Here is a 144,179-nt window from a genome sequence, read left to right on the forward strand (position 1 = left end):
TGGAAGTAGTCTACCAGGGTGCCGCACAGTTCGCAGGAAGGGGTTATGCTTTTTATGGTGGCAGAGAGGTTGGCAAACTCTCTGGCAATGTTGAAGAGTTCCTTGCTGTGGTTGGAGCTGGCTTCAAAGTGGTCCGCAAGGGCATTCATTTTCGTCTCCTTCAGCAGCCAGAAGTAGTGGTTGAGGGCTCTCTTGACAGTGGTTTTGGTTGCAGATTGCCAGCTGGTGCACCATTTTCTTTCTAATTGCTTGCACTTGCGTTTCCCTTGACAGCCACATGTGGAGTGAAAGGTACAGGGCATATCCATTGGTGCACAATATGTGCTTGTCCACAATTATAGAAGAGATCCATATCCTGGGGACACAGACCCTGATTCAAACAGTAGAGTTAAGAAGACCTCTCATGCCAATTTCAGCTGTCTCCCTCCTCCAGCCAAAGTGATGAATAAGGATCTGCGTCTTTCTGAAAAGGCTAGTGTTAGAGGCAGCCAGAGATTGACAAAAAGGTACACGAACTTGGGAAGTAAGATCATATTGGCAATCATTATTCTTCCAGCCATGGAGAGCAGCAGGTTGACTCATCAAGGTAAACGCTCCCTCACCCAAATCATGGTCCGCCCGTTATTTTTGCCACACAATTCCCCACTGTCTCTACTCACCCTGATCACCGAGAATTAAATCAGAGTCCACTCATCTAATGGGAAAATCAATGGCAAATAGCAGCGTTGCAGCAGCTTGAGGGAAGAAATAGATTTAGACCAATTGATTGTGATCCTGATGAATGAATTCCCGCACAAATTGAAGTTATTCCCACACAATTGGTGGTAGGTAAGTAGCCAGCTGCCTAAATTACACCGATATGGACACAACAAACCTACCATCATAAAGTACAAGCTACGTGCAGCATTATGTTGGTGGAGGCGGGTCACCAAATTCTCATTTCATTGGCAAATAGAAGCGGGGACAATGGGCAGCCCTGTGGCTAGTTTCTGTTGATTAAAAAAGCTAGCAAAACCACTCCATTCACCCAAAGGCGGTGCAGTGTAAAGCACCTGGATCCGTCAGATGTACCCACTGCTGAGACCTATCCATTTTAGCAAAGAGGACAGATAGGGCCACTCTAAGAAATCAAAGGCCTTATTCACATCAAGAAAAAGAGCAGCAGCCCTCAGGTCAGGGGTCAAGGTATGTATCATGGTGAACAGGGTCTGCAGAATGTGTGCGGTGGATCTGCTGGTCATGAAGACTAATTGGTCTGGTAGTACAATACTGCCATCAAGTTGTGAGGGTTGTCTACCCACCGGGGGTCGGCCAGAAGCCAAGAACTTTTGCCAACCCCACACTGTGTACGGCTGACAAACATGACAAACAATACTTACGTTTTTTCTATTTTTTCAAGCATGAAAGGTAGTTTGTTTTTTGTTTTTAAAAACCTAATTTCATTTTTATAAACATTTTTTTCAGACTGAACAAAAAAAGAAGAAAAAGCGGGCAGCAAAACTTAGATTAAAAATAAAAATAAATGCCGAGGATTTGCTGCTTGCAGGGTGGGATTGTTGGGTGCTGGGCCTGGCTGAAGGCCAGGCGCTGTGGCCAATGCCCTGATGCCCACGACCAAAGGTTGTGTGTGGCAGCTGTTTGAATGCCCCTGGGAATTTGGGTGCAGGTCCTGACTGCCCAACCCTCTGCTCATGGCCAAAAGCTGTGCTCAGTGGGAGACATGGGTGAATATGATCAACAGACCTCAGAAATCTACTGCAAAAAACAAAACTCAAAATTATGTTATAGTTAGGTATGATCATAAGATCATACTCTACTTTTTTTAAAAACTAAAATTCACTAAAAAACAAAGGTCCAAGTGTCTTTGTAATTAGGTATGTTAATAAGATTTAGGCTTATGTTAAAAGGCCCTAGACATTCACTGAAAAACACAAATGTTAAAGTGGTTATATAGTTATGTTTTGAAATAAGGTAGAAAAGAAAAAAAAATGAAATTGACCAGTTAAAGTTTACTGAGCTGACTTTATCTTGTTTCTCTGTCATGCCCTGCTTAAGACCCATCATATTACATCATTTATGACATGTTAATGACATAATTGATGACATCACTAATATCGTGAATGACATCAGGGAATTCATCCCTGATGACATCATGTATGATTGTGACACCGTTCTATAGGGATTGTGGTCTTTAAGTAATTCAAAGCACTACAACTGCAAACACTTTTCTATTCACCTTATTGGAATTACCTACTAAAATACTTCACATGATCTGCAATTTTAAGTCAAGAGGTATATATATATATATATATATATATATATATATATATATATATATATATATATATATATATATATATGGGTTCACAATCCTGTAATGTCAGCAACCCAGCAAGGCACCAACACGGACAACAGGTACAGACCACAACCAGGACTTCAGTAAAAAATAAAGTGCTTTAATCCATAGATAGGAACGGCAGCATGACGCGTTTCGTCCAGGTAACCTGGACTTGATCACATGACAGCTCCAGAAAGACATGTGGTTAAATACTGGCCGACCCTTAATTCAACCCCTCCCACAAAAGCAATAACATAGTAAAAATACTATTAACATTGTAATCACAGTGGCTAAAAAAGTTTTTTATAAATATAAGAAAAACCTCATAGGCATATGTTCAAAACATCATGGTTAACAGAGAAATTTGTCACAGTGAAGGAATAAGGTTTTCAAACCATAATAATTCCTAAACAGGCTCCATAAAACCAAATGATGAAAATTAATGAACAGAAAAAGTAAAGGGCAAGTACCCTAAGTCATAGCCAATTCAAAATACCAGTTAAAGCTAAATTTAGTAACAGGAGGTCAAACGGACATAGCCAAGAAAAATGAATTACCAACCACATGAATAATAAAAAAGTGCAACGAAATAGTGCAAGAAATTCAGCTCATAAAATGAGCCAGAGCATGATCATTTTAAACCTTTACAAATTACCAACAGCCACACAAAATTAATAAAGTGAAAAGAGTGCAAAAGTGCAATAAAGTGCAAAAACCGGCTGATATATCATGAAAACATGAGCAAATATACATAAATAGAAAAAGCATTAGAAAGGAGACCAATAAATACAAGAAATTGTTGATGGAAGAAGAAAAATGCTACATCATAATTAATACATCAACAATAATAAGGACAATTTCATCAATATGGTATATACATATATACAAACAAAATTATACATTTATATATATACACACATATACTATTCACTAAAGAAATCAATAGGGAAGCTTAACACATTTAGCAATGAATCATCCTCAGCACAATATAAGAATAAGTAAGACCATAAATAAAGGTAAAACCATTAAGATACTGTGCAACAACATGAAACAGGCTAAAATATTTATATCTATTTGTGACTGTAAAGACTCTTTCTTTTAGGCCCTATGGACAGTACTCCGTAGTCTACCAAATACACTACAAACAGTCCTAAAATGGGCAGAGACATACAACCTGGGAGCCATGCTTACAACTCATATGAGAGATAAACCATGTCTACAACATATAGCATGATTCTGAATGACATATACAACAGCAGTACAGATGGCATAGTGGTAGTTGTAACAGGCAGTAGTCCTGCTGCCAGATAGGACCACCGGATATAAATGCACTTCATCCTCTGACCAGGCGTGGCCAAAGGGGTACTAATAAAAAGGAGTAAATGGCTCAAGAGCTAACTCCGAGACCAGTACACACGAGTCTGGTTGTCAGGTATTTAGTGCTGCAGTATATCTAGGCCAGAGGCACACGAAGCGCAAAGAAGGTCTACCACACAGCACCACACTGGCGATGATGGCGGGACCACTCCCGCGAGGAGAAGAACGCATGCCTCACTTGCCAACCTTGACCGCATCACCACCTCGGGATTTCCACGTGCCCTGCAGACCAGCGTCACAGAAACAAGGAGCGATGCACCGGCCGTCGATACTCTCGTCGGCTGGGCCAAGCGATTAGACCACAGTGCGTAGTGAGCTGGGACAAGCCCCGCCCACCGCACAACAACGCATTTGATCCTGACGGCTCTCTGCCCGTGGAGAAGCATTTGTCAGGCTGAGAGAGCCACCGAACAGTCTAGGCTGCGGCTCCAGACCCCAGGAGCATTTCAGAAGACAGAAAGGGAGGCAAAAGGAAAGGACAAAAATATATATAGTAGAACACAATAAAAAAAACAACAGAAGAAAGGAGAGGGCTCCACAGCAAGGCCCAGACAGCCACATACCGACCCAGGCTGCTGCTCAAGACTCCAGAAGCCCCCACCCCCTAGAATACAGAAGGGGCGGGAAGAAGAGGAAACAATTAATAAATAAAAGGAACAAATTACAGTAAAACAAGAGCAAACAAGAAGAAGAAAAGGAAAGCAAGTCAGATCATAGGCACTCAGTGAAGCCCCAAGAATGAACTGCAAGCCCCAGTACAACATGCCCTCACAGGGGTGCTAGCATCATTCAGCTGACTCACCCAGAGACCACCTCCCCACGACAAAAGATCTGGATCAAGCTACTTGAAAATTACTTTTTGTTACGAGAGAGACTGATGGAGCAGTCAAGAGGTCACTACTCCTCCACTATGCCTGAGAAGAAATAGATAAGATATTGAAACACCTGCCAAACACTGGCCTTGCCACAGACATGCAGCCTCGAGGGCACTCAATGCCCATTTCTACCCGCAGCTAAACCCGGACTGCAAGAGATTCAAACTAAGCCAAGCCCAGCAACACAAAGGAGAGTTCATCAGCACTTTCTATGGCAGGTTACACAAACTAGCCAGCACCTGAACAGCAGATGACTAACCCAAGGAAATCCGGGCAAAGGTCATCCAAGGATGCCAAGAAAAAAATGCTGAGTGGCCTAATTCTGCGCCAACCCAACATCAGCCTTAAAGACATTCTGATCTGGGCACGAACACAAGACCTAGTCACTTTATGAGGCAACAAAATGGACCTGGCATTTGCACAGGCCCCATTGAAACCAGAAAAAGTCCAGATAGAGCTCGTCGACTCTGTTGGGACAAAGAGCCCGAGTGACACTGCCAGGGGACGGAAATTTCTGATAATGAGGCCTAAATGCAGGTACTGCGGCAGGGAAGATGAATGGGGATCCAAAAGTACAAACACCTTCGATCCAAGCCCCAATCAATGCCATCTCGCACCAAGATCTTCACTTACAGAAGCCAATCCCCGCTATCCCTCAGAGGGTGGAGGTTAGTGCTCATACAATCCAATGATCAAGTAGTCATGATAACGATTCATGTTATCGACCAGGAGGCTGACATGCTAATTGGCAACCACACAGCAGAAGACTTTGGCCTGGTGTCCTTTGCCAAGAGTGTATGGTCACACCAAATTGACGATCTGCTGAACCAGTTTCCAGAGCTATTCAAAGGATTGAACTGCTTCAAGTGCTCCCCGATAAGACTGCATATTGATCCTTTGGTCGCACCAGTGGTGCTTAGACACTGATGCATTCTGTTCCACCTCCCACTGCTGGTTGAGAAAGAGCTGGAAGACCTAGAACAACAAGGTGTAATAGAGAAGGTATCAGGACCAACCCTATGGGTCTCCTCGATTGTGATTGCAGAAAAAACTAAACAACCTGGGAAAATGAATCTGTGTATCGACAAGTGACTACCCAACCACACCATCTAGCCGAAAGGGCATATCACACCCACCATGGACGATATAGCAAATGTCAAAGGCTCCTGGTGGTTCTGCAAGGTGGTCCTCAAGCCAGGTACCACCTGCTGCCACTAGCAGAAGAAAGCTGGTATCACCACATTCAGCACTCACCTATGGCTGCGCCGATACAAGCGCTTACATTTTGGAATCTCGTTTGTGGATGAGTTTTTACAGAACATTATATTCAAAACCCTGTCAGGACTACCTGCTGTTCTGAATGTCAGCAATGACATACTGAACCAATCTTCAATTGAAGGCGAGGAGCTGAGAGGGGCGCAGGGAGGCCGACACAAAACGAAAAGGTCTAAATTGAATAAGACGATAAACCTGTGCTGATCAAGAATTAAAAGAAACTAGCCACGCTGCATCAAGGGTCATTGAACCATTTGCGTAAGGCAGTTACGCCACAAAATTAAGAGCGGTGGCACCCCTCCAGCAACATCCGCACCATTGGGTCCTCAAGTCAGACAGAAATGAATGTGATACCCAATCAAGCAACATCAGAGCTCTCTATCCATTGAGATACTTTGAAGAAATCACCTCTAATCCCAAGGAGAGGTTGATTCACGTCCTGCAGAACTGTTTTGTCCTGATGAAGGTGATATCATAAATACACCGAAACGCTGCGTCGACAACTTTTGATAACTGGACATCCATGAATAGTGTGATTTCTTGTATATTTTGAATAATCTGGTGATGTATGATTCTATTTGTGTATAAAGATTCATCTTTTTCTTAAACAAAAATTAGGAAATTGTTTTAAACATACGGTTTTTTATTAATTTTGTATCAATGTGTATTATTCATGATTTTATGAACTTGTAATAAAGTGTTCAAGAATTTTTAAATAAGACTAGAAGATGAGGTTTTTTTGCATGCATGTCTTCCTTTTTTCTTGTACTGTGTAATAACAAAACTTGCTCAGAGACGGTGGGCGTTTTTGAGATAGAAGGGTAACACTAAGAAGGATCCCAAGAGTTGGTCTTTTTTGGACCTGTGTTTTTCTTAAATTACTTACTCCTGGTCCCTGATTGAATCTTTTAGGAATCCTCCCTTTCTTTTAATACTGAACCAATCTGCCACGGCAGTCGACCACCACAAGCCCCTGAATGACACTCAAAATGCCTTAGCAAATACAGGATGACATTACAACATGACAAATGTTCCTTCTTTCAGCCTTCTATTGAATTTTTTGGGTATGTCTTCAACCAAGACACAATTCAAGTAGACCCCTGTCAGTCACAGGCAATCAAGCGAGCGCCCGCGCCCTCACACAAGATGTTTCCTAGGCAAGGCCACGTATTGAGGGAGGTTCATCCCTGTCCTTGCGACTCTGGCAGAACCACTCAGGGCCCTCACAAAGACTGACGTAAAATGGATCTGGAGTCACCAAGAGGAGGGAGCTTGTCAAAAGATCAAAGACGCCCTACTCAACAACACCATGCTTGCATACTTCAACCCTCAAGAGCACACTGAACTGTTGGCAGATGCCACCCCAGTATGGCTAGGAGCCGCACTTGCTAAAGAACAAGAACCAGGGTGGTGGGCAGTACTAAATACGCAAGTAAAGCGCTGACGTCAACTGAGGCATGGTACGCACAAATTGAACAGGAAGCCTTGGCAATCAAGTGGGCTTGCAGGCACTTTAACCTGTACCTGAATGGCCAGCCCTTTAAGGTTGTCACTGGCCACCAGCCTCTAGTCCCACTCTTCAGAGGGTCAGCTTCTCACCCGTCTCCGTAGGCCATTCAATTGCAACACTATCAGATGGCGGTAGACTACAGACCAAGATCAAGACACCCTGCTGACTTTCTGTCGCGCCACCCCATGTCCTATGAAAAGCAAGATGACCTGACGAAGTGGAAGACTGCATCAAGATGATCTTGAGTGACGCTTGGCTGAAGCCTTAAGTCTAGAAGACATCAGAGAAGTGGCCGAATCTGACCCCGTCATTGCCCGAGTGCGCAAAGCCATACAGAGTGGTACATGGAGAGACTTCCTCCGGGATGCCATTGATTGGGCGCCTGAGGAAAATGAGAGTCTGACGAAGATGTGGATGATACAAGACAATTTCAGCACCACCCAGGATGGAATCCTATTGCGAAGATCTCACATTGTAATCCCGAAGGCCGTAAGACACCATGCCACTCAATTTGGTGCATGGAGGACACCAAGGCGTAATGAAGATGAAATCAAGAATGCAGGAAAAGGTGTGTTTCCCTGATCTAGAAGAAATTGCTGAAGACCTTGTGCAAAAGTGCCCAGCGTGCCATATGACTAGCACCGAAAAACCGTGTACCGATCCCTGGTCCAAACTGAGCATGGATTTTGGAAGTTTGCCGACGGAAAGACCACTCTTGTCCTAGTGGATGCTTACTCCAAGTATCCTGTTGTAGAAGTAATTACCTCCCGGCGTTTGTCCGCATGGCTCCTGTTCTGGAGAAGGTGTATGCAATCTTTGGTCTCCTGATAAATATTAGAAGTGACAATGGACCTCCATTCCACGGAGCGGAGTTCGCCGACTTTCTCAAACAGCGAGGAATCTGCCACCGCCCTATCACCACTTAATGGCCACAAACTAATGGCAACGTCGAAAGGTTTATGCGCATGCTAAACAAAGTGCTTCACATTGCCACAGTCGACCAGGCAGATCCTGAATGCCACCTACAATTATTCGTCAGAGAATATCGGAGCACTCCACATTGCATGACTCAACAAACCCCTTGAGCCCTGATGTTAAACGGTCCATGGAGGGACTTCATCCCCACATGCTTAGGGTGGGCGCCACCACCTCATGATGCCCTGAGAACACAAGCATGCCGCGAGTTGCACAACACTCAAGCCAGTATACACAGTTGGCTCAGACCAAGATCACTATGACCCGACAATTCCGCCATCAACAAAGACCACTGACCTGGGTGGAAATTCAGGACACCATTTGAGCCCAGGATATGGACAGTCATTGCCAGTGATGGTACCTTGGTGACTGCTAGGAAAGAACAGGAAGAGGTCTCAAGAAACATTTCATGGTTCAAGGAGGTCACATCATCACCCATCTCTTCAAGTTCATTCGACAGTGAAGACAACATTGGCTGGCCAAAATATGAGGACTTTGACACCGGAGAGAGTGGTCCTGGTGGTCAAAATACAGGGAGCCCTAATGAAGTCCAACAAAATGCTCCACTGAGTGTGATCCCTGCCGCCCATTCGCTACCAGTCCCATTGAAACAGCCTCGGGCCGAATCTTCAACTGAACCGACGGCTTTGTATGCAGAACATAATTAACTTTAATCTTCAAAACCAAGGTGGGGAGGGATGTAGCAGGTCAGCGGATCTGCTGCCAGAGAGGACCACCAGATGTACAGGCACGTCATCCTCTGGCCAGGCGTGGCCAAAGGGGTACGAATAAAGGGGAGTACACAGTTCAAGGGCTAACTCCGAGATCATTACACATGAGTCTGGATGTCAGGTATTTAGTGCTGCAGTATACCTAGGCCTGAGGCACACAAAGTCCAAAGTAGTCCCTCCACACAGCACCACACTGGCGATAAGGGCAGGACCTTGCCCATGAGAACAAAACACGCCTCACTTACCAACTGTGAGTGCATCACCGCCACATGCATTCCTCGTGCCCTGCAGACCAGCGTCACAGAAACAAGGAGCTCTTCACCGGCCGCTGATACTCTGGCCCACTGGACCGAGCGACCAGACCACAGTGCATAGTGAGCTGTGACAAGCCCCACCCACCGCATAATGAAGTATGTGATCGTGTCGGCTCTCTGCACCTGAAGATGCTTGCGTCAGGCTCTACAGTGGTGTCCCTTGACTATGATTATAGCTATCCAGGGTTCAAACTACAGCACCAATTCTTGGTGCACATGATGACTGAACAGTGCAAATTATATACTGTAAATGTTGGTATGATTTGTATTACCTTGTTCATTTGTGTCATGTGATCTCAATATGTATAAATATAAAGGAAAGAACATATGCAGCAACATTTCCAGTCTTTATAAATGGTTTGGTAAGAACACTTGGACATGTTGCCATGTCTTAAACTTTTTTACTGCACTCTCCTGGAGCACCAGCATTTCCTTTTGTTGCAAAAAGGAATGATTCGGATAACAATATTTATTTACATCTGTCAATAGTGCTTTGAGTGTCAGAGTACATGTATGATGACTTATTGAATGCTAAACCCATTATTTCATTTAAAATCCTGACTCGGCTCGCACAGGTAACGCTATGGGGCGGTGAGGCGGGGCGGGCCAGGTGGGGGCTAGTGGAGTTCGACATACAACGGGAAAGTGAAGAGTCATGAAATAAATAAATAATACCACTTAACTTGCGCTCGCCGGATCGCCAAGTTGGCGATGCGGTGAGGGCAAGGTAAGGTGGTGGTGGTTTTATTTCTTTATTTTCCACGTTCCGTCGTATGTCGAACTCTACTACCCCCCCCCCCCAATCCGGCCCAGCCCAGCCTCACTGCCCCATAGCGTTATCTGTGCAAGCCGCCACTGCAGTGGCATTGCAAATGCTCAATTTAACTTTTGGAATACAGCATTGGCTAAATGTATGTTTTTGCATGTACGTGGCATCGGCGTCATTGGAAGCCAAAGAATTACAGGCTAAATTTATCTGGCAAATCCTTAAAAATGCAGATCCAAATGTGGATTTGCATATGTGGCGATTAATATCAGCATTTAACACAAGCTTTAGGAAGAAGGAACTGAAGCACAGAAAGACTGATCAATATGCAGAGGGGCACACAACTCTATCAAGAACCAGCAGCACAATGTTGTTTGGCTGCTCTGCCACATTCATACCCACTATTTACATCCTATAATGTGAATCCGTCTGCAGTTTTAGTTTTCACCAGACCTTCTCAATTTCTATTCTCAGTTGAAAAAACCGCACCAACTTCCACTTCATTTCATTGGCTTTTGCAATTGTGAAGAAAACAAATGTGAAGGGTGTGTGAAGGGACTAAATATTCTGTCGGTCAGTTAAATGTGAGGACACACAGATTGACTGTGTGTAGGCCCGCAGGGGTGTGTGAGGTGTATGCGTCCATGCAGGCCCTCGTTAGTGTTTACATACAGTAAATAGTGCGTGCATGTAGTGAGTGTATCTATGTGCGCGCGAGTGTTTATATGTGCTTGCATGAGTGAGTGGGCTTGGGTGTATGCACAGCCAATTACAGGGCAGACATTTTAGTTGTCTGACAAATGAAAAGCGCCTTTGGTGTCGGTGTGTATCACGCCAGTCAGGTCCCTTTGTAAACATGCTACCTGTCACGGATCAATGCGCGCTACCCCCTTAAGAAAACCTCTCTCTGGTCAGGAGGGCACAGCTGAGAGAACGGAATGAGCAGAGAGCAATCTCGTTGAGTGCCTTTATTTTGCTACAACATCATTGTTGGCATTCGGAAATGTTGGGCCCATGTGCACTGAGTGGCAGATCATGGGGCTGTCTGGCACAGAGACACATCAGAAAGGCTCTTTGTCACAGCCCAAGGGTCCTGTAGTCGTTTAGGCAGAAAGGGGAAACAGAGAGACGGAGATGGGACTGGAAGGGCAGTAATTTAGAATCAGGTTTTACGGTATTCTTGCCTGAAAAGCCATTTGCGGAAAATTACTTTCTCTCCCACCCACCTCCCAGCCCCGCCTCCTTGTCCCCCTCTCGCCTCTTCCTCCTGTAATAACAATAACATCAGCGCCTAGAGGAATTTCTCATCTTAAACAGCAAATACAGTCAGGAAGGAAGAATGGGCAGACAAGTATCTGCCTGCGCGCCTCTCTCCCGCCTCTCACTCCAAAGGGAAAAAATACAAAATAATAACGGGTGTAATAAGAGAGGAGGTAATGGAACATTGTCCAACTGGGCACATGTCAGAACTCATTATATTTGGAGCACATTTGCATAATTCAAGAAGCATCAAATTAAATTTGCATAATTCCTTTGATTACACTTGTTATTAAATGTAAGTGACATTGATTTACAAAATGGCCCAATATAAGGTTAATAGCTAATGTCACCTTCTAACAGGGTGAAGAGGGCGTTGATGCGGGGGCGTGTAGGGGGGGCGGTCGAAGCAAGTGGGAGGAGGGAGGGCTGCCGGGGTGGTGTGTTTCTCCTCTTCCTCAGCACTTGGCTTGCAGAGCGTTTATTGGGCGGGAGCGGAAGGCATGTATGAAGGGGTGTAGAAAGGGAGACAATCACAAAAAGAAGAGGGGGGGGGGGGGCGCTAAGTTTCGTGTGGACAAGAGGTAATTAGGATAAGCTGTCATTTGGAGTTAATGCTCCCTGATTCTATTATCTTTCAACTCGCTGTAAATCATGTGCTGAGCTCAGGGCTTCATTAATAAGAATCCTCACGCTATCATCGCGTTACTGATGGAGCTCAGAGCCAGGCTCGTCAGTCCTAGCTCACGTGGACCATGTACAGAATACGGACAAACACAGTTAGATGTGTTGGTGTTTGTGCAATAGGGAAAAAGGCCTTTTCTGTCAGCAGGGGTGCTCATCATAGATCCAGAGGCGGGTAGGATCCATGCCAGATGTTCAAGATAACCACTGATGGAAATGAGATCCTTTTAGAAATATTGTTTGTTAATTTACCTTATGTGTATATCCAGAAAATCTGAAATGAGTCCTGCCCATACCGGATCATGTTGGGTATTCATTTAATATTCAGTTCTCTATAGTGCATACCAGACCCATGGGTGTCTGACTGCGGTGCACATGGAATATACATTACATTAGCAAACACACAGACAGATTCCGTAAGAGGCAACTGTGTAATATGGGCTTTTATTGCGATCAAGGAATTCTGGTGACATTAATAAACCACTAGACCAAAGGCCAGGTCATTTATGAAAGTATTGTATTATTATTGCATTTTATAGTGCTTACTACCCTGGGGAGGCATCAAATCGCTTATTTCGGAGAGTAGAACCCTACTATGGAACCCATAAAGGACTAGTGGTGAATTAGTATAGTGAAATATGAAAGTAATTTGAAGGGTGGGTATGTTAGTCCGTTATTTGCATTGAAAAGGACAGTGGAGGGATAGAAGATGGAAAAGGTTTCCATTGGTATAGCTCTTGCTACCCCTATTGAGGTGTTGAAGCACTTTTTCGAGGAGTAACACACTACTTCAAAACCCATTAAGGATTGGTGGTGAAATTAGTATAGTGAAAATATGGAAGTAATTTTAGTGGTGGATAAGTCAGTTATTTGGATTGAGAACGATAGTGGAAGGATAGAAGAGGGAAAAGGTTTACATTGATATTGCGCTTGCTACCTTGATGAGTGTTGACGCGATTTTTGGCGAGTACCACGCTACTCCGAAACCCATAAAGGATTAGTGATGAATTAGTATAGTGAAAAATGAAAGTAATTTGAGTGGTGGATATGTTAGTCTGTTATTAGAATTGAGAAGAATAGTGGAGAGATAGAAGAGGGAAAAATGTTGCATTTATATAGTGCTTGCCACCCCTGATGAGGTGTTGAAGCGCATTTTCGGTGAATAGCACGCAATTCCGGAACCCATAAAAGATTAGTGGTGATTTAGTATAGTGAAATATGAAGTAATTTGACAGGTGGATATGTTAGTCTGTTATTTGGATTGAGGAGGATAGTGGAAGGATAGAAGAGGGAAATTGTTTGCATTTATATAGCACTTGCTACCCCTGATGAGATGTTGAAGCACTTTTTGGTGAGTAGCACGCTACTCTGGAACCCAAACCGGATTAGTGGAAATTAGTATAGGGGAATATGCAATTAATTTGAGTGCTGGACATGTTAATCTGTTATTTAGATTGAAAAGGAATAGTGAAGGGCTAAAAGAGAGAAGGTTCTAGGGCCAGATGTAGGTAAATGTCATTTACTAATTCTTAAATACCGAATTTTACTGATTCGGTATTCAAGAATCGGTAAATGAGATGTAGGGAAAAAATCGGTATTTTTTATCGAATCGGTAAAATTCGATATCGGACTTTCGGAATTTACCGAATCGGTATTTACCGAATCGGTATTTCCCATTCATTCCTATGGGCCAAAAGGCCCATAGGAATGAATGGGAAATACTGAGTCGGTAAATACCGAATCGGTAAATTCCGAATCGGAAAGCAAGCAAAAGTGAAACTTAAGAAAACAGCCAATCAGGTGCTACCACCCTCCCTCTCCCTACCAGGAAGTGGCTACCCAGGCAGCTGCAACTAATTAGAAGGTTCTGGAGAGGCAGTCAGAGCTGAGCAGAGTCACAGAGCAGCAGGGAGAGTTCTTTTTGAAACTTTACCAACTGAAAAATGGCAAGCAGCAGTGAAAGCCAGAAGGCAGAAAGAAAGAGGAAAATAAAGTTCAGCAGCATGGAGCTGCAAGTACTTGTGGAGGAGGTAGTGAGAGTGCACAACAAACTTTTTGGCAGGCACTCCCTCACTGTTCCCGAGTCTGCCAAAAGAAAAATCTGGCAGGCAATATTAGAAAAAGTGAATGCTGTGGGAGTCACGACCAGGAATACTGAGGATCTCAAAAAAGATTCTATGACCTCAGGAGCCTCACAAAAAAAATGGCTGAAATCCACAAGCAGGCAGGCCTAACCGGTGGAGGCAGGAACACAGCGCCCCCCCTGACTGACCTGGAGGAGTTGGTGGCCTCAACCATTGAGGAAGACAGCGTCTGCGGACTGGGAGATGTGGACAGCTCAGCCAGAGCTGCAACAAAAAAAGGTAAGAGGCATTCGCTGCATTACACCCCATACCAACCTGCTTCCTTTTACCCTTTGTGGACAAGCAAACCCCAGTCCAGTACTGCTATCACTATACAGGAGCAATGCATTATGGGAAATGTAGTCAGCAAATGTAAGAGCATGTGTAACAGCGCAGATATCAGCAAGTTAGTGAAATGAATGCAGATAAATGAAAGTGAAATGTGTAAAGCATTTATTGTAGTGACTGTGACACAGTAGCACTCAGTTGATATACGCTTATTTATTCCAAGGGGCTAAATCAGGCAGTGGACCCACTGACAAAGAAGGGACTGCACCAGCGAGGGAGGAGAGTGAGGAAGCAGGTCCAAGCCAAGTGCAAGCCTCGCAGGAGGAAGGTGACACGACTGGCATCTCCCATGAAGATGACACTGTACAGACCCCAGAGTTGCTGCACTCCCCACAGCTTTCCCAATCCCCTCCCTTGGTATTCTCACCAGAAACTTCACCATCACTGCTCCAGTCCACTCCTGCAACCCCACCAGCCAGGAGGCGTGTCGTGGCCTCACTACCATTAATGGAGGCAGCAGAGGGTGAGGGGGAGGCTCAAGTCACCGTAGATGTGAGTTCAGCAGCACTGCAGTCCACAGATGAGACAGTCACTGAACGCAGACCCAGCAGTGCAGGTGGACGTGGTGAGGGCACTGTGTTCCGTGGGCTGGAGGGGAGCATGGTGCGCATTCAAAGGATGCAGGGCAAATCCATCCAAGCCTGCCAACGCCAACTCTGCGCCCTGAATGTGCAAATAGGAGACATGGGGAAGGGCATGAGAGACATTGTGGAGGCAAATAAAGAGGTTGCCAAAACAAATACGGACATAGCAGCAGGGATGCAGCAGATGAGCAACTCAATTACGCAGCTATGCTCCAAACTTGATAGTCTGTCACACACAAGGCGGAGGGATGCCCGTGCCCACAACACAGCCATCAATCGCCTGGCCACCGCCGCATCCCTGCTATGCAGGAGGGGCATAAATATGCAGGAGGCTTTGACACAGAATACAGCTGAGGTCACCAGGGGCATGGCCAGAATGACGAGTGCACTAGAGGCAATGTTGATTTCGCACATAGCACAGAATCCTGCCCTGGACGTGGCAGAGGCTGATGACACTAGTAGCCGGAGCAGCATAGCAAGCACTAATGTGGAGACATGGAGGAGTACCAGGCGCCAAGCTGAGGCTCCAGGGCACGCTGAACAAAGCGAACAACATCCTAGTGGCTCAGGGAAGCGCGGGCGCAAGTGACATTTCCGGTCATGGGTGAAGTAACCCGGGAAATACAGTCCCCACGTGTATAATGTTTATTCTGTTGCACTTAAGTGCTTGAACGTTGTGGCACCATTAAAATACGTTGGTCCCATACACAACCTGTCTGTGTCTCATTACTTACTCAGAAATAGTTTCGTGTAATCTCCTCATGTCTGTATCTGCCATCACTTGGTGTTGCCACTCCAGCAGGTTGTGTTTCAGGCACAGCAATCTCGTCATCATGATCCTCAAAGCCTGACAACTTCACCTCAGTGCCCTTCTTAACAGCAAGGTTGTGCAACATAGCACAGGCAGCAATGATTTTATAGCAGGTGATGGGGGTATACTGCCGTGCACCTCCACTCTTGTGCAGGCACCTGAACCTGCTCTTCCATATACCAAAGGTACGCTCCACAATATTTCTTGTGCTCTTGTGGGCCCTGTTATATCTCCTTTGGCTGGGTGTTGAGGGGTTGAGGTAGGGGGTGAGTATGAAGGAGCGGAGGGCATTTGCACTGTCTCCTAAAAGGAAATGGGAATACATTACTCACATGCATACCTGTACTTCTTATTGCAATAGGTGTTAATGGGGTCACACACTGTGTCTTACCTAGGAGGTATCCTTCACCAAAATCACCTGCTGTCAGTCGTGCATAGATACCACTGTTTTGAAATATGAAGGCGTCGTGGGTACTCCCAGGAAATTTTGACACAAGGTCAGTGATGGCGCACTTGGCATTGCAGATCACCTGCACATTGATGGTGTGGGTGGACTTTCTATTCCTATATATGTATTCGGTGCCAGCAGGGGGACAAATGGGAATGTGGGTGCCATCAATGCAGCCAATGATATTGGGGAAATGCGCCATCAGATAAAAGTCAATTTTTGTTTGGAGCAGTTCTGCATGGGTTGCAGGGAAAGTTTTATAATGGTCCATCCTCTGTAACATGGCGTCAAGGAATTTGTGGAAAAAGCGTGACAGGCGGCTCTGGGTCACCCCACCTACCGCAGCACACTCTGGTAGCTCCCAGACGCAAGCAGGTGCAGGCTGCACAGCACCTGCACGTGGGGTGGAATAGCGTGTGCCCTTGGGATAGTGTGCTCCAACAGTGGTTGGAGGTCCCTGATGAGGTCCAAGATGGTGTCTGGGTCCAACCTGTACCTCTGGAGTATCTCTGCCTCTGTGAGCATGAACAAGGTGATCCTCTGTCTGTAGACCTGCTCCTGTCTCTGCCATTCCCTCTCTCCTTCCTCCCGTAGCCGTAGCCGTAGCCGTCTCGCAATGACATAGAATGCCGCCATTGTGAAAAAAGAAATTGCATTTGGGTCCTTTTTTATAGGCTGCACCTGGTTACCACCTGGGTTCAATCCATGGTAAATACCGACTCTTAAATACCGAATTTCAAGCAAATTCGGTATTTAAGGGCTTACCTACATCTCAATGTACAATTTTACCACTTCTTATTTACCGATTCGGTAAATTTACCGATTCGCAAACCGTTGCGATTCGGTAAATTTACCAATTCGGTAAATTTACCGATTCGGAAACTTTACTGAGTCGGTAACTTTACCGATTCGGCAAATTTACTGATTCGGACGATTTTCTGTCCCCTACATCCCAAATGACCAATACCGGTCGGTAACAGCCAAAATTCGGTAATTTCGGCCGTTACCGACCGATATTGGGCCACCTACATCTGGCCCCTAGACTTTTGTTTGGGGAGTTTATATCAGTAGGAGGGAGTTTGGGATGAGTAAAGGAGGGGTGGAGGGGAGTTAGTATAGGGAGACATGAAATTATTTTGAATGGTGGACATGTTAGTCAGTTATTTGGATTGAAAAGGAATAGTAGAGGGATAGAAGAGAGAAGGGTCTAGATTTGTTTTTGGAGGGGGTTTGGGATGAGTAAAGGGGAGGTGGAGGGGGAAGAGTTCAGGGGAAGGCTTTAGAAAGACTTGTTAGGAGATCTGAATAGTAAAAGACATATGAGAGGATACAAGGAGGGTTAGAGGATGGTAGAGTCTAGAAAGGGTTATTTTTGGGATTATAGTAGTGGTATGGGTTTGGGATGAATGAGAGAGTGGAGGTAGAGGATATATTGGAAGAGGTATAGGGTGAGAAATAGGGTAGTGCATTGGAAAGAGTAGTAGAATGAGGTGTGAGATGAGTCAGAGAGTTGAGGTAGAGGATATATTGAGAGCGGTATAGGGTGAGAAATAGGGTAGTGCATTGGATACACTGAACTTGAAGCAAAGTAATAAATATATAGATACATAAGTATTTGGAATGTATATAGATGCAAAAGGAAGGTTATATATGTAGATTAAAGATGCATTTAATAAACTCCGGCTTTCAAGTGTTGTATTTTAAATTTATGTATTTGTTTTTTGTAATTCAATAGTGAAGAAATTGTTAGATAAATAGTTATGATAAAGCTTTACTTATTTATGCAGTAACTTGTATCCATGTTAAAAACATGAAATAATGTACCTATGAGTAATACGTACATTTGTTAGGCAGAACTAATGAATATCTATGGGCCCGATTCACAAAAGTAATCTGAGACAAAATACTAACTTTATGACTTTCAGTATTCACAGACTTTCGGTATTCACAGAAGGCATTTAGGAGTACTAATTCGGTATTCACAGAAGGCATTTAGGAGTACTAAAGTTAGGATTTTGTCTCAGTCAATCTTAAGTTTTGATCTTAAGTTAAACTTAAGACAAACTAAGTTTAACTGAGACAAAATCCTAACTTTACGACTAGGATTTTGTCTCAGTTAAACGTGAGTTTAACTTAAGACCAAAACTTAAGTTTAACTGAGACAAAATCCTAACTTTAGTACTCCTAAATGCCTTCTGTGAATACCAAAAGTCGTAAAGTTAGGATTTTGTCTCAGATTACTTTTGTGAATCGGGTGCAACATTTTTAAAAACAAATGTATCCGCGTCTATACAAAACAATACACATATGTGGGAACATATCTATAGTCCAAATAATTGCTTATGTACAGAGGGATATGCTGTATATTGGTGTTTGCATATGGTGGTTATGTGGGGAAGATCCAACTCTTCAGTAGTTTTCTGAAGACAAGTTGGCTATCTGTGGATCTTATGTTGGGTTAAAGAGTTCCATAGGTTGTCTGCTTGAACAGAGAAGGATGTGCCACCCATGTTTTTTTCTTGTACATTGGAATTTTGAGGCAAGGTGCCACTTTAGAGCGGAGGTTCCTTTGTTGAATGTATTTGGTGATTTTATTCTTGATGAAGAGCGGTCCTGTTCCTTGTATCGCTTTGTGGGTGATACAAAGCAGATTTAACATGGATATTCTGGCAACTGGTAACCAATGCAGGACTTTCAAGGTGGGGGAGATGTGGACTTGCAATGTTATATGTAAGTGTAGTCTGGCAGCCGAGTTCTGAATCCATTGTAGTCTTTTTATAGTCATTAAAGGTGATCTATGGTGGAGGCTATTGGTGTAATCAAGTTTGGACAGATCAAGAGAGATGGTAGCCTAGACCTCGTGTAGAAGTGCCAGATGGGGAAAGATTTGTCGTAAAGTTTGTATAGTAACAAAGTTTGATCTTGCTAGTTAGTCCCCTTGTGCATTCATCTATAGTTTGGGTTTCATGGTCATTCTGAGGTTTCTTACTTCCTTCTATACTTTGGGCGGTGTTCCCAGATCATCAGGCGAGGCGGCAAGAAGGTTATAATTTTCCCAAGTGCCACACATGAGTATTTCCGTTTTGGAAGCATCCAATTTGAGATGGCTCCACTTCATCCATTGATCCATGACTCTGAGACAACTTAAATTCGGTGAGTTTCCAATGTCTTTGCGGCATTCCATCTGAACGAGTATTTCAGTGTCATCTGCATAGTTATAGTATGTGAGTGGAAATTGATTGATCAGTGCCGGTAATTACTTCATGACGATGTTGAAAAGCATGGGTGAGATGATAAAGCCTTGTGAACTACAGTTTGGATGAGAAATTGGAGAATGGATGACATTAGTTCTGTTGTGAAGGTAAGATGAGATCCAGTTAAGAGCAGTCCCCTCTATGACGTTTTGTAGCGTCTTTTTATCAGAGTGGCATGGTTAACTGTGCTGAACAGAGCTGAGAGGCCCAAGAGAAGTCGTGCAGCAACCCCGTTTTCTTGATTGGTGTTTGGTTTGAGTCAGGCACATTGCAGTTTTATGATTAGGTGTTTTATCTGTGTATTTCTCCAACATGCTTGTTTTCTTTTGTTCTGATGTGTCATTTTTAGTGGTATTAGGATAGCAAAAGCTTCTTGTTGCCACTCATATCGTTTCTGAACAGAATTTATTGTTTCTAGATCTGTACAGGATGTTAGATGTGTTTCTAAGTGTTCCAAATTGAGTTTATTCCACGGTCGATAGGTGGATGCACCTAAGGTGGTTTTAGGTGGATTGCTATATGTTGTTTTATGTTGGAAAGCAAGCAGCTGGTGGTCTGACCATGTTACTGGAGTCATTGTTTCAAAGGTAAATAGTTCTGTATATGCAAAAATTACATCTAGGATGTGTCCAGCGATGTGTGTGGGTTAGTGGACGATCTGATGCAGGTTCAGTGCGTTTATGCCAGTGATGATTGTTTTCGGATGGGGTATAGTGGGGTTTTCAAACCAAATGGTGAGGTCATCCAGAATGCATAGATTGAAGTGGAGCGTTATCTGGTTTGAAACGGTGTCTAGAAGTGTGTCTGGGAATATTGCATTGCTAGGTGGAGTTCTGTAAAGGAGCAGGAAGTTACAGCTGAAGGAAGATGGTGTTGGATTGCATCTGGTGAAAAGGGCCTCACAACCTTGTATGGAGATGTCGTCAGCTTTAGTGATATGCAATGTTTGCCTGAACACAACAGCTAGGACCCCCTTCTCTTTTTCCTACAGTATTTTGCGCAATAGTTTGATAGCCTAGAGTAACGTCTTCATGCTGAACTGGTGCCATATCATCTCCCAACCATGACTCAATTATGAAGAGTATGTCAGGTTTTGTGTCAGTGAGACGGTCGTAGATGTGATGCTTGTTTTTAGATTGAGCATTTATTAGCAGACAGTTTAGAGAACGTGCTTTGGCGATAGTGTGACTTTGTTTTGTTGAAGAGCGAGCAGTATTTTGTGGGCTTGTAGTAGGTGTGTCCTTAGCATTGGTATTAGCTGTATGAGGATGGCAATCGTGTAGCTGTTTTGTATTGGGTTCCCCGTCCAGCAGGCTAAGAAGACATTTTGATGGGTCTGCGTGTGTAGGTGATGGAGATGGTGTTTGAGGGTGAGAGGATGAGCTGTGTTGTTTTTGTAGTGTGACCTTGTTGTGCAGTAGACATGGGTAAGCAAAGTTCTGAAGAGTGGTGTGTTGCTTATTTTGTTTACGTCTGTTTAGGGTGGAAGGTGCATGAGTTAGGGTTGGTGGTGCAGCATGTGGGTCATGCAGTAAGGTTCTAAATTGTCCAATGGATGAGAGGTGGTTAAAAGTGAGTTGCTGTGTTGCTGTATATGTATTAGGTGTGGGGAAAGAGATAAGGCTTGGCATAGGAGTTTGTTCATGGTACGTATCATTTGTATGGTCTGGAAGGGGGGTGTATGTTTGTAGTTTGTGACGGAAATTATTATGAGGTGTTGTGCGTGTGAGATTTTATTGTGCTTGTGTGTGTGTTATGTTTGGTGTTTGAGGAGTAGTGAAAGGAGGTGCTGACGTATTTATTTTCATACAAGGATTTGTTTGTAGAGTATTGTTTGTGAGTGGAAGTTGTAAGGTAAAGGGAGTGGTGATGTGTTTGTGAGTAGAGTGTATGTGGTGTGTAAGACGGTATGAATTAGAGTTGAGTGTTTATGTTAGATTTGCCTGCTGCAAGAGTTACTATGTGTAGTGTAGTGTAGTATAAGTGTTTTGTGCTTATGTTATTGTTGTATGTTATGTTAAAAGCTCTTGTAAAGCGCACGTTCACCAGGCAGTTTCATGGCACTAGAGGCAGAAAGAAGGGTTTACGGAAAGCTGAGATTAAATGTTATATGCTTGAGCAAACACAAAGGTCTTAAGCATCATTCTAAACTGTCCGTATGTTGGAGTCATTCTGATCTCTACATGGAGAGAGTTCCAGAACTGAGGGCCTATAACAGCAAATCGAAGGCAGCCTAGCTTTTTGCGTTTAAAAGAGGGAGTAATCATCCAGTTTTGTTGACAAGAGCATAGGGCCCGGGAGGGAGTATATCTTTGAATTTTGGCCGAAACGAAAGCGGGGCTGCTGCCGGACAAAGCTTTAAAAATGGTACATCCCAATTTGAAGACCCACCTTTTGGCAACAGGAAGCCAGTGTAGATTTTTCATTATAGGGGTCACATGCTGCCATTTCGGTTGATGGAAAATAAGTCTGGCTGCTTGGTTTTGAACCAACTGAAGACGTCTAAATTGGTAAACCAGAATGCCACAATAGAATTGGCGTAATCCAGTCGGGAAATCACTAATGCTAAAACAACCAGGATCAATGACTCCCTAGACAAGAATCTGCTGATCTTCCTTATTCTCCGTAGTTGGAAAGAGCTCGCAGAGACTACTGAGCGTATCTGGGCATTCATTGACAGATCGTTCAAAATTATGATGCCCAGGCTTTTAGCTGAATCTACCGGCTCCGGAGGGTTGCCTAGTGAAACCGGCCAAAAATTAGTGTTCCGTGGATTGGAGGATCCACCTGTGAGGGTCAACTCAGTTTTATCAGGGTTGGGCTTGAGTTAGTTATCATTCATCCAATCCCTGATGAAAATCATGGTTGATTGGAAATGGGTAATTGACGATGCTGACGAATCAATTTAAAACACCAGTTGAAGGTCGTCAGCATAGTTAAAAGTCCCAACCCTCTGTTCTCTCAGGGATCGAATTAACGGGAACAGGTACAAATTAAACAGAAGAGGAGATAGGGAGGAGCCCTGAGCGACTCCACAGGTCACTTCCCTCTTGTTGGAAGAAAATTAGCCAGCTGCACTGCTTGGAAGCGGTTGCTAAGAAAAGAGGAAAGAGAACTTAACGCCAGCCCCTGAATCCCCGCACTTCTGACACTGTTTTTCTGTGGTAGAAAGAAAAGGAGGGTGTTGGTGGATGAAAAGATGGAAGGGTGATTAGGGAATTCATAGTGACAGAAAGGTGACTGTTGGGAGTAATTAGAGTAGGTATTCTGTATCTGGATGGAATGTAGTTATGTATGGTGTGAAATTGGGATGTGTTAGTGATGAAAGGATTGGTTAATGGTATAGGGTAGGGTTGTATATTGTTGTTCAACATTTATTCAGTCTTGCTACTTACAAGTGGATTCCCAGCGATATGTCAGGGCTGAACATCCTACTAGAAGAGGTGGGGGAATGGGATAGAGCGGGTGACTTAAAAAAAATATATATGAATCTCTGATTCTTTGGCCATAGCATGAACAACATAATGCCAACATTTTTGACCAGGAAAGTGGGAGATTTAAAAAATATATATACGATTTCAACCCAGAGGCAATTTTCAGATGGGAGACAGTTCAAGTAAAACTATTTTTTAATTCAAACATTTAGTCTCTGACTTCGGTCAGTTGACATGTATGAGGCAGTTTTGTGGACACACAATTCTTCATGCAAATCAGCATTATTAGTTTCTATCTACAAATGAAGTTCATATCGGTCAGGTTAATGTCTCATTTCACAACAGTTTTCTCAGACCTACAACCGACCAGTTTACCTCTTATGAATGCCTCTATAGATGGTCAGCCCTCTTCACTCCGCATTTATCAGGACTTCCTCTCCATCCCACCCTCCTCTTGTCTCTGGAGGAATTGATTTACTTTAACAACAGATCCCCCAATAAATATTCTTTCCTAAATTCCCTTCTCCTGCTAGAAATGTTGTCACCCAACAATATTTTGCTAATAGGCTAACCATCACTACCCATGAACTCATTCATCTAAAATTTCAATACCTCCACCTTTTCTCATACAGGTCTCTCTCTGCCATCCCTCTTCCCCTCCATGATGATTTAATAAGACACTCTTGTGAGATATTGGGTATGAGATGCACACCTCTTTTTCTACATTTGTCTTTATCTTTTATTTTGTCGTTTTCAACTTTAACAGCGTGCGGTACTTTTTCCGCGCTCGTCTCATTGCGCTACTAACAATATTTCCAAGAACGGTGGACCCTATTTACGGATACACAAAAGTCGCACAGCCAAGTTCTGGATTAAATCCAATGAATCAAGTTCATTTGCATTCTTCATATTTTGAATTCTTTCGAGTTTTCTTTCGAGTTTTCCTCCTTATGTTTAAACCATTTTCTTGAGATCAATTCATTTTATTCAATCTGTCGTTTCCACATTCTAAAAAGCACTCAGAGGCATGGGGTGAATTCCGTGTCACGTTTTATTACCATGGTCCAATGCATTTCGGGAGGAAACCTCCCTTCGTCAGGGACATCTACAATTGTAAGTAAATACATGATTTTAGACAGTGTGTGCCAAGATAACTTTACATCATCATGTTTACGATTTAAACATTACTAAGAATCTCTATTCAAAACATGTAATTAATTAGCATTTGTTGCACTTACATGGTAGGGCACGTTAAACTAACATATCAGGTTTACTTTTTCAAAAAGTGGGTATTCTAGTTCCCCTTGCACATTTTCACTCAGTACTTTGTGAGTAGTCTCACATTTAGGCTATGTTCTAATTAATCTCAAAATACGGACCCATATTTAAGATCTCCGCTTACCGTGATTAAAAATAAATCATGTTATAAAAGAAGGGGGGGCATCCCCGTTCCAGCATCTCGGCGCAAACCATTCATCATTCTTTCTCGTTCAGTCTGGCGTACCATCGCCACCCTTTTCCTTGTTTTAGTGAGCTGGTTACAAAAAATCTCTCACTTCACATTTAAATCTGTTCCCGCCCTCCTTAATGATCAACAGGTGATATTCTGTGCAAGTCATAACCTCTTTGGTCCCTACGGAGTAAGGATTCCTTCATCTCCCAGAGTGCATTATACTCGTGTGCTTTCAGATTCTTTCATAATGACATGTTTTCCACGACCGTTGCATTTAAATCCTACAACATGTGATTAACAACTGATATGCTTACGCATAATTCCTTTGATTATCTGGCATGATTACTTCGAAATCAAACATCAAACACCACTGTGAAACCTACAAAATTTAAATAAATAAATCTTCTTTTAACGTGGCACGTTGTCATTCCCATGCTTATATTAACCTTATTGTTAGCTAAATGTCTTCTAAACACTTACTCCCATTTTATACAACAATTCTCCAATGATCTATTATGTGGGTGCTATCTCAGGTAAGACGAAACAGTTCATTTTTGTGAGATATTGGGTATGAGATGCACACCTCTTTTTCTACATTTGTCTTTATCTTTTATTTTGTCGTTTTCAACTTTAACAGCGTGCGGTACTTTTTCCGCGCTCGTCTCATTGCGCTACTAACAATATTTCCAAGAACGGTGGACCCTATTTACGGATACACAAAAGTCGCACAGCCAAGTTCTGGATTAAATCCAATGAATCAAGTTCATTTGCATTCTTCATATTTTGAATTCTTTCGAGTTTTCTTTCGAGTTTTCCTCCTTATGTTTAAACCATTTTCTTGAGATCAATTCATTTTATTCAATCTGTCGTTTCCACATTCTAAAAAGCACTCAGAGGCATGGGGTGAATTCCGTGTCACGTTTTATTACCATGGTCCAATGCATTTCGGGAGGAAACCTCCCTTCGTCAGGGACATCTACAATTGTAAGTAAATACATGATTTTAGACAGTGTGTGCCAAGATAACTTTACATCATCATGTTTACGATTTAAACATTACTAAGAATCTCTATTCAAAACATGTAATTAATTAGCATTTGTTGCACTTACATGGTACGGAAAAGAATGATGAATGGTTTGCGCCGAGATGCTGGAACGGGGATGCCCCCCCTTCTTTTATAACATGATTTATTTTTAATCACGGTAAGCGGAGATCTTAAATATGGGTCCGTATTTTGAGATTAATTAGAACATAGCCTAAATGTGAGACTACTCACAAAGTACTGAGTGAAAATGTGCAAGGGGAACTAGAATACCCACTTTTTGAAAAAGTAAACCTGATATGTTAGTTTAACATGCCCTACCATGTAAGTGCAACAAATGCTAATTAATTACATGTTTTGAATAGAGATTCTTAGTAATGTTTAAATCGTAAACATGATGATGTAAAGTTATCTTGGCACACACTGTCTAAAATCATGTATTTACTTACAATTGTAGATGTCCCTGACGAAGGGAGGTTTCCTCCCGAAATGCATTGGACCATGGTAATAAAACGTGACACGGAATTCACCCCATGCCTCTGAGTGCTTTTTAGAATGTGGAAACGACAGATTGAATAAAATGAATTGATCTCAAGAAAATGGTTTAAACATAAGGAGGAAAACTCGAAAGAAAACTCGAAAGAATTCAAAATATGAAGAATGCAAATGAACTTGATTCATTGGATTTAATCCAGAACTTGGCTGTGCGACTTTTGTGTATCCGTAAATAGGGTCCACCGTTCTTGGAAATATTGTTAGTAGCGCAATGAGACGAGCGCGGAAAAAGTACCGCACGCTGTTAAAGTTGAAAACGACAAAATAAAAGATAAAGACAAATGTAGAAAAAGAGGTGTGCATCTCATACCCAATATCTCACAAAAATGAACTGTTTCGTCTTACCTGAGATAGCACCCACATAATAGATCATTGGAGAATTGTTGTTTAAAATGGGAGTAAGTGTTTAGAAGACATTTAGCTAACAATAAGGTTAATATAAGCATGGGAATGACAACGTGCCACGTTAAAAGAAGATTTATTTATTTAAATTTTGTAGGTTTCACAGTGGTGTTTGATGTTTGATTTCGAAGTAATCATGCCAGATAATCAAAGGAATTATGCGTAAGCATATCAGTTGTTAATCACATGTTGTAGGATTTAAATGCAACGGTCGTGGAAAACATGTCATTATGAAAGAATCTGAAAGCACACGAGTATAATGCACTCTGGGAGATGAAGGAATCCTTACTCCGTAGGGACCAAAGAGGTTATGACTTGCACAGAATATCACCTGTTGATCATTAAGGAGGGCGGGAACAGATTTAAATGTGAAGTGAGAGATTTTTTGTAACCAGCTCACTAAAACAAGGAAAAGGGTGGCGATGGTACGCCAGACTGAACGAGAAAGAATGATGAATGGTTTGCGCCGAGATGCTGGAACGGGGATGCCCCCCCTTCTTTTATAACATGATTTATTTTTAATCACGGTAAGCGGAGATCTTAAATATGGGTCCGTATTTTGAGATTAATTAGAACATAGCCTAAATGTGAGACTACTCACAAAGTACTGAGTGAAAATGTGCAAGGGGAACTAGAATACCCACTTTTTGAAAAAGTAAACCTGATATGTTAGTTTAACGTGCCCTACCATGTAAGTGCAACAAATGCTAATTAATTACATGTTTTGAATAGAGATTCTTAGTAATGTTTAAATCGTAAACATGATGATGTAAAGTTATCTTGGCACACACTGTCTAAAATCATGTATTTACTTACAATTGTAGATGTCCCTGACGAAGGGAGGTTTCCTCCCGAAATGCATTGGACCATGGTAATAAAACGTGACACGGAATTCACCCCATGCCTCTGAGTGCTTTTTAGAATGTGGAAACGACAGATTGAATAAAATGAATTGATCTCAAGAAAATGGTTTAAACATAAGGAGGAAAACTCGAAAGAAAACTCGAAAGAATTCAAAATATGAAGAATGCAAATGAACTTGATTCATTGGATTTAATCCTTAATAAGACACTCCTCATCACATGCACCCTGTAACCTCGATGCTGCACTGAACTTCCGTCGACAATCTTTATGGACTCCATTTCTAACCTCACCACTCCTCTCACTCAAGTTATGATCACCCCTTCACATCTTCTCTAATCCCTTCATTCAACATACAAGAAAACCTCACCCCTCCAAAAGATAACCATTTGATTCCAATGTTATTAGGAGTGACATTTCTATCAGTCACATTCTCAACCTTGATTAACTCTCCCACAGATTTCCTCTTCTAAACAGCTGATCAGCAGTCTCTGTGCCAGTCACAGCTACTATCCTAAATAGGGGTCTAGATACCCTCTTCTTAACTAAGACATCATTAAACCACTCATCCCACTCGCTCATAGACATTCTTGTTCTACCTTATTACTCTATGTTAAGCCAGTACTGATGAAGTAGCATAAGAGAGTTGTCACTAACCCTGGGCGAAGAACTACGCTCCGTTCGCGGAGCTTGCGGAGTTTCGGCAACTCCGCGTTCTACGGAGAACGCGAAGCTGTCGATTACTCCGTGATCCGGTGCGTAGCGTAGTTCTCGCGCGCTGAATAACATTATCGCGTGCGCGGCAATGGCTTACCTTGGCCCGTCGCGACAGCCTGGGTAGGTTCGCGCGATATTTGACGCGATCACGCACTTTGGCAGTGCGAACGAGAAGATGAGTTCCCGAACATGTCTAACACAACGCGAACACGTTACTTGTGACCCGGAACAGGAAATAAGGGAACGCAAGCGGGCGGGACAAACCTCTGGAGTAACTTAGCGCGCTAGCTATCTCGAGCATGCAGGCAGCGCCCCGAACACGCGCACCGCGCTCCCGAAGACGAAAAACGGCGCGCGAACGGGTCTAGCAAGCAACTACGCATGTCCGCGGAGCTACATGTAGCTCGCGGAGTGCAAGTGCGTCTTCGCGTAGCCTCGCGGAGTGCGGCTACGCGAACTACGCCCAGGGTTAGTTGTCACCATCAACAAAACAGCTTTTATGCTCCCCTATTTCTTTTGCTAATTCTCTCATCCTTTAAAATTCTCTAATCCAAGCTCCCCACTCCCACGCTGAGTGAAGTGAGACTCACCATTACCTACCACAGATCAGTTGTAACTCTTTATTCACAGCTGAGCTTACTGAACTCATGACCATAGAATTGTCATCCCTGTGACACTATCTTGTTAGGAGAATTGAAGATTAATTGGAATAAGATTTCAGACCCAATGGGAGGCGGTGGGCAGACAATACATGCCAAGTGATCAATCCACTGAGGCAAGGTTAGGGTCCAGGTCTGGGTGAAAAACCTAAAGAGAGAGAAAAGACAAGACAGTCAGAGACCCAAAAGAATATAAAACAAACTGAGAGAAAGGGGTAAAGAGGAAAGACGGACAGAATAGAAGAACTAAAGAAGCATACTCTTCATAAATAGAAAGATGTGTCATAGGAGGCAGAGGAAGAATCCAGAAGAAATAAGAAGACAGGGTCACGGGTGACAAAGAAGAAAGGAAGAAGAGAGAGAATGGAAACAACACACCCCACAGGAAGGAGCATAGAAGAGCCAGAGAACATTGACACTGGGAAGCACATTGAGGAGACAGAATGAGGAGGCAACCAAACAGGCAAAGACTCGGAGGGTGAGTCAGAAGCCTTGTCAGGGTGGTCGAAGCGACAAGTGGAGTAACAAAACATGAGGAGGCCGCCTGCAAGATATACTGAAGGGGCCCCTCACACTCACATCGGTAGGGGCTGAGGGCCCCCCTCCAGTAAGTGTAAGCATGGGGGCCCTCCCGCACCACGGGGGCTGCGGGGGCCTTTGTGATGCCTCTGGAAGTGACAGAGCCCGCCACAATCCAGGAGGGGTTTGACATATTTAGGTAGGTCTCAGGGACCTGGAATGGAGCTGGAGGGAAGAGAGTGCTATAAAGATGACAGGTTACTGCTTCCCGCCTGAAGGAATAAAAAGGGCCTTAATTATAAAGCATAAAAGGCTTACTTAAATATATATATCTATTTCTAGGGGTGATTATACAATCACCTTGAAAAATCTGCCATAAACATCCTGCCCAGTCAGAGTTTTTGGCGGGCTTTAATGTTTTCCGCTCCTCAGGTGGACTTTTTCAAGGGCATTAAGAAAATACCAAGTTTGAGGAAAGGTTGTTTTTAAAAAAAGAATAAACAGTAAGGCAATAAATACAAGAAGGTAACCAAATAATTTCCTTTTATGTTACTTCTTTTGGATACCTGAGGTATACTTCGACTTACCTGACGCTTTTTGTTTTTCCCTAGGGATACCGCCTGGACGGACTAAACTTCGATCCTTCCCTGAAAAAGAAAACAAGAATTAAAGTGGGACATCACCACTGTGAATATTTGGTTTTCTCTCCCCAACCATATACCAAGGCACACGTTTTTAAGTTGCTATCAACAATAAAGGGCACAGACTTAGTAAATATCAGACAACTGTCTTTTTTAATTCATAACACTCCCAGACCCTGCCACTTCCGAACTTGTTTCCTTCCTCACACCCAATGATCGCATACATTCACTCATGTCAAGGGCTCAATTATTGCCCTTCATACTGGTGAGCAAGACTTTATGCAAATGTTGGAGTACGTAAACTTTGATTAGTCCGATAATTTCTTTAAACCATTGTCGGTCTCTTAGAAAATTGTTAAATATTATGTTTCAAGCAAAAACGATTACACCTAAGTCTAGAGACTACAGAAACCCAAACAAAGAAAACATGAACAACTTTCTCCTCCCCTCGACCTCATTGACTACCAACAACACTAATCTCCTTCTTCAGAACTTTAAATTTCAGAGCTTTAACATGCTGGCTCTTTTTTAAAATTTGTCACTCAAAAATTATGTTGTGCCTCAATGCCATGTCAAACCACTCATACAAAATAGGTCCCGACCCTCTCAATTGTTAATTGGAACCACATCTTTGGCCATTCCCTCATTATTGAGAAATGTGCTTGCAACCTCACAATTGAAAAAAAAAACTCATCCAAGACAATAAACGCATTGGCATGTAGCAATTTGGGTTCAGAAATGGCCATACAACAGAATCACCAACACTCCTGGTATCATATCAAATTGTAGGTATCTTTGGTAAAGGCCTCCTTTCTCAACATTATACTGGATCTTACAGCACCATTTGACACCACAGCACAAAATCATATTGCACATTTTCAAAAGAAGGATGGGTTTGATGGAAAGGTACTGGAATTGTTTAAATCATTACTCAAAGTGTCAACAGCAGCTATACCCCCATACTTAAACTGGACTCTCAGAAATCTATCTGCACAATCCAACCTGCTCTTCCAGCCATACACAAATGGATGGAGAAGCAGTACTTCAAATTCAGCTCTGCAAGGTTGAACTTCTTGTACTCTTCCCCAAGTCTAACCATGATAGCAGCCAAACCTGGCTTGAAACGAAAAAAGAATACAATAATTTTAAAGAGCATTGTCGGAATTGTGTGAGGAACCTATGAATAAGAAAAATATCTTGAACTGAATCACATTTCCGAGATGTCGAAGATAAACTGTATCCAACAAAGAGGATAACCATAACACTTTCATAAACAGTTTAGGTCATACAGGACATTATGTATGAGATAGGGCAGCTTAAAACATTAATAATTTATTAAATTTGCAAAGCGCTCTTGTGAGAAAGTGGCCTTTTGAGGCTAACCCTCACTTTCTACCACATTTTCTGACAATTAGGTACTGGTGCAATAGGTCTGAGAGTGCACTGAGACATGCTAACCAGAACTCAGTGCCAGCTCTCTGAGCCTTGATAGTGTATGTTTAATTGGCTATACCCAATCAACGTAAGTTAACTTACTTATATGTCTCTAATATAGGGTACCAGGGGTACCCAGGCCTATGAGTTAAAGTGTCTCTAGTAGACTGCAGCACTTTTTGTGCCACAGTGAGTGTGACAAGTTAAGACATGTCTTCCAGCGGGCCACTGCAGATTAGTAAAGCAGTTTTGAACTGCTAACTTGTCTTTGCCATTTAAATTCATGACATAGTCCAGTTCTTCCTTGTTAATATAAATAAGTCACCCTTAAGGTATGCCTGTCGAGCCCCATGGCATGGTGCTGTAAAATGTAGGCTATGTGTATTTATACCCCCCAAATTGTCATGTTTACTGTAGAAAGGATATCAGCGTCATTGGCAAGAACAGGATTACATTCTGGCAACTCAGCTGCGCTAACTTCTGACTGGGACTTCTAAAGTTGGTACTTCTGGATATCAAACGTATCATTACATTAAACCTGACTTAATTCCCAAGAAGAATTTAATTTATATCGTTTGAGTAAAAGGCAACTTTAGAATGTTTCCACTCTTGGAAAGGACAAGTGGTATACACACACGAGAGGGACTGATCTTTTTTTCTGGAAGACAGGTTGGCGTTGGTGACAGAGAAGGTGAAACAGTTGCCAAACCAGTTATCCTGTGGGTATGTGCCCCCAGGTAGCCACACGTCTAGATAGGGAACCAAGGTCTGGACATCTAAAGGAGGTTTCTGTCATGTGGGAGTGGGTAGACTATTGCACTCTGGGATAGCAAGATGTCACACATTGCTGCAAGTCGTCATCAGGCAGAAAGTGACTCGGTAGCCCGTTACCTAGTAGCCACCACATCCCGAGGGCTAGTTTTGGAAACAAAGGTGGCACCCCTGGCACCGAGATCTCAGACAATGTCTGCAATGGAGAACGGACTGAAGAATAACTGCCCTGTTGTTCCCTGGACAGAGCAAAGAGATGCTGCACCAAATATTAGACTGCACACACTGCTCATTGGGCTAGCAAAGAGAGGACTGTGCTTGTTGTCCCCCGCAGGAGGATGTCACCCCACTCAAGGAAAGTCATCCTTGAGACCCAGACAGTAGAGTGGCTTCCTGTTACAGCTCCAGGGCCAAAAAAGCAGAAGTCACCTTGGCGAGTTAGTACCCACAATAGTTTGATCACTACTGACAACTGAAGTGCAGCCTAGGAGACCGAGTTCCGACACTCAAAAGTTGCACCTGGGTCTGCAGGACCGGGGACAGTCATTTGAGTACTATTTGGTCATCCAAGACTGACATAAGCTTCAGTTTGAGGCAAACGCTGGTTTCGCTGTGACCAGAGATCAGTAGTTCAGTGGAAACTGGTTTTTGGGCGGACTTCACTTAGACTTCGACAGATGGTGTCCACTGTGGCCAAAGTCACCTCACCATCTTTGTGGACTGATGGGTGGCCTCTGGAAGAGCGCATCAACTGGATCATCATCCACAGCATCCTCCACAACTTCAGAATTCTGTCCCTAGCATCAGCACCACTCCATTGATGTCTATGGCGGTTCAGCCATAGAGCCTGGAACGAGAATGAAGATTGCTTTGACTGAACGGTAACTGACCTGCTAAGTCTTACTGGCCCCAGAGACTTGCTCCCTGCAGAGTTGGTCATCCAAACTGGGCTGATATAATCGGACACCACTTTACAAAAGTTTTCTAAAGTTTTCAAAGTAATTGCTAACTGGGGTAGTTACCAATGCTTGTTTGTGATTGGATTGGAAAACAGCGATTTACAATTTGCTTAATAATTTGTATCTCTGGAACCCTCTGCTAGATTTTGTTCATTTTGGTGCCTAAAAATGCACAAAAATAAGATCTGTTATTATAAATTGGTGTTGGAGTTCCTTTGTGTTAGGTTTCTTTGTTATTCAATTGTTTTGGTACTCCTAAATACTTTATACTTCTTCCGTTGTTTAAGCATGACAGCTCAAAGCCACAGCTACCCAGGGTTGAGCTAAGGTTTTACAAACAAGTCTGACTAGAGCCAAGATGGGTTTGTGAGTTTATTACACGGTAAGGGCTCACAACCACACCATAAAGTATACCTCATTTCCTCATAGTTTTGTTACCTATATGGACATCATGGCCCTGAGTAGAAACACAAACCTCTATAGAGGGGTGCAGGGACTCGATAGGGGTCCAGCACCCTTGCTCCCAAGAACAAGCATGTACCACATGAGGGGGTAGCTTTTCTTAAAGAAGTAACATAATGCAGAAGTAAAGTTACAAGTTGATACTTGGGGGGGAGAAGCTTCCTTATTAGGAAGTAGTGCCCTCACACACCTGTGAAGGTGTCATACTTCATCATTGGGTGTTTTGCTCTGGGTGAGTTTTATTCCTGGGACCTCCTGGTATGGTTAAAAGCAGTATCTAAACTGTTAATTCCCAGCAATGATGAAGCACAATTTAGTGGTAATATTTATCTGTGCAGTGTTGGGTATAGTCAACTCCCCCCTGAGTAAAAACAACACAGATATGACTGAGACCACAACTAGTTGCTAAATAGTCAAGTCTACAGTGATTTATTAAAGACAAAACGATTCTCTCTGAGGCACAAAGACTGACAAAGTGTATTCCAGAGTTTGGCAGCCACATAAGAGAACCCAATCAGGATTTACCAATTTTGTTTTGCAATTGACTAAAATGCTTTCGATACTGAGCGTAAACTGCAACGGGGATTATAAGTATTCATTATTATTATTATTATTAATAATGCATGAACTGGGGGTCTTTTAACATAGATAGTCATGTGTGCAGATGCAGAGGAATTTGCGTTTTGCTCTCTTCTTAATAGCCAGTGCAACTGTCTCAAATGGTCTGAGATCGATGTTCAACTAGGGAGTTCCAAGAGAATTCCTCCTGCCAAGTTTTGTATTATCTGGGGTTTCCATAGCTCAAATTTAGATAAAGCCAAATGTAGCAGGTTAAAATAATCCAGACACAAGCCTACTGCAGCACGAGGTAGTGTGGGGGCTCACAGGAAGTGTTCTTCCTTAAAACGTTTAGATTAAAGAAGCTGGTCAAGGACCATGTAGCTAATTATGCAGAGCCATCTAAATTGTTGTAAAAAATGAATACTATGTTACTTACTCTCTCCACAGGAGTAGGCCATGTCCCTACCGTTGATGTCCACCAATCAATAATCAAAACCTCTGCTTTGTCCGAGTTAAGTTCAGATAATTATCCTACATCCAACCTGTAACAGCAGTAATGTATGCTTTGAAATTTGCTTGTATGGATTGCCCAGTCATAGGATAGTTTGGGTGTCATCAGCTTAAGATATAGCCTCTGTATTAAAAGATTGTATTAGTGTTAAGGTGGGCCACTTAGATATTAAAGAAGGTAGGGCTATTTTAATCTAGAAGTGTAAAATAACAGTTGATTACTTACTTCATTTCTGTTGAATAGTGGCAAACAACTCACCTACTTTTGATCAGAACTTTGGTGCAAGTGCCATTGGTTAGTGGGTTAGGTAGTAAATTCCGGCTTTAGAGCATTTGTCATGGATTTCAATACAGAAATGCAATGTCCTTGGATAAGCAGTGCTTTAAATGGGCCTGCACTGTCAGGTACGGAGTACCGGCACTATTTTATTTTGAGAGGGATGGTACCTGCACTCCTTAAAGAGATAATAGTACTTTTAATTGGAGAGTACCAGCACTTCTCAGAATCAAGCTTTTACAGAGTACCTGCACTTCTAGTTTTCCATTTCAAGCACTGTGGGCAAGAATACCAGTCACGTGGTTACTGTAGCTGAGGTCCCTAATGTGGGACAGGCTCTCCAGTTCATGTTATTGAAGTGCTGTGTCCCATTTTGTACCAATATCACTGGCTTGCTTGACAGCATAGTTTCCAAAAGTTCTTTTAAGAGCATTCATGAATCCGTCATTTTATGATGAATTTATAGTATTCAGAGCATGGGCCTAGAAGCATGGGCGTAGGAAGTGTGGGAGACGCGTGGAACATATCCCCCCAGATTTTGTAGTGGGGGAACATGGGGGAAGGGTGGGTGGGACGAGGGGATAAAAGAATTTCCCCTCTCCCTTCTGTTATTCGCAGGGCCATTAGCGCGCGAAAGCGCTACCTAATGGCCCTGTACTTGACCTGTGACGTCACCTGCCTGGAGTCAAAGAGACCACCCGCCCTCTGCCCTTTGTTATTCTGCAGTAAGGCTTGGTGTAAAGAGGGGTCCACACAATTCAGTTGTAGATAAATAAGTTGAGTTTAATGTGTGCACATGAAGAGACCTCCAGCTCCTTCCACAGCTTCTTCTTACTGGCACAACCTCAAGAGATAACATTCTAAAACACCTAGCAACTAACAGAGAATTCTATTCAGCATAGATCCCAACACATCTCCCCCATTACAAATAAAAAAAAAAAAGAAATAACATGAATAACGGCAATGCAATTACATCTCCAAGAAGATGGGAATGAAATACAAAAGATCAACAATGCATGAAGGACAAAAATACATTAAGGAGTTGAACATTTCGCAACATTACCACAGCTCCAAGCAGAACCATCTGACAATATAAGAACATTTCTTTTGACACACTTAATTTGCTTGGGTTGAGAGAATTTACTGTCACCCTTAACTACAAATCCACCCTTCCTTGTCACAACCTAATCACCCACTTTGAAGTCGTTCTCACGTACTCTTCTTCTCAAGTTATACAACACAGCAGAATCAACTTGTCGTTTATTAACACCACACTTCACTTCCCTACGATCGACCCATACACACTCCTTACTTCTCAACCAACCTGGAACCTCCTTCACACCTGGCTCACGACCTTTAAGAGAAACAAACGGTGAAACACCAGTAACAGAGTGTGGAGTAACTCTGTAAGACCACATCATTTTTTTTAATTCATCAGACCAGGTCAAACCATTAGCAAGAGATAATTGAATATTTTCCATCAGTAATCTGTTCACCCTTTCCACTAATCCGTTAGCTTGTGGCCTAAACACCGCAACCTTTTCATGACAAACACCCATTCCATCCAGAAACTCTTTCATCTCCCTAGAAATCAACTGCACGCCGTTATCTGACACTAAAGTTTTCGGAATCCCTTCGTTCAAGAACGCTCTTTCTAAAAATCCAATCACTCTCCTAGTGTCAATAAACTCAGTAGACTCCACTACAAACCATTTTGAATGATAATCTACAAGTACCATCAAAAATCTGTTACGCATTCTCAGCTTATGGATTGGACCCAGAAAATCTATAGCTAATCTCTCCCAAGGACATTCTGGAAACTCAACACAATGGAGGGGAGGTTCCCTAACTACTTTGGTCTTGTCACTACTCGCACAAGCATAACAATTCTTCACAATGTCATCAATCTCCCCATCCATCCATACCCGGCCACCAGTAGGATTCTCGAATTCTCCTCTTTGTCATATTACGACCTAAATGACCTTCGTGTGCTAAACTCATAATTTTAGATCTGAGACTGCATGGTGGAACCAATCTATTCCTACGCCATAATTTTCCATCCGCAACACTTAATTCCCCTTCAACATGAGAAAAGCTTTTCAACCGGACATCGCCATCAAAGTCTTTAGACCAACCCCTAGTCACATTTTCCATCACTGTCTTCAATAATTGGTCATTACTCATAGCACTTTCCCATTCAATTCTGTCAAATGCCAAAATCTCATTGCAACTGGCACTAAATTCATCATTTTCAAACCCCTCAGATACTATTGGTATCCTGGAAAAATAATCTGCAACTACATTCTTCTCACCTTTGACATATTCCATATCAAAATTGTATTCTAAAACTGATAATATCCACTTTGATATTCTAGGAGTCACATTCCCCTCCAGGCCTCTACCACCTTTGAATAAATGCACTAAGGGCTTATGATCTGTTCTTACTCTAAAAGGTAAACCCCACAGAAAATACCTGAAATGTTTGATACCCCAAGTACAAGCGAGAGCTTCCCTCTCAATAACAGAATAAGAAACTTCTGCTCCTTGAAGTCTTCGAGAAGCGAATCCAATAATTTTTTCAACACCATCAGAGATTTGTGACAATACTGCACCAAGCCCCACACTACTTGCATCCGTGGTAACTAAGGTCTTGGCCCGAACATCAAAATGACCTAAGGTCGGTGCATGTAGAATCCCCTCTTTGACACTCTTAAATGCCTCCTCACACTCTTCATTCCATTTGAACACAACACCATTCTTCATTAGCAACCTTAAAGGTTCTACAACATTAGCGAAACTTTTAATACATTTTGAACAATATTCCGCTAAGCCTAGAAAAGACCTAAGCTGATCTTTACAAGTTGGTGTAGGAGCATTATTGATCGCAGAAACAATGCTCTTTTTCGGTTTGATTCCAAGGCCCGAAATTTCATGACCCAAATAAGTCACACAATCACGCTTAAGTTGACATTTCTCTTTCTTTATAGTCAACCCATTCTTGCTCATTCGCCCCAACACTTGTGTCAAAACCCTATCATGGTGTTCACAATCTTTGCCAACAACCAACACGTCATCTTGGAAACACAAGACATTCTCTACACCCGCTAAGATCTTTTGCATCATCCTTTGAAATACTGCTGAAGCAGATGCTAGGCCAAAAGGCATTCTGCAATATTTAAATGCTCCTAGGGGAGTCACAAAAGAGGTGAGGTGACGTGACTCTTCGTTCAAGTCTATTTGGTGATATGCAGCCGACATGTCGATCACACTAAAATCACTCCACCACCCATTGCACTTAACATTTCAGAAATGTTGGGTAGAGGCTGTCTGTATACCCAAATATTCCTATTCAAGTCTCGCAGGTCCACACACAAACGAATCTTCGCCGCCCCATCCTTTGGCGCGACCACTATGGGTGCGAGCCATTCCGAGGCCTCAATAGGTTCAATTATTTTCAACTTCAATAACTTATCTAGCTCATCTTTAAGGGGAGCTCTCATCAAATGTGGAATATTTCTAACTTTGTGAACAACAGGCACTGCATTTTTCTTTAAAATTATTTTGTGCGAAAATCCCTTTAATTTACCTAGCTTATCTGTAAAGACATCAGGGAATTTCTTCATAATATCAATCTCAAAACTATCAACATTGAGAACCGTAAAAGAAGATACTGGTTCAAGGGCATTGGGATTTAATACTATGCCCAAATCTTTTTGGTGACGCCAGCCAAGCAAATTAGATCCCTGCTTGGTTAAGTAAACCCTTCCAAACACTTTTTTAGTAGAAAAAGTTATTACCATCCATTTCAATCCTAAAATGTCTATGGTCTTGCCCCCATATCCCACAGCTCTGATGTCTGGAGATCTCCAAGAGGACAAATCACCATCATTCGCCCAAACGCTCATGTACATGTCCTTAGACAACAATGTGTAAAGACTTCCTGAATCTATCAACATTTCAACGTCTTTAGCCCCAGGATGTTTAGGATCTCTACAATCAAAACTTATCAGGCTATGTGGTTTTTCTAACTTATCTGTACTTTCATTAGGAACATCAATTAAGCACACAGGATGTCGAGGATGTTTCTCATCTACTCCATCAATGCACATCATAAACTCTTGAACATTTTCACAATGGTCATCAATCTCACTAACAGATTGAGTTTTCATGTTACAAACTTTGGCCAAATGTCCCCTCTTTCCACAGTTTCTACAAATGGCATTCCTCGCCATGCAATGTGTGCTAGAGGCTATATGTCCAGGAGCCCCACACCTATAACATTTTATTTGGCGAAAACTTCCTGAACTTCCTGAATTTACAGTATTAGGACGAAAGTTGTCTGGAGATTTACTAGTAGCTTTGGGATCAAATTTCCCCAGGGGTTTAACAATCTTTGTCTCATTGACACTAGTTTGAACAAGGGACGACTTCTCGTTGTTCTCAGGTTGTTTTGTAGAGTTTTCCTTGGCTATTACTGAATCAGTGCACTTATCCAATTCTTTTATCCACAAGTCGGTGTTTTCAAGTCCTTTAGCAATTTGAATTGCTTCTTCCAAAGTGCAGTCTTTTATAAGTAATTTTTCTCTGACCCTCTTGTTATTGGTGCACCTCACTATTTGGTCACAAATTAAAGAATCATTCAAATTTTCAAACTGACAATTGATAGATAGGCCCCTTAAGGCTGCTACATAGCTTGCTATATCTTCTTCACTCCTTTGTGCACGACAAAAGAATTTATGCCTCTCTAATACAGTATTAATTTTAGTCATGAATCTTTTCTCAAGCATTTGCATACTCATCTCATAAACATTGTTGGGCTGCCCATTTCCAATGCCCAAAGATATTTCAGGCAAATTTTCATAAAGTCTTCTCCCTTCTACTCCCAAATAATTGTGGAGTAAAATTGCTTGCCTGCGAATTGGCCCAAACTTGTCTGCACCAGTAGCAAGAATATGTGTTAAAAACAATTTCTTCCACTCTTTCCACGGTATTGCAGGCTCACCGGGATTGGGAAGGAAAGCAGGAGGAGTAGCAAAGGCTTGTTCAGCCATATTAAGGTGTACCTCTGTGTTTCAATTCTAACGTGGCAAAGTTTATTTATTTATTATTTTTTTTTGATAACCAGGCACAGTTCTTTTCCTTTATCTTTCCTTGTTTGTCCCTTTTCAGTGTCTATTAATTCATTGCGCTTTTACCCCTTTTTAATTAAGTGCCCCTTCACTTTTTTACAATTAACTTTTTTCGTCGTTAGGTTAAGTGCGCCTTTACCTCTTTTCTATTGCCGCCTGTTGCCGTGTAACCTTCTTTGTTGCCTGATCACGAACGCCTCTCACCCCGATGCAGGAACAGTCTTGAAGGCGCATCGGAAACAGAGCTCCGGTCGCTAGGCAACGAGAAAACAAAATGGCTGCAAGGATAGAGGTCACGTAGCGCGACGGCGCGGTGACGTCATAGGTCAAAGAAAGACGATGAGACAGCTTCAAGACGCCGTATTCCAGGAAGAGATGTCGAGTTCCAAAGAGAAGCGTCACAAGGAGCGTGACGGTGAGCGTGCTACGGTTTAAAATTATTTGAACAATGCGCTTTGAAGGAGGGGTAGTATTTGGAATATATTTATGAAGAAAAGTCAAACACTCACTTGAAGGTAGCGAAGGAACACTATGTAAGAAATCCAGTGATAGTTCATATCCAGAATATCCAGAATTAGAAGGAGGAAATGTATGCTGCCAGCTCCAGGCAGCACCGTCCAGGGATGAAGGTCCAAAATACTCTGTCTCCTGCCAGAGCATCCCACCCTCGTCGCCAATGTAAAGAGGGGTCCACACAATTCAGTTGTAGATAAATAAGTTGAGTTTAATGTGTGCACATGAAGAGACCTCCAGCTCCTTCCACAGCTTCTTCTTACTGGCACAACCTCAAGAGATAACATTCTAAAACACCTAGCAACTAACAGAGAATTCTATTCAGCATAGATCCCAACACATGGCCAGTCTGGGAAGGGCAGAGAAGGAAAAAAAACTCATCTCTTTTCCGTCATGCCCAGAGAAGGCAATGACAGTGTCCGCTTCTCCTGCTCTGCCTCTGGTAGCTTCCCTCCTCCCCCCTCTCTCTCTTTATTCCTCCATCTCTTTCTGTCTCTCTTATCCTTAAATGCTGATTTCAAAAGACAGCTGTTACATACTCTCTATTGCCTCTCCTTTTCTTTATTTGTTCCCCCGTGAAATGGATCCCAAAACGAGCAGAACACTTTGGCTGGAAATGTCCTCATTTTCTGACAGGGTTCTATTCCAAAGTACAACCTCGGGAAGGAGAGAAAAAAGTATCAAAATAAGAAAAATAATTAAATAACCAAATAAAGCAATACAGAGTGGTCAGCAGACAGGCCAGATTGTTATTTACACCCATGCACCTTAGCGCTGCTTTACAGAGTTGTCCAGTGAAAGCGCTACTTTCTTGTTATCTTCTTTCTTTGATTAACATTGTTTTCCCAGGGTGGGGAAGTGCACCATTCATAAAAGGACTGCAATACCTGGTTGAGGGGTGGAGTGGAAAACGTTTAATATGAGCGTTTTCAAATATTTTAATTATTTTAGCATATAAAATGTGTACCGCAGCTCTGTGTTGAGGGATTTGGTCTTTTTTAAACCAAACTGCTTACATTTTGTAAGGATATAAGCAATAGACATTGAAACGGGTCCCTTTCTGGTCCTTTTGTGATATTCTGAACTTTTCAGGCAAAATCACTTACTGATTTCTGAATAATGAGTTTAAAACCGTTAAGGTAACCATGTTGTTCCTGCTTACATTTCACATGCTTTGCTCATCCTTGCATTCAGTGTTTGCTTTTTACAGGGTATTGTTACTTTTTTTCAGGCAGCATTTTACTCTTGTCCAATGCATAATTTGAATTGAGTCTCAGCACAATTGGGTTGTAGCTGAAGGCAGTGCCAGTCTCTCTCAGTGGGGCAGTATGGTGTTTAGTAGGGGAGAGGATGTTGCACTCTGGCCAGAGCTGCCAAATTTGGAACTGGAGCACCATTTCAGCCTTCATGACCAGTCCACCAGACCACACTCCTGACAGAGCTCATTCCGATGCTACACCTTAGAAGGCCCGATAGACCTTAGAAGCCCTGGTGTCTTAGCACCAGCAGGTGGACCCTAACGGTGGCAAGTGTGAGTTAACCTTGAAGGCCTGTCCACAACAATCCATGCAGTTCACCTCCAGTCTTGCGAGCAGGCATACGAAAAAGCACACACTAGAGCGACAGTGACTCTGTCACTGAGGTCACAAGACCCTTGAGGCCAGTCCACCTTGTCCATTGGTACCTCCATTGGACTTTTTCAGCACTAGTAGTGCAACTTACCTGGGGTTGGTAATGTTGGATTTGCATGCACATTAAACTTAGGGGCTGATTATAATGGTAGTGGAACTGCTACATCACCGCGTCGTTGACAGTCCCACCGCCATTGATGACTGCATTATTGCCTGCCATATTACAATTATTATAAACAATAGGTTCATTCGGGTGCACTATATTTCTTTACATTTCCTATTCTTTCACACAATATTATTCAATCATTGTAGAGTGACAAAATCAAAGCTCAATTATTAAATAAAAAGAAAGAAGATGAGAATCCAAACCATTTGCGTTATTTGCAAGATACTTTATAAATAATCTTAATTTATAAATTCTTTCATTTGAAGAAGTAAAAGGCTGTCAATACTATACAGTGGTGGGCAAGGTGTTACATTTGTGACAGTTGGTGCTCGGTGCAATTTGTGCCAGTGCAATATACACTATATACAATGTCAATTTCCAGTATTGGTGAGGAACAAGAGGGAGAAAAGGGGGGAGAGAGATGTGACCAATATTTCTATCACAACAACTGTTATCTGTACACTACAATTGTTAGTCTTCAGTACAGATTCCTTAGAGAATTGGTCCACTGGGATATTATGTCGACTTTTCAACCCTGTACTAGCGCACTTGGGGCGTATATGCGGGTCTTCATCAGGACTGTATGCTTAATACATATATTTTTAACATTTGGTCTGATTACTATGTGAATGTAAATAACAATAAAGCATACATGCAAACTGTGACGACATGCCTGCTTTTCTCAATATTTCACTTCAAAACTGTGCGACTGTATTTGTTTAACGGGCGGTGATTTGTATAGGGTCAATGGAAAGTCCACAAGGCTGTCCCTGTCCCTGTCCCTGTCCCCCCAGAATTTTAGTGTCTCCTACGCCCCTGCCTAGAAGAACCTTCTCCCCTGCCTAGAAGAACCTTCTCCACTGCCATTGGCGTTGATATACAGCTAGGTCTGGTGGCTCAGTGAACTAATGAATCCAATCCAGAAACTTGTAATTGACTTCTGGGTCACAGGTTCATATTCCAGCTGGTCGACTCAAACTTCCATCCTTCTGAGACTGATAAAACAAGTGCCAATTAGGAGTTACATGATACTGGCTAGGTAGTAAATGTGTATACGAAAATAATGTCACTATGTGGTAACACCACACCAGTACTGTACAATTATGGAATGTGGAATTATTATGTGTGACTGGATTTATCAGTCGAAAAACACATGGAATTCCCAGTTCCTTGGGGTTTAAAGCATATATTTACCACCTGCTCGAAGCAGGTCGAAAATGCGTGATGTGGCCTCTGTGTGGGTCGAATGGGGTGTGGAAGGAGGGAAGGGGAAGCTAGGTTTAGGCAGGGTGAAGCATGGTATGCCCCCCTTGTGTGAAAAAATGAATTCATAGGGAAAGACTCAAGAGGCTTGGATGCTGCTGAATCCAAAGCCTTATGTGATTTACCGGGGTGGAATTACCGCCAGCTAGAATCTGGTCCGTTGTTTCAACTCATCGTAAACCCCAGTGGGATACCCCACTCAGAATCAGGTGGAGATGTATTCCATCTGGGAATTGCGCTCCTATTTTACAAATAATCAATGCCTTTGTTGGGTAACACATGCATTTATTTTATTCAGAGCCAAGATGCCACAAGCGGTGAACCTGAGCTTTACAAAAGCATGTTAAGTTAATTTATGTTCAATTTGAGGATTACCTGCTTGTTAATGCAGATTTCATGTGCTCTTTTTCGTGCAGGCCTCGTATGCGATTAATATCATTATAAGATTGTAATTACAGAGGCTGATAAGGTAAAGGAGACGAGCTGGGCTCACTGAAGTTTGGCAGGGGATATAGCGCATTGACTACAATGACCTGTCTGGCTGCACACGTTGGTGGTTGAGAAGTTAAGTTAGCAGAGTTATATAGTGATGGCTGTGCATGTAGCATAGCATAGCACGACGGACTAGCCTGCTCGGAAGCAGGGGGCAAACTGCTGAGACATATACCAGGGCTGTTAGTTGCCAACCGTGAAAATTAGCAGGTTGCACAGAACTGCTCTGCCAAGCACAAGGATTGCATGAGTAAATGTCAGGTTGGCAGAAGCCACTGTAAAGGAGACTTTTCTATTTCCCACGCTGGCCTAGACACCCCATACAGAACCAAAAGTGTTAGGTGTCACAGATATATGGCGTTGAACATATGCTCACTTTTGGGATAATTTTGAAAACTTAGGGCCTCATTTATGAGGCTGTGCGTCACTTTTACGCCGCTGGTGCGTCACATTTTGTGACGCACCAGCGGCGTAAAAAATGTGCCTTGTTGCACCATATTTACAAAGTGACACATCTACCTAGATGCGTCATTTTGTAAACCCATGCGCTACATTATACCTATGCCAGGTATAATGTATGCAGGTGGGCGTTCTGATGCAAGAAAGGGTCATGGAAGTGACGCAGTGAAATCTATTAGATTTTACTGCGCCACTTCTAGGACACAAATGCGTCAATTTCTTACGCCTGCCTCACAGCAGGCGTAAGACTGACGCAGGCCCTTTCGCATGGGGCTTGCCCCATGTGAAAGGATACATTGCTGGAGTTGCGTCACTTTTGTGACACACTCCAGCAATGCGTCACTTTTGCGCCATACAGATACGTCAGAAATACTGACATATCTGTAACTCCTTGCACCATGATGCGTCATACTGTTAATATGACGCATCATTGGTGCACAAGGAGGACGCGGTGAAAAGTGACGCATCGCTGTTTTCACGCAGCGATGCGTCACTTCTCATAAATGAGGCCCTTAGCTCTTGTTTACAGATCATAGTTGCCCTCTCCAGTTTTGTTCAGAAAGGTAAACCCACTATTGCACCACGTGATTGTATGAGCAATGCATCAGCCCTGATGGCTGGGTATGCTGATTTAGGACATCCGAAAATCTATCCTTATATTGAAATTCATTAAGATGTAAAACAAACATGGCAGCCTCACCTACTGTGCTCCACTATGGCCACCTTATTGTGCATTTCTTAGCAGCAGCTAAAGGGCTTCTGCCTAAATACTGCTCTCAGCAACTTTACTTGACGTATTTCTTACTATATGTATGCATTCATTGGCGTTGGACTTCTTTGATCAAAGACATTTCAAAATTCGTTCTTATTGTGAATTATTGAGATAAGAGTATCCGTCATGAAGAATGGAGCCTAAGGAACTTTTGGAAGTATATTCATGGTTTTACAGGGGTGAATAGAAAGTTACAAGGTCAACTCTTGACATTTTTGTCTCCATTAACTTAAAAATGTAACTTGCTGTCCTAGATGTGACATTGGGAAATCGCAATTAGTTAAATTGTCTCTTGGAAACCCGAATTACGAATTTTTGCCTAATCCCTTCCTTTATCTATTTCAACATAACAATACATTGAAAAAATACCTATATTAAAGCGGCACTGAAAATCTCAAAATATGTCCTAAAATCTTAGTCTAGGTTTTATGTTTTGAAAAACCTAAAAACATACATTTCCATCCCTCATTTATCCATTAAACTGGGTAACTCAGAATTCATATTAAAATACTTTCCAAGTTATATTTCCACCGTTTATAGTAACTACAGGCATTTATAGGTTATAGGTTGCTCTTGTGAGAGAAGTAAATCCCCTCGTAAATCTAATGAAACGCCATGTTTGTTACATTGTCAGCATCATTCCATATTATAGAATGGCACTATAATTATAAAGGAGACAAAAAGGGTTGGACTAAGCAGTCCTTATGAGTGGCAGTTAAGTTTCTCCTTGCAATCAGAGTGTGCAGAAAAGAAAATATCATGATGCTGCAGCATATTCTTTTCCGAAGGAGTAAACAGCAAATCAGAGCCCTTTTCATTAAGGGAACCCCTGCCACTTTCTGACAGTAGCAAGCGTCGTCATAGTTAGCAGTCGCATGCAGTGAGCCTGAGAGATGCACAATGGGTGAGCAGGAGCACAGTAGCCACAAATTAATCCCCATTTCATTATTGATTGATGTCCTCCTTAAACGAAGGCTTTAAAAAAAAATAGGATTTACAGGATGAATGTATTAACCGTTTGCTCAGTTGCGTAGTTAGTGTGACTATAAAATTGGAGTATTAGTTGAGGGACGTGAGAACCACACCTCAAAAAATAATCACAGTCCTTGTTGGGGTGAACAACAAAAGTCACTAAATAAGCCTTTGCTTAATCCTCTGGTATCTTGGTACAAAGCAATCAGGCTTAACAGAGACAATGTGCAAAGAATTTATGCAACACTCAAACAGCAATAAAGTGTAAACACAACACAAGACATTTCCCAAACCAATTTACAAGAAAAATCCCATACCAAGCAGGGAAAATACAATACATTTTAACAAATAAAGACAAGACTCCATAAAGTAGAACTAGACTAATGAATTAAAACATTTTAAGGTTAAAAATAGTGTTAAAAAGCATTAAGTGCCAACCACAGTGACCCTGTCGCTGCTAGACTAGGACAAAGTCAATTGTTAAGGCCGACGGCGATGAAGAGCACCAGGCGTATCCCGGTGAAAAGTTATACCTTCTCACTTAGTCTCTGGGATGGTTGCCAAAAATCGTCAGCAGGGCAAGGTAGCAGGCTGTGGCCAAAAGGGGCTCCACATCGTCGGATAGCCGCTGGACACGGTCTTCATTAAGCTGTCCATTTTTGGAGGTAAAGCTCAGAGTGAGATAAATGTTATTTTCGTGCCCAGAGAAGGCCCCTCCCCAGTCAGATACTTTTCGCACCTTCGACCATCGGGGATTTCTATCTTCAGACATAGTCACTTTTGTGAGCTTGGTTTCTTCTGGCAGGACAAGGCTGCAGGCAGTAGCTGAGGAGGGCTCCATGAGGCTGGACACAAAGGAGTAAGTTTTGATAACAAACAAGGGTCTAGGACCCTGGTGTCACGATTCACTCCAGCAGAGGGCAACATCAGAGTCATGGGCAGGTTCATATGGAACATACAGTTGTAAAAAAGGTGTCTGGAAGCTTGTTGTGTCCCAGTAGCTCAAACAAAAAGTAAGCCAACTGACCATTGGAGTCACATCTGAAGTGCTACATTCAAGGCAAAGAGGTCCCGCATTCCAAAAGGTTCTTCGGACAGCAGGGCAGTTCTTCTGATTCTTCACAGGTCCAGATGCACCATGAGAGGGGTAGTAGGGTTGCCACTTTTAGGCCCAGTGCCAAGCTGTGGGTGGGTGAGACTCCTGCCCACTCCCTAACCAATAAGGTAAAACTTACCATGGGTGACCCTATCCACTTTCGCGGCACGTTCTGTGTGCTTTACTGTAAACTATCCCACAGTGTACATCTCTACCTAAATCCAACCAGTGAGAGCCCAACTTCTCCTGGTCGAGCTCCCTGTGCCCATACAGAGGTTTGGCTATGATAATGGACAAACCCTCTCTTGTGGCCACTTCAAAAAAGGGGCAGCTCCACCTCCCACTGGTTATGGAGCCAAACTGAGTAGGAAGACAAAGGGAGGCAGGCCTAAGTGTGAGCTACATCTGCCAGTGACAGAGTAGACATCGTTTGATTCTCATTAGTGGGCTGGGCACAACCCTCCAGGCCATCCTGCTGAAGAAAGAAAAAACCTCCCCACACCTAAACCTTCTACCCACTTTCTGGGAACCCTCCACATCTCACCATCGGAGAAGCATTCACCAGTCAGGCGATGCTGGACACTTTCTAAAAGTGTCATTTTCAAAATAATAATACAAAATCCAACTTTACCATTAAGTTGGATTTTAAATTACTGTCAAAGTAAGTGCTTAAATCTCTTTTCTAGCTGTCCCAAACTTAAATTAAGCATTATACATTGTTATAATGTAACCAAGTGTTTTCTCAAGGGGGTGCCAGCCTTGCTACAATGAAAAATGACTTTGGAGGTTTTTCACTGCGAGTCTATGTTAACTCTTATAGATATATGTCCTATTTTTTAATACCATGCACATGCACTATGGGCTTGTAGGTCCTATATTAGGGTGACTTAGAAGTATTAAAACAAAAAATGTCTAGGCCTGACAAAATGTTTATTTTGACAGGTCAAAAGGGCAGTTAAAAATTGCCCACCCAGGTTGCAGTGGTAGACTGGTAGATATTTTTTACAGTACTTGTTTAGTGAATGGCACAATGAGTACTGCAGCTCAGTAATAGCTCGTAACCCCTTAGCCGCAGGGCTAACTCCCCCGTGACGCGGGGGTGGGCGCGGCGCCGCGGTGGTCGTGACGAGCTCAGCTCGTCATGCAGCACAGTGTCTTGCTCACTAAATTAAGTAAAGGAGCCCCAAGACGCATTGTTCTTGGCATTCTGGGGGGTAGAGTTGAGCTTAACTAGGAGGTCAAAGGGTGATGCTGCCCTGGAGGAGAGCAGTAAGGCCTTCTTAGAGGCAAGGTCAGTGGAGATGAGCTTTGATTTCTCAATGAAGAAAGCAGCAAGTTCGTCGCAAGAGGGTGGGCTGCCTAAAGGTTCAGAGAGGTTTGGACCAACGACTGATTGCTGTTTGACCGATTCAAAAAGTTTCTTGGGACGGTTTGCCGCTTGATCTAATTGGTGTCTGAAGAAGTTAGCCTTGGTGCTCTTGATTTGTTTGTAGTAGAGTTTCCTAAGGAGTTAAAGGTGGTCCGAGGAGGGATTTGCTCTCCAAGAACATTCAACTGCCCTAAGGTTGCGACGTTCCGTATTTAAGTTTTCATTATACCAAGGTTTGGATATTTTTGTTGAAGCATTTTTATGTTGGATTGAAGCAATGTCATCCATGATGGTGGAGATGGTTGAATTGTAGGAGTCAGTGAGTAGCTGCACCTCAGTTAAGTCAGCTTGGGAGGAGAGGGCAGATGTAGCTAGTTCAACAGAGTTTATTGATCTGAGGTCCCTTTTCCATATCTTTGATTTAGTTGGTTAAGCCTTCCTCAACAGAACCTCCTTGTTGATATAAAAAAGGATGCAGTGGTGGTCTGACCAGTCACATGGGGTAATGGAGTCCAGGGTGATGGTCTGCCTTTTCGAGATGATGAGGTCCAGGGTTTCTCCTTTATTATGAGTTGGTTGGTTACAGTTCTGAATCAGATCATGATCATTTAGAAAAATTTTAAGGCTTGATACCGCAAGGTCTTTGGGGTTTGCCCAGTGAAGAATAAAGTCACCAAGGAAGATTTGAGACACAGCTGAGTCAACATTGCTAGAAATGATTTCCATTAATTGCTCAATGAAGGGGAGATTGTCTCCCGGGGGGTGGTAGGAGGTGTGAAGTTTGCAAACCGGCAGGTTCTTTCTTGAGATGCTGAGACAAAAATATTCGCAAGAGGAAGGGGCAGAGGACTCAGCGTTTGAAATCGAAAGTGTGTTCCTATGAATACAAGCTAAACCAACATCCTATTTCTTAGCTCTGTCTAACCTAATTATATCTTGAGTGGGAGGTACTGAGAGGTCTAAAATAGGAGTAGACGCGGGATTTAGCCAAGTTTCAGTGAGGATGATAATGTCTAAGTCCTTGTGTTGGATGAGGTTGAAGATATCAGTAGAGTGTTTGCTGGCTGCCCTGCAATTTAGAAGTACACATTTAAGTCGAAGGGGATTAGTAGGGGAAGGATTCTGGGTGATGTTCACATGAGTGAGGTTGACCTTGTTGCTGTCTCTAAGATTGCAAGGAGGTTCTCTGCTAGGGTTGGAGAGGATGGTTTGCATTTGTCTTGGTGGGCTCATGTTGGGGTTTGACCAAATAGGGTAAGAGTTGTGCAAGTCCTGAAGATCTGTAGACGCAAGGTGGACTCATATCTTTTAGGGCGAGAGGGATCGTTAGACAAGATGGATTTCAAGAGGGCAGGGGCAGAAAGCTAATCCAGGGGATTTCTATCGCTACTGGAAGCCTTGGACAAATTTGCAGAGGTGAGGAAAGAACTGAACAAGGGGAAAAAGTAATTTGAGATGGCTTTCAGGTCATGTAGCTGAGAAGTTAGAAGGTGCAACTGTAAGGAAATCTCATCTAGGCACGCAGCCAAATCTGAGTGTTGAGTGAGAGGTGGAGGGTTAGAAAGGGATTCAATCGGTGCTGGGGTGTCTCGGTGTAAGCCTCTGGAGTTTGCGGGAGAGACGGGGAGATCTAGGGGAGGAGGTTGATCATTTGAGGCTAGCATAGTTTCATGTGCTTTTAATAGTGAGGTTGGAGCCTTAGTAAGGGGGAGTGATCATTAAACTGAGGGTTAGGTCCAGGCAGCACCTGAAAGATTGGAATTGACCGATCCTGTTCGGTGGTGGGCAGTTGTTCGTACTCCAGCCTCAAATGAGACAAGGGAGAGAGCGGGGGGAAGGTGGGACAATCGTTAGAGGCAGTGCCAGTCGGTCAGCAGGGGATCGCTCTAATCAGGGAACGGATAGGCTCGGACTGGCTAGATGTGCGCCAGGTGAACTCGAGAAATCTCTCACTTTCAGATTCATGGGTCTAGATAGTTGGGGCACACCGGCATGAGATGTAACCACTCTGTGATGATCTGGTGGTGAGGGGCGATTTAGATAGGGATGGGGAGATGGCCTTCCTAAAATAGCGGGGAGTGGACTCGTAGAGTCCTGAGAGATGTGAGGTTGAGTATGGGGGACATTAGGTTTCGAAGAAACCGCGTTTTTGAGTAACGGGAAGATGTTGATTATCCTAAATACATTGACATTGAACGCTTGGATTAGGATGATATCATTGTTATAGAGGGTGATGGTGGCACTGGCATTGAGTGTGGATGAGGGTGCTATTGTAAGCTTTATACCGTGAGGTGTTTTCCTAGTACTTGCTATTTGGAGCATAGAGTAGAAGACTTTTCGCCAGCATGCTCTTTTCCTGGTGTAGAAAATAAGGTCATTAACTCCAGTACCATTGTTGGTGGAAAAGAAAACATTGGAGATTAAAGTTTCGGGCCTGGCTCTGAGTAAGTGATGCTTGTGTTACTTGGCGGCGTTTTTCGATAGGTCGGGAGGGTAGTTGATGATAAAGGCACTGGAGCCTGAAGGATCGGGACTTAAATCCATTGTGGGAAGTGTGTCTATTGACCTATTGTGATGTAGTTATCGGTGGGAAGAGGATGCTGTTAAAGTGAAAAATGCTGGACCCACGGTGTGGGATGACACAACCCAAAGGCAGTGTGTGTGGGAGAAAGATAGCAAGTTCACTCCCGGATGGAAAAACAACCACAGGGATGTCTGTCAACTCATTTCTATTTCCATGGTCAGCTGAGCATAGGGCCAAGGAGGAGGGGCATCTAGCTTCGGATTCAGGCCTGGAATAACAAGATGGGAGCCAGAGAAGCAGCACTAAAAGTAAACAAAATGGGTGCCCTCATTCAGTAAATAGTCATAATAATTTAAACTAAGCTGCTTCAAGTAAGGTCGCTCAGTGAGAAGAGCGGTGCTCCGCAGCATCTCAAGTCGTGGGGCACTCAGTGGAAAAACATTCTTTCCCTTTTGTTTTTTTTTCCATCATTCCAGAAACTAGTATCGTAAAGTTGCTTCTCACCTCCTCATACCAAAGGGCCTCCGATCAACTCCTCATCCCATGGGCCTCCGATCTGTGGGACCATGTGCTGAAGCTGTGAAAAACCAGCACAATCACCCAGGAGTCGAGGTGTCCAACCAGACAGCGCCCAGCTGGTAGCGCGCAGAAACACTCAAACTACCCCCCGCAAATGCAGAGCGACACCGGCAATCCTTCACAGCTCTTCACCCAGCTCCCGTAGTGTGGAGGCAGTGGAGCAAAGCTGCAGGGCAGAAGAGAAGGACGCTAAAGATCGGGCGATGGCGGAGCACCGCAAAATGGCAAGAGGTGGCTCCCGCAGTGTGATAAAAAAAAAAAGTAAAACAGGCAAGCGGAAAGATAGGGAGACAAGCAGATCTCCAGTCCTTACTTGAGAGGAAGAGCGCTGCCACCGGCACTATGGGGATTTATCCCCGCTCAGATCCAACAACAGCAAAGACCCCGCTCAGGAAAAGGACAGCCACGAATCAGCTCTACCTGCATCGGGCAACAACCCCCTTGCAGAGGCGGCTCCGATGCAGCAACGGCACAACTCATAAACCTTTAGCGGGTGGAAAACATCGGGTCTAGGCTTCCATGACCAAATCCGACCAAGAAAACTGATAGCCACGTCTTCAAGCCCCCTGATGCGACATCCATGGAAGCACTCGACAACGGCATGACTGAGTCTCCATCAGTGGATGGAGGCATGGGTAAGAAACTGAGCACTGTGTTGGCGATGGATAGCAGGATCGTTGGGAATCCAGTAGAGGGGTGGATGGCGGGGATATACAGGGATATGCACTGAAAGGTAATCCCCAGCCCCGGAGCTTCTCAGGGGAGCTCATCCACGTCGGCCATCATGCAAGTATCTGTAAGTATCTCTACCTGTTTAGAATTACATTTTAAATGTTAAACAGAAAACTGCAAAGTTTCACTTTAAACACAGTACTTATATGCAATGGAACGGCGTTTTTATATAATCTCGCTTCTTTATGCCAAAAGCTGTATTTTTCCATTAATATTGTCTATTGTTGTCTGATCTAGTGTCTGAATTTGTCTAAGCAGCACCTGTTCCCATTTAATGCTTATCAAATCATTACTGTTTTGTGTTGTTTTTTCTCTTTATGGGACATTAATCCGATCTTCTGTCTAGTCTGGAAGTGTTGTATTTTTGCTGTTCTCATGCCATCTTCTTGCTGGTTGGAAAAGTTTGTCTTATTTGGTGGTCAAAGTTACTTGAATTTCAGTGATGTGTAATAAAGTGAAAGTAAAAAAGAAGAGTCCTTTGAATTCAAGAATGGTGACATGAGTAAGCAGAAACACCACTCAATTAGCCTAAAACACAAATAAAAAATATTTGCAAAGCCATTAGGCCTGATACTGGCAAGTTTGATATTAAGCAAGGGTCCCACCAGTCTGCACACATCAGCCTTTGCACTGATGTGTACTCTTTTTCAGGCAGCAGGGCAAATGTGCTCCGACAAAATGCTGCTACTTGCAGTGCAAAAGAGCAAGTGATTGTACCAGCAGCGGCCAGTCATTAAGGGCAAGGAGGCTTTATCATTTCCCTGCATTTTGAAAAGTATGATGAGTGTCTGCCCGGCTGAGCAAAGGTCAGTCTGACAGGCACACTTTAAGGTCAGGTTTGGCAACCACATGCTGTGAATCAAGCCCTTAAAAAATGTTTACATGCTGCAATACCATACTCGTGTGTGATGCTCATATAGAGGCTAGTAACATCTAGGGTGAGTGACAGGTAAATGTCTTCCCATATGATGCCCTCAATTAAGTCCCTACTGTCTTGAATGTATGATGGTAATCAATGACATAGGGACACAAGTAATAATCAATATATCTGGAAGTATTCTCCAGTAAGGAATTGATGGAAGAGACCATTGGTCTCCCAGATGGGTTTAGGTGGTCCTTACAGAGTTTGGGGAGAAGGTAGAGGATAGGTATTCTGGGGTGCCCACAATTTAAAAAGTTGTATTCCTCCCATATGTACTGCAGATATTTGCATGCAAACTACCAAGGTTGTGTATATTTTGCATAGTCTAGTCTAGTAACTCAAAGACTTACAAACGTATTAGATACATGTTAAGATGGCCACCAATGTTTGGTATTATTATATTGGGGAACCTGTAAAATCTTTCTCAATTTTTGTAATCTTCACGTTGGTGTCACTACTTTACCCAAGAGCAAGGCATGTGTCACGGCGTAACGCTTGGGGTAAACTTCTCCATGGTACATGAATTTGAATTGACATGTCAGAAGAGGAGAAAGTCTGGAGGGTACGCTCATTGGAATTACCCCCAATCAAAAATTGGTCCCATACTGCCCTCCAACGGAACGCAATCTCCCTGGAATACAGGCTAAGGGCTACAAATGGACTAACTATTTCCGACAGAAGTGGTGGGATGACCTTTATAGGAACAAAGGGGTCAAGTCGGATCGACTATATATTAGAGGATCTGACCCTGTGGCCTCAAGTCCAGGACATGTTTATACACTAGCCTGCGACAGTGATCACAACACCCTACACTTATCTATTAGCCATCTATGGGGGAGTATTCAGCAGGACTCTACTGCCCCACTATGCACAAGGCAGTTGAGTGCCACAAATGATAAGCATCGGCTTAAATGGCCCATGGTCCTGGATGACGAACTTAAAATGTAAAAGCTCAATAAAGTTATAGCCAAGCATTTAGCAATATTAGAACCAGCAAGTAGCGACTCTCACTCTTTGAACACCTGTAGTGCCCTTCACAGAGCATTCTTTGAGCAATTTGCTACCTTCTTTTACATCCCCTTTTCAAAGACCAGATCCTTCCAGGGTAGCTGCCTTGGAGCAAATCCGTGGTACAATATAGACTGTAGGCTTGCTAGAGCAAGACTGACCACAGCTAATAAAAATAGGGACCAAGTAAGCACCCGTGACTGCAGAAGGGCCTATAAACAGGTACAGGGCATAGCCAAAAAGCTATGGGATGAACGGAGATGGTAAGAGCTAGAGGAGGCTATTGGTCATCCTGACCCTCGACAATTCTGGCTGCTAGTGGCCAAGACAAATTTTGAACATAACCCTCCCCTGGCTAACAACATTACATCATTAGAATGGTAAAATCATTTTAATGAGCTCTATTCTTTAGGTAATACTACTGATAGTTTTGGGATGCCCCCCAGCTTGGACGCCCAATGAAGCATAATTGTATTCACCAGGAAAGAGATTATGAGCTCCTTAGATGCCATTATACCTGCTAAAGCCTCAGGCTGAGACGGCATCCCAGGCAATCCCTTTCGCACTGACAGGGCAAACTGGGCAACTTATTTTATGAACTTGGCCAATGACTTTGCCGGAGGAGGAAAGATTCCTGACTCGTGGAAGGGGTCAGAAGTGATTCCAATCTTCTAAAAGGGGACAGGTCTAAGCCCTCCAACTACCGCCCAATTAGCTTGATAGATTGCACTCAAAAGATCTTCTGTCGCTCTCCTTTAACTAAAATCCAAACCTGGATGGATGAGAAGAACATCCTCTCTCCCTTACAGGCAGGCTTTTGACGGAAGTCAAGCTCTATTGACCAGGCTTTTCGCCTTCTCTTGCTATATTGGAAGGTGGTTGTGTTGGGCAAAGGCAGCTTACATCTTGCCTTTATAGACCTCAAAACCGCCTTCGACCTTGTCCCCAGAGACCAACTCTGGCAAACACTCATGAATATGGGAATGCCCCTCGAAATTTTAGAACCTTTGGTCAAGTTGCATGATGATAACTTTGCACGTGTGAGGTGGGGCAACCAGGTGCAACTTACCAACCCAATTAAGATTCAGCGCGGGATGCGCCAAGGGTGCGTTTTGGACCCTACCCTTTTTCCTTTTATGTCAATCAGATTGTCCTCCTTTTATGTGCAACTCCAGATGATGCCCCTTCATTGGCGAACCAGAAGATAGCTACTTTTCTGTTTACTGATGATACCATTTTGGTATCTAAAACTCCTATGGGTCTCCAGAAGCTCCTGGACAAATTTAAGGCTTTCTGTGATGCGAGGGGCTTGGTTATTAATACCCTCAAAACCGAATTGATGATAATGAACCCATGTAAATCCTTTAAACGGAACCTGGTCGTAGATAATGTCCCTTTGGAGAGAGTTAGCTCCTTTGAATATTTGGGCATAGTGGTCTCCGATAGCATGCCCTGGAATAATCAGTTGAACAAGGCGTCCTTAAAATTCTTACAGCTAGCAGGGGCATTGCAGCGCAAGATTTGCTTATCATATACAAAGCCCGTAGCCCCAACTCTGAAAATCTATAGCTCAAAGGTTGTGAGTAGTGTACTCTATGGGGCAGAACTGTGGGGTCTGGTGGACGCAAGGAAATTAACAACAGTTGAAAACAAGTTTCTTAAGAGTCTTGTAGCCCCCTCCTTCCTTTGAAACTGGACCTGTGAGTTAGGTCTATACAAGACCAAGCGAGTCTGCGCCCCTTGCTTTTTTGTTATAGGTTGGTTACTACCCCCGGCCTGGCCCCTTATGTTGCTGCTTTTAACGAAGTGTCCGCCCTAGACAGGAACAAAAAAAGTGGGTGGATAAAATATGTTAACACTGTAATTGGCCTCCCTAATGAGCCTGCTAGCTCTCCACCACGGTACTCAAAGAACCAGCTAAAGCATCAATATTGGCTATGGGTAGAACAGACCACCTATTCGAGGAGTTGTCATGGTTGTTTAACCAATGTTTTTTTAGACATAACATCCTCCAAATACCTTGAGAAATATCTTGATATCATCAAAGTGCCTGGGGACAGGAAATTGTATGCCCAGTTTAGGTTTGGCTGCTTACACATCAATGCCTTTACCAACCTTTGGCTAAACAACACCAGCCAGCCCGAAGGATGCCCATCCTGTCCTGACCAAAACGAAACTGTGGGCCATGTTTTTTCTGCATGTCCAGCCTATGACAGACCAAGAAGGAATTGGTTGGTCCCTCTATACAGACAGTTGGGGACCCATAGCCGTCTTGACGCACTATGGATTTTAAGATCGGATACAAGACCATCCTTTGTATGTGCCATTACAAAATGTCTTGGCCGATTCTGGGCTATTAGGCAAAGATTCCTGTCCACTTTTCCTTGTGCCAGGGACCAGCTGTACTAAAAATCTTATGACTCGAGGGTGCTTTAATCCCCAGGATCCTGTTTTTAACTTCCTTTTCCAAGTTTTTATCAAAATATTTTTAAATTGTGGATATTGTTATTCATTATTGCACTCGCACTTTATTCCTGTTTCATCCTTTTTATTTGATTTTTTATTGAGTACACGCATAGAGATGCTGCATCTTAGCGATTTCCTCAGTGTTTACAATTCTCATTACGTGATACTTGACCATTTGAACCTGGTGTATTAAATATTTGCTTTTACTTGTGTTAACTGCATCATGGGCTCCACTGCTGAGGAAGAATATGTGTGTATCTTTTATGGTTTTACAACCGAAATAAAGATTATGATGATGATGAATTTGAATTAAACCGCGACTTATTCGCAACCCATCACAAGTGTATGTTATTTTTCTTTGACTTGGCCGAACCAAGAAGTTGTGCTTTGATGTGGTGCAGGGAAGCCTCGCCTGGTCGTGCAACGATGCAGTGAGGATTCAAGGGATACAAAGGTTTGAGGGGATTAGGATATATATAATGGCGGTATGGTATTGTACTGAATAAACACTAAAACTGCACTTAAACTGGGTCTACTCTCGTTTTCTTCAAGCAAGTACTGGATGAGCTTTTCTGGATATATATATATATATATATATATGTATATATATATTTTTTTTACTAAAAAACAAAGGTTACAGGGACATTATAGTTAGAAATTAGCATTTAAAAAACCTTAGAAATTCACTGAAAAAACCACAGGTTTCATGGGACGTTATAATTAGTTGGACATTTAATTTGTACAAAACCAGAGAAATTCAGCTGTTGTAGTTAGTTGAGCTAACTATAACACGAGCCCCACAATGCACTGCTGATGACGACTCATATATTACACCACTCATGACATGGCTAGTGGCATCACTGATGACATCACTGATGATATCTCAAATGACATCACAGATGACACCATTCAGTGACTGTATATATATATATATATATATATATTTTACAAATGTTTGCCTAATCTTTGCGCAATTTGGATTGAAGACAGTATGTCTTCTATGTTTACAATTTCTGGCATGTTGCACTTTAAAAGGGAGTATCCCGCCCCTTGTACGTTGTCATGTGATCAAGGCCTCTTCAGGCTGAAGCGCGTAATTGCGGTATGGTGTAGAGCACAATAATCTTTAGGCACCAGTTCTGGGTTCGCCTCGTCTGTTTATGCTGCTGAATTTGCTGCAAGACGTCCTTCTGCCACATATATATATATATATATATATATATATATATATATATATATATATATATTCACTGAAAAAACCATAGGTTTCACACTCGTTATAGTTAGGAATTAGCATTTAAAAAACCTTTGAAATTCACAGAAAAAAACATAGGTTTCACACCAGTTATAGTTAGCTGAACATTTTACTCATACAAAACCATTGAAATTCCCATGTTATAGTTAGTTGGACTCACTATAACTCGCGCGCCCGCAATCCACTGCTGATGATGTCACATATTACATCATTCATAACATGGTCAGTGACATCACTGATGACATTACTGATGACATCTCAAATGACATCACTGATGACGTCACTGATTACATCACTGATGACATCTCAAATGACATCACTGATGACATCACTGATGACATCATCCAGTGACTGAGTGTTTCTGTAAAGTTTAAATATGTTTTACATATTGAAGAATGAGTGGATGTATAAGTGTCTGGATGAAGGATTTAGTAGGTGCGTGACTGACTGTATGAGTGAGTGATTAAATGTGTCTTACTGAATGCATTGGTTAGTGACTAAACTGTCTAAATGTGTGCATCAATATGTCTGTTGTTGTGTAAGCTGCTGCATGTGTTGATCAGTAGTTATATGAGTGGCTATATGGGTTATTGATTGGTTGCCCAAGTATTTGTATGTGAGGCTGAGTGTGTGTGTGTGTGGGTGTCTGGGAGGTGTGTGACTCTGTGTATAGATGTGTAAGCAGTTGATTCACCTGGTGTATGGGTTCAAGAGTGCATGTGGAAACAGCTGTATGGGCGGTTGACTGTGTGCATGGGTGTTTTGGTGACTGAATGGATATCTCAGTGCTACATTTCCAAGTAAGTAGATATGTAAAACACAGTGCATGTTAGAGTTGGCATATAAAAATGATTATACATGAGAGCCAGTGATTGTGTGAGTGGCTGTATGGATCAATGTGTACTTGTATCAGTGATTAAGAGAGTAAGTATGTGTTAGTATATGTTTGTATATTTGCTCTCTCCAAAGTGAAAGAGGTAGAGAAGGAAATGGGTGGGGTTTCATTAGTTGTAAAAAAAACTGTTAACAACCAATGAAAAGTGTTATTTTAAGGTCACATGACATGACGCACTTACGCTACGCGCACCGGAGCGCTTCCGGGGGCGCTTACGCGGCACGTACGTAGGCGCTTCCGGGGGCGCTTACGCCGCGCGCCTGCATGACATTTTGTTAGATTTTAGGAAATGCGTTTAAAGTTAAAATACGGTTATTTAAAATCAAAAATACTACTTTTATAAGTATGCCACTGAATGTCTTGCATTAATATTTACTTTAAATACATACTTATATCTTTTTTCGCACACGGGTATAGCGCTCTCGCCACGTGTACGGGTACGTTTATGGGTGCGCGTACCCTGAGCGCTCCGAGGTAAAATGATTTTTTTTTTAAAACAAGAAAAATACATTGAAAAATTAATTTTAGAATTTTTTTTTATAATTTTAGAAAAAATATAATAATTAATAGTTATAAAAAACAGCTATTAAAAAAACTTAATAATTCACTTTAAAAATCGTAGGTTACAAACTCGTTATAGTAAGGAATTAGCTTTTAAAAAACCTTTGAAATTCACTGAAAAAACCACAGGTTTCACACTCGTTATAGTTAGGAATTAGCATTTAAAAAACCTTTGAAATTCACTGAAAAAACCATAGGTTTCACACCAGTTATAGTTAGCTGAACATTTTACTCATACAAAACCATTGAAATTCCCACGTTATAGTTAGTTGGACTCACTATAACTCGCGCGCCCGTAATCCACTGCTGATGATGTCACATATTACATCATTCATAACATGGTCAGTGACATCACTGATGACATCACTGATGACATCTCAAATGACATCACTGATGACGTCACTGTTCCCTTTTTCTCCTCTTCAATTCTTTGGAAAGAATGGCTGCAAGAGCACCAAGCAGCAGTGACTCTGATGAGTTTCTCCATGAGGACCCTCCTCAACCAAAAGTTAAGGAGCACTTCATCTGGAAGTTTTTCAGCATTCCAGAAGGTGAAAAGAAAGTAAATGCTCCAAAGGTGGAATGCAAGATATGCCACACAATTCTTTCACATGGTGACCCCAGAAAAAAATACAGTTTTGGGAACTCCACCATTAGACATGTGCAAAGAAGGCACCCCCAGAACTATGACCAATACAGGTAAGGTGTATAAAAAGAGGTGGGTGTCGCACGTGAAGTCTGAGGCCAGTTGTTAGTGATCCGATGGTAGGACCAAATTTCAAGAAAAAATGCACTATTTTTTCAGGAAACCCTCACTCACCCTAGTGGTGACATGCTTCATCATCGGGTCCACCGGGAGAGATCGAGTACCTCCCCGGTGTGCTGCGACGCCAGGAGACTGCGGAGCAGGTTTTTGTGAAGATGAAGTGTGAAAAATTATAAGGTTTAAAAATGTCAGAGGTTGTACCAAAAAACTTTATTCACTGGTTAACCTGACATATTAAAAATAAGATATGTGAAGGGAAACTAGCCAATTACTTTATACTGGTGTTTACCCTGTAAAGAAGGTCAACATGTTTCTGCCCATTTATGTGTGTAAATTTACTGGGCTTTCATCAGGACCGGTAAGAGAGTGTGCCAATGACAGGAGGGGCACGCTAAGGCCCGCCCTGCCAATGGTCGTGAAAGTTAAAAATAGCACTATGTGTAAAATTGGTGCACAAAGAAAAAGAAAACAAACTCATAAGTAGTGGGGGTTTACCTCTTTTGTGAGGAACCTAGGAGTTTGTAAAGAAATAGATCCACGCCCCATAGAACACAGGAGGGGGGTGGGAGCGACAATGGCACACCGCCCGCAACGCTCGGCACCCGCTCGGCACCTAGCTTCACCCTCGCTGGATCTCGAGCGAGGGTGAAGCTAGGTGCCGAGCGGGTGCCGAGCGTTGCGGGCGGTGTGCCTCGATGCTGTTTCCTTGGTTCCAATTGTGTTCCTTCCTGCTGACAGGCTGAAAGGATTCTCAGCCTCACAGACCTGCTCCCAGTCCCAGGCGGTGCATCTCCTGGTGTAATAGTTGTGCGCGGCGGCCCCTAGCCGCGGGAGATGCACCGCCTGGGACTGGGAGCAGGTCTGTGAGGCTGAGAATCCTTTCAGCCTGTCAGCAGGAAGGAACACAATTGGAACCAAGGAAACAGCATCGAGGCCCACTGGAGGGCTGCAAACATTATAAAACAATTGGGGTGTATAAAATGCTGACAATAATTTCGGACCCTATTGGAAGGGTATATTGGAACTTCAACTCCCGGCATACCACTCACTGGAGAGTGAATGCCACTGAGGGAAAATAAAGTGGAGTTTGAATCCGGACTTTGTCAACCCCCTCCCCCTATGATTAAGCTGCATGTGCAGCGAAACGCGTCAGGGACAGAAATCAGTCGGGCTGTTTCCATGGTTCGGTGAAATAAAGGTTTTGAAATCATCCTTCCTCGGAGTGGCGTCTCTGAAACCTGGGGCACCTGGTGTAATAGTTGTGCGCGGCGGCCCCTAGCCGCGGGAGATGCACCGCCTGGGACTGGGAGCAGGTCTGTGAGGCTGAGAATCCTTTCAGCCTGTCAGCAGGAAGGAACACAATTGGAACCAAGGAAACAGCATCGAGGCCCACTGGAGGGCTGCAAACATTATAAAACAATTGGGGTGTATAAAATGCTGACAATAATTTCGGACCCTATTGGAAGGGTATATTGGAACTTCAACTCCCGGCATACCACTCACTGGAGAGTGAATGCCACTGAGGGAAAATAAAGTGGAGTTTGAATCCGGACTTTGTCAACCCCCCTCCCCCTATGATTAAGCTGCATGTGCAGCGAAACGCGTCAGGGACAGAAATCAGTCGGGCTGTTTCCATGGTTCGGTGAAATAAAGGTTTTGAAATCATCCTTCCTCGGAGTGGCGTCTCTGAAACCTGGGGCACCTGGTGTAATAGTTGTGCGCGGCGGCCCCTAGCCGCGGGAGATGCACCGCCTGGGACTGGGAGCAGGTCTGTGAGGCTGAGAATCCTTTCAGCCTGTCAGCAGGAAGGAACACAATTGGAACCAAGGAAACATCATCGAGGCCCACTGGAGGGCTGCAAACATTATAAAACAATTGGGGTGTATAAAATGCTGACAATAATTTCGGACCCTATTGGAAGGGTATATTGGAACTTCAACTCCCGGCATACCACTCACTGGAGAGTGAATGCCACTGAGGGAAAATAAAGTGGAGTTTGAATCCGGACTTTGTCAACCCCCCTCCCCCTATGATTAAGCTGCATGTGCAGCGAAACGCGTCAGGGACAGAAATCAGTCGGGCTGTTTCCATGGTTCGGTGAAATAAAGGTTTTGAAATCATCCTTCCTCGGAGTGGCGTCTCTGAAACCTGGGGCACCTGGTGTAATAGTTGTGCGCGGCGGCCCCTAGCCGCGGGAGATGCACCGCCTGGGACTGGGAGCAGGTCTGTGAGGCTGAGAATCCTTTCAGCCTGTCAGCAGGAAGGAACACAATTGGAACCAAGGAAACAGCATCGAGGCCCACTGGAGGGCTGCAAACATTATAAAACAATTGGGGTGTATAAAATGCTGACAATAATTTCGGACCCTATTGGAAGGGTATATTGGAACTTCAACTCCCGGCATACCACTCACTGGAGAGTGAATGCCACTGAGGGAAAATAAAGTGGAGTTTGAATCCGGACTTTGTCAACCCCCCTCCCCCTATGATTAAGCTGCATGTGCAGCGAAACGCGTCAGGGACAGAAATCAGTCGGGCTGTTTCCATGGTTCGGTGAAATAAAGGTTTTGAAATCATCCTTCCTCGGAGTGGCGTCTCTGAAACCTGGGGCACCTGGTGTAATAGTTGTGCGCGGCGGCCCCTAGCCGCGGGAGATGCACCGCCTGGGACTGGGAGCAGGTCTGTGAGGCTGAGAATCCTTTCAGCCTGTCAGCAGGAAGGAACACAATTGGAACCAAGGAAACAGCATCGAGGCCCACTGGAGGGCTGCAAACATTATAAAACAATTGGGGTGTATAAAATGCTGACAATAATTTCGGACCCTATTGGAAGGGTATATTGGAACTTCAACTCCCGGCATACCACTCACTGGAGAGTGAATGCCACTGAGGGAAAATAAAGTGGAGTTTGAATCCGGACTTTGTCAACCCCCCTCCCCCTATGATTAAGCTGCATGTGCAGCGAAACGCGTCAGGGACAGAAATCAGTCGGGCTGTTTCCATGGTTCGGTGAAATAAAGGTTTTGAAATCATCCTTCCTCGGAGTGGCGTCTCTGAAACCTGGGGCACCTGGTGTAATAGTTGTGCGCGGCGGCCCCTAGCCGCGGGAGATGCACCGCCTGGGACTGGGAGCAGGTCTGTGAGGCTGAGAATCCTTTCAGCCTGTCAGCAGGAAGGAACACAATTGGAACCAAGGAAACAGCATCGAGGCCCACTGGAGGGCTGCAAACATTATAAAACAATTGGGGTGTATAAAATGCTGACAATAATTTCGGACCCTATTGGAAGGGTATATTGGAACTTCAACTCCCGGCATACCACTCACTGGAGAGTGAATGCCACTGAGGGAAAATAAAGTGGAGTTTGAATCCGGACTTTGTCAACCCCCCTCCCCCTATGATTAAGCTGCATGTGCAGCGAAACGCGTCAGGGACAGAAATCAGTCGGGCTGTTTCCATGGTTCGGTGAAATAAAGGTTTTGAAATCATCCTTCCTCGGAGTGGCGTCTCTGAAACCTGGGGCACCTGGTGTAATAGTTGTGCGCGGCGGCCCCTAGCCGCGGGAGATGCACCGCCTGGGACTGGGAGCAGGTCTGTGAGGCTGAGAATCCTTTCAGCCTGTCAGCAGGAAGGAACACAATTGGAACCAAGGAAACAGCATCGAGGCCCACTGGAGGGCTGCAAACATTATAAAACAATTGGGGTGTATAAAATGCTGACAATAATTTCGGACCCTATTGGAAGGGTATATTGGAACTTCAACTCCCGGCATACCACTCACTGGAGAGTGAATGCCACTGAGGGAAAATAAAGTGGAGTTTGAATCCGGACTTTGTCAACCCCCCTCCCCCTATGATTAAGCTGCATGTGCAGCGAAACGCGTCAGGGACAGAAATCAGTCGGGCTGTTTCCATGGTTCGGTGAAATAAAGGTTTTGAAATCATCCTTCCTCGGAGTGGCGTCTCTGAAACCTGGGGCACCTGGTGTAATAGTTGTGCGCGGCGGCCCCTAGCCGCGGGAGATGCACCGCCTGGGACTGGGAGCAGGTCTGTGAGGCTGAGAATCCTTTCAGCCTGTCAGCAGGAAGGAACACAATTGGAACCAAGGAAACAGCATCGAGGCCCACTGGAGGGCTGCAAACATTATAAAACAATTGGGGTGTATAAAATGCTGACAATAATTTCGGACCCTATTGGAAGGGTATATTGGAATTTCAACTCCCGGCATACCACTCACTGGAGAGTGAATGCCACTGAGGGAAAATAAAGTGGAGTTTGAATCCGGACTTTGTCAACCCCCCTCCCCCTATGATTAAGCTGCATGTGCAGCGAAACGCGTCAGGGACAGAAATCAGTCGGGCTGTTTCCATGGTTCGGTGAAATAAAGGTTTTGAAATCATCCTTCCTCGGAGTGGCGTCTCTGAAACCTGGGGCACCTGGTGTAATATATATATACATATATATACACATATATATATATATATATATATATATATATATATATTACCTACTGGCGGTCGCCAGTAGGTATATATAGTTAGGATTTTTTCTCTATGGGATTTTTGAAAATTCTATGTCTAATAACTTTGGCGTTTGTGGACGGAATTGGCTGAAATTTTCAGGAAAATGGCACATTTTGTTTCTGAGCAGCCCTTGAAAATTTGGGGGGGTTCGTCAAGGGGGGGCCGAGAAAAAAGGGGGGTCCCAAAACGTGTTTTTAACATTGAGTTTTCCATAGGGCGGTTGGCCTCACTTTTAGCCCGAACGGCTGAATGGATTTGCACGAAACTTGGCAAAATTGTAGGGACTGGTAGCCCGATGTGCCTTTGCTAGGTCTCAATATATGTGCTTCAGTGGATGTTGAGAAATTAACGTTCAAAAAAAGATATATATCTGTAACAGCGGACCGGGCAGCGCTCCGGTTCGCGGACTTTTCGCGGTACGGAGCTTTGTGAAGCGAAGCTGATTGGTTCTCCGGCGTCTGTGAACATTCCAAACAGTCCGTAGCGGCCGCCATCTTGTCTCTCGGTAGGATCGAGAGACAAGAGGAGGCCAAAGCGAAGGCGCAAATGATAATAAGGGGGCATAGTAGATCCTCGCTGACCCCCTAGGTTTGATGTGGAGGTTTTAAAAGGGCCCCGCGGGGCAAAAAAAAAAAATAATAATAATAATCGAACGGCTGAATGGATTTGCACGAAACTTGGTAAAATATTAGGGACTGGTAGCCCGATGTGTCTTTGCTAGGTCTCAATATATGTGCTCCAGTGGATTTTGAGAAATTAACGTTCAAAAAAAGATATATATCTGTAACAGCGCTCCGCTTCGCGTAACGGAGGTTTGCGAAGCTGATTGGTTCTCCGGCGTCTGTAACCATTGCAAACAGTCCGTAGCGGCCGCCATCTTGTCTCTCGGTAGGATCGAGAGACAAGAGGAGGCCAAAGCGAAGGGGCAAATGACCATAAGGGGGCATAGTAGATCCTCCTTGACCTCTTAGGTTTGATGTGGAGGTTTTAAAAGGGCCCCGCGGGGCAAAAAAAAAAATTATAATAATAATCGAACGGCTGAATGGATTTGCACGAAACTTGGCAAAATTGTAGGGACTGGTAGCTCGATGTGCCTTTGCTAGGTCTCAATATATGTGCTTCAGTGGATTTTGAGAAATTAACGTTCAAAAACAAGATATATATCTGTAACAGCGCTCCGCTTCGCGGAGATAAAATTATCTCTGTATTACCTAGCTGTTGCTAACACCAGTTAGCGACGGCTAGTAGGAGATAGCGACCATCTTGGGCCCCACTTTGCATGTGAGTGATATTTATCACTAATGACATGCAAAGTGGGCATGCCAAGATGTTAGCGACTGGAAACAGTCGCTAACATCGCTATCTCCTATTACCAACTTTTGGAAATATTCGCGATAAGCGCGAATATCTCCAAAAGCTACCACCTGCCCTGAGCAGTTCTTAGCCATGTTATCCAATGGGAGGTGGATAACATGGCTAAGAGCATTAGCTCGGTAATGCATGAATATCGCGGAGTTTTCAGCGATATTAATGCATTGCGGTCGTTTTTTATCGTATTTGCGATAAACCTTGATAATAGCAAGGTTTATCTGCGATAATTTCTGAAGATGCTTAGCGGTAAAAAATTTGTTGCTAAGCATCGTTAGGGATAAATATCGCTTAACTTTGGTAATATGCCCCAACGTCTGTTAACGTTCGATTCGAAGGAAATCAGGAAGTGTTGAAAAACATTGTCTGCGCCATCTTGCCTTTTTTCGAATGCCACACTTTTGTCGTGCACGGCAGTCATTTTAGATGCCTTGACCAGACCCACTCTCTGCACGCTGTCGATCCTTAGCATGGCTCCCCACCCTCGCAAGCATCTCCCCCAGGCAGTGGTCACCCCCGCTCTCTGTCTTATGCATGGGTAATAAACCACCCCCCATCTGCACTGCTCTTCCCTGAGAATCACACCCTGTGCCCGCCCGACACCTCCCTTTCGCCCTATTCACTACCGCACCCTCTGACACTCCTTTTCCTCTGTGTCCGATTGTCCAGGCCGTTCCTAGGGTATCAGCTAGCCCTGCAGATGTAGTTTATGGCCCCAGCTGTAAAGAATCACCCCTCTTCAAAGGAGTTATAGTAGATCAAGGCCCACACTCGATGAGATCCGTCACAGCAGACGCGTTCCTATTATCTGAAAACCATCCTGTATTGTGATTGGGGAGGGGACCGAGCCTGAAGCGGAAGATTCCAGGGATGACTCTTTGTACATCAAAGTTTTTACAATTATGTGTCACATAAAAAATATATAGCACTCCAACAAAGTAGTAAGATTATAAAACTTTAATAACTTATAAATATATACAAGAAAACAAAAACAGTAATAACATATAAACATTTTTAGGGAAAAACAACGAAGTAGCGGTCGGCTGTGCGAATAGTCCCAACGCAGCACAACGTCCAGATTTCACTGATTTCGGCATCCGGCGTGGGGCGTCGCGGGGGGTGGGTCATCAGTAGCAAACTGTTGTGCGAATAGTTCCAAGGCAGCAGAACGATGGCACCAAGGTGATGTCCAGTAAGTTGCCGCACTGGGTTTGGTATCCTACAATGCTGCTCCGAATAACGGCGTGGGGCGCCCCGGGGGAGGCGGCGTGAACGGGCCTCTCCAGGTGGAGTCTCGTCTGTTGTAGTGGGGCGCCCCTTTACCGTTTCAGTTGCCATTCTGTCCGCTTTTGGTCCACTGTGTCAAAAGCCGCAATTCAGCTGAGTTGCGCCCACTCTTGCGGTGCAGCGATAGGCGGCTGTCACAGGACTCTCAAAATGGCGGCAGGCTGTTTCCTTTTTGGGCCTGGTCCACTGAAATGGCCCTGGGACACCTTGGAAATCGGACGCTTGTCTGCTAGGTCTTGGACCCCATTCTCGAAAGCGTCCCCTCCGCCTTGAGGATTCATCAAAAGTTTTGGGGGCCCCCGACTCCTGCAGGCTTCTGGTGGGGAGCGGCTGCCATGATTGCTCGCGGAATGACTACGACGGAGCCACGAGATGGTGGTGCTTTCATGGTGACGCCAGCTTCAGTCTGAAACATCCAGAAACAAGGTGGGGCTTTCATCGTTTGGGGAAAAAATAAAGTTTTCATCCAATGAAAAGTGTTGTTTTTAGGTCATATGATCAAGCCTTCCATCATTAGGAAACCAAAAGTAAAATGAACCAATGAAAAGTTTTATAAACAAGTCACATGACCTGTTATGCGGCATAGGGTATAAAATGCGGAGAAAATACGTTGGCACGTGAGGCGGCGTCAGTAGCGGACCGATGTGCGAATAGGCCGAAGGCAACACAACGCGCCAAGATCCGGATGGCACCGAGGTGGTGTCCAGCAAGTTGCAGCACTGGGGTGGCCATCCTACAATGCTGAAGGTCGGCGTGGGGCGCCCTGTTGGCCTGTGAGTTCGCGTCAGTAGCGGACCGATGTGCGAATAGGCCGAAGGCAGCACAACGCGCCAAGATCCGGATGGCACCGAGGTGGTGTCTAGCAAGTTGTCGCACTGGTGTGGCCATCCTACAATGTTGAAAGTCGGCGTGGGGCGCCCGTTGGCCTGTGAGATGGCGTCAGTAGCGGACCGATGTGCGAATGGGGCCAAAGGCAGCGCAACAGTATTTTCTGAATAGAAGACACCACAAGGCGCTGAGATGCCAAGATCCGGATGGCACCGAGGTGGTGTCTAGCAAGTTGTGGCACTGGTGTGGCCATCCTACAATGGTAAAAGTCGGCGTGGGGCGCCCTGTTGGCCTGTGAGATGGCGTCAGTAGCGGACCGATGTGCGAATGGGGCCAAAGGCAGCGCAACAATATTTTCTGACTAGAAGACACCACAAGGCGCTGAGATGCCAAGATCCGGATGGCACCGAGGTGGTGTCTAGCAAGTTGTGGCACTGGTGTGGCCATCCTACAATGGTAAAAGTCGGCGTGGGGCGCCCTGTTGGCCTGTGAGATGGTGTCAGTAGCGGACCGATGTGCGAATGGGGCCAAAGGCAGCGCAACAATATTTTCTGTATGGAAGATACCACTAGGCGTTGAGATGCGAAGATCCGGATGGCACCGAGGTGATGTCTAGCAAGTTGCTGTACTGGTGTGGTCATCCTACAATGCTGAAACTCGGCGTGGGGCGCCCCATTAGCCTGTGAGATGGCGTCAGTAGCGGACCGATGTGCGAATGGGGCCAAAGGCAGCGCAACAATATTTTCTGAAGAGAAGACACCACAAGGCGCTGAGATTCGGTTACCACCGAGGTGATGTCTAGCAAGTTGCCGCACTGGTGTGGCCATCCTACAATACTGCTCCGAATAACGGCATGGGGTGCCCGAAGGGGGGGGGGAGGCGGCGTGAACGGGCCTTCCTAGGTGGAGGCTCGTCTGCTGTAGTGGGGCGCCCCTTTACCGTTTCAGTTGCCATTCAGCTGAGTTTCGGCTGCTCTTGATGCTACAGCGACAGGCGGCTGCAACAGGACTCTCAAAATGGCGGCTTGTTCTTTGGATTTGGGCCTGGTCTACTAAAATGGCCCTGGGACACTTTAGAACTCGGACGCTCGATTTTTTTTTTTCCTTTCCTGTACATGCAAAAAAAGGTAAATGCCCGGTACGTTACACGCTTCATCTGCCACTTCATGTACTCTCCAGAGGAACCGAAAAAAAATATAGTTATGGTAACTATACCATGCATCGTCATATGGAGAGGTGGCACCAATTAATTATAGTGCTGCATAAAAGAGAGATTTGGAGGAGAACCCCCGACCTGCCAGTACATTCATCAAAGAAGTGGCACTGACAGCATCAGAGGCAAGGGAAATGGTCCCAAATATTTAGAACTTTGGAAAGATTAAAATGACATGTTTAGATTGTGGCAAATTAATTTCATGTGGACAGATGAGTGTTACTCTAATAAATACAGCATATGAACATCATCATAGTCGATGGTTGGTAGAGACATTTTGACTATATCCTGGACCTGCCCGTCCTCGCCCAAAATGGCGCCGGAATAAATGGGACTCGTAACTCCTTGTTGTGTACTGGTTGCAGAACCTTGAAATCACGAGATACGTATGCAGTTTTGAAGCATATGGCGGGCGGGGACGAGAATTGATTGAATATTTCGACATCCCTATTGATATTAAGTTCTGATGTGTTATTGATTACTGTACTATTGAAAGTTCGAATTAACGTCACCCATGGTACTTGCCCGCAAATGTATATCTAGATAATTTTATTGTAACTGGCCCTGTCGTATTTTAATTATAAAATGTACGTCCACCGATTCCGCAACTGTTAGACACCTTAGTTCTTGCAACCTAATGGCCCGCCCGTTACGTTCCTCTACAGTGTAAATGTCTACTCATCATATACGATTACAGTTTGCTCCGTGGCCGGCCCACGTGGTTATAGGCTCGTATTTGTATAATGAAATTTTCACAATAAAGGTGTTTAAAAGAAAACATGGTAGTAGTATATACATTGGCAAAGTTTTTAATAATAGTCACTGTTTTAGAATCATTAAAAGGCAAGTGAAATAAAGCAGACCAATTACATGAAGGGTAAAAGGTATAATACGCAGGAACGCAGTAAAGATAAATGGTCAAGGGCTGTTGTGTTTTCTACTCCTGCAACATAAAGTGATCGATAAGAATCTCATATTCAGGCGTATCGGCGACTAAGACAGCAGGTCGACCCTCTTTTGCTCAACGGCTCCGTCATGGGACGAAGAAACGCTCTTTTTCTCGAAAAAAGAATATATTTTACTTGCAGGACAGTTGTGAATTTTCCGGGAAAGTACATTAGCCTGGAACATTATAACATATATTTAAGAAAAAATAATGTTCGGAAGTAATAAAAAGCGTAATTTTTAGGTCATATGACCAAGCCTTTCATCATTAGAATAAGAAAAGTAAAATGAACCAATGAAAAGTTTTATTAACAAGTCACATGACTTGTTATGCTTACGTTACGCGCTGCGCGTCGCGCCCCGGATGACTTCCGGATGCGCTAACGCGGCGCGTCATATGACGCATTACGCGACAACGCAGGTCCAGAATATAGTGAAAATGTCTCCACCAACCAGCGGTCGGAACACAACCCCTTTCAGCAGGCTAAATAGTTCTGTTAAATGACAACAGAAGGGACAGGCAACAAGAACCATCAGTCAAAGAGGGGAGGGCTAGTTCTTCTCTACCGGGTTACATTGGGGCGCTACCGGAACTGATCGAATTGGTAGTCTACAGTGTTTCTGGATGTTTCAGACTGAAGCTGGGGTTAGCATGAGAGCACCACCATTTCGTAGCTCCGTCGTGGCCATTCCGCAACCAATCATGGCAGCCGCTCTTTATCGTTATTTTGGGCGGGGTGGGTGGCGGAGCCGAGCTGTTTTGCAGCCATCATTGTGTGGAGTTCAGTTCATCTCACTAGTTTTGTATTTGTCATGAGGGGGTGTTCCTAATGTTTCTATTTTAGCGAGGTCAAAAAGAGATCCCATTAGTGGCCTACTGATTTTGCTCGATTCCTTTTCTTTTTTTTACACGATTTTTCGTTATCTGCAAAGACTAAACAGAGTATTGCGACTCTGTGTTTGTTTGTAAATAGAGAATGAACCAAAGAGAACCAATTCTAAAACAGTAAATGCTTGGATAACAATCAATCAAATGGAGAGAGAAGCAGGCACGACGTATTACAACGGGGGCAAAGGCCTGCGTTAACTACCTTTCACTATCTGCAAAGAGAGAGTACTCCTAATAGAAATGAGGGGGTGGGCACCATTCAAAGCAGATCAGTGTGCATAAACACGAAAATGTTTTCACTTACCACGTACTTGACATTCGACAGCTTATGATATTTGCTATTAAAAAACCATTGAAATTCACTGAAAAAACCATAGGTTATAGACCATATATAGTTAGGAATTAGCATTTACAAAACCTTGAAAATTCACTGAAAAAACCATAGGTTATAGACCATATATAGTTAGGAATTAGCATTTAAAAAACCTTATTTTACTCACACAAAACCATTGAAATTCCATATATAGTTAGTTGCACTAACTATATATCGCGCACCCGCAATCCACTGCTGATGATGTCACATATTACATCATTCATGACATGGTCAGTGACATCACTGATGACATCACTGATGACATCTCAAATGACATCACTGATGACATCTCAAATGACATCACTGATAACATCTCAAATGACATCACTGATGACATCACTGATGACATCTCAAATGACATCACTGATGACATCTCATTTGACATCAATGGTCACATCACTGATGATATCATTCATGTGACAATACAATGCATCTCCTCACACTTTAATATAACCTCTGTTACACCCAGTGTTAAATACAGAATATAATTTTTTAAACCATTGACACACCAATACTAGTTACTACATACGCACTCACTGATTCCTACATCTACACACACATTCACTCATTCACCCATACAATCATTCATACATACAATCACTCATCTTTACAACACTATCATATGCACTCATACACCTATACAGACACTCACACTCTGCCACTCATCCATGGAGTTACTCACACACCTAGTCAGTCCTGTAAAGAATCAATCACATTTCCATTTTCTAATCTATACAGTTAAACATAGAGTACCTTACATTTTCAAACATATACTAACACATACTTACTCTCTTATACAATCATTGATACAAGAACACATTGATCTGCACAGAGTCTCACATCTCCCAGCCAGCCACACACACATTCAGTCTCCCATACAAATACTTGGACAATCAATCAATAACCCATATAGTTACTCATATAGCTACTGATCAACACATGCAGCAGTTTACAGAACAACAGACATAATGATGCACAAATTAAGACAGTTTAGTCACTAACCCATGCATTCAGTGAGACACATTTAATCACTCACTCATACAGTCAGTCACGCACCTACTAAATCCTTCATCCAGACACTTCTACATCTACTCATTCTTCAATATGTAAAACATATTTAAACTTTACAGAAACACACAGTCACTGGATGATGTCATCAGTGATGTCATCAGTGATGTCATTTGAGATGTCATCAGTGATGTCATCAGTGATGTCATTTGAGATGTTATCAGTGATGTCATTTGAGATGTCATCAGTGATGTCATCAGTGATGTCATTTGAGATGTCATCAGTGATGTCATTTGAGATGTCATCAGTGATGTCATCAGTGATGTCACTGAAGTATGGTGTTCTGTGTTTAACTGTATAGATGAGGAAATGGAAGTGTGATTGATTCTTTACAGGACTGACTTGGTGTGTGAGTAACTCCATGGATGAGTGGCAGTGTGTGACTGTCTGCATAGGTGTATGAGTGCATATGATAGTGTTGTAATAATGAGTGACTGTATGTATGAGTGATTGTATGGGTGAATGAGTGAATGTGTGTGTAGACGTAGGAATCAGTGAGTGCGTATGTAGTAACTGGTATTGGTGTGTCATGATGTCATCAGTGATGTCATTTGAGATGTCATCAGTGATGTCATCAGTGATGTCATTTGAGATGTCATCAGTGATGTCATCAGTGATGTCACTGACCATGTCATGAATGATGTAATATGTGACATCATCAGCAGTGGATTGCGGGTGCGCGATATATAGTTAGTGCAACTAACTATATATGGAATTTCAATGGTTTTGTGTGAGTAAAATAAGGTTTTTTAAATGCTAATTCCTAACTATATATGGTCTATAACCTATGGTTTTTTCAGTGAATTTTCAAGGTTTTGTAAATGCTAATTCCTAACTATATATGGTCTATAACCTATGGTTTTTTCAGTGAATATATATATATATATATATATATATATATATATATATATATATACATATATATATACATATACATGTACATATATATACATATACATATATATACATATACATATATATATATATATATATATATATATATATATATATATATATAGCAATACTTAGCAGGCAATTGAGGATTGCTAAAAATATAAGAGGCACACACGGAGTCTGATTCTCAAAGCAAAGATGCTTTATTCTGTGCTTAAGTATCCTCTCCCCTCCAGTTCGACAGACGCGTTTCGCCTTCGCGGCTTTTTCAATGTCGATTAACCCACAGTGTTTCAATGGTTATAAACCCACCCTTCAATTTCATGGTCATGGAAACAAATGACGAACATAGATTCAACCAACTTTACATCCGCAAAGCGGCGGCCATGTTACAATGGGTGAAAAATAATGTTTTTTGTGATAATTACACAATAATATATAAGTGCAAGTGCATGAACATTAATAATGTAATATTAAGTTAAAAAGGAGTCAAAATCCGCTCCTACCGTTAATTCATGAGAAACAGGTCTGTTAATGGTAGTTATACATTTATGTACTTCATTAATTATGTGACCTGTGTTATTTTACGAGATCTCAGTAGATACCATAACTGTGAAAGGGAAAAGTTCCAAAATTCATGAGAACATAATGACCCTCACACAATCATGCATAGCTGTCTACTCAGTTGACAAAATTAATCCCTGTATGGGCACGAAGCTCCCAACATACTGCTTTATAATTATGCCCAGATATACAATCTTACTTGAATGATATTCAGTTATTATGGGGTGACCCTTGTGTCCAAGATTTTTTTGGGGAATTTATTTTAGAGGAAAAAGAAGAGTGAAATGCTAGGTGTACATATCAAATCATGCTGGACCAAATTCCTATATGTGTCATTCTGATTATATAGACCTACATTTCTAGATTCACATTTTCATGCTAGATGGATACTTATACAAGACTTTTTGTCAGAATACATTTTACGAAAGAGTACTAGTCTAGGTGTGCCCAAAGCTCTTCATCATTGTTGAGTCCAGCCGGGCTCATGCTTTGGAGTTCTATAATGTAACGGGACTCTTTGGCTCTGAGTTTTTTCAGTCTGTCTCCCCCTCTCTCATGTTTGTCCACCCCGTCAATGCAATAAAATTGCAATAGATCCCTATTGCTCTGATGATATAACTCAAAGTGTCTCGCAACGGGGTAGGTGGGGTCTTTATTAGAGATAGCCCGCATATGTTCCAATATGCGTTTCTTTGTTGGATTTTTGGTGCTACCAATGTATTTCTTTTTACAAGGACAGATGAGACAATAAACCGTATACTCGGAATTACAATTGTAAAACTTATTGATCGTTTTCATGGGCCTATTGGTTCCCGGTGCACCTTCAAACTGTGTCACTTTCTTACTAAATTTGCAAGCCTTGCATTTCTTGCAAGGAAAAAAGCCGTTTATTCCCAGTTTGTTTTTGGTGGCTGTTGGTTTGGTAAAATGACTATGTATAAGATGGTCGCCAATTGATAAACATCTTTTGTAGGTGATAGGGGGGCGATCCGGTATATGCTTCTTCAAGACAGAATCAGTTTGAAGAATATGCCAATTCTTTCTAAAGATTTGGACAATATGCGCAGATTTCTCATTGTATGTAGTAATCATACGTACAGTGTTGTCCTCCGGTTTGGTTTTGTTTTTGCTTGCTGAGGACAATAAAGTTCTTCTATCAATTTGTTGTACTTTGAGTTCTGCACTTTGCAAATGTCCTTTCTTATAGCCCCTGTTTTTAAAACGTTGCAGAGCCTGTTTTTTAGCCGTATCATAGCTTTTATTGGTAGAGCAATTGCGCTTAAGGCGTAAAAGCTCACCGTACGGTATGCTCTTAATGAGGCTACTTGGATGGTGGCTATCGGCATGTAATACTAAAAAAATATATATATATATATAACTGCAAAGAGAAAAGTCAAGTGTGCGACTCGTTTTTCCCTCGTGGAGGGATGGTTTGGAGGATATATATATATATATATATATATATATATATATATATATATATATATATATATATATATATATATATATTTTTTTTTTTTTTTTAACAAAAGGAGCAGCACATCCAGGATATTTTTAAAGCTGCTTTATTAGAGCTTCACCCCACCAACGCGTTTCAGCCTCAACAGGCTTTGCTCACGGTCAGCTAGTCCTTCAACTCTTTTTACATTTATACTTGCCCATTTTAGCCATTATGAGGCATTATGGGATACGTAGTTTTTACTCAATTTCAAAAAATTATTTACAAAAAGAAAGACTGGTGTTTTTCACAATTTTAGTTTTTTGGGTGTCAAATGCTTCATATTCAGTTCATATGGGCAATTTGAGTTCTCACAGTTCATAAGGGATTGGTTCCCAGATCAGTTTTCACAGTTCATTGGGTATAGTACCCTGTTGTGTTTGGATAGATTAAGCTGGCCTTAAGTAACAGTCACTCCAAGTGTATGTGAAGGTCTTCCCCAAAGTTCATACCTCTTGGCATTTTGGTACGAAAACGGATGATTAGGCGGGACTCCATCTGTCTCAGTTTCCTAACTGTGTCACCACCTCTTTCCGTTTTCGTTAGCATTTTGAGTCCGTAAAATCTCATGGTTTTCCAATCATCGTTTTGGCAAGTGTTGACATGCTTTGCTGTAGCGTAGAGCATATTTTTGTTTTTCACCGCTCTAATATGTTCCAAGATTCTTTTAGTTAGGAAAAATAATTGCGGAAGTCAGAGTCAGATCCATGCCAAATTATGAACAGGTCATCTATGTACCGGACCCACAATATGATCCGATTCAGGTCTGATTGATTGTTTGTGTTCCAAGCAATGGTTTTCTCCCACCATCCCATGGTGATATTGGCATAGTTGGGAGAAAATGAAATGCCCATGGCAGTTCCACACTCTTGTTTGTATAGCTCTTGATTAAATAAGAAAACATTATTTGATAAGCAGATGTTAATCATTTTCAAGAGCATATTTGTGTGCTCCAAGGTTGAAACAATGTGGGTCCGGTACATAGATGACCTGTTCATAATTTGGCATGGATCTGACTCTGACTTCCGCAATTATTTTTCCAAACTAAATCAAAACACAGTAGGCCTACAATTCACGTGCACCACAAGCACAAAAAAAATTGCGTTTTTGGACACTGAAATTTACATCTCAGATGGCAAACTAGAGTCCACTTTGTTCCGCAAGAAGACAGCAACTAACAGCGTGCTACATGGCACAAGCTTTCACCCACAAGCACTGATTAAAAGCATCCCATACGGGGAATATATCAGACTAAAAAGAAACTGCTCCAAACCTGATGATGCAGAAACAAAAATAAACGAAAGCAAGATGAGATTTAAATCACGAGGATATCATGATCGAGTCCTGGAGAACTGTAAAAAGAAGGTTGATCAAAAAACAAGAACAGAACTACTGGTGGAAAAACCAAAGAAAGCAGTGGAAAAAGACCCGCCGAGACTTATAACCACATATAATAAGGAAAGTGGAATAATCGCCAACAAAATGAAGAAGTACTGGCATCTCGTATCCGGGGACCCGGATATAGGACAGCTAGTAGGAAAACAACCACAAATAACCTACAAAAAAAACAAATCTCTTCAAGATTGTTTGGTAAACAGCTACTTTCAAGCCAAGATGCAAACAGACTGGTTGACAAATCAACGAAAAGGATTCAAACCTTGCTCCAGCTGCAAGGCTTGTAAAATTGGCATGAGTAAGAAATCGATTGAAGAACCCAACGGCAAGACTATGCAGATTGACCAACAGATCACATGTACTTCTAAAAATGTTGTATATGTAATCGAGTGCAAATGTGGCAGCAAATATATAGGCAGCACGACCTGCATGTTGAAAAAAAGAATCTTGGAACATATTAGAGCGGTGAAAAACAAAAATATGCTCTACGCTACAGCAAAGCATGTCAACACTTCCCAAAACGGTGATTGGAAAACCATGAGATTTTACGGACTCAAAATGCTAACGAAAACGGAAAGAGGTGGTGACACAGTTAGGAAACTGAGACAGATGGAGTCCCGCCTAATCATCCGTTTTCGTACCAAAATGCCAAGAGGTATGAACTTTGGGGAAGACCTTCACGTACACTTGGAGTGACTGTTACTTAAGGCCAGCTTAATCTATCCAAACACAACAGGGTACTATACCCAATGAACTGTGAAAACTGATCTGGGAACTAATCCCTTATGAACTGTGAGAACTCAAATTGCCCATATGAACTGAATATGAAGCATTTGACACCCAAAAAACTAAAATTGTGAAAAACACCAGTCTTTCTTTTTGTAAATAATTTTTTGAAATTGAGTAAAAACTACGTATCCCATAATGCCTCATAATGGCTAAAATGGGCAAGTATAAATGTAAAAAGAGTTGAAGGACTAGCTGACCGTGAGCAAAGCCTGTTGAGGCTGAAACGCGTTGGTGGGGTGAAGCTCTAATAAAGCAGCTTTAAAAATATCCTGGATGTGCTGCTCCTTTTGTTCAAAAATAATACTTGGGTCTGGATCCGACCCCTGAGCTAGCACACGCTGTGGAGCGCTCTCATTTTCTGCTGGATCACATTGTACGGGGATATATATATATTGTGGAGAAGCGTGGCTCAGTGGTTAGAGGCGGCAGACCTGGAAGCTGAGATCGGCCGTGGACCAGGGTTCGATTCCCCGCCTCGGCGGGTCTCGGGCTCAAAAATTCCACGGACTCGACAATTCTCGCTCCGGTGCCTACTCGACTCACGGGGTCACACTCTGCGACTCTGGGCAATAGCTTGCTTAATCTCCACTACGGCCCCTCGCGGCGGGATGCCTGGCTTTCACCTTGTGGATACCCTGCCGGGGTATCTCACAGGGGAATACCAGGACGGGTTCCCTAAGCAAGCGCCTTGATGCCTTCGGGTGATACGTGCGCTATATAAGTCGCAATACATTTTACATATACATCCATGCAGGGAGTCACACACCTCCCACCCACCCACACAGACACTCAGGCACCCATAAAGGTACTCAGACAATCAATCAGGGACACATATAGACACTCATGCAGCTACTCAACAAACCATGCAGCTGCTTACACACCACCTGACAGACTGATACAGACATTCACGCGGATTAGTCACTAACCCATACATTCAGTAAAACACATTTAATCACTCACTTATACAGTCAGTCACGAACCTACTAAATTATCCATTCAGGACACTCATACACACACTCATTATTCATTACACCTTGGCGCATAGATATATATACATCATCCAGTGACTGTATATATATATATATAAATGTAAGCAGCTGCATGGTTTGGTGAGTAGCTGCATGAGTGTCTATATGTGTCCCTGATTGATTGTCTGAGTACCTTTATGGGTGCCTGAGTGTCTGTGTGGGTGGGTGTGAGGTGTGTGACTCCCTGCATGGATGTTTGAGTGGGTATGTGGGTTCAAGAGTGCAACTGTGAGGGACTTTATGGGTGGGTGAGTGTGTGTATGGCTGTGTTGGTGAGTAAATGGATGTCTCAGACATACATGTGTGAGTAACTACATATGTGAAAGGCAGTATATGTGAGTGTTAGAGTATATGAGTAACTATATGTGAGAGTGAGTGATTGTGAAAGTGGCTGTATGGATGAATGTGCGCCTGTATCAGTGATTGTATAAGAGAATAAGTATGTGTTAGTGTCTGTGTGATTAAGTGAGGTGGTGTGTGCATAACTGTATAGGTGAGTAAATGGGAGTGTGATTAATTCTTTGCATAACTGAGTAGGTGTGTGAGTAACTTCATGGGTGAGTGACAGTGTGTCAGTGTCTGTATGGGTGTATGAGTGTCTATGATAGTGGCTGTATTGATGGGTGACTGCATGTATGAGTGACTGCATGTATGAGTGACTGTATGGGTGAGTGAGTGGATGTGTGTGTAGACTTAGGAATCATTGAGTAGGCATGTACTAACTGGTATTGGTATATCTATGGTTTCCAGAATGGTAGTCTGTATTTTAGAGTGGGTGTATCAAAGGTTCTATTAGGGTGTGAGAAGGTGCATCAGATGATAATGTGGATGATGTCTTCCGTGCTATCATTTGAGATGTCATCAGTGATGTCACTGACCATGTCATGAGTGATGAAACATGTGAAGTCATCAGCAGTGCATTGCGGGGGCACGAGTTATAGTTAGCTCAACTAACTATAACGGCCGCATTTCTCTGGTTTTGTATGAGTGAAATGTCCAAATAACTATAACGTACCTGAAACCTATGTTTTTTCAGTGAATTTCAAAGAGTTTTTTAACTGCTAATTCCTAACTATAAAGTTCCTGAAACCTCTGTTTTTTTCAGTAAATTTCTAAGGTTTTTTAAATGCTAATTTCTAAATATGCCTACATAGGTATGATATGTGCAGAAAGCGGAAGAAAGGCACAGAAAGAAGCAAGAGAAGTACAGAAAGAGGCAACAGAAGTCCAGAGAGAGGAAGAAAGGTGCAAAAAGAAGCAAGCCACGTGCAGAAAGAAGCAACAGAGGCGCAGAAAGAGGCCTACTTCGACTGTACCTTTCTGCAGACTCATACAAAGTAGCCTACTCATTAATCCTTCTCCCAAGATGTCTTAAACCTCACTTTTCTCTTAAAGGTTCACTATTCATTGACTGTTCAGAATTTGTAGGCCGACGAAATGTAAAACAGCAATCCTAACCATATCACCGTTGTAAGTCTGACCAAGTTTGTGAAGATATGTGTCTCTGCTTTTACCTGGTGACATGTTACATAAAAATAAACATACAAAAACTTGAACATCCGTGTTTCAAACAGCAGACTCTCTAAATGTGTGTACAAGAAGGTGCATGTATTTGTTTCTGCTCCTAATGCAGGGCAAATGCATATTCAATAGTACATTTGAGGGGCTCTCTAACATCTACATACATAACACATGTCTGCCTGTGCAACCTAATGACACAGCAGAGATAACAAGATTTGACCACCTATAAGAGAAGGTACCTGCTTTTTAACCTACCATCTTCAGATCCATAACATAAGAGAGAATACATGTACAAGTAGACATATACCTCAGTCACGAGAGCATGCAGACATTTAAATGTAACAGATTGCACTTCCCATTTCAATATTGAAACAGGCAAGAGAAGTACAGAAAGAAGCAAGAGAAGTGTAAAAAAGAAGTGTAAAAAAACAAGAGAGATACAGAAAGAGTAAGAAATGTGCAGAAACAGGCAAGAGAAGTGCAGACAGAGGCAAGAGAGGTGTAGTAAGAGACAAGAGAAGTACAGAAAGAGGCAAGAGAGGAGCAGAAAGAGGCAAGAGGGGTTCAGAAACAGGGTAGAGAACTGCAGAAAGAGGCAAGAGAGTTGCAGAAACAGGCAAGAGAGGTGCAGAAAGAGGGAACAGGGGTGCAGAAAGAGGCGAAAGGTGCAGAAACATTCAAGAGAGGTGCAGAGAGAGGAAAAGGAATGCAGAAAGAGGCAATAGAAGTGCTGAAAGAAGTAACAGAGGTGCAGAAAGAGGCAAGAGCAGTGCTGCAAGAATGAACAGAAATGCTAAAATAGAGAAGAGAAGTGCAGAAAGAAGCAACAGAGGTGCAGAAGGAGGCAAGAGAAGTGCAGAAAGAGGCAAAAAGGTACAGAAAGAGACGAGAGGTGCAGAAAGAGACAAGAGAGGTGCAGAAAGAGGGAAGAAGAGTGCAGAAAGAGGCAACAGGGGTGCAGAAAGAAGCAAGAGAGGAGCAGAAAAAAGCAAGAGAAGTGCAGAAAGAAGCAACAGAGATGTAGAAAGAGACAAGATGGTTGCAGAAAGAGGCGAGAGAAGTCCAGAGAAAATCAAGAGAAATGTAGAAAGAGGCAAGAGAAGTGCAGAAAAAGGTAAGATAGGTACAGAAAGAAACAAGAGAAGTGCAGAAAGAGGCAAGAGAAGTGCAAAAAAGAGGCATGAGAAGTGCAGAAAGAGGGATGCAAAAAGATGCAAGAGGGATACAGAAAGAAGCAGGAGAGGTGCAGAAACAAGTAAGAGAAGTGTAGAAACAAGCAAAAGAGATGTAGAAAGAGGCAAGACGGATGCAGAATGAGGCAATAGAAGTACAGAAAGAACCAACAGAGGTGCAGAAAGAGGCAATAGAAGTGTAGAAATAGGCCGAAGAAGTGCAGAAAGAAGCAAGAGAAGTGCAGAAAGAAGCAAGAGAAGTGTAGAAAGAGGCAAGAGATGAGCAGAAAGAGGCAAGAGATGCATAGAAAAGGGCAAGAGAGGTGGAGAAAGCGGCAAAGAAGTACAGAAAGAACCAATATTGGTGCAGAAAGAGGCAACAGGGGTGCTGAAAGAGGCAAGAGAAGTGCAGAAAGAAGCAACTGTGGTGCAGAAAGAGGCAATAGAACTATAGAACAAGGCAAAGGAAGTGGAGAAAGAGGGAAGAAGGGGGCAGAAAGATGCAAGAAGGTAGCAGAAAGAAGCAAGAGAGGTGCAGAAAGAGGCAAGAGAAGTCCAGAAACAAGTAACAGAAATATAGAAAGAGGCCAGAGAAGTGCAGAAAGCGGCAAGAGATGTGCAGAAAGTGGAAGGAAAGAGGTACAGAAAAAAGCAAGAGAAGTGCAGAAAGAAGCAAAATGGGTACAGAAAGAGACAAAAGGGGTGCACAAAGAAGCCACAAAGGTGTAGTAGGAGGCAAGGAAACAGCAGAAAGGGGCAAGAAAGTTGCACAAACAAGCAAACAAGGTGCAGCAAGCTGGCAAGAGAGGTGCAGAAATAGGGGACAAGGTTGCAGAAAGAGGCAAGAGGGGTACAGAAATCAAGGGGAGTGTAGAAAGAACCAACAGAGGTATACACAGAGGCAAGAGGAGTGCAGGAAGAGGGAACAGGATGCAGAAAAAGGCAAGAGAGGTGCAGAAAGAGGGAAGAGGGGTGCAGAAAGAAGCAAGAGGGATGCATAAAAACGCAAGAGAGGTGTAGAAAGAAGCAAGAGAAGTGCAGAAAGAACCACCAGAGGGGCTGAAAGAGGCAAGAGGGATACAGACAGAGGCAAGAGAAGGCAAGAAAGAACCAACAGAGGTGCAGAAAGACGCAAGAGAGGTGAAGAAAGATACAAGAAAGGTACAGAAACATGCAAGAGAGGTGCAGAGAGAGGGACCAGGGGTGCAGAAAGAGGCAAGAAAGGTGCAGATAGAGGAAAGAGGGGGGTGCAGAAAGAGGCAAGAGTGGTACAGAAAGAAGCAACAGAGGTGCACAAAGAAGCAAGAGAAGTGATGAATGAGACAAGAGAGTTGCAGAAAGAGGCAAGAGAGGTGCAGAAAGAGGGAGAGGGGTGCAGAAAGAGGCACATGAGATGGAGAAAGAGGTATGAGGGGTGCAGAAAGAACCAACAGAGGTGAAGAAAGAGGAAAGAGAGGTGAAGAAAGATGCAAGAAAGGTACAGAAACAGGTAAGAGGGGTACAGAAAGAAGCAACAGAGGTGCAGAAAGAAGCAAGAGAAGTGATGAATGAGACAAGAGAGTTGCAGAAAGAGGCAAGAAGTGCAGAAAGAGGCAGGAGAAGACGCTGAAAGAAGCAATAGAGGTGCAGAAAGAAGCAAGGAAAGTTATAAAAACAGACAAGAGAGTTGCAAAAAGAAACAAGAAAGGTGCAGAAAGAGGCAAGAGAGGTACAGAAAGAGAGAAGAGGGGTGCAGAAAGAGGTATGAGAGGTGCAGAAAGAAGCAACAGAGGTGCAGAAAGAGGCAAGAGAAGTGCAGAAAAAAACAACAGTGGTGCAGAAAGAGGCAAGAGAAGTGCAGAAAGAGGGAATGAGGTATAGAAAGAGACAAGAGAAGAGCAGAAACAAGTAACAGAGATGCAGAAAGTGGTAAGAGGGGTGCAGAAAGAAGCAACAGAGGTGCAGCAAAATGCAAGAGATATGCAGAGAGAAGGAACAGAGGTGCAGAGAGGTATAAAAAATACAGTAAGAGGGCAAAAGGGGCAGAAAGAGGCAAGAGGGGTGCAGAAAGAAGCAAGAGAGTGCAGGAAGAAGCAACAGAGATGCAGAAAGAGGGAAGACAGGTGGAGAAAGGTGCAAGAGAAGTGGAAGAAGAAGTAAGAGAGCTGCAGAAAGAGGGAACAGGGGTAGAGAAAGAGGCAAGAGGGGAGCAGAACGAAGCAAGAGAGGTACAGAAAGAAACAAAAGAAGTGCAGAAAGAAGGAATAGAGGTGCAGAAAGAGGCACAAGGAGTGCAGGAAGAGGGGTGCAGAAAGAGGCACAAGGGTTGCAGAAAGAAAGGACAGAGGTGCAGAAAGAAGCAAGAGAAGTATAGAAAAAAGCAACAGAGGTGCAGAAAGAGGGATGAGGGGTGGAGAAAGAGCCAAGAGAGATACAGAAAGAAGCAACAGAGATGTAAAAGGGAGAACAGCGTAGGTGAAAGTGGCAAGAGGGGTGCATAAAAAAGCAAGCAAGGTGCAGAAAGAAACAAAAGAACTTCAGAAAGAAATAACAGAGGTGCAGAAAGAGGCAAGATGGTTAGAAAAAGAGGTAAGAGGGGTACAGAAAGAAGCAACAGAGCTGCAGAAAGAGACAATAAGGGCACACAAATAGGGAAGAGGAGTGCAGAAAGAGTCAAGAGAAGTGCAAAAAGAGCAACAGAGGTGCAGAAAAAGGCAAGAGAACTGCAGGAAGAGGGAACGGAATGTAGAAAAAGGCAAGAGGGGTGCAGAAAGAAGCAAGAGAGTGCAGTAAGAAGCAACACAGATGCAGAAAGAGGGAAGACAGGTGGAGAAAGGTGCAAGAGAAGTGGAGAAAGAAGTAAGAGAGCTGCAGAAAGGGGGAACAGGGGTGGAGAAAGAGGCAAGAGGGAAGCAGAAAGAAGCAAAAGAGGTACAGAAAGAAACAAAAGAAGGGCAGAAAAAGGAATAGAGGTGCAGAAAGAGGCACAGGGGTTGCAGAAAGAAAGGACAGAGGTGCAGAAAGAAGCAAGAGAAGTGTAGAAAAAAGCAACAGAGATGCAGAAAGAGGGATGAGGGGTGGAGAAAGAGACGAGAGGTACAGAAAGAAGCAACAGAGATGTAAAAGGGAGAACAGCGTAGGAAAAAGTGGCAAGAGGGGTGCATAAAAAAGCAAGCAAGGTGCAGAAAGAAACAAAAGAACTGCAGAAAGAAGTAACAGAGGTGCAGAAAGAGGCAAGAGGGGTAGAAAAAGAGGTAATAGGGGTGCAGAAAGATGCAACAGAGCTGCAGAAAGAGACAATAAGGGCACATAAATAGGGAAGAGGAGTGCAGAAAGAGGCAAGAGAAGTGCAAAAAGAGCAACAGAGGTGCAGAAAAAGGCAAGAAAACTGCAGGAAGAGGGAACGGGATGCAGAAAAAGGCAAGAGTGGTGCAGAAAGAGGGAAGAGGGGTGCAGAAAGAAGCAAGAGGAGTGCATGAAAAAGCAAGAGAGGTGTAGAAAGAAGCAAGAGAAGTGCAGAACGAACCGCCAGAGGGGCAGAAAGAGGCAAGAGGGATACAGAAAGAGGGAAGAGGGGTGCAGAAAGAGGGAAGAGGGGGTGCAGAAAGAGGCAAGAGGGGTACAGAATAAGCAACAGAGGTACAGCAAAAAGCAAGAGAAGTGATGAATGAGACAAGAGAGTTGCAGAAAGAGGCAACAAGTGCAGAAAGAGGCAAGAGAAGATGCTGAAAGAAGCAACAGAGGTGCAGAAAAAGGCAAGAAAACTGCAGGAAGAGGGAACGGGATGCACAAAAAAGCAAGAGAGTTGAAGAAAGAAGCAAGAGAAGTGCAGAAAGAACCAACAGAGGTGCAGAAAGAGGCAAGAGAGGTGAAGAAAGATGCAAGAAAGGTACAGAAACAGGCAAGAGAGGTGCAGAGAGATGGACCAGGGGTGCAGAAAGAGGCAAGAGAGATGAAGAAAGAGGGAAGAGGGGGTGCAGAAAGAGGCAAGAGGGGTACAGAATAAGCAACAGAGGTGCAGCAAAAAGCAAGAGAAGTGATGAATGAGACAAGAGAGTTGCAGAAAGAGGCAACAAGTGCAGAAAGAGGCAAGAGAAGATGCTGAAAGAAGCAACAGAGGTATAGAAAGAAGCCAGAGAAGTTGTAAAACAGACAAGGGAGTTGCAAAATGAAACAATAAAGGTGCAAAAAGAGACAGGAGAGGTGCAGAAAGAGGGAAGAGGTGTGCAGAAAGAGGCACATGAGGTGGAGAAAGAGGTACGAGGGCTGCAGAAAGAACCAACAGAGGTGCACAAAGAGGCAAGCGAGTTGAAGAAAGATGCAAGAAAGATACAGAAACAGGCAAGAGGGGTACAGAAAGAAGCAACAGAGGAGCAGAAAGAAGCAAGAGAAGTGATGAATGAGACAAGAGAGTTGCAGAAAGAGGCAACAAGTGCAGAAAGAGGCAAGAGAAGATGCTGAAAGAAGCAATAGCGGTGAAGAAAGAAGCAAGAAAAGGTATAAAACAGACAAGAGAGTTGAAAAAAGAAACAAGAAAGGTGCAGAAAGAGGCAAGAGAGGTGCAGAAAGAGAGAAGAGGGGTGCAGAAAGAGGCACATGGGGTGCAGAAAGAGGTACGGGAGGTGCAGAAAGAAGCAACAGAGGTACAGAAAGAGGCAAGAGAAGTGCAGAAAAAAACAACAGTGGTGCAGAAGGAGGCAAGAGAGTACAGAAAGCGGGAAGAAGGGCAGAGAAAAGGGCAAAAGAAGTGCAGAAACAAGTAACAGAGACGTGGAAAGTGGTAAGAGGGGTGGAGAAAGAGGCGAGAGGGGTGCAGAAAGAAGCAACAGAGGTGCAGAAGCATTAAAGAGATGTGCAGAGAGAAGGAACAGAGGTGCAGAGAGGTAAGAAAAATACAGAAAGAGGGGGTAGAAAAAAGGAGGAGGGGTGCAGAAAGAAGCAAGAGATGTGCAGGAAGAAGCAACAGAGATGCAGAAAGAGGAAAGAAGGGTGGAGAAAGGTGCAAGAGAAGTGGAGAAAGAAGTTAGAGAGCTGCAGAAAGAGGCAACGGGGTGGAGAAAGAGACAAGAGAAGTGCAGAAACAAGCAACAGAGATGCAGAAAGTGGTAAGAGAGGGTTGGAGAAAGAGGGTTACAGAAAGAAGCAAGGGAGGTGCAGAAAGAAGCAAGAGAAGTGTAGAAAGAAGGAAAACAGGTACAGAGAGAGGCAGGAAAGGTACGTAAAGAGGCAAAAGGGGTGCAGAAAGAGGCACAAGGGATGCAGAAATAAGCAAGAGAAGTGCAGAAAGAAGCAACAGAGGTGCAGAAAGAGTGAAGAGGGGTAAAGAAAGAGAGAAGAGAAGTGCAAGAAGAAGCAACAGAGATGCAGAAAGGGGGAAGAGGGGTGGAGAAAGAGGCAAAAGGGAAGCAGAAAGAAGCAAGAAAGGTGCAGAAAGAAACAAAAGAAGTACAGAAAGAAGGAACAGAGGTACAAAAAGAGACAAGAGGGGTGCAGGAAGAAGGGTGCAGAAAGAGGCACAATGGTTGCAGAAAGAATGGATAGAGGTGCAGAAAGAGGGTTGAGGTGTGGAGAAAGAGGCAAGAGAGATACAGAAAGAAGCAATAGAGATGCAAAAGGCGGAACAGCGTTGGAGAAAGTGGCAAGAGGGGTGCATAAAGAAGCAAGCAAGGTGCAGAAAGAAACAAAAGAAGTTCAGAAAGAAGTAACAGAGGTGCAGAAAGAGGCAAGAGGGGTAGAAAAAGAGGTAGGAGGGGTGCAGAAAGAAGCAACAGAGCTGCAGAAAGAGACAATAGGGGTACAAAGATAGGGACAAGGAGTGCAGAAAGAGGAAAGAGAAGTGCAAAAAGAGCAACAGAGGAGCAGCAAAAGGCAAGAGAACTGCAGGAAGAGGGAACGGGATGCAGAAAAAGGCAAGAGAGGTGCAGAAAGAGGGAGGAGGGGTGCAGAAAGAAGCAAGAGGGGTGCATAAAAAAGCAAGAGAGGTGTAGAAAGAAGCAAGAGAAGTGCATTAAGAACCGATTCAGAAAAGGGGGTGGTGATGAACAGAGTGTCTGAATTAAGCAGACCACTCTTACCCAGTCCAAAGATCAGGGCTTGATCCATCACCGTTATTTAGCTCACTGCCCCATCCCAGCTCAGAACCTGGCTATATGCAAATTAGTCTGTCCCTGGCCCAGTGCATCATGGGAACAGGGCAGAGCAAACTACCAAGCCAATTCTTCACCAGAAAGGAGACAAGCTACCGGGGACCGGTTTCTGGCATTTCAGCCTCGTCGGCCCGGCTTGCTTGAATCCTGATGGAGCAGTGAGCAAGGGACTCATGTCTGAGTATACCCTGCCACACCTATAGTGGCCAAAAATGATTCAGAAAAGGGGGTGGTGATGAACAGAGTGTCTGAATTAAGCAGACCACTCTTACCCAGTCCAAAGATCAGGGCTTGATCCATCACCGTTATTTAGCTCACTGCCCATCCCAGCTCAGAACCTGGCTATATGCAAATTAGTCTGTCCCTGGCCCAGTGCATCATGGGAACAGGGCAGACCAAACTACCAAGCCAATTCTTCACCAGAAAGGAGACAAGCTACCGGGGACCGGTTTCTGGCATGTCATTGCACCATCAGGATTCAAGCAAGCCGGGCCGACGACGCCTGAAATGGCAGAAACCGGTCCCCGGAAGCTTGTTTCCTTCCCAGTATAAGAATTGGCTTGGTAGTTTGGTTTGCCCTGTTCCCATCATGCACTGGGACAGAAACAGACTAATTTGCATATAGCCAAGTTCTGAGCTGGGATGGTGCAGTGAGCTAAAAAACGGTGATGGATCAAGCCCTGATCTTTGGACTGGGTAAGAGTGGTCTGCTTAATTCAGGCACTCTGTTCATCACCACCCCCTTTTCCGGTGCATTAAGAACCACCAGAGGGGCTGAAAGAGTCAAGAGGGATACAGACAGAGGCAAGAGAAGTGCAGAAAGAACCAACAGAGGTGCAGAAAGAGGCAAGAGAGGTGAAGAAAGATGCAAGAAAGGTACAGAAACAAGCAAGAGAGGTACAGAGATAGGGACCAGGGGTGCAGAAAGAGGCAAGAGAGGTGCAGAAAGAGGGAAGAGGGGGGTGCAGAAAGAGGCAAGAGTGGTACAGAAAGAAGCAAGAGAAGTGATGAATGAGACAAGAGAGTTGCAGAAAGAGGCAACAAGTGCAGAAAGAGGCAAGAGAAGATGCTGAATGAAGCAACAGAGGTGTAGAAAGAAGCAAGAGAAGTTGTAAAATAGACAAGAGAGTTGCAAAAAGAAACAAGAAAGGTGCAGAAAGAGGCAAGATAGGTGCGGAAAGAGGGAGAGGGGTGCAGAAAGAGGCACATGAGGTGGAGAAAGAGGTACGAGGGGTGCAGAAAGAACCAACAGAGGTGCAGAAAGAGGCAAGAGAGGTGAAGAAAGATGCAAGAAAGGTACAGAAACAGGTAAGAGGGGTACAGAAAGAAGCATGAGAGGTGCAGAAAGAGGCAAGAGAAGTGATGAATGAGACATGAGAGTTGCAGAAAGAGGCAACAACTGCAGAAAGAGGCAAGAGAAGACGCTGAAAGAAGCAATAGAGGTGCAGAAAGAAGCAAGAAAAGTTATAAAACAGACAAGAGAGTTGCAAAAAGAAACAAGAAAGGTGCAGAAAGAGGCAAGAGAGGTGCAGAAAGAGGGAAGTGGGGTGCAGAAAGAGGCACATGGGGTGCAGAAAGAGGTATGAGAGGTGCAGAGAGAAGCAACAGAGGTGCAGAAAGACGCCAGAGAAGTGCAGAGAAAAACAACAGTGGTGTAGAAAGAGGCAAGAAAAGTGCAGAAAGAGGCAAGACAGGTACAGAAAGAGGGAAGAAGGGCAGAGAAAGGGGCAACGGAAGTGCAGAAAGAAGCAAAAGAGCTGCAGAAAGAGGGAATGAGGTATAGAAAGAGACAAGAGAAGTGCAGAAACAAGTAACAGAGATTCAGAAAGTGGTAAGAGGTATGCAGAAAGAAGCAACAGAGGTGCAGAAAAATACAAGAGATGTGCAGAGAGAAGGAACAGATGTGCAGAGAGGTAAGAAAAATACAGGAAGAGGGGTAAAGGGGGCAGAAAGAGGCAGGAGGGGTGCAGAAAGAAGCAAGAGAGTGCAGGAAAAAGCAACAGAGATGCAGAAAGAGGGAAGAAGGGTGGAGAAAGGTACAAGAGAAGTGGAGAAAGAAGTAAGAGACCCGCAGAAAGAGGGAACAGGGTTGGAGAAAGAGGCAAGAGGAGTACAGGAAGAGGGGTGCAGAGAGAGGCATAAGGGTTGCAGAAAGAAAGGACAGAGGTGCAGAAAGAAGCAAGAGAAGTGTAGACAAAAGCCACAGAGGTGCAGAAAGAGGGATGAGGGGTGGAGAAAGAGACAAGAGAGACACAGAAAGAAGCTACAGAGATGTAAAAGGGAGAACAGCGTATGAAAAAGTGGCAAGAGGGGTGCATAAAGAAGCAAGCAAGGTGGAGAAAGAAACAAAAGAAGTGCAGAAAGAAGTAACAGAGGTGCAGAAAGAGGCAAGAGGGGTAGAAAAAGAGGTAAGAGGGGTGCAGAAACAAGAAACAGAGCTGCAGAAAGAGACAATAGGGGTACACACATAGGGAAGAGGTGTGCAGAAGGAGGCAAGAGAAGTGCAAAAAGAGCAACAGGGGTGCAGAAAAAGGCAAGAGAACTGCAGGAAGAGGGAACGGGATGCAGAAAAAGGCAAGAGAGGTACAGAAAGAGGGAAGAGGGGTGCAGAAAGAAGCAAGAGGGGTGCATAAAAAAGCAAGAGAGGTGTAGAAAGAAGCAAGAGAAGTGCAGAAAGAACCACCAGAGGGGCTGAAAGAGGCAAGAGGGATACAGACAGAGGCAAGAGAAGTGCAGAAAGAACCAACAGAGGTGCCTAAAGAGGCAAGAGAGGTGAAGAAAGATGCAAGAAAGGTACAGAAACAAGCAAGAGAGGTGCAGAGAGAGGGACCAGGGGTGCAGAAAGAGGCAAGAGAGGTTCAGAAAGAGGGAAGAGGGGGGTGCAGAAAGAGGCAAGAGTGGTACAGAAAGAATCAAGAGAAGTGATGAATGAGACAAGAGAGTTGCAGAAAGAGGCAACAAGTGCAGAAAGAGGCAAGAGAAGATGCTGAAAGAAGCAAAAGAGGTGTAGAAAGAAGCAAGAGAGGTTGTAAAATAGACAAAGGAGTGGCAAAAAGAAATAAGAAAGGTGCAGAAAGAGGCAAGAGGGGTGCGGGAGAGGGGTGCAGAAAGAGGCACATGAGGTGGAGAAAGAGGTACGAGGGGTGCAGAAAGAACCAACAGAGGTGCAGAAAGAGGCAAGAGGAGTGAAGGAAGATGCAAGAAAGGTACAGAAACAGGTAGGAGGGGTACAGAAAGAAGCAAAAGAGGTGCAGAAAGAAGCAAGGGAAGTGATGAATGAGACAAGAGAGTTGCAGAAAGTGGCAACAAGTGCAGAAAGAGGCAGGAGAAGACACTGAAAGAAGCAATAGAGGTGCAAAAAGAAGCAAGAAAAGTTATAAACCAGACAAGAGAGTTGCAAAAAGAAACTAGAAAGGTGCAGAAAGAGGCAAGAGAGGTGCAGAAAGAGGGACGAGGGGTGCAGAAAGAGGCACATGGGGTGCAGAAAGAGGTACGAGAGGTGCAGAAAGAAGCAACAGAGGTGCAGAAAGAGGCATGAGAAGTGCAGATAAAAACAACAGTGGTGCAGAAAGAGGCAAGAAAAGTGCAGGAAGAGGCAAGAGAGGTACAGAAAGAGGGAAGAAGGGCAGAGAAAGGGGCAAAAGAAGTGCAGAAAGAAGCAACAGAGCTGCAGATAGAGGGAATGAGGTATAGAAAGAGACAAGAGAAGTGCAGAAACAAGTAACAGAGATGCAGAAAGTGGTAAGAGGGGTGCAGAGAGAAACAACAGAAGTGCAGAAAAATGCAAGAGATGTGCAGAGAGAAGGAACAGAGGTGCAGAGAGGTAAGAAACATACAGGAGAAGTTGAAAAGGGGGCAGAAAGAGGCAGGAAGGGTGCAGCAAGAAGCAAGAGAGTGCAGGAAAAAGCAACAGAGATGCAGAAAGAGGGAAGAAGGGTAGAGAAAGGTGCAACAGAAGTGGAGAAAGAAGTAAGAGAGCTGCAGAAAGAGGGAACAGGGGTGAAAAAGAGGCAATAGGGAAGCAGAAAGAAGCAAGAGAGGTGCAGAAAGAAGGAATAGAGGTGCAGAAAGAGGCAAGAGGAGTACAGGAAGAGGGTGCAGAGAGAGGCACAAGGGTTGCAGAAAGAAAGGACAGAGGAGCAGAAAGAAGCAAGAGAATTGTAGAAAAAAGCCACAGAGGTGCAGAAAGAGGGATGAGGGGTGGAGAAAGAGGCAAGAAAGGTACAGAACGAAGCAACAGAGATGCAAAAGGGAGAACAGCATTGGAGAAAGTGGCAAGAAGGGTGCAGAAAGAAGCAAGCAAGGTGCAGAAAGAAACAAAAGAAGTTCAGAAAGAAGTAACAGAGGTGCAGAAAGAGGCAAGAGGGGTAGAAAAAGAGGTAGGAGGGGTGCAGAAAGAAGCAACAGAGCTGCAGAAAGAGACAATAGGGGTACAAAGATAGGGACAAGGAGTGCAGAAAGAGGAAAGAGAAGTGCAAAAAGATCAACAGAGGAGCAGCAAAAGGCAAGAGAACTGCAGGAAGAGGGAACGGGATGCAGAAAAAAGCAAGAGAGGTGCAGAAAGAGGGAAGAGGGCTGCAGAAAGAAGCAAGAGGGGTGCATAAAAAAGCAAGAGAGGTGTAGAAAGAAGCAAGAGAAGTGCAGAAAGAACCACCAGAGGGGCTGAAAGAGTCAAGAGGGATACAGACAGAGGCAAGAGAAGTGCAGAAAGAACCAACAAAGGTGCAGAAAGAGGCAAGAGATGTGAAGAAAGATGCACGAAAGGTACAGAAACAGGTAGGAGGGGTACAGAAAGAAGCAACAGAGGTGCAGAAAGAAGCAAGGGAAGTGATGAATGAGACAAGAGAGTTGCAGAAAGAGGCAACAAGTGCAGAAAGAGGCAGGAGAAGACACTGAAAGAAGCAATAGAGGTGCAAAACGAAGCAAGAAAAGTTATAAACCAGACAAGAGAGTTGCAAAAAGAAACTAGAAAGGTGCAGAAAGAGGCAAGAGAGGTGCAGAAAGAGGGAAGAGGGGTGCAGAAAGAGGCACATGGGGTGGAGAAAGAGGTACGAGAGGTGCAGAAAGAACCAACAGAGGTGCAGAAAGAGACAAGAGAGGTGACAAAAGATGCAAGAAAGGTACAGAAACAGGTAAGAGGGGTACAGAAAGAAGCAACAGAGGTGCAGAGAGAAGCAAGAGAAGTGATGAATGAGACAAGAGAGTGCAGAAAGAGGCAACAAGTGCAGAAAAAGGCAGGAGAAGACGCTGAAAGAAGTAATAGAGGTGCAAAAAGAAGCAAGAAAAGTTATGAACCAGACAGGAGAGTTGCAAAAAGAAACAAGAAAGGTGCAGAAAGAGGCTAGAGAGGTGCAGAAAGAGGGAAGAGGAGTGCAGAAAGAGGCACATGGGGTGCAGAAAGAGGTACGAGAGGTGCAGAAAGAAGCAACAGAGGTGCAGAAAGAGGCAAGAAAAGTGCAGAGAAAAACAACAGTGGTGCAGAAAGAGGCAAGAAAAGTGCAGAAAGAGGCAAGAGAGGTACAGAAAGAAGGAAGAAGGGCAGAGAAAGGGGCAAAAGAAGTGCAGAAAGAAGCAACAGAGCTGCAGAAAGAGGGAATGAGGTATAGAAAGAGACAAGAGAAGTGCAGAAACAAGTAACAGAGATGCAGAAAGTGGTAAGAGGGGTGCAGAGAGAAACAACAGAGGTGCAGAAAAATGCAAGAGATGTGCAGAGAGAAGGAATAGAGGTGCAGAGAGGTAAGAAAAATACAGGAAGAGGTGAAAAGGGGGCAGAAAGAGGCAGGAGGGGTGCAGCAAGAAGCAAGAGAGTGCAGGAAAAAGCAACAGAGATGCAGAAAAAGGGAAGAAGGGTAGAGAAAGGTACAAGAGAAGTGGAGAAAGAAGTAAGAGAGCTTCAGAAAGAGGGAACAGGGGTGAAAAAGTGGCAATAGGGAAGCAGAAAGAAGCAAGAGAGGTGCAGAAAGAAGGAATAGAGGTGCAGAAAGAGGCAAGAGGAGTACAGGAAGAGGGGTGCAGAGAGAGGCACAAGGGTTGCAGAAAGAAAGGACAGAGGAGCAGAAAGAAGCAAGAGAATTGTAGAAAAAAGCCACAGAGGTGCAGAAACAGGGATGAGGGGTGGAGAAAGAGGCACATGGGGTGCAGAAAGAGGGACAAGGGGTGCAGAAAGAGGCACATGGGGTGCAGAAAGAGGTACGAGAGGTGCAGAAAGAAGCAACAGAGGTGCAGAAAGAGGCATGAGAAGTGCAGATAAAAACAACAGTGGTGCAGAAAGAGGCAAGAAAAGTGCAGAAAGAGGCAAGAGAGGTACAGAAAGAGGGAAGAAGGGCAGAGAAAGGGGCAAAAGAAGTGCAGAAAGAAGCAACAGAGCTGCAGATAGAGGGAATGAGGTATAGAAAGAGACAAGAGAAGTGCAGAAACAAGTAACAGAGATGCAGAAAGTGGTAAGAGGGGTGCAGAGAGAAACAACAGAGGTGCAGAAAAATGCAAGAGATGTGCAGAGAGAAGGAACAGAGGTGCAGAGAGGTAAGAAAAATACAGGAGAAGTTGAAAAGGGGCAGAAAGAGGCAGGAGGGGTGCAGCAAGAAGCAAGAGAGTGCAGGAAAAAGCAACAGAGATGCAGAAAGAGGGAAGAAGGGTAGAGAAAGGTGCAACAGAAGTGGAGAAAGAAGTAAGAGAGCTGCAGAAAGAGGGAACAGGGGTGAAAAAGAGGCAATAGGGAAGCAGAAAGAAGCAAGAGAGGTGCAGAAAGAAGGAATAGAGGTGCAGAAAGAGGCAAGAGGAGTACAGGAAGAGGGTGCAGAGAGAGGCACAAGGGTTGCAGAAAGAAAGGACAGAGGAGCAGAAAGAAGCAAGAGAATTGTAGAAAAAAGCCACAGCGGTGCAGAAAGAGGGATGAGGGATGGAGAAAGAGGCAAGAAAGGTACAGAACGAAGCAACAGAGATGCAAAAGGGAGAACAGCATTGGAGAAAGTGGCAAGAAGGGTGCAGAAAGAAGCAAGCAAGGTGCAGAAAGAAACAAAAGAAGTTCAGAAAGAAGTAACAGAGGTGCAGAAAGAGGCAAGAGGGGTAGAAAAAGAGGTAGGAGGGGTGCAGAAAGAAGCAACAGAGCTGCAGAAAGAGACAATAGGGGTACAAAGATAGGGACAAGGAGTGCAGAAAGAGGAAAGAGAAGTGCAAAAAGATCAACAGAGGAGCAGCAAAAGGCAAGAGAACTGCAGGAAGAGGGAACGGGATGCAGAAAAAAGCAAGAGAGGTGCAGAAAGAGGGAAGAGGGCTGCAGAAAGAAGCAAGAGGGGTGCATAAAAAAGCAAGAGAGGTGTTGAAAGAAGCAAGAGAAGTGCAGAAAGAACCACCAGAGGGGCTGAAAGAGTCAAGAGGGATACAGACAGAGGCAAGAGAAGTGCAGAAAGAACCAACAGAGGTGCAGAAAGAGGCAAGAGATGTGAAGAAAGATGCAAGAAAGGTACAGAAACAGGTAGGAGGGGTACAGAAAGAAGCAACAGAGGTGCAGAAAGAAGCAAGGGAAGTGATGAATGAGACAAGAGAGTTGCAGAAAGAGGCAAGTAGTGCAGAAAGAGGCAGGAGAAGACACTGAAAGAAGCAATAGAGGTGCAAAAAGAAGCAAGAAAAGTTATAAACCAGACAAGAGAGTTGCAAAAAGAAACTAGAAAGGTGCAGAAAGAGGCAAGAGAGGTGCAGAAAGAGGGAAGAGGGGTGCAGTAAGAGGCACATGGGGTGGAGAAAGAGGTACGAGAGGTGCAGAAAGAACCAACAGAGGTGCAGAAAGAGACAAGAGAGGTGACGAAAGATGCAAGAAAGGTACAGAAACAGGTAAGAGGGGTACAGAAAGAAGCAACAGAGGTGCAGAGAGAAGCAAGAGAAGTGATGAATGAGACAAGAGAGTGCAGAAAGAGGCAACAAGTGCAGAAAAAGGCAGGAGAAGACGCTGAAAGAAGTAATAGAGGTGCAAAAAGAAGCAAGAAAAGTTATAAACCAGACAGGAGAGTTGCAAAAAGACACAAGAAAGGTGCAGAAAGAGGCTAGAGAGGTGCAGAAAGAGGGAAGAGGAGTGCAGAAAGAGGCACATGGGGTGCAGAAAGAGGTACGAGAGGTGCAGAAAGAAGCAACAGAGGTGCAGAAAGAGGCAAGAAAAGTGCAGAGAAAAACAACAGTGGTGCAGAAAGAGGCAAGAAAAGTGCAGAAAGAGGCAAGAGAGGTACAGAAAGAAGGAAGAAGGGCAGAGAAAGGGGCAAAAGAAGTGCAGAAAGAAGCAACAGAGCTGCAGAAAGAGGGAATGAGGTATAGAAAGAGAAAAGAGAAGTGCAGAAACAAGTAACAGAGATGCAGAGAGTGGTAAGAGGGGTGCAGAGAGAAACAACAGAGGTGCAGAAAAATGCAAGAGATGTGCAGAGAGAAGGAATAGAGGTGCAGAGAGGTAAGAAAAATACAGGAAGAGGTGAAAAGGGGGCAGAAAGAGGCAGGAGGGGTGCAGCAAGAAGCAAGAGAGTGCAGGAAAAAGCAACAGAGATGCAGAAAAAGGGAAGAAGGGTAGAGAAAGGTACAAGAGAAGTGGAGAAAGAAGTAAGAGAGCTGCAGAAAGAGGGAACAGGGGTGAAAAAGTGGCAATAGGGAAGCAGAAAGAAGCAAGAGAGGTGCAGAAAGAAGGAATAGAGGTGCAGAAAGAGGCAAGAGGAGTACAGGAAGAGGGGTGCAGAGAGAGGCACAAGGGTTGCAGAAAGAAGGGACAGAGGAGCAGAAAGAAGCAAGAGAATTGTAGAAAAAAGCCACAGAGGTGCAGAAAGAGGGATGAGGGGTGGAGAAAGAGGCAAGAGAGGTACAGAACGAAGCAACAGAGATGCAAAAGGGAGAACAGCATTGGAGAAAGTGGCAAGAAGGGTGCAGAGAGAAGCAAGCAAGGTACAGAAAGAAACAAAAAAAGTTCAGAAAGAAGTAACAGAGGTGCAGAAAGAGGCAAGAGGGGTAGAAAAAGAGGTAGGAGGGTTGCAGAAAGAAGCAACAGAGCTGCAAAAAGAGACAATAGGGGTACAAAGATAGGGACAAGGAGTGCAGAAAGAGGCAAGAAAAGTGCAGAAAGAGGCAAGAGAGGTACAGAAAGAAGGAAGAAGGGCAGAGAAAGGGGCAAAAGAAGTGCAGAAAGAAGCAACAGAGCTGCAGAAAGAGGGAATGAGGTATAGGAAGAGACAAGAGAAGTGCAGAAACAAGTAACAGAGATGCAGAAAGTGGTAAGAGGGGTGCAGAGAGAAACAACAGAGGTGCAGAAAAATGCAAGAGATGTGCAGAGAGAAGGAATAGAGGTGCAGAGAGGTAAGAAAAATACAGGAAGAGGTGAAAAGGGGGCAGAAAGAGGCAGTAGGGGTGCAGCAAGAAGCAAGAGAGTGCAGGAAAAAGCAACAGAGATGCAGAAAAAGGGAAGAAGGGTAGAGAAAGGTACAAGAGAAGTGGAGAAAGAAGTAAGAGAGCTGCAGAAAGAGGGAACAGGGGTGAAAAAGTGGCAATAGGGAAGCAGAAAGAAGCAAGAGAGGTGCAGAAAGAAGGAATAGAGGTGCAGAAAGAGGCAAGAGGAGTACAGGAAGAGGGGTGCAGAGAGAGGCACAAGGGTTGCAGAAAGAAAGGACAGAGGAGCAGAAAGAAGCAAGAGAATTGTAGAAAAAAGCCACAGAGGTGCAGAAAGAGGGATGAGGGGTGGAGAAAGAGGCAAGAGAGGTACAGAACGAAGCAACAGAGATGCAAAAGGGAGAACAGCATTGGAGAAAGTGGCAAGAAGGGTGCAGAGAGAAGCAAGCCAGGTACAGAAAGAAACAAAAAAAGTTCAGAAAGAAGTAACAGAGGTGCAGAAAGAGGCAAGAGGGGTAGAAAAAGAGGTAGGAGGGGTGCAGAAAGAAGCAACAGAGCTGCAAAAAGAGACAATAGGGGTACAAAGATAGGGACAAGGAGTGCAGAAAGAGGAAAGGGAAGTGCAAAAAGAGCAACAGAGGAGCAGCAAAAGGCAAGAGAACTGCAGGAAGAGGGAAAGGAATGCAGAAAAAGGCAAGAGAGGTGCAGAAAGAGGGAAGAGGGGTGCAGAAAGAAGCAAGAGGGGTGCATAAAAAAGCAAGAGAGGTGTAGAAAGAAGCAAGAGAAGTGCAGAAAGAACCACCAGAAAGGCTGAAAGAGTCAAGAGGGATACAGACAGAGGTAAGAGAAGTGTAGAAAGAACCAACAGAGGTGCAGAAAGAGGCAAGAGATGTGAAGAAAGATGCAAGAAAGGTACAGAAACAAGCAAGAGAGGTGCAGAGAGAGGGACCAGGGGTGCAGAAAGAGGCAAGAGATGTGCAGAAAGAGGGAAGAGGGGGTGCAGAAAGAGGCAAGAGTGGTACAGAAAGTAGCAAGAGAAGTGATGAATGAGACAAGAGAGTTGCAGAAAGAGGCAACAAGTGCAGAAAGAGGCAAGAGAAGATGCTGAAAGAAGCAACAGAGGTGTAGAAAGAAGCAAGAGAGGTTGTAAAATAGACAAGAGAGTTGCAAAAAGAAACAAGAAAGGTGCAGAAAGAGGCAAGAGAGGTGCAGAAAGAGGGAGAGGGGTACAGAAAGAGGCACATGAGGTGGAGAAAGAGGTACGAGGGGTGCAGAAAGAACCAACAGAGGTGCAGAAAGAGGCAAGAGAGGTGAAGAAAGATGCAAGAAAGGTACAGAAACAGGTAAGAGGGGTACAGAAAGAAGCAAGAGATGTGCAAAAAGAAGCAAGGGTAGTGATGAATGAGACAAGAGAGTTGCAGAAAGAGGCAACAACTGCAGAAAGAGGCAGGAGAAGACGCTGAAAGAAGCAATAGAGGTGCAGAAAGAAGCAAGAAAAGTTACAAAACAGACAAGAGAGTTGCAAAAAGAAACAAGAAAGGTGCAGAAAGAGGCAAGAGAGGTGCAGAAAGAGGGAAGAGGGGGGTGCAGAAAGAGGCAAGAGTGGTACAGAAAGAAGCAAGAGCAGTGATGAATGAGACAAGAGAGTTGCAGAAAGAGGCAACAAGTGCAGAAAGAGGCAAGAGAAGATGCTGAAAGAAGCAAAAGAGGTGTAGAAAGAAGCAAGAGAAGTTGTATTTATTTATTTATGTTTTACATTTCTAGAGCGCACTGTTACCCGGAGGTGTCCTGGCGCTAGCAGAATGAGCTGGTGTGTGTGGATCGGTGCTTTAATGGGTGAAGAGCCAAGTCTTCAGTGCCTTTCTGAAGGATAAGAGATCGGGCAATTGTCTAATATAGATGGGAAGCTTGTTCCAGGCTACTGCGGCTCCTATGGAGAAGCTCCTGCCTCCCCATCTAGCTTTCTTAACTCTAGGGACCGAAACCAATGCCTGCTGACCAGATCTAAGAGATCTTGCCGGTTTCTACCAGAGGAATAGTTCCTTCATGCAGCTGGGGCCCAGATCGTGCACTGCTTTAAAGACCACACAGAGTGCCTTGAAGGTAATTCGTTTCCGCACTGGCAACCAGTGAAGTTTTGCCAGGTCCTGAGCCACCGATACGAACTTAGGTGTATCTGTTATCAGGCGTACGGCGGCATTCTGTAAGGTCTGGAGTTTGTTTAATACGCTAACTTGAGCGTTCAGCATAAGGCTATTACAGTAGTCTAGCCGGGAAAGAATTAGACCGGTGACCACTGTTTTTCTGGGCTCTTGCTCCAAAAATAGTAGCACTTTCCTAATTGTTTTCAGAACAAAGTGGGTGGAAGACACCAGGGCATTGATCTGAGGTTTAAAAGATAATGTGTCATCCACCAGAATGCAGAGATTTTTCACCTTAGTCACTGGGGCGGGCAGAGTTCCCATTTTTTTCAGGCCACCAACTCGGGACCAGAAGTTATCTTTGGAGCCAAAGAGTAGCACTTCTGTCTTCGAGGAATTTAATTTAAGACAGTTTTGAGCCATCCAAACCCCCACCGAAGTTTTGAATTATCGGGGCTAGAGTAGAAACATACACATTAAAAAGGGTCGGGTTCAAGGGGGAGCCCTGGGGTACTCCGCAAGGAAGTGTAAAGGGACGTGATTCAAAATCCCCCAGTGTCACCGACTGAGTCCTGTTGGAAAGGAAGGCCTGCAGGATCTTCAGCGCCTTAGCTTGAACTCCGCAGGCCCTCAACCGGTCCACCAACAACTTGTGATGGACCGTGTCGAAGGCCGCGGAAAGGTCCAGCAGGATCAGGGCGGCTCTACCTCCTCCGTCCACCACTCTTCTAATGTCTTCTACCGATTTGATTAAGGCGAATTCCGTGCTGTGTTCTGCACGGAAACCATGTTGGGATGGGTCCAGATATTGTCCTGTTCTCAAGAAGGTGCTTAACTGCGTATTTAAAAAACCTTCCATGATTTTGGCTGGAAGGGGCAGTCTTGCAATAGGCCGATAGTTGTTTAAGTCAGCTATGTCCAAGTTGTTTTTTTTAAGGAGAGGTAAGATGGAGGCTCGTTTCCATTTTGCGGGGAATACCCCACTATCCAGCATGAGGTTAAGGAGGGGGGTGAGGCCAGCTGCAATAGTAACTGGCGCTAGTTTGGCGATAGTGGCAGGACAGGGATCATGGGGGGAGCCTGATTTTATCTTTTGAAGTCGGCTCATTACCTCTTTCTCACTGATTTGAGAGAAAAATGAAAGTTTTTCTAGGCCATTATCCGATTCCGTGTTATTAGTGGAAGGTTCCACCGGAGTTTTTATTTGACTGTCTAAAGGAGAAAAGATTTTTTAACTTTTTCACGGAAAAAAGTAGCCAGCTTCTCACAAAGAGGAAGGCTGGGGGGTACCTCTATGGTCTTGGGGACTGCCAGAGAGGACACTGTTCGAAAAAGCTCCTTCGGGGCATTGCTGGCTTCTCTAACCTTCTTCGTAAAGAAGGCTTGTTTCGCTTGCTGGATCTTCTCTTTGTACGCTCTTTGCTCAGTGTTCCGGATTTTTTTATCTGACTCGCTAAAAGTTGTCCGCCAGATTTTTTCCTTTTTTTGCACACAATTTTATGGTCTCTGATCTCTTCAGAGAACCAGGGAGCGGAAGGAGAGGACCGTGTGGGGAGAAAGGTTTTAGGGGGAGCCAGTTGTAAACATGCATCCTCAAGCCATCTCGTGTAGGCCTGGGTTGCTTGTTCCGTATTTCCTGAGAGTGGCTCCAAGGTTGACTTTAGTAAGCATTCCAGCTCATCTTGTTTTATGTCATTCCATTTCCTTATCTGTCGTGGGGCGGGTCTGGTCCTAGATGATCTCACCGGTGGGGCTAGGACAAAGTTAAAATGGACTGCTGAATGATCTGACCAGGATATGGGCTGGACTGATAGTACATTGAGGCTCGGATGATTTGAAAAGATACCGTCCAGGGTGTGCCCTGCCTTATGGGTGAGACCGCTGACCAATTGCATCAGATCTACTCCCTGTAGCAGCTCAATAAGATCGCATGTGTCCAGGTCCGAGACGCTTTCTAGGTGAAAATTAAAATCGCCTAGTAGAGTGAACGTTTGGGCGGTGGCAGCAGTTTCTAGTATTTTACCCAGAGCGAGAAAAAAAGGTGCTTTCGTCCCAGGGGGTCTATAGACTAGGCAGCCTCTGAAAGTTTGATGGTCAGATAGGGTGAAATTAAAAAGAAGAGTCTCATCTGGACCTACGGGCCTCTGTTGGAAGGATCCTCTGAGTGAGTGATGGTAAATATTAGCTAGACCACCACCTTTCTTTTTCTCTCTATTTTGGGTGAAGCAAACATAGTTCGGCGGGGTAGCAGTCACTATGTCAGGGCCAGAAGCAGCATCGGTCCAGGACTCAGTGATAAAAGCTATCATCACCCCAGCGTCCTGAATTAAGTCCGCTACTTCCGTACTGTGTTTGCCCAGGGATCTGGCATTGAGTAAAAGACACTTAACCGAAGAATGCCTTTTCCGGACTGGCTTTTCATTGTTGTCCCTGGGGGGAGCAAATGGATCCCTGGGGGGGCGCAATTGGATCCCAGCTTAGTCTTGGCAAGATCTGTGAACAGGTAGGGCATATGTTAAGGGCCTTCCCAGTGCTGGCCCCAATTTCCAGAATAGAGCAGCCTGCTGAGTTTGATCCGCACCCCAAGGCTCTAAGAGCTTCGCTGGTGTAGGTAAAACTCGGGGTCGAGATGGTATCGACCGGAGCAGAGGTCCCGGCCCTAGGCGCGGGTCCGGCGCGGACGGGCGCAGACGGGCTCGCCCTTGGCGAGCCTTCGGGGCGCCTACGGCGCGCCCGCTGCACCCGTCCGCTGCGCTCCCTGTATAGGTGTACCATTTTATGCACTTGAGGGCGGGAGGGGCAGAGCACTAGTCTGCTCGCCCAGCTCCTCAACAAAGATGGCGGGACCCACGGAGGCTTTCGCTCCGGTTCGAGCCCCCTAATAGAAACTGTGCAAATACGCTATTTTTTAAAAACAACAGCAATGAGGAGAAGAAAACAGATAAAATCTCCTAACAGTGTTTAAAAATCGATACTGGTCCCAGCTTCCGCCTCAAGACCGTAACTTCACACACACTCACTTTCAATCAGTGGAGGTGCAGATGACATCAGGGTTGTTATGCACGTGGGGGCGGGAGGAGCAGAGCACTAGTCTGCTTGCCCAGCTTGTAAAATAGACAAGAGAGTTGCAAAAAGAAATAAGAAAGGTGCAGAAAGAGGCAAGAGAGGTGCGGAAAGAGGGAGAGGGGTGCAGAAAGAGGCAAATGAGGTGGAGAAAGAGGTACGGGGGTGCAGAAAGAACCAACAGAGGTGCAGAAAGAGGCAAGAGAGGTGAAGAAAGATGCAAGAAAGGTACAGAAACAGGTAGGAGGGGTACAGAAAGAAGCAACAGAGGTGCAGAAAGAAGCAAGGGAAGTGATTAATGAGACAAGAGAGTTGCAGAAAGAGGCAACAAGTGCAAAGAGAGGCAGGAGAAGACACTGAAAGAAGCAATAGAGGTGCAAAAAGAAGCAAGAAAAGTTATAAACCAGACAAGAGAGTTGCAAAAAGAAACTAGAAAGGTGCAGAAAGAGGCAAGAGAGGTGCAGAAAGAGGGAAGAGGGGAACAGAAAGAGGCACATGGGGTACAGAAAGAGGTACGAGAGGTGCAGAAAGAAGCAACAGAGGTGCAGAAAGAGGCAAGAGAAGTGCAGATAAAAACAACAGTGGTGCAGAAAGAGGCAAGAAAAGTGCAGAAAGAGGCAAGAGAGGTACAGAAAGAGGGAAGAAGGGCAGAGAAAGGGGCAAAAGAAGTGCAGAAAGAAGCAACAGAGCTGCAGAAAGAGGGAATGAGGTATAGAAAGAGACAAGTGAAGTGCAGAAACAAGTAACAGAGATGCAGAAATTGGTAAGAGGGATGCAGAGAGAAACAACAGAGGTGCTGAAAAATGCAAGAGATGTGCAGAGAGAAGGAACAGAGGTGCAGAGAGGTAAGAAAAATACAGGAAGTGGTGAAAAGGGGGCAGAAAGAGGCAGGAGGGGTGCAGCAAGAAGCAAGAGAGTGCAGGAAAAAGCAACAGAGATGCAGAAAGAGGGAAGAAGGGTAGAGAAAGGTACAAGAGAAGTGGAGAAAGAAGTAAGAGAGCTGCAGAAAGAGGGAACAGGGGTGAAAAAGAGGCAATAGGGAAGCAGAAAGAAGCAAGAGAGGTGCAGAAAGAAGGAATAGAGGTGCAGAAAGAGGCAAGAGGAGTACAGGAAGAGGGTGCAGAGAGAGGCACAATGGTTGCAGAAAGAAAGGACAGAGGAGCAGAAAGAAGCAAGATAATTGTAGAAAAAAGCCACAGAGGTGCAGAAAGAGGGATGGGGGTGGAGAAAGAGGCAAGAGAGGTACAGAACGAAGCAACAGAGATGCAAAAGGGAGAACAGCATTGGAGAAAGTGGCAAGAAGGGTGCAGAAAGAAGCAAGCAAGGTGCAGAAAGAAACAGAATAAGTTCAGAAAGAAGTAACAGAGGTGCAGAAAGATGCAGGAGGGGTAGAAAAAGAGGTAGGAGGGGTGCAGAAAGAAGCAACAGAGCTGCAGAAAGAGACAATAGGGGTACAAAGATAGGGACAAGGAGTGCAGAAAGAGGAAAGAGAAGTGCAAAAAGAGCAACAGAGGAGCAGCAAAAGGCAAGAGAACTGCAGGAAGAGGGAACGGGATACAGAAAAAGGCAAGAGAGGTGCAGAAAGAGGGAAGAGGGGTGCAGAAAGAAGCAAGGGGGGTGCATAAAAAAGCAAGAGAGGTGTAGAAAGAAGCAAGAGAAGTGCAGAAAGAACCACTAGAGGGGCTGAAAGAGTCAAGAGGGATACAGACAGAGGTAAGAGAAGTGCAGAAAGAACCAACAGAGGTGCAGAAAGAGGCAAGGGATGTGAAGAAAGATGCAAGAAAGGTACAGAAACAGGTAGGAGGGGTACAGAAAGAAGCAACAGAGGTGCAGAAAGAAGCAAGGGGAGTGATGAATGAGACAAGAGAGTTGCAGAAAGAGGCAACAAGTGCAGAAAGAGGCAGGAGAAAACACTGAAAGAAGCAATAGAGGTGCAAAAAGAAGCAAGAAAAGTTATAAACCAGACAAGAGAGTTGCAAAAAGAAACTAGAAAGTTGCAGAAAGAGGTAAGAGAGGTGCAGAAAGAGGGAAGAGGGGTGCAGAAAGAGGCACATGGGGTGCAGAAAGAGGTACGAGAGGTACAGAAAGAAGAAAGAGAGGTGCAGAAAGAGGCAAGAGAAGTGTAGATAAAAACAACAGTGGTGCAGAAAGAGGCAAGAAAAGTGCAGAAAGAGGCAAGAGAGGTACAGAAAGAGGGAAGAAGGGCAGAGAAAGGGGCAAAAGAAGTGCAGAAAGGACCAACAGAGCTGCAGAAAGAGGGAATGAGGTATAGAAAGAGACAAGAGAAGTGCAGAAACAAGTAACAGAGATGCAGAAAGTGGTAAGAGGGGTGCAGAGAGAAACAACAGAGGTGCAGAAAAATGCAAGAGATGTGCAGAGAGAAGGAACAGAGGTGCAGAGAGGTAAGAACAATACGGGAAGAGGTGAAAAGGGGGCAGAAAGAGGCAGGAGGGGTGCAGCAAGAAGCAAGAGAGTGCAGGAAAAAGCAACAGAGATGCAGAAAGGGGGAAGAAGGGTAGAGAAAGGTACAAGAGAAGTGGAGAAAGAAGTAAGAGAGCTGCACAAAGAGGGAACAGGGGTGAAAAGAGGCAATAGGGAAGCAGAAAGAAGCAAGCGAGGTGCAGAAAGACGGAATAGAGGTGCAGAAAGAGGCAAGATGAGTACAGGTAGAGGGGTGCAGAGAGAGGCATTAGGGTTGCAGAAAGAAAGGACAGAGGTGCAGAAAGAAGCAAGAGAAGTGTAGAAAAAAGCCACAGAGGTGCAGAAAGAGGGATGAGGGGTGGAGAAAGAGGTAAGAGAGGTACAGAAAGAAGCAACAGAGATGCAAAAGGGAGAACAGCGTTGGAGAAAGTGGCAAGAAGGGTGCATAAAGAAGCAAGCAAGGTGTAGAAAGAAACAAAAGAAGTGCAGAAAGAAGTAACAGAGGTTGTGGAAAAGTAAATTTTGCCATGTTCTGTGTCCCTACGTGTTCCCCATCTTATGTTATATGTGCATGATCAATATGCATATGTATTCCCTTATGATCGATTAAAGACGCAATTCCAGTTGTGTCCATCTCTAGTATACCGGTTTCCAGTTCTCGTGAAAGCTACGAGTATTAGGCCTATGTAAAGTTATGTTGCCACGTTTCACAGTGTGCACGTTAATCCAGTAGAAGTCCCCGTTTCTAGGCCTCAAAAGGGCCCGGACACCAGATTCAGCTCCTGTCTCCTGAACCCTCGCTGAGGAGCGATACAGCCCCCACCTGTATTCCTGACCCTTCACTTACTTCCTGCCTCACAGTGCCGGCACGGACTGGCTCTGCCTGCTAGTCTGCCAAGAGTATGTTATGATTCTAGTTATCAGTCCAGCTCTCCCTCTCTGCATTCCTAAGCTACTGAATCGCATCCATAGTTTCAGTCATCGTCTAGCCTTTACGTCTCCATGTAAGAGAAATACTGTATTAATGGTCATTTAATATTCCTTTGCACACACTACATGTAGAATAATGCATGCACCAGTCTTAGTGTCTGTTAGCCTTTGCCCTGATAACTTTTGGATTCTATCAACATGTTCTCTAAACATCAGATACTAGATAATGGTTAGGTACATGTCGCCCTGACTCTCCAGACTTTCGTCTCCTCCTCTAGCGCAGAAGTCATAGCCCCCAGCTTCTCCTAGTAATACGTCATTGCCAGCTTGCGCGCACCACTAGGTCAGAGGTCCCAGCTCCTTAGGTAGCCCCCTCCATGTTTCCGCCCCATTCATGACATATTCTGTTACGTTTGCATCACATGTCTATGTATACGCCCTGTTACACCTACTTTCAGCCTTATCTTTCGCGACTGCTACACGACACACCTTCTGCTCCACCCACTGCTCCGCCTACTGTATTCACTGTAATGCAATTGTTTTAGTGTATATATATGTTGTACATTGTTATTAAAGTTACGCCTGCTCATTCCAGATCCTGCCCCCGGCAGCGCTGCCATCCTGTTCCCGTGCAGGTTGTCCTGTTCCTGTCCTTTATGCTGTATTAAACCTGCAAAACTCCTACTACCTCGAATCTTGACTCTTATTTATTGAGCTATCTGTTATTCATATATTCATTCAAAAATAGAGGTATTATTTATTTATTTACCACATAATGGCGCCCGAATAGGAACTTGCCCTTTCCCCACGCGCCGGTGAAGCCACGTATGCCCCCTGACGCTCTGCAGCCGTGACGGAACTCTTCTGCGCACTGGCAGATATTTCTGCTTCAAGTATCCCTCAGGCCCACGGAGGAGACGGAGGTTGCGGTCCAGCATCCAGACGAGGCGGTGGAGGAACGCGGCGAGTCCCGACCAGAGCCCAAGCCGAGAGTCCAAGGTCCGAGGTACCCGGAGGCCCACCCGTAACTGAAGTCCGAAGTTCTCCAGTCCGTCGTCGTAGCAGTCCAGTCCAGTCCGAGGCCTTCCGTTCTTGCTGCCCGGTGAGTACCGTTGCTGGGGTAGTATCTAGACAGGGTCAATTTAATTGTCTCTGGTCCGTGGGTCTGGGGTACACAGATCCAACACGAAGTGTCCACTTAGGTGGGTGCGGGTCCTGACGTGTCTCTTTGTGAGACCGGTAAGTTTCGTACTGTTTCAGCAGTGCATCTAGTAATTCTAGTCAGTTCTGTTTCTCGAGAAAATTCATGTGTTCTGTTCTCAGTATTTCAGGTAGTATCTTGTCCGAACTGTTAGTTTAAATGTCATTCATGTATTTCAGTGTCGTGGTATGAATGTGTTGTAATTATTGTGTTCATTGTGTATTGTATTGTGTCTAGACCACAGTCCAGTCATGCCATTGTTTTCTAAGTTACGTCAGTTAAAAACTAGAAAAGGTCTGTTAGAAGAAGCAGTTCCTGTCCCGCCTAGGGACAGTCCAGGTCATTTTATGTATCAAAAGCATGGCATAAGTGCCATATTATATCTAGATTTATGGGTCGAGTACACCAAGGAATTAGAAGAAAAGTATAGATGGCCTGTATCAGGCACATGGGATGCCGAGTGCATCATGCGAGTAGAAGAAGTACTATGGAAAAAGAAAGCCAGACAGTCACAGAAAGATGCCATCGAGTTATGGCGCAAAGAATCTCATAAAAGAACCGAAAAAGAAATCAGAAAGTCAGAATTAAGTAGAGAATCCGCAGAAAGAGCCCAAGAAAGGGAATTAATCGAAATAGGTGAACGAGTCAAGACTGAACAGTCAGACAGACAGAGGAATGCCCTTATTAAGGGTATGTACCCTCTTCTTGCCGAGGGCTTGCCAAAAGCAACCCCGGAGGCATCCAGTAATTTTCCGCCGCCATTAGTTCCGACCAAGCTACGTCACAAACCGACCGCAGCTGATATTTTTCTCTCGTCCTACTTGGACGACACAGTCCCAGAATATGCAAATCCGGTTCGGCCAGCTCCTGTAAATAATGCAATTCCTGCTCCTCCAGTCACCGGGCCACCTGTTACAGTACCTGTTACTGTACCCCCGGTTCAGCCTACATTACCAGTACCCGCTACGTCAGTCACTATGTCAGCACGGAGAGTATCAGTAGACGATTCCAGTTTAGGGGCCGCGGGAGGAGGTCCTCCTCATACCCCGCCGCCAAATAGACGTCTAGGAGCAGTCGAGTTACACGAACGTGCGTTACAGCGTACGCCCAAGTATAAGTCCATTGCAGAAATCAGGCGAGCTCTTACTGAATGCTGTTATGATCCAGTTCCAGGCGAGGATAGTATGGTTATATTTTCCGTACGTATAAGGCAGGTGTCCGAGTATTTGGTCACCTTACCAAATATGAAAGAAGATCTAGACAGAATGTATCGTTTTATTCGTACAGGAGACGATCCAGAAAGTGTTGGCGAAGCCATATCTCAAAGAAAAGCCGAGATTCAGCTCATGATATTAAAGTTTCTGATTAATTGTTTAATAAGAGAACAAGATTCCCCGACTAAAGATCCGGCGGAAATGAAAGTCCTGACAAGGTGGAGTGATAATATAGCCGAGGGTAAGCACAGAACCATCAGTAGTATCGAGAGTATGTACAAGAAAATTCGTAAAGAGATAATAAGGTTACACGAACAACGCAAAGAAGCACTAGTTAGCGAGAAAGAAAATGACTCTTCTACTGAAGAGGTAGACGACGAGAATCCCACCAGAATAGCGTATGTAGGTAGAACTAGACTTTCCGACCGACATTCACGTCTAGACTACAAGAAAACTGTTCCTCATCCAGCACCAGAACAAGGTTCTCTAGAACAAGTATTTCAAGCTACCGATCACATTCTGAAATCACGAATCGGTTATAGTGAACTTAGTACTATGCATGAACAAGAACTAGCCCGATCAGCAGTCCGATGGATTACTGATTCTACCACTTTTCCAGACGAAATAGTGGCACAAATGTTTCTGAAACTGCCCCCAGCCGAGCAGCGACTGGTGGGTATGTATATGATCCAGCACCTCATTACTCTGTATGAGGGTCAGCACTCTGATCCAGGTCCGTTACATGATATCCTGAACGAGTTACTCCAGTATAGATGGAAAGGTCTAGGTACCGATTTAATTAGTGTCATTCTAGAACAGCGCCACAAATATAGAACGTTCCTGAACCCGCATTTTGTTCATGTCTCACCCCCAGAAAGTAAACCCTTTTACATAGACAGACAGAATCCGTTACGCGAAGTACACCCAGTTAGAGGAACGGGTGGCGAACTAGAACGAGTGTTTGTTTACACCCCGATTACCAAGATGGAACTCTTAGAGATGAAGAAGTTAATTCCCTGTCATGATAAAGACCCAGCAGGGTTCCATAGAGAATTAAAAGACATGCTCCGTATGGGAGAATACACGTATCCAGATATAATTAAAATGTTAAAGGTTCTGTTGCCCGCAGGGGTATATGAAAAACTCAAGGAAAAAGAATGGGAGGTGGGAGAGAAAAAGATAGATTGGGCAGCTCTAGAAACTGAAGAAAATTCACGTGTACCAGGTACCGGTCTAGGAGATAAATGTAAGGATTTACCTGAGCTGTTAATTCAAGTTTTGCCAAGATTACTAGCCACGAAAAAGGAAGACTGGGATGCAATCTCAGCCTGTAAACAGAAACCAGACGAAGATACTAGTGATTTTTATTCTAGGTTTGAGAAATGTTTTAGTATCAACAGTGGCCTCAAGACAAGTAGTGAGTCGTACCCTCATCTTTTTGTTACTAAACTAGTCGAGAATTCAAGTCCACAAGTTAAAAACAGAGTTTTGAAAGTCGAAAGTACTTGGCAAGCTAATACTCCGTCCCAAATGCTTCAGATGCTTCAGTATCACCAGAATAGAATCAGAGAAGAACAAGATCATGAAAGGAAACGTATGAAAGACACGAAAATGAAAGTATTAGTTGCACAATCTGTTCCTCAAGACAGTCAGAAGAGGGGTACGAATCAAGCCAGTCATCCTGCAGTTCCTGTTAAAGGGACCTGCAATTATTGTAAACAGCCAGGTCATTTTATAAACGAGTGTGCAGTTCTGAAACACAACATAGCTACCGGTAAGACTAAAGAAAGACCACGTCCGCCTAGACAAGAACAAGTTTCACAGACTTCTCAGTCACCACAGAATGCACCGCAGACAGTTACAGCACCGCAGCCTATAGCTGCAACACAGCATGTTACACAGCAGATGTATCAGTATGCACAGTCCGAGTATCCAGAGTATCAGCAATACTCATGAAACAGCCTAGAGAGGGAGGTAGGCTTGCCTCTCATCGAGATACCTGTAGATCAAGAGGGTCCCTATGTTCACAGTCAAGTATTAGGGAAAGACAGAAAGTTTCTGATTGATACAGGGGCAAGTAGGACGACCATTAGTCACGACGAGGTTCCAGGGGCTCCGCTCTCAGGCTCAAGAAATGTTTCCCTTGGATTTTCAGGAAAGCCTATTGTAAACGAGATATCAAAGCCAGTTACTCTAGAAGTAGGTCCATTGTCCCGTACTACTGATCTGTTACTTACAAAGTCATGTCCGGAAAATTTATTAGGCATTAAGACACTGAAAGAATTAGGTGCAGTTATTTGCTGCTCCCCAGAAGGAATACGTCTGTTCTTACGTGACTTCAAGGGTCACTATGTATTACGTGATTTTGATCCAAGATTGTTAAATGTCCCCCAGCATCTATGGGCACAAGGTCCAACTGATGTTGGCTATATGCAAATCACACCCCATCGTGTGACTCTCAAACCAGGTGTAGTGTTACCACGAATCAGGCAGTACAGATTGCCACCTGAGGCTGTAGCAGCCTTATCCAAAATTATTGACGAGCTCATTGCTCAAGGAGTGGTTGTAGAAACTGACTCCAATGTATGTAATTCTCCTATCATTCCAATCATGAAACGTACTGATCCAAATGCACCTCCAGTATATCGATTAGTGATTGACCTCCGAGAGCTTAATAAATGTATCATTCCCCAGTACCCAGTTGTCCCAGATATCTCTTCCCTATTGACAGCCATTGATTCTGAAGCCACATTTTTCACAGTCATAGACCTCAAAAATGCATTTTTCAGTGTCCCCATCCATCCAGACAGCCAGTTTCTTTTCGGATTCTGTTTAAATGGAAGGAGCTACCAATTCACACGAGCTCCTCAAGGTTTCACAGAAAGTCCAAGTATTTACAGTCAAGCACTTAAGAGACAACTAGACAATATTCACATGCCAACTGACACTGCCCTACTCCAGTACGTCGATGATCTACTGATCACAGCCCGTTCTGAACGTGACTGCGAGCGAGCGTCACTTACAGTTCTGTATTTCCTAGCCGAGATGGGGCACAAGGTGTCCCCTTCGAAGCTTCAATTCTGTGTCCAGCAAGTGATCTATTTAGGCCACTTACTGTCCAAGAGGGGTAGGCAGTTGACACCTGACCGTATCCAGTTAATAGCGAGTCTTCCTCAGCCCAAGACCCAGAAGGAGGTACGTGCCTTTATCGGCCTCACTTCTTATTGCCGACAATGGATTCCCCAGTATGCATTTCTAGCCAAGCCACTGATACAGTTAACGACACAGGAGGCAGCCGTATCGACTGTCCTCCCTTGGACATCTGAACATACACTTGCTTTTAATGAATTAAAGAAAGCCTTATGCCAAGCTCCTGTTCTAGCTACACCGAACTACAGTAAGCCTTTTACACTTTTTGTCACTGAACGTGAAGGTACAGCATTATCTGTTCTCACACAAGATCAAGCAGGACAATACAAGCCTTGTGCTTATTTTTCGAGCACACTAGATCCAGTAGCCCAGGCTCTGCCTGCGTGCCTCAAGTCAGTTGCAGCCACAGCACTAGCTATCAGACAAAGTGATTCCATAGTATTAGGACATTCCCTGACAGTACAAGTTCCACACTCTGTGGAAGTTCTTTTAAATCGAACACAGACTCAGCATTTGACAATTGCACGTTTAACAGGTTATGAATTGACACTGTTCCAGCCACACATAGAAATCAGACGCTGCAACGTTCTAAATCCTGCTACACTGTTACCGTCAGTTACTTCAAATCCCGCTACACATGATTGTGTGGAAGTAGTTAACACCATGACAAAACCAAGACAAGATTTGACAGATATTCCATTACCAGATCCTGACCTGACACTTTACGTGGATGGTTCATGTATGAGAACAAGTACAGGAGATCTAGTAGCCGCGTATGCAGTGACTACTGACACTGAAGTTATAGAGACACACCGTATTGACACTCTGTCCGCTCAAGCAGCAGAGCTGGTTGCTCTGACCCAAGCCTGCATACGTGCCAAGAACCTGAAAGTTAACATTTACACAGATTCACGTTACGCATTTGGAGTCGTACACGACTTTGGAGTGCTCTGGCAGGAGAGAGGTTTCATGACTTCTCATGGAACCAAGATTCAGCATGGTCTCCTTATTCAAGCTCTGTTAGAAGCAATACATTTACCGACAGCTATCGCTATCATGAAGTGCAAAGCACATACGAAAGTTACAGACATTATTTCCCAAGGTAATGATCTAGCAGATCGAACAGCCAAGCTCACAGCTCAGACACCAGACATTCCAGTTAACAAGACACCGACATACACTCCAGATCAGACTACATGTATGACAGTTAAGGACCCCACTCAAGATGTCATAGATATCCAGTCACATGCTACTCCCGATGAAATCAAGAAATGGTCCGAACAAGGAGGGGTCCAGACAGATCAAGGATGGTTGACGAAGGGAAAAGCCACATGGTTTCTCCCCGACTCAATGGTTCAAGTCATTATTAATACCGCACATAGTCCTGCACATTTAGGAGAAAAAGCCATGTTAGACAGTATCCAGAACATTTGGTTCAACAAGCATTTACGAGCTGCAGCCAAGCAGAAAGTCCGTACCTGTATGATATGTTGTCAGTTTAATCCAGGTAAAAGTGTCCCGGTGCAACAAGGGGGATTCCAGCCTCCTGACCACCCTTTTGAAGTCCTCCAGATGGATTATATTCAGATGGAGCGATGTCGAGGTTTCAAGTATGTCCTTGTAGTTGTATGCGCTTTGTCCAGGTGGACAGAGGCATATCCAGTCCCAGATTACACAGCCGCGACCACTGCTAAGCAGTTGGTTCGTGAATTCTTCCCCCGTTACGGACTCCCTAGGGTCGTGTATTCAGATAACGGCCAACCATTCTCATCTGAGCTCATGAAGAACGTTTCCCTTCTGTTAGGGTACCAGTGGAAGTTTCATTGTGTACGCCATCCTGAAGCAGCAGGTCTCGTAGAGAGACATAATCAGACCCTGAAAATCCGAATTGCAAAAGTCTGTAAAGAGAAAGGTGTAGATTGGCTAGTAGCTCTGCCAGTCGCCCTATTCTATATGCGCATGGTCGCACATTCCAGATCAGGTCTGTCCCCATATGAGGTCGTATTCGGCCGCCCCCCTAATATGTGGGGTACACCTAGACCCCGAAGTATTACAGATGTTTCCAGTAATATGCTGACAGATTACCTAGCTTCCTTGATGTCTGCCCTACACTCTTGTCGTTCACAGGTTGCCGCCGCATTTCCCGACAATACTGAAGTCAAGCCACACGAGGTCCTTCCTGGCTCCCTGGTCCTCGTCAGGAATTTTGATCGTTCAAGTCCGCTGGAACCTAGATGGAAGGAGCCGAAGTTAGTCCTTCTTACCACCCGTACTGCCGTCAAGCTGGAAGGGAGAAAAGGCTGGGTGCATCTGTCGCACGTAAAGAGATTTCACGGACTCAGACCTAAAGTTCTTCCTAAAAACATTTCCGAGGATTCCCAGGATTTTAAGGACTGCCAAAACACTGTTCTCAAGGACTGTCCCGCAAATGACTCTGATCTGAAACCCTCCCTGTTAGAGAAAACTCCGCAGCAGGAGTATAAACAGAAGCTCCGGTCTAGTAAAATAAGTCAGCCAGTTTAATTGTCTAAGTCCTCCCCTAGGTGAAACGGTTAGACAGGTTTCTGACATGTATAAGATAGACCCCCATAGTGAGAGAGTTAGTCAAAACTATCAGATGTATCATTATTTTATGTTTTCTGCTATTTTTGAGTTTGATGATTACCTGCACGAGCTATGCATTATATCTATATTTTCCAATTCCTCATGTAAATAAGTCTTCTAATGCTACAGTAGAGCACACATTTAGTGATCTGCCTCCTCACGAACTATCCTATCGTCTTGCTATGCGCAACAACACCTTCATCAGGATGTTACACTATTCACACCAGTCCAGCAATGCCACTAATTGTTGGGTGTGTGGTCGACTCCCCCCTTTCCAGACACCGAAGGGAGTTCTGCCACCTTATCCATTTTCACATAATGGTTCGTGTGGAGCATGGTCCACGTTAACGTCATCCTCAACTGATATGTCCCTTCTAAACAGTACATGTTTTCCAGACAAGCAAGGTCTTTCCCATAGAACCGGGTTAGATCTAGAAAATGAAGTTTATAATTTAGGTAATTATTCTTCGAATTTTATGGTCCTGAATGTTCAGTCTGAGACTACTCCAGACTTACCTGCAATTTCAGTACTACCAGTCAAAGGCGAATTATGTGTCCGAAAGAATGGTTCTACACATGTAGGACATAGTGATTGTACTACTATTGTCGAGTATAGTGACAGTGGGAAATCTATTTTCAAAGCCTCACGTCATTCATATTTTGTTTGTGGTCAGACCGCATATGTTCGTCTGCCCCTCGATTGGGATGGAACCTGTTACATTGCCTTCCTACTGCCACCAGTTTTCCTAGCCCCATCCGATTATCATAGAAACACACATCTAGTACACATTAGACATAGAAGGGAGATCGAGTCCCCGATTGTCGATCAAACTGAAACTACTCTAGAACAGTATCAAGATTTTAATAAAGGATTCTTCTTCTTTATAGGTCCTGTCCAGAATAGTAAGCTAATCCGTAGGTTAACCAGAACCCTTGAAGCAGTAGTGAATGAGACTACTTCTGCTCTAGGTAACTTAACCGAAGAGCAATCTGCTATGAGATTTGTAGTTTTGCAAAATCGTCTCGTCCTTGACGTCATACTGGCCGATAGGGGCGGGGCATGTAGAGTCATCGGATCTAGTTGCTGCATTTTCATTCCTAATAACGCGCCGTCTGTTTATTCAGCTATAACCAGACTTCATAAAATTGCCCATCAATTACACCAGAATCCAGGCACCTGGACATGGTCCGGTTGGCTCTGGAGTATAATTTCCGCCTGGGGATGGAAAGTATTGTCATTCCTAGGTATAGCAGTAATGATCATTTTCAGTTGCTGCCTCTGTTTACAATGTGGCCCTGCGATTTGCGGCATTTGTGCTACATCCTGTATTCCTAGTCCAAGTCCCCGTCCTAAGTCCCGTTCCAAGACAATTCGAGACGAGCAAATGATACTGTATGAAATGATAGATGGTATCATGAATAATGATGTTTCCTGATGGAAACGTAGTGACAAGGAGGGAATGTGGAAAAGTAAATTTTGCCATGTTCTGTGTCCCTACGTGTTCCCCATCTTATGTTATATGTGCATGATCAATATGCATATGTATTCCCTTATGATCGATTAAAGACGCAATTCCAGTTGTGTCCATCTCTAGTATACCGGTTTCCAGTTCTCGTGAAAGCTACGAGTATTAGGCCTATGTAAAGTTATGTTGCCACGTTTCACAGTGTGCACGTTAATCCAGTAGAAGTCCCCGTTTCTAGGCCTCAAAAGGGCCCGGACACCAGATTCAGCTCCTGTCTCCTGAACCCTCGCTGAGGAGCGATACAGCCCCCACCTGTATTCCTGACCCTTCACTTACTTCCTGCCTCACAGTGCCGGCACGGACTGGCTCTGCCTGCTAGTCTGCCAAGAGTATGTTATGATTCTAGTTATCAGTCCAGCTCTCCCTCTCTGCATTCCTAAGCTACTGAATCGCATCCATAGTTTCAGTCATCGTCTAGCCTTTACGTCTCCATGTAAGAGAAATACTGTATTAATGGTCATTTAATATTCCTTTGCACACACTACATGTAGAATAATGCATGCACCAGTCTTAGTGTCTGTTAGCCTTTGCCCTGATAACTTTTGGATTCTATCAACATGTTCTCTAAACATCAGATACTAGATAATGGTTAGGTACATGTCGCCCTGACTCTCCAGACTTTCGTCTCCTCCTCTAGCGCAGAAGTCATAGCCCCCAGCTTCTCCTAGTAATACGTCATTGCCAGCTTGCGCGCACCACTAGGTCAGAGGTCCCAGCTCCTTAGGTAGCCCCCTCCATGTTTCCGCCCCATTCATGACATATTCTGTTACGTTTGCATCACATGTCTATGTATACGCCCTGTTACACCTACTTTCAGCCTTATCTTTTGCGACTGCTACACGACACACCTTCTGCTCCACCCACTGCTCCGCCTACTGTATTCACTGTAATGCAATTGTTTTAGTGTATATATATGTTGTACATTGTTATTAAAGTTACGCCTGCTCATTCCAGATCCTGCCCCGGCAGCGCTGCCATCCTGTTCCCGTGCAGGTTGTCCTGTTCCTGTCCTTTATGCTGTATTAAACCTGCAAAACTCCTACTACCTCGAATCTTGACTCTTATTTATTGAGCTATCTGTTATTCATATATTCATTCAAAAATAGAGGTATTATTTATTTATTTACCACAAGGTGCAGAAAGAGGCAAGAGGGGTAGAAAAAGAGGTAAGAGGGGTGCAGAAAGAAGAAACAGAGCTGCAGAAAGAGACAATAGGGGTACACACATAGGGAAGAGGAGTGCAGAAGGAGGCAAGAGAAGTGCAAAAAGAGCAACAGAGGTGCAGAAAAAGGCAAGAGAACTGCAGGAAGAGGGAACGGGATGCAGAAAAAGGCAAGAGAGGTACAGAAAGAGGGAAGAGGGGTACAGAAAGAAGCAAGGGAGTGTATAAAAAGCAATAGAGGTATAGAAAGAAGCAAGAGAAGTGCAGAAAGAACCACCAGAGGGGCTGAAAGAGGCAAGAGGGATACAGACAGAGACAAGAGAAGTGCAGAAAGAACCAACAGGGGTGCCGAAAGAGGCAAGAGAGGTGAAGAAAGATGCAAGAAAGGTACAGAAACAAGCAAGAGAGGTGCAGAGAGAGGGGCCAGGGGTGCAGAAAGAGGCAAGAGAGGTGCAGAAAGAGGGAAGAGGGGGTGCAGAAAGAGGCAAGAGTGGTACAGAAATAAGCTAGAGAAGTGATGAATGAGACAAGAGAGTTGCAGAAAGAGGCAACAAGTGCAGAAAGAGGCAAGAGAAGATGCTGAATGCAGCAACAGAGGTGTAGAAAGAAGCAAGAGAAGTTGTAAAATAGACAAGAGAGTTGCAAAAAGAAACAAGAAAGGTGCAGAAAGAGGCAAGAGAGGTGCGGAAAGAGGGAGAGGGGTGCAGAAAGAGGCACATGAGGTGGAGAACGAGGTACGAGGGGTGCAGAAAGAACCAACAGAGGTGCAGAAAGAGGCAAGAGAGGTGAAGAAAGATGCAAGAAAGGTACAGAAACAGGTAGGAGGGGTATAGAAAGAAGCAACAGAGGTGCAGAAAGAAGCAAGAGAAGTGATGAATGAGACAAGAGAGTTGCAGAAAGAGGCAACAAGTGCAGAAAGAGGCAGGAGAAGACGCTGAAAGAAGCAATAGAGGTGCAAAAAGAAGCAGGAAAATGTATAAACCAGACAAGAGAGTTGCAAAAAGAAACTAGAAAGGTGCAGAAAGAGGCAAGAGAGGTGCAGAAAGAGGGAAGAGGGGTGAAGAAAGAGGCACATGGGGTGCAGAAAGAGGTATGAGAGGTGCAGAAAGAAGCAACAGAGATGCAGAAAGAGGCTAGAGAAGTGCAGAGAAAAACAACAGTGGTGCAGAAAGAGGCAAGAAAAGTGCAGAAAGAGGCAAGAGAGTTACAGAAAGAGGAAAGAAGGGCAGAGAGGGGGGCAAAAGAAGTGCAGAAAGAAGCAACAGAGCTGCAGAAAGAGGAAATGAGGTATATAAAGAGACAAGAGAAGTACAGAAACAAGTAACAGAGATGCAGAAAGTGGTAAGAGGGGTGCAGAGAGAAGCAACAGAGGTGCAGAAAAATGCAAGAGATATGCAGAGAGAAGGAACAGAGGTGCAGAGAGGTAAGAAAAATACAGAAAGGGGTGAAAAGGGGGCTGAAAGAGGCAGGAGGGGTGCAGCAAGAAGCAAGAGAGTGCAGGAAAAAGCAACAGAGATGCAGAAAGGGGGAAGAAGGGTAGAGAAAGGTAAATGAGAAGTGGAGAAAGAAGTAAGAGAGCTGCACAAAGAGGGAACAGGGGTGAAAAGAGGCAATAGGGAAGCAGAAAGAAGCAAGCGAGGTGCAGAAAGAAGGAATAGAGGTGCAGAAAGAGGCAAGAGGAGTACAGGAAGAGGGGTGCAGAGAGAGGCACAAGGGTTGCAGAAAGAAAGGACAGAGGAGCAGAAAGAAGCAAGAGAATTGTAGAAAAAAAGCCACAGAGGTGCAGAAAGAGGGATAAGGGGTGGAGAAAGAGGCAAGAGAGGTGTAGATAAAAACAACAGTGGTGCAGAAAGAGGCAGGAAAACTGCAGAAAGAGGCAAGAGAGGTACAGAAAGAGGGAAGAAGGGCAGAGAAAGGGGCAAAAGAAGTGCAGAAAGAAGCAACAGAGCTGCAGAAAGAGGGAATGAGGTATAGAAAGAGACAAGAGAAGTGCAGAAACAAGTAACAGAGATGCAGAAAGTGGTAAGAGGGGTGCAGAGAGAAACAACAGAGGTGCAGAAAAATGCAAGAGATGTGCAGAGAGAAGGAACAGAGGTGCAGAGAGGTAAGAAAAATACAGGAAGAGGTGAAAAGGGGTCAGAAAGAGGCAGGAGGGGTGCAGCAAGAAGCAAGAGAGTGCAGGAAAAAGCAACAGAGATGCAGAAAGGGGGAAGAAGGGTAGAGAAAGGTAGAAGAGAAGTGGAGAAAGAAGTAAGAGAGCTGCACAAAGAGGGAACAGGGGTGAAAAGAGGCAATAGGGAAGCAGAAAGAAGCAAGCGAGGTGCAGAAAGAAGGAATAGAGGTGCAGAAAGAGGCAAGAGGAGTACAGGAAGAGGGGTGCAGAGAGAGGCACAAGGGTTGCAGAAAGAAAGGACAGAGGAGCAGAAAGAAGCAAGAGAATTGTAGAAAAAAGCCACAGAGGTGCAGAAAGAGGGATGGAGAAAGAGGCAAGAGAGGTACAGAACGAAGCAACAGAGATGCAAAAGGGAGAACAGCATTGGAGAAAGTGGCAAGAAGGGTACAGAGAGAAGCAAGCAAGGTGCAGAAAGAAACAAAAGAAGTTCAGAAAGAAGTAACAGAGGTGCAGAAAGAGGCAAGAGGGGTAGAAAAAGAGGTAGGAGGGGTGCAGAAAGAAGCAACAGATCTGCAGAAAGAGACAATAGGGGTACAAAGATAGGGACAAGGAGTGCCGAAAGAGGAAAGAGAAGTGCAAAAAGAGCAACAGAGGAGCAGCAAAAGGCAAGCGAACTGCAGGAAGAGGGAACGTGATGCAGAAAAAGGCAAGAGAGGTGTAGAAAGAGGGATGAGGGGTGCAGAAAGAAGCAAGAGGGGTGCATAAAAAAGCAAGAGAGGTGTAGAAAGAAGCAAGAGAAGTGCAGAAAGAACCACCAGAGGGGCTGAAAGAGTCAAGAGGGATACAGACAGAGGCAAGAGAAGTGCAGAAAGATCCAACAGAGGTGCAGAAAGAGGCAAGAGATGTGAAGAAAGATGCAATAAAGGTACAGAAACAAGCAAGAGAGGTGCAGAGAGAGGGACCAGGGGTGCAGAAAGAGGCAAGAGAGGTGCAGAAAGAGGGAAGAGGGAGTGCATAAAGAGGCAAGAGTGGTAAAGAAGTAGCAAGAGAAGTGATGAATGAGACAAGAGAGTTGCAGAAAGAGGCAACAAGTGTAGAAAGTGGCAAGAGAAGATGCTGAAAGAAGCAACAGAGGTGTAGAAAGAAGCAAGAGAGGTTGTAAAATAGACAAGAGAGTTGCAAAAAGAAACAAGAAAAGTGCAGAAAGAGGCAAGAGAGATGCGTAAAGAGGGAGAGGGGTGCAGAAAGTGGCACATGAGGTGGAGAAAGAGGTACGAGGGGTGCAGAAAGAACCAACAGAGGTACAGAAAGAGGCAAGAGAGGTGAAGAAAGATGCAAGAAAGGTACAGAAACAGGTAAGAGGGGTACAGAAAGAAGCAACAAAGGTGCAGAAAGAAGCAAGAGAAGTGATAAATGAGACAAGAGAGTTGCAGAAAGAGGCAACAACTGCAGGAAGAGGCAGGAGAAGACGCCGAAAGAAGCAATAGAGGTGCAGAAAGAAGCAAGAAAAGTTACAAAACAGACAAGAGAGTTGCAAAAAGAAACAAGAAAGGTGCAGAAAGAGGCAAGAGAGGTGCAGAAAGAGGGAAGAGGGATGCAGAAAGAGGCACATGGGGTGCCGAAAGAGGTACGAGAGGTGCAGAAAGAGGCAACAGAGGTGCAGCAAGACGCCAGAGAAGTGCAGAGAAAAACAACAGTGGTGTAGAAAGAGGCAAGAAAAGTGCAGAAAGAGGCAAGAGAGGTACAGAAAGAGGGAAGAAGGGCAGATAAAGGGGCAACAGAAGTGCAGAAAGAAGCAACAGAGCTGCAGAAAGAGGGAATGAGGTATAGAAAGAGACAAGAGAAGTGCAGAAACAAGTAACAGAGATGCAGAAAGTGGTAAGAGGTAGGCAGAAAGAAGCAACAGAGGTGCAGACAAATACAAGAGATGTGCAGAGAGAAGGAACAGATGTGCAGAGAGGTTAGAAAAATTACAGGAAGAGGGGGAAAGGGGGCAGAAAGAGGCAGGAGGGTTGCAGAAAGAAGCAAGATAGTGCAGGAAAAAGCAACAGAGATGCAGAAAGAGGGAAGAAGGGTGGAGAAAGGTACAAGAGAAGTGGAGAAAGAAGTAAGAGAGCTGTAGAAAGAGGGAACAGTGGTGGAGAAAGAGGCAAGAGGGAAACAGAAAGAAGCAAGAGAGGTGCAGAAAGAAACAAAAGAAGTGCAGAAAGAAGGAATAGAGGTGCAGAAAGAGGCAAGATGAGTACAGGTAGAGGGGTGCAGAGAGAGGCATAAGGGTTGCAGAAAGAAAGGACAGAGGTGCAGAAAGAAGCAAGAGAAGTATAGACAAAAGCCACAGAGGTGCAGAAAGAGGGATGAGGGGTGGAGAAAGAGGTAAGAGAGGTACAGAAAGAAGCAACAGAGATGCAAAAGGGAGAACAGCGTTGGAGAAAGTGGCAAGAAGGGTGCAGAAAGAAGCAAGGTGCAGAAAGAGGCAAGAGGGGTAGAAAAAGAGGTAAGAGGGGTGCAGAAAGAAGAAACAGAGCTGCAGAAAGAGACAATAGGGGTACACACATAGGGAAGAGGAGTGCAGAAGGAGGCAAGAGAAGTGCAAAAAGAGCAACAGAGGTGCAGAAAAAGGCAAGAGAACTGCAGGAAGAGGGAACGGGATGCAGAAAAAGGCAAGAGAGGTACAGAAAGAGGGAAGAGGGGGTACAGAAAGAAGCAAGGGAGTGTATAAAAAGCAATAGAGGTATAGAAAGAAGCAAGAGAAGTGCAGAAAGAACCACCAGAGGGGCTGAAAGAGGCAAGAGGGATACAGACAGAGACAAGAGAAATGCAGAAAGAACCAACAGGGGTGCCGAAAGAGGCAAGAGAGGTGAAGAAAGATGCAAGAAAGGTACAGAAACAAGCAAGAGAGGTGCAGAGAGAGGGACCAGGGGTGCAGAAAGAGGCAAGAGAGGTGCAGAAAGAGGGAAGAGGGGGTGCAGAAAGAGGCAAGAGTTGTACAGAAAGAAGCTAGAGAAGTGATGAATGAGACAAGAGAGTTGCAGAAAGAGGCAACAAGTGCAGAAAGAGGCAAGAGAAGATGCTGAATGAAGCAACAGAGGTGTAGAAAGAAGCAAGAGAAGTTGTAAAATAGACAAGAGAGTTGCAAAAATAAACAAGAAAGGTGCAGAAAGAGGCAAGAGAGGTGCGGAAAGAGGGAGAGGGGTGCAGAAAGAGGCACATGAGGTGGAGAACGAGGTACGAGGGGTGCAGAAAGAAGCAACAGAGGTGCAGAAAGAGGCAAGAGAGGTGAAGAAAGATGCAAGAAAGGTACAGAAACAGGTAGGAGGGGTATAGAAAGAAGCAACAGAGGTGCAGAAAGAAGCAAGAGAAGTGATGAACGAGACAAGAGAGTTGCAGAAAGAGGCAACAAGTGCAGAAAGAGGCAGGAGAAGACGCTGAAAGAAGCAATAGAGGTGCAAAAAGAAGCAAGAAAATTTATAAACCAGACAAGAGAGTTGCAAAAAGAAACTAGAAAGGTGCAGAAAGATGCAAGAGAGGTGCAGAAAGAGGGAAGAGGGGTGAAGAAAGAGGCACATGGGGTGCAGAAAGAGGTATGAGAGGTGCAGAAAGAAGCAACAGAGATGCAGAAAGAGGCAAGAGAAGTGCAGAGAAAAACAACAGTGGTGCAGAAAGAGGCAAGAAAAGTGCAGAAAGAGGCAAGAGAGGTACAGAAAGAGGAAAGAAGGGCAGAGAAAGGGGCACACGAAGTGCAGAAAGAAGCAACAGAGATGCAGAAAGAGGGAATGAGGTATAGAAAGAGACAAGAGAAGTGCAGAAACAAGTAACAGAGATGCAGAAAGTGGTAAGAGGGGTGCAGAGAGAAACAACAGAGGTGCAGAAAAATGCAAGAGATGTGCAGAGAGAAGGAACAGAGGTGCAGAGAGGTAAGAAAAATACAGGAAGAGGTGAAAAGGGGTCAGAAAGAGGCAGGAGGGGTGCAGCAAGAAGCAAGAGAGTGCAGGAAAAAGCAACAGAGATGCAGAAAGGGGGAAGAAGGGTAGAGAAAGGTACAAGAGAAGTGGAGAAAGAAGTAAGAGAGCTGCACAAAGAGGGAATAGGGGTGAAAAGAGGCAATAGGGAAGCAGAAAGAAGCAAGCGAGGTGCAGAAAGAAGGAATAGAGGTGCAGAAAGAGGCAAGAGGAGTACAGGAAGAGGGGTGCAGAGAGAGGCACAAGGGTTGCAGAAAGAAAGGACAGAGGAGCAGAAAGAAGCAAGAGAATTGTAGAAAAAAGCCACAGAGGTGCAGAAAGAGGGATGGAGAAAGAGGCAAGAGAGGTACAGAACGAAGCAACAGAGATGCAAAGGGGAGAACAGCATTGGAGAAAGTGGCAAGAAGGGTACAGAGAGAAGCAAGCAAGGTGCAGAAAGAAACAAAAGAAGTTCAGAAAGAAGTAACAGAGGTGCAGAAAGAGGCAAGAGGGGTAGAAAAAGAGGTAGGAGGGGTGCAGAAAGAAGCAACAGATCTGCAGAAAGAGACAATAGGGGTACAAAGATAGGGACAAGGAGTGCAGAAAGAGGAAAGAGAAGTGCAAAAAGAGCAACAGAGGAGCAGCAAAAGGCAAGAGAACTGCAGGAAGAGGGAACTTGATGCAGAAAAAGGCAAGAGAGGTGTAGAAAGAGGGAAGAGGGGTGCAGAAAGAAGCAAGAGGGGTGCATAAAAAAGCAAGAGAGGTGTAGAAAGAAGCAAGAGAATTGCAGAAAGAACCACCAGAGGGGCTGAAAGAATCAAGAGGGATACAGACAGAGGCAAGAGAAGTGCAGAAAGATCCAACAGAGGTGCAGAAAGAGGCAAGAGATGTGAAGAAAGATGCAAGAAAGGTACAGAAACAAGCAAGAGAGGTGCAGAGAGAGGGACCAGGGGTGCAAAAAGAGGCAAGAGAGGTGCAGAAAGAGGGAAGAGGGAGTGCATAAAGAGGCAAGAGTGGTAAAGAAAGTAGCAAGAGAAGTGATGAATGAGACAAGAGAGTTGCAGAAAGAGGCAACAAGTGTAGAAAGAGGCAAGAGAAGATGCTGAAAGAAGCAACAGAGGTGTAGAAAGAAGCAAGAGAGGTTGTAAAATAGACAAGAGAGTTGCAAAAAGAAACAAGAAAGGTGCAGAAAGAGGCAAGAGAGATGCGGAAAGAGGGAAAGGGGTGCAGAAAGTGGCACATGAGGTGGAGAAAGAGGTACGAGGGGTGCAGAAAGAACCAACAGAGGTACAGAAAGAGGCAAGAGAGGTGAGGAAAGATGCAAGAAAGGTACAGAAACAGGTAAGAGGGGTACAGAAAGAAGCAACAAAGGTGCAGAAAGAAGCAAGAGAAGTGATGAATGAGACAAGAGAGTTGCAGAAAGAGGCAACAACTGCAGGAAGAGGCAGGAGAAGACGCCGAAAGAAGCAATAGAGGTGCGGAAAGAAGCAAGAAAAGTTACAAAACAGACAAGAGAGTTGCAAAAAGAAACAAGAAAGGTGCAGAAAGAGGCAAGAGAGGTGCAGAAAGAGGGAAGAGGGATGCAGAAAGAGGCACATGGGGTGCCGAAAGAGGTACGAGAGGTGCAGAAAGAGGCAACAGAGGTGCAGAAAGACACCAGAGAAGTGCAGAGAAAAACAACAGTGGTGTAGAAAGAGGCAAGAAAAGTGCAGAAAGAGGCAAGAGAGGTACAGAAAGAGGGAAGAAGGGCAGAGAAAGGGGCAACAGAAGTGCAGAAAGAAGCAACAGAGCTGCAGAAAGAGGGAATGAGGTATAGAAAGAGACAAGAGAAGTGCAGAAACAAGTAACAGAGATGCAGAAAGTGGTAAGAGGTATGCAGAAAGAAGCAACAGAGGTGCAGAAAAATACAAGAGATGTGCAGAGAGAAGGAACAGATGTGCAGAGAGGTTAGAAAAATACAGGAAGAGGGGGAAAGGGGGCAGAAAGAGGCAGGAGGGGTGCAGAAAGAAGCAAGATAGTGTAGGAAAAAGCAACAGAGATGCAGAAAGAGGGAAGAAGGGTGGAGAAAAGTACAAGAGAAGTGGAGAAAGAAGTAAGAGAGCTGCAGAAAGAGGGAACAGGGGTGGAGAAAGAGGCAAGAGGGAAACAGAAAGAAGCAAGAGAGGTGCAGAAAGAAACAAAAGAAGTGCAGAAAGAAGGAATAGAGGTGCAGAAAGAAGCAAGATGAGTACAGGTAGAGGGGTGCAGAGAGAGGCATAAGGGTTGCAGAAAGAAAGGACAGAGGTGCAGAAAGAAGCAAGAGAAGTGTAGACAAAAGCCACAGAGGTGCAGAAAGAGGGATGAGGTGTGGAGAAAGAGGTAAGAGAGGTACAGAAAGAAGTAACAGAGATGCAAAAGGGAGAACAGCGTTTGAGAAAGTGGCAAGAAGGGTGCATAAAGAAGCAAGCAAGGTGTAGAAAGAAACAAAAGAAGTGCAGAAAGAAGTAACAGAGGTGCAGAAAGAGACAATAGGGGTACACACATAGGGAAGAGGAGTGCAGAAGGAGGCAAGAGAAGTGCAAAAAGAGCAACAGAGGTGCAGAAAAAGGCAAGAGAGCTGCAGGAAGAGGGAACGGGATGCAGAAAAAGGCAAGAGAGGTACAGAAAGAGGGAAGAGGGGTGCAGAAAGAAGCAAGGGAGTGTATAAAAAAGCAATAGAGGTATAGAAAGAAGCAAGAGAAGTGCAGAAAGAACCACCAGAGGGGCTGAAAGAGGCAAGAGGGATACAGACAGAGACAAGAGAAGTGCAGAAAGAACCAACAGGGGTGCCGAAAGAGGCAAGAGAGGTGAAGAAAGATGCAAGAAAGGTACAGAAACAGGTAGGAGGGGTATAGAAAGAAGCAACAGAGGTGCAGAAAGAAGCAAGAGAAGTGATGAATGAGACAAGAGAGTTGCAGAAAGAGGCAACAAGTGCAGAAAGAGGCAGGAGAAGACGCTGAAAGAAGCAATAGAGGTGCAAAAAGAAGCAAGAACATTTATAAACCAGACAAGAGAGTTGCAAAAAGAAACTAGAAAGGTGCAGAAAGAGGCAAGAGAGGTGCAGAAAGAGGGAAGAGGGGTGAAGAAAGAGGCACATGGGGTGCAGAAAGAGGTATGAGAGGTGCAGAAAGAAGCAACAGAGATGCAGAAAGAGGCAAGAGAAGTGCAGAGAAAAACAACAGTGGTGCAGAAAGAGGCAAGAAAAGTGCAGAAAGTGGCAAGAGAGTTACAGAAAGAGGAAAGAAGGGCAGAGAGAGGGGCAAAAGAAGTGCAGAAAGAAGCAACAGAGCTGCAGAAAGAGGAAATGAGGTATATAAAGAGACAAGAGAAGTACAGAAACAAGTAACAGAGATGCAGAAAGTGGTAAGAGGGGTGCAGAGAGAAGCAACAGAGGTGCAGAAAAATGCAAGAGATATGCAGAGAGAAGGAACAGAGGTGCAGAGAGGTAAGAAAAATACAGAAAGGGGTGAAAAGGGGGCTGAAAGAGGCAGGAGGGGTGCAGCAAGAAGCAAGAGAGTGCAGGAAAAAGCAACAGAGATGCAGAAAGGGGGAAGAAGGGCAGAGAAAGGTAAATGAGAAGTGGAAAAAGAAGTAAGAGAGCTGCACAAAGAGGGAACAGGGGTGAAAAGAGGCAATAGGGAAGCAGAAAGAAGCAAGCGAGGTGCAGAAAGAAGGAATAGAGGTGCAGAAAGAGGCAAGAGGAGTACAGGAAGAGGGGTGCAGAGAGAGGCACAAGGGTTGCAGAAAGAAAGGACAGAGGAGCAGAAAGAAGCAAGAGAATTGTAGAAAAAAAGCCACAGAGGTGCAGAAAGAGGGATAAGGGGTGGAGAAAGAGGCAAGAGAGGTGTAGATAAAAACAACAGTGGTGCAGAAAGAGGCAGGAAAAGTGCAGAAAGAGGCAAGAGAGGTACAGAAAGAGGGAAGAAGGGCAGAGAAAGGGGCAAAAGAAGTGCAGAAAGAAGCAACAGAGCTGCAGAAAGAGGGAATGAGGTATAGAAAGAGACAAGAGAAGTGCAGAAACAAGTAACAGAGATGCAGAAAGTGGTAAGAGGGGTGCAGAGAGAAACAACAGAGGTGCAGAAAAATGTTATGTTATGTTATGTTATTTATTCTTTTGTATAGCGCAACGGTTACTCAAAAAGAGTGTCCCGGCGCTTTAGGTAAGGAGAGCTGCTTCACTATAACATAACACAGTAAAAGAAGAAAATAGATGAACAGACGAAGTAAAAAAGGGGCTACTGAGAGGCCTACTGGGTGAACAACCAGGTTTTAAGACCTCTCCTAAAATCAAGGAGACTAGTGGCCCCCCGGAGTGGGAGCGGAAGCGAGTTCCACATCTGTGGAGCCAACAGGCCGAAGGAGCGGCCACCCAGGCGCGCTCTCTTCACTCGAGGGACAACCGCCAAGAATAAAGATTCTGACCTCAGAGAACGAGCCGGATGGTAAAAGGCAAGTCTCTTTTGGAGGTACTTTGCTCCCACCGCGTGGAGAGTCTTATAGGCCAGAGTCATAGCCTTAAAGGCGATCCGTTTGCGGATGGGTAACCAGTGCAGCGTCAGCAATAGACCCGAAGCACTGGCGCGTCTATTAAGACCAAAGATGGCCCTGGCCGCCGCATTCTGCGCAACTTGGAGCCGCTGCAACAGGTACTCTGGCAGGCCCAGGTAAAGAATGTTGGCATAATCTAACCTGGAGCCTACCAGAGCCTGCACGGTCAGCTTCCTGTGTTCCTCCGACAACAGAGGCAAGAACCTCCGCAGCATCTTTAATAGACCGAAACAGGTACCAGTCACCCCAAGGATCTGGGCTTTCATCGTCAGCCCCTTGTCCATCTTGACCCCCAAGTTCTTAGCCATAGGGGCGGAACAAGACGGAGGGAACATGTCGGTGGGCCACCAGGCCTGCCAGCTGGGCTCCGTGTCGCATCCAAAGAAGAGTACCTCGGACTTATCGGAATTGCACTTGAGGCTGTTCAGTTGGAACCATTTAAAAACAGCCCCAAGGCAATCCCGGATACTCTCCCCGTCAAAGTCTGCCCCTCTCTTACAAGAAAAGAGGAGCTGGGTGTCGTCGGCGTAAGATACGATCCGGGCACCAAACGACTCCGCCACCGCCGCCAAGGGGGTCATGAAGATGTTAAAGAGGGTTGGGCTCAATATAGAGCCCTGAGGGACCCCAACTCCCAAAGGCGGCATCACGGCGGTGTCAGGAGATGTCCAGATCGTTTGCCGGCGGCCAGCTAGAAAGGAGGAAAACCAGCTGAGCACCGTCCCCCGAAGGCCAATCTCATAGAGTCTTGCGAGAAGGCCATCATGGGGGACGGTGTCAAAAGCCGCCGACAAGTCCAACAACACCAGCATGACTTTGCCCCCGGTATCCAACACCCCTTTGATGGTTTCAGAAACCTCAAGGAGCGCGGTCTCGGTGCTAAGATTTGAACGGAAGCCGGACTGGGTGTCATGCAGGATCTCGTGGGTCTCCAAAAAGTTGGAGAGCACCGACTGAACGTGCTTCTCCAACATTTTTACGAGAGCCGGCAGCAAGGAAATCGGCCTGTAATTGGCTGGGACCTTCGGGTCGAGACCCGGTTTTTTAAGCAGCGGGATGACCATTGCCTGCTTCCAAGCTGGCGGAACCACTCCCTGACTCAACGAGAGATTCAGAAGAGGGTTTGCCAGTGGATTGATCACTTCTGCGATCTTACCCAAGAGCTTGGCTGGGCAAGGGTCCAAAGGCGACCCCGATTTCAAATTGCCCATAAGCACTAAGGAAGCAGGGGCTGACAAAGATGGAAACACAGCCAACGTGGCACCATGCGAGGCCAGAGGGAACATGTCAACCTCAGCAGATGCTCCGGATGGAAAAGAGTCCTGTATGAGTTTTATCTTGCTTGTGAAGAAACAAGCAAGGTCCACCGCCCAGGATTCTGAGGGCCCCTCTTCCGATGTAATGGTCCGAGGAGAGATAAATTCTCTCACTATGGTGAAAATCTCCTTGCAGGAGTTGGAGGCCGCTTCAATCCTCCCTGCAAGATAGGCTTTTTTTCCAAGGCGAATGTCCCGATGGTAGGCCTTAACCACCGCCTTGTAGGTCAACCTGTCCACGCTATCATAGTGTGCCCGCCAGACCCTTTCGGCTACCTTACACTGCTGCCGCTTAGCCCACAGTGCAGTGGTAAACCAGGGGGCCGAGACCCGCTTCGATGTCAAGCGGGGGGCAACACCGGGGCAAGGTCGTTAAGCCTATCTGAAAGCCATGCTTGCAGGGACTTCAAATCTCTCTCCAGCTCGCCGGAGAGAAGACAGGGATGATCCAAAGCAGCCTGAGCCAACATCTCCGGGGTCACTCTATTGAACGCTCTGAACGCTCGTCCCCGTTGCTGTGGCGCTGAGATGGACGACCTGGCAATGCCGCGGATCGCGAATTTGGCAAGCCGGTGATCAGACCACAGAACCGGGAGGATCTCTTTCACCACAAGGGCGGATGTAGAAAAGACCTGGTCGAGGGTGTGCCCCTTAACATGAGTCGGCCCCTGCAGATAAGGGATAAGGCCCAGTGGGGTCATAGCCTCGGAAAGCTTAATAGCAGCCGGGTCAGACGGATCGTCCATCCGAAAGTTGAAGTCCCCCGCTACTATGCAGTGTTCTGCTCTCAGGGCCAGTCCCAGCAAAACCGAGTCAAGATCTTCAAAGAACGTTCCAGGCGGGCCGGGAGGTCGATAGACTAATAATCCCTTCACTGATTGGTGCGGCGCGAAAGTGATCGAAAAAGCGAGCGATTCAGATCCGCGGATGTTCTCCGCCGACAAGATGATACACTTCGTGCCCTTCTTCACCACCAGTGCGACCCCTCCGCCCCTTCCCTTGGCTCTGTCCTTCCTGAAGATGTTATAATTAGGCGGGATTGCCATCGCTACGTCAGGGTTAGAGGCATCTCCCCACCAAGTCTCAGTCAGCATTAAACAGAGTGGCTTCTCTGTATCGAGAAGCTCAAAGATATCTTGCGCATGACTGCACGCCGATCTGGTGTTTAACAGCATGCAGGAATACTCTGCGCCGGCGATGTTACTAATGGGGGCTGATGACAGAGCACGATTGGGACGCCAGCCACAACAAGGGCAACGCGACTTACCTCTGTGACGGCCGGGGAAGACAGAGCAGCAGTGGCTCTCACAATGATTTAAAGAGCGCAACTCCTCAGACGTGTAGCGCAGCATTGATGCACCGGCTTTGCACATGCTGAATAGCAGAGCCCCACCCGCCGACCGAAACGCCACCGGGACGCTGACGGGCGCAGACGGGCAGGACTCTGGCCTGACTCAGGCGCGAGTCAGGCGCTACCGCTGCGCGTCACCGCTGCGCGAGTGGTGCGAGCATTAAGTAGGGCTCACCTGTGGTCCTGATCAGCGCTAGAGCGCTCAAACAAATGGCACACTCGCCAGTAGCCACCCCCAAGATGGCGACCAGGCGCCAAAACGAAGGCAGGAAGAATCTGCTCAAAACGCGGTGGGGGGCACAATTTACATGCAAGTGTGTGGGCACAGCAAAATGCTGTTAAAAACAGGGGATAATAGAATTAAGAAAACGAAAATACAAAAAGCGGTATTTTTAAGAACAAAGCAGCGCTGTAGGTTACAATTTCAACAGCATAGCGCGCGTGCGTGCTATTACCTTTACCAAGGTCGAGCTGTGGAAATGCTCACCTTAAGTAGGGCTCACCTGTGGTCCTGTTCAGCGCTAGAGCGCTCAAACAAATGGCACACTCGCCAGTAGCCACCCCCAAGATGGCGACCAGGCGCCAAAACGAAGGCAGGAAGAATCTGCTCAAAACACGGTGGGGGGCACAATTTACATGCAAGTGTGTGGGCACAGCAAAATGCAGTTAAAAACAGGGGATAATAGAATTAAGAAAACGAAAATACAAAAAGCGGTATTTTTAAGACAAAGCAGCGCTGTAGGTTACAATTTCAACAGCATAGCGCGCGTGCGTGCTATTACCTTTACCAAAGGAAAATGCAAGAGATGTGCAGAGAGAAGAAACAGAGGTGCAGAGAGGTAAGAAAAATACAGGAAGAGGTGAAAAGGGGTCAGAAAGAGGCAGGAGGGGTGCAGCAAGAAGCAAGAGAGTGCAGGAAAAAGCAACAGAGATGCAGAAAGGGGGAAGAAGGGTAGAGAAAGGTACAAGAGAAGTGGAGAAAGAAGTAAGAGAGCTGCACAAAGAGGGAACAGGGGTGAAAAGAGGCAATAGGGAAGCAGAAAGAAGCAAGCGAGGTGCAGAAAGAAGGAATAGAGGTGCAGAAAGAGGCAAGAGGAGTACAGGAAGAGGGGTGCAGAGAGAGGCACAAGGGTTGCAGAAAGAAAGGACAGAGGAGCGGAAAGAAGCAAGAGAATTGTAGAAAAAAGCCACAGAGGTGCAGAAAGAGGGATGGAGAAAGAGGCAAGAGAGGTACAGAACGAAGCAACAGAGATGCAAAAGGGAGAACAGCATTGGAGAAAGTGGCAAGACGGGTACAGAGAGAAGCAAGCAAGGTGCAGAAAGAAACAAAAGAAGTTCAGAAAGAAGTAACAGAGGTGCAGAAAGAGGCAAGAGGGGTAGAAAAAGAGGAAGGAGGGGTGCAGAAAGAAGCAACAGATCTGCAGAAAGAGACAATAGGGGTACAAAGATAGGGACAAGGAGTGCAGAAAGAGGAAAGAGAAGTGCAAAAAGAGCAACAGAGGAGCCGCAAAAGGCAAGAAAACTGCAGGAAGAGGGAACGTGATGCAGAAAAAGGCAAGAGAGGTGTAGAAAGAGGGAAGAGGGGTGCAGAAAGAAGCAAGAGGGGTGCATAAAAAAGCAAGAGAGGTGTAGAAAGAAGCAAGAGAAGTGCAGAAAGAACCACCAGAGGGGCTGAAAGAGTCGAGAGGGATACAGACAGAGGCAAGAGAAGTGCAGAAAGATCCAACAGAGGTGCAGAAAGAGGCAAGAGATGTGAAGAAAGATGCAAGAAAGGTACAGAAACAAGCAAGAGAGATGCAGAGAGAGGGACCAGGGGTGCAGAAAGAGGCAAGAGAGGTGCAGAGGCCACTCACAGGAGCTAAACACTGTTGCTGATCTACTGTTTCTACTTCAGCTGAGCAAGAGAACTCGTTCTACCGTCTGCAGCCTGTGCTGGCTGTCTGAAGCTGACGCTGATTCCTCACTGTGTCGTGGCGCTGCCTCCCCCTGACTCGCTGGTGTGAGCGTGAGCTGCACTCGGCACGCTCTGCCTGTCGCTCCCAGCTGGAGTCAGAGGGGTTGAGGCCAGGGTGCAAACAGCGAGAGCACCTAGCCTGGGGGACTGCGAGGACCAGAATCCTTAGCGGAGACCACCTGGTTCCTCTTCCCCCAGGCGAACCACCCACGGACACGCCCCCAACGACCTGGTTAAAGATTCGTGACACCCGCTTCGCGGGCGCCACTCACAGGAGCTAAACACTGTTGCTGATCTACTGTTTCTACTTCAGCTGAGCAAGAGAACTCGTTCTACCGTCTGCAGCCTGTGCTGGCTGTCTGAAGCTGACGCTGATTCCTCACTGTGTCGTGGCGCTGCCTCCCCCTGACTCGCTGGTGTGAGCGTGAGCTGCACTCGGCACGCTCTGCCTGTCGCTCCCAGCTGGAGTCAGAGGGGTTGAGGCCAGGGTGCAAACAGCGAGAGCACCTAGCCTGGGGGACTGCGAGGACCAGAATCCTTAGCGGAGACCACCTGGTTCCTCTTCCCCCAGGCGAACCGCCCACGGACACGCCCCCAACGAAACGTATATAGATAACATCACGCATCCCGCGACGCGGGACGCGCGCGGGACTAAGCGCGGGGATAAGCCCGGGCAAAAGGGCGGGCCGTCTGTGGCCGTCCGGGGACGACCGAGGACGGGACGGGCCACCCCACTAACGCTCACTATAAGAGGAAACTCTTCAACTAAACTTTTGACTCATACGTGTAAAAAACCCTCATTCCTTAACTGATCAACTGAGATAGTGTGATTAAGACAAGCCACAGCATATAATTAATACTATACATTACATCTATAAAATAGATTTCTGTCCCCAAGTATGAGGGCGCTAAAAAAACTACGCTCACGGACAATCTACATGAGGCGAATGGGGACGGACGCAGCTGTAAGAAATTCTGTAGACAAGTCACTAAAACCAGGACAAATATCAAGCACTCCTGCTATAAGTGAATACTTCTCTACCCTCTCCAAGAAAAAGTTTTTTTCCCCAAATTCTAATGATGATCAAAATAAGTTGGTTGAACCTGATCCGTTACATTTTTCTGACCAGAAATCCAACAAACAAGGTCAAATAACAATAGAGAGTAATTTGGCAAATTACTCTCCTTCGGAAGAATGTAAAAAATCTCGTCTGGTTGTGTCTCAAATAACAACTATAACACCTATAAAAAATCAGGACAATGACTTATTTTTCGACGTATCCGCAAATCATAACTCAAAGACTGAAGAAGAAAATAAAGAAATATTGCTAAGTCAAAGACATCCCCAAACCAGTTCGCCAGAAAAATCACCTAACCTTTTTTCTAATCTGACCAATCTATCAGACCCAAATTTTATAAACCCAAATTTTATAAACCTAAACTCTGGAAATACTGTCTCTCCCATATCAAAAGCACTCTTCTCACTGCAAGAAATTCTGGATTCAGTACTAACACATCTTGGACACATTTTAGCTAACTCAGATGATACTTTAGACGTACAAATAGGAATACTTAAATTCCTGGTTGAAGAAAAAAAGAAAAAAGATCTAACTAAAGTCTCATCAAAACAAACTGGAGAAGTCGAATCACAACAAACAGATGAATTTCATAAAAATGGAAGTGCTGCCCCAAAACAACAGGAAGCAAGCACACAAACGAACGACGTACTAATAATCAACAATAAAACTAACGGATCAAAAAACAAAGAAAAATCACCAATCACATATTCACTTAAAAAACTGTTCAAAGAAGAACTGGAAATCAAAGCTGAGAACAATACCAAACACTATTCGATTTTTTCGAATAAAGTATCCGATAACAATCGCGATCAGATTATCGGAAAAAATAAAACTGAGCTAACAGGAGTTACTGCTGAACAGGATTTCAACCAAAGAGAACAGTCTGAAAAAAGTAATACTAGGGAAAAAGTAAGGTGGAAGAAGAAGAGACAACCTATGAGGAGAATACAGAGGAAAAAAGGGAATAGGCTCAAATTCCAAAAATTTAATCCTGTAAATCTGGTGAACACTCCAGTAATTCAAAAAACATCAGTAGAAAAACCCTTAAACCCTGAAGCAGATGAATTTTGTCCTCCGATAGAAAATAGACCTACATCGCAAAATAACATGGTCATAAAAGAATCATATGACAATAATTTCCAATCATGGGAAATAAATCCATCCAAACACATAACTATTGAAGAGCTTTTTCCTTCAGATAAGGAGCCGTTTAATCGCGGTAAAATCATTAATCTATTACATGAAATTCCATCCTTGAAATCTCTGACCAGCAATGAAATTGACTTAGTTCTGTTTCCAATAAAAGAAAATAACAAACTAGTACAGGTATCCTTTTATTCACCGGTTTTGCCTGGAATAATAATCAGAGAGAAGGAAATTCTTCACAAAAATGGCTATGATGTAATCTCGGTGGAAGATTTTAAAACCAACAACTCAAATAATGGTATATTAGGACAAACCCACAGAAGAAAAGAAAACAACAGTTCTAATCGGGGAGACCTAGCATCAAGTACTATGAGGAAAGATCTACTTAAAATACAAGTAATTCAAGGAGAGAGGTCAGTCTGGTCTCGGAATTCCACCTTAAGTAACAATGAGAACTCAATAAAATCATGGGCATGGTTATCAGAAACCTTAAACAGCAAAAAAATGGTAAATTCACAACAACGCGAAGTTTAGCAAAGGTCTGACGCTATTGTCCTGGAACCTGGCAGGGAAAACTGATATAAAAATGAAACATGCAATAAAAAATTCCCCTGATATCATCGCCCTCCAGGAAACATGGTTAATCAACACCTTTACTCAAAGAGGATACTATGTATACGAAACATTGGCAAAAAGATCAAGAAGGGGACACGCCAAGGGTGGTCTGGCAATATTATTAAAAGAAGATCACTCTTGGTCACAGGAAATAATTAACACAAACACAGACAATCTACAATGTTTAAAAGTATCCCTTAGAACCCATGCTTCAGCCAAACTAGAAAAAATATTACTCTTCAATATTTACGCACCTCCCAGCAGTAATAATAATGATTTGCTGTTTGACCGCCTAATGGAAATTATCACCCATATAATTGATGATCAATCTCACTTGCCATACCTCATAATGGGGGACTTGAATGCTAAAATTTCTAACTGCGAGATAAAGAAATGGGCTCGTCTCCTCAAAGAGGAATCTCTGGAACCATCACTCCCTGAATTCCCAAAAGGAACTAAATCGGATAAGAGGGGACGCGCACTACTAGCTTTTCTCTCTGGCATTAATGGGATTATATTAAATGGTAACATCAATGGTGATATACCAGCAACATACACACGGCAAGGAAATGGATCTCCTTCAACTATTGATTACTTTATATGCGGAACAGAAGGAAAAGAACAAATGAGTCAACTTTCGATAATATTCACTGCAGAAAGTGATCACGCTTTTTTAAACCTTTCAACCCACTGGATTGCACCGTCCTCTTTTTATAACCTGCCATTATTTCTTACAGAAAAAACGGAAGTAAACACAACTAGGCGTCGCATTTACTGGGGGACAGAAAATCTGGAATATCTGCGCCAACTAATTACTGAAACCAATATATTGACCAACATATATTCAGATGACCCTGTAAAGAACTTTGAACATCTAACGAATAATCTCAAACAAGCTCTGCAAAGTAAGCTAGAATACTACAGACCAGCAAAAAGAAAATGGAAAAACAAGAATAAAAACTGGAATCAACCAGTCGTAAAACAAATCAATAGACTGATACGTGCCCAGTATCTGGAATTCTCGTCAGTAAACAAAAAGGAAATCAATAGATTAAAGAATCAAATACGACGAGAAAAAACTAAAGGAAAAAAACTGAAGCAGGACTTTAATTGGACTGAAATTCAGCTAGTAGTTAAACATAATAACCAGCGTAAATATTGGTCACTGATCGCAACAATGACAGGATCCAAAAAAAAGCTGGAGGCTACACCTGTATCAGAAGAAAACTGGGACATATACCTACACGAGCTATACAAACAGAATCAATATATTAAAAATGAAGAAGTGGGAGGAGAAAACGTGGAAACTAAAGATATTAAGATCAATAAAACGTCTGCAGTGTCAGTCTCTATGAATATTAGGAAGGCAAGGAGCACAGGTGCATCTGGCCCCGATCAGATACCTGTCAAGGTCTACCAAATTGACCATAAAGAGTGGGGAACGGTGCTCTCGCCGCTATTTAACTATGTATTTGACAGTGGTCAAATGCCAAATTCCTGGAAAGGAAGTATCATAATCCCGATCTTCAAAAAAGGAAAAAGAAACACACCGGGAAATTATAGGCAAATTGCCCTCATGGACGCTGCTGGGAAGATTTTTGCAGCAGAAATCCTGGATAGGCTGAAAAATTGGGCTTTCTCATTAGGTCTAATTCCTAAATTTCAGTCCGGATTTCGCCCACACCATTCTGTTACTGACAATGTAGCAATCTTCCAAACTATTTTAGATAAGTACGCAACAGGGAAAAAACAAACTATTTACGCAGCGTTCATTGATTACTCGACAGCCTTCGATCGAGTGGATAGACCGACCCTGTGGTTAAAATTGAGAATAATGGGGATCCCGGAGCAGCTATTACACCTGATAGTGAATCTACACAGTGACACCTGGTGCCGCGTCCAAATGGGAAGTGACAAGGGCCTATCGAAGGTAATACGAACATCAAATGGCCTGAAACAAGGGTGCCTCTTGGCTCCAATTTTATTCTCACTGTATTTAAGTGACCTACCTTCCCAACTGCAGCAAGGGATATGTACTCCTCCTAAGATAGCCACTGAATATATCCATTCCCTGCTGTATGCAGATGACATAGTCATGTTTGACCTAACACCTTTCGGATTACAAAATCTTTTAGATATTTTATATAAGTACTCAAGGAAAAATTACCTAATTCCAAATACGAACAAAACAAAAGTGGTTGCCTTTTCAAAGCAGAAGAAAAGGGTACGGTACGAATGGAAGCTGGGAGGTGAGAAACTAGAACAAGTAAAGGAGTATACATATCTGGGTAGAATTTTCTCACAAAACATGAGTAACATCAATCAAATCAACCACCTGAAAAGAAAAAGTGATCTGCATGCTGGGGCCTTGTCACGCTTATATTCGGCCACTGGACATAGACATTTCTCTGCACTGATTCAAGTCTATCGAGCTAAAATCACACCGGTCCTGTCCTATGCATCGGAATATATTCCTCTAAATCAATGGTCATATATGGATTTAACAGAAGGAAGAATATTGAAAAAACTACTGAAGATTTCAACATCTACCCCAGTACAGGCATTGAGACTGGAATGCACCATCACGAGCGCATATGCTACAGCTATAGCGAGTATCATAAGGTGGGCCCATAATCTTCTTCTTTCAAAAGAAGGTACTTTAAGAAGATTGCTAAAAGTAGAAACATTCGAGAGTAGCTCTACTCATACTACCTTTATTAAAAATATGCGAGAGGCTCTACAGCTTGCAAAAGTCAATGTGGAAATTTTGTCTACGTGGTCACCAGCTCAACTCAAACTTTTTTTAAAAAACTTCACTCCCAAATTGAGCTACGAGATTGATCACTTTCATTGTAATAGTCTATCGACATATAAATTTTATGTAGCCTCGCAGGAATACAAACAACGTCAGCCTTACCTAGAGTATACTCTTCAACATGGCGCAAGGCGTGCAATCATGATGTTGCGCCTTGGAACACTTCCTGTACAAACCTTCACTTCCTCTTGGAGGCCTGACAGCTCTGCCCTTTGTACCCTTTGTCAAGGAGGCAACCAAAATTTGGAACACTTATTTTTTATATGCCCTAATGCAGAAATTGTAAATGCAAGGTCAACATGTCTTATGCCCATCTACCGGTCCTGCAGGATCACTAGCTCACAAGACTTTTTATCACTATGTAAAAGCCCCCCTAATGAATTCGTTTGTTACAGAATTTTTAAGTTTTTGAAAATCTCATTGAAAATGTATTAATACGGAATGTATAAATGTATATTTTATTTGTGGTCCTCGTAAGAGTACCGTAACAAAAATAAAACTTTACTTACTTACTTACTTGCAAGAGAGGTGCAGAAAGAGGGAAGAGGGAGTGCATAAAGAGGCAGGAGTGGTAAAGAAAGTAGCAAGAGAAGTGATGAATGAGACAAGAGAGTTGCAGAAAGAGGCAACAAGTGTAGAAAGAGGCAAGAGAAGATGCTGAAAGAAGCAACAGAGGTGTAGAAAGAAGCAAGAGAGGTTGTAAAATAGACAAGAGAGTTGCAAAAAGAAACAAGAAAGGTGCAGAAAGAGGCAAGAGAGATGCGGAAAGAGGGAGAGGGGTGCAGAAAGTGGCACATGAGGAGGAGAAAGAGGTACGAGGGGTGCAGAAAGAACCAACAGAGGTACAGAAAGAGGCAAGAGAGGTGAAGAAAGATGCAAGAAAGGTACAGAAACAGGTAAGAGGGGTACAGAAAGAAGCAACAAAGGTGCAGAAAGAAGCAAGAGAAGTGATGAATGAGACAAGAGAGTTGCAGAAAGAGGCAACAACTGCAGGAAGAGGCAGGAGAAGACGCCGAAAGAAGCAATAGAGGTGCAGAAAGAAGCAAGAAAAGTTACAAAACAGACAAGAGAGTTGCAAAAAGAAACAAGAAAGGTGCAGAAAGAGGCAAGAGAGGTGCAGAAAGAGGGAAGAGGGATGCAGAAAGAGGCACATGGGGTGCCGAAAGAGGTACGAGAGGTGCAGAAAGAGGCAACAGAGGTGCAGAAAGATGCCAGAGAAGTGCAGAGAAAAACAACAGTGGTGTAGAAAGAAGCAAGAAAAGTTACAAAACAGACAAGAGAGTTGCAAAAAGAAACAAGAAAGGTGCAGAAAGAGGCAAGAGAGGTGCAGAAAGAGGGAAGAGGGATGCAGAAAGAGGCACATGGGGTGCCGAAAGAGGTACGAGAGGTGCAGAAAGAGGCAACAGAGGTGCAGAAAGACGCCAGAGAAGTGCAGAGAAAAACAACAGTGGTGTAGAAAGAGGCAAGAAAAGTGCAGAAAGAGGCAAGAGAGGTACAGAAAGAGGGAAGAAGGGCAGATAAAGGGGCAACAGAAGTGCAGAAAGAAGCAACAGAGCTGCAGAAAGAGGGAATGAGGTATAGAAAGAGACAAGAGAAGTGCAGAAACAAGTAACAGAGATGCAGAAAGTGGTAAGAGGTATGCAGAAAGAAGCAACAGAGGTGCAGAAAAATACAAGAGATGTGCAGAGAGAAGGAACAGATGTGCAGAGAGGTTAGAAAAATACAGGAAGAGGGGGAAAGGGGGCAGAAAGAGGCAGGAGGGTTGCAGAAAGAAGCAAGATAGTGCAGGAAAAAGTAACAGAGATGCAGAAAGAGGGAAGAAGGGTGGAGAAAGGTACAAGAGAAGTGGAGAAAGAAGTAAGAGAGCTGCAGAAAGAGGGAACAGGGGTGGAGAAAGAGGCAAGAGGGAAACAGAAAGAAGCAAGAGAGGTGCAGAAAGAAACAAAAGAAGTGCAGAAAGAAGGAATAGAGGTGCAGAAAGAGGCAAGATGAGTACAGGTAGAGGGGTGCAGAGAGAGGCATAAGGGTTGCAGAAAGAAAGGACAGAGGTGCAGAAAGAAGCAAGAGAAGTGTAGACAAAAGCCACAGAGGTGCAGAAAGAGGGATGAGGGGTGGAGAAAGAGGTAAGAGAGGTACAGAAAGAAGCAACAGAGATGCAAAAGGAAGAACAGCGTTGGAGAAAGTGGCAAGAAGGGTGCATAAAGAAGCAAGCAAGGTGTAGAAAGAAACAAAAGAAGTGCAGAAATAAGTAACAGAGGTGCAGAAAGAGGCAAGAGGGGTAGAAAAAGAGGTAAGAGGGGTGCAGAAAGAAGAAACAGAGCTGCAGAAAGAGACAATAGGGGTACACACATAGGGAAGAGGAGTGCAGAAGGAGGCAAGAGAAGTGCAAAAAGAGCAACAGAGGTGCAGAAAAAGGCAAGAGAACTGCAGGAAGAGGGAACGGGATGCAGAAAAAGGCAAGAGAGGTACAGAAAGAGGGAAGAGGGGTACAGAAAGAAGCAAGGGAGTGTATAAAAAGCAATAGAGGTATAGAAAGAAGCAAGAGAAGTGCAGAAAGAACCACCAGAGGGGCTGAAAGAGGCAAGAGGGATACAGACAGAGACAAGAGAAGTGCAGAAAGAACCAACAGGGGTGCCGAAAGAGGCAAGAGAGGTGAAGAAAGATGCAAGAAAGGTACAGAAACAAGCAAGAGAGGTGCAGAGAGAGGGACCAGGGGTGCAGAAAGAGGCAAGAGAGGTGCAGAAAGAGGGAAGAGGGGGTGCAGAAAGAGGCAAGAGTGGTACAGAAAGAAGCTAGAGAAGTGATGAATGAGACAAGAGAGTTGCAGAAAGAGGCAACAAGTGCAGAAAGAGGCAAGAGAAGATGCTGAATGAAGCAACAGAGGTGTAGAAAGAAGCAAGAGAAGTTGTAAAATAGACAAGAGAGTTGCAAAAAGAAACAAGAAAGGTGCAGAAAGAGGCAAGAGAGGTGCGGAAAGAGGGAGAGGGGTGCAGAAAGAGGCACATGAGGTGGAGAACGAGGTACGAGGGGTGCAGAAAGAACCAACAGAGGTGCAGAAAGAGGCAAGAGAGGTGAAGAAAGATGCAAGAAAGGTACAGAAACAGGTAGGAGGGGTATAGAAAGAAGCAACAGAGGTGCAGAAAGAAGCAAGAGAAGTGATGAATGAGACAAGAGAGTTGCAGAAAGAGGCAACAAGTGCAGAAAGAGGCAGGAGAAGACGCTGAAAGAAGCATTAGAGGTGCAAAAAGAAGCAAGAAAATTTATAAACCAGACAAGAGAGTTGCAAAAAGAAACTAGAAAGGTGCAGAAAGAGGCAAGAGAGGTGCAGAAAGAGGGAAGAGGGGTGAAGAAAGAGGCACATGGGGTGCAGAAAGAGGTATGAGAGGTGCAGAAAGAAGCAACAGAGATGCAGAAAGAGGCAAGAGAAGTGCAGAGAAAAACAACAGTGGTGCAGAAAGAGGCAAGAAAAGTGCAGAAAGAGGCAAGAGAGTTACAGAAAGAGGAAAGAAGGGCAGAGAGAGGGGCAAAAGAAGTGCAGAAAGAAGCAACAGAGCTTCAGAAAGCGGAAATGAGGTATATAAAGAGACAAGAGAAGTACAGAAACAAGTAACAGAGATGCAGAAAGTGGTAAGAGGGTTGCAGAAAAATGCAATAGATATGCAGAGAGAAGGAACAGAGGTGCAGAGAGGTAAGAAAAATACAGAAAGGGGTGAAAAGGGGGCTGAAAGAGGCAGGAGGGGTGCAGCAAGAAGCAAGAGAGTGCAGGAAAAAGCAACAGAGATGCAGAAATGAGGAAGAAGGGTAGCGAAAGGTACAAGAGAAGTGGAGAAAGAAGTAAGAGAGCTGCACAAAGAGGGAACAGGGGTGAAAAGAGGCAATAGGGAAGCAGAAAGAAGCAAGCGAGGTGCAGAAAGAAGGAATAGAGGTGCAGAAAGAGGCAAGAGGAGTACAGGAAGAGGGGTGCAGAGAGAGGCACAAGGGTTGCAGAAAGAAAGGACAGAGGAGCAGAAAGAAGCAAGAGAATTGTAGAAAAAAAGCCACAGAGGTGCAGAAAGAGGGATAAGGGGTGGAGAAAGAGGCAAGAGAGGTGTAGATAAAAACAACAGTGGTGCAGAAAGAGGCAGGAAAAGTGCAGAAAGAGGCAAGAGAGGTACAGAAAGAGGGAAGAAGGGCAGAGAAAGGGGCAAAAGAAGTGCAGAAAGAAGCAACAGAGCTGCAGAAAGAGGGAATGAGGTATAGAAAGAGACAAGAGAAGTGCAGAAACAAGTAACAGAGATGCAGAAAGTGGTAAGAGGGGTGCAGAGAGAAACAACAGAGGTGCAGAAAAATGCAAGAGATGTGCAGAGAGAAGGGACAGAGGTGCAGAGAGGTAAGAAAAATACAGGAAGAGGTGAAAAGGGGTCAGAAAGAGGCAGGAGGGGTGCAGCAAGAAGCAAGAGAGTGCAGGAAAAAGCAACAGAGATGCAGAAAGGGGGAAGAAGGGTAGAGAAAGGTACAAGAGAAGTGGAGAAAGAAGTAAGAGAGCTGCACAAAGAGGGAACAGGGGTGAAAAGAGGCAATAGGGAAGCAGAAAGAAGCAAGCGAGGTGCAGAAAGAAGGAATAGAGGTGCAGAAAGAGGCAAGAGGAGTACAGGAAGAGGGGTGCAGAGAGAGGCACAAGGGTTGCAGAAAGAAAGGACAGAGGAGCAGAAAGAAGCAAGAGAATTGTAGAAAAAAGCCACAGAGGTGCAGAAAGAGGGATGAGGGGTGGAGAAAGAGGCAAGAGAGGTACAGAACGAAGCAACAGAGATGCAAAGGGGAGAACAGCATTGGAGAAAGTGGCAAGAAGGGTACAGAGAGAAGCAAGCAAGGTGCAGAAAGAAACAAAAGAAGTTCAGAAAGAAGTAACAGAGGTGCAGAAAGAGGCAAGAGGGGTAGAAAAAGAGGTAGGAGGGGTGCAGAAAGAAGCAACAGATCTGCAGAAAGAGACAATAGGGGTACAAAGATAGGGACAAGGAGTGCAGAAAGAGGAAAGAGAAGTGCAAAAAGAGCAACAGAGGAGCAGCAAAAGGCAAGAGAACTGCAGGAAGAGGGAACGTGATGCAGAAAAAGGCAAGAGAGGTGTAGAAAGAGGGAAGAGGGGTGCAGAAAGAAGCAAGAGGGGTGCATAAAAAAGCAAGAGAGGTGTAGAAAGAAGCAAGAGAAGTGCAGAAAGAACCACCAGAAAGGCTGAAAGAGTCAAGAGGGATACAGACAGAGGCAAGAGAAGTGCAGAAAGATCCAACAGAGGTGCAGAAAGAGGCAAGAGATGTGAAGAAAGATGCAAGAAAGGTACAGAAACAAGCAAGAGAGGTGCAGAGAGAGGGACCAGGGATGCAGAAAGAGGCAAGAGAGGTGCAGAAAGAGGGAAGAGGGAGTGCATAAAGAGGCAAGAGTGGTAAAGAAAGTAGCAAGAGAAGTGATGAATGAGACAAGAGAGTTGCAGAAAGAGGCAACAAGTGTAGAAAGAGGCAAGAGAAGATGCTGAAAGAAGCAACAGAGGTGTAGAAAGAAGCAAGAGAGGTTGTAAAATAGACAAGAGAGTTGCAAAAAGAAACAAGAAAGGTGCAGAAAGAGGCAAGAGAGATGCGGAAAGAGGGAGAGGGGTGCAGAAAGTGGCACATGAGGTGGAGAAAGAGGTACGAGGGGTGCAGAAAGAACCAACAGAGGTACAGAAAGAGGCAAGAGAGGTGAAGAAAGATGCAAGAAAGGTACAGAAACAGGTAAGAGGGGTACAGAAAGAAGCAACAAAGGTGCAGAAAGAAGCAAGAGAAGTGATGAATGAGACAAGAGAGTTGCAGAAAGAGGCAACAACTGCAGGAAGAGGCAGGAGAAGACGCCGAAAGAAGCAATAGAGGTGCGGAAAGAAGCAAGAAAAGTTACAAAACAGACAAGAGAGTTGCAAAAAGAAACAAGAAAGGTGCAGAAAGAGGCAAGAGAGGTGCAGAAAGAGGGAAGAGGGATGCAGAAAGAGGCACATGGGGTGCCGAAAGAGGTACGAGAGGTGCAGAAAGAGGCAACAGAGGTGCAGAAAGACACCAGAGAAGTGCAGAGAAAAACAACAGTGGTGTAGAATGAGGCAAGAAAAGTGCAGAAAGAGGCAAGAGAGGTACAGAAAGAGGGAAGAAGGGCAGAGAAAGGGGCAACAGAAGTGCAGAAAGAAGCAACAGAGCTGCAGAAAGAGGGAATGAGGTATAGAAAGAGACAAGAGAAGTGCAGAAACAAGTAACAGAGATGCAGAAAGTGGTAAGAGGTATGCAGAAAGAAGCAACAGAGGTGCAGAAAAATACAAGAGATGTGCAGAGAGAAGGAACAGATGTGCAGAGAGGTTAGAAAAATACAGGAAGAGGGGGAAAGGGGGCAGAAAGAGGCAGGAGGGGTGCAGAAAGAAGCAAGATAGTGTAGGAAAAAGCAACAGAGATGCAGAAAGAGGGAAGAAGGGTGGAGAAAAGTACAAGAGAAGTGGAGAAAGAAGTAAGAGAGCTGCAGAAAGAGGGAACAGGGGTGGAGAAAGAGGCAAGAGGGAAACA

Source organism: Lissotriton helveticus, chromosome 5_1 (assembly GCF_964261635.1).
Source record: "Lissotriton helveticus chromosome 5_1, aLisHel1.1, whole genome shotgun sequence".
Taxonomy (NCBI): Eukaryota; Metazoa; Chordata; class Amphibia; order Caudata; family Salamandridae; genus Lissotriton; species Lissotriton helveticus.